The 121896-nt window shown below is 44.1% G+C and overlaps 1 protein-coding gene across 1 annotated transcript; it reads left to right on the plus strand.

Annotated features, from left to right (window-relative positions):
• Positions 1 to 6364: 6364 nt before the first annotated feature.
• On the plus strand, positions 6365 to 121595 carry SNTB1 (syntrophin beta 1). The gene is made up of 7 exons (XM_054193318.1): positions 6365 to 6998; positions 65029 to 65245; positions 80098 to 80305; positions 108766 to 108905; positions 115807 to 116003; positions 117300 to 117490; positions 118816 to 121595. The coding sequence occupies exons 1-7, from the start codon at positions 6476 to 6478 to the stop codon at positions 118906 to 118908; spliced, it is 1569 nt and encodes a 522-aa protein (XP_054049293.1). The 5' UTR covers positions 6365 to 6475; the 3' UTR covers positions 118909 to 121595.
• The last annotated feature ends 301 nt before the right edge of the window (positions 121596 to 121896 follow it).

Raw genomic sequence — 121896 nt, forward strand, 5'->3', positions numbered from 1 at the left:
TTCCCAGGGTTCCAGTGATAGCTTTGTACTCTCCTGTTCCTCAGTGGAGCCAGCTTTCTGCCTGTCCACACATCTTCTGTGAAGCACAAGGCGTTTTTGGGGAAATCCACCACTTCCCCTCCCATGCGGTGGTGCCATGCAATGGGTGGGAGCAAGATCCCAACTTCTGGTTTGCGGCTCATGTCCATCGCTACGGTGCAGCACTCAGAGGGGCTGCCTGACCTCTTTGCCCTCTCTTGCGATAGCAATGAGGGAGCGAGGTGCTTCCGAAGCCCAGAGAATCGTGACATCCCTCCTGCTTGGAGTATGAAGTTGCTGCTCCCATGAGGAGGTAGGCGAGCCTTGCTAAGGTCCTGGAGGACTCCTAGGGAGCCCTTCTCCTCTGACAACCAGCAAGACCATGCTACTTCCTTCTCTCGGGCTGGCGGCTCCTCTTGGGAGACAAACCTGTGCTGAATTCTTAGTGTGAGCCCAGCATCATCTTTGCGGGACCAATCTTGGAGAATTGCCTCTTTCCAAACTACAAACTTCTCTCTGCATTTCCCTTATGTCCTAGCAGACCATCTCTGTTTCCTACCACTCTAACAGGTTGATTTATGGCCCTGGGAGTGGCATGGAAAGGGGGAAGATGACCCTAGTTCACCCGTGCCGGGTACAGCTGGAGCTCAAGGCTACAGAAGGAGCAAACGAGCTTTTCCAGCCGAACTGCTTTGCACAAAGAAAGCAAACACTTCTGGGACCTGCACAGCAGCACAGCTTCTCTCCTGCTGTGGGGAAGGAGGCTGCAGGCACAGATGTCTGAGGACAGATGAGCAGGAGATCCCAGGGCAGGAAAAACCCAAAGCCGTCATGGACAGTGTGCTTCACGGGCGCCACAGCATGAGTGGGGTGAGAGGCAGGGCACCTCCAAGTGAGTCTTGTGGTAACACACAGGGTTTGACAGGTCGAAGACATGAGCATGAAGCCTTTGGGCTGCGGGGTCAGAACCACGTGGTTGTCACACACGACATATCACACCCCTGCAGCATTAAAAAAATAGGTTAAGACCAGGAAAGAACAAGATGGTAAAAATGCTTTGGTTGCTTTGAGACCCAACCAGATTAACCTGTTTCTGATGAAAAGGAAAACCAGGGCTGAAACGTGTTGGGTGAAATCTGGGGTTCCACTGCCTTTTTCCTCATTATTTATTATATGTCCAAGAATTAACTGCAATGCAAACCTCTGATCTTGGCATTTAAAACATCTTGGGCTTAGCTTAGGGAGTGGGGAGAGATCGGTATGCAAGAGATACAAAACTAATTCAAGAAACTGTGAAGTGACAGGAGCAAAGTAACACGAAATGAGAAAGTTAAGAAACTAATGCACTGAAAGAGATCTGCAGAGCAAGTGTAGGACACCAGGACAGGAAAAACTCTGCATTGCTATAGTGTCAACACTGTAGTTATGAGCCTTTATTTTCAGAGGTTGATGGTTTTAGTTCTTTCATAAAATTGCTTGAAGCCAAGGCAAAAGTTTCTAAGGTTCTGAGCTTGATCTTGTGTATTCTAAAGTCATTTTAATGGTAGCAGGAACCAGCCCCAGATCTGCACGCGAAAGAAACCTGAATGCTTCCTGGCACCCGCTTCTGCATTCACTTGCGCCAGAGTTGTATTTGCAGAAGGGAGACGTGTTCATTTGCAGCCTGGCCCACAACTCCCCGGCTGTGGGAACATTTTCTCGGTTTGCCTGGCTACCACGTGACTCGCGTAGGTGCACACACAGATTTCACATACATACCTCTCTCACGTACACACAAGTAGGTTCCTGCTTTGAAAAACTGAATGCATAAAGCATTTGCTGGCAAACAGCTATGCATTAATTTTATTTGCAAATGCCACGATGTGCGTAAAAACCTGGATAGCTTCAAACTAGGAAAAGAAAAACAATGCTTTCATCGTTTCGAAAATAAGCCATAACGCAACCCCCAGATTATGAAGATCTTCAGGCGTTCTTGACATCTTCATAACCCCATCAGCGCCAATGAGTAATGATTGCTGAATGCTGACTTTGAAGCCAACAAGCTCCCTCAACACCGAGGAAGGGGTGGATTGCTCGGGGGGATTAGGCGGGTTGCCAGCCCCCCAGCAGCAATGCCTTTTGCAAGGCGTGACACCGGTCAAGTGTGCGGTCCCACCGCCATGCAACAGGGACATCTGCACCAGGGTTGGAGCCTACCCTGCTGCATCCCAGCATGCATAAGCGTAGGAGGGGCTGCCAAGGGGGAACGAGTAGGGTTAGCTCAGGCACGTTCCTCAGAAAGACTTACTGAAACTTGGCTGCTCCAGTGTTTGGGATCACTGGAGGAACTGGACTCCCTTCCAGCTCTCTCATTACTTGTCGGGTTTCCAGCACTGGGCTTCCGACACTGGACTTCCTTCCTGTCTAGATCCGTCTGTTGAGCTGGTCGGTGTCAGGGTAACAAGACAGGAACGTCATTACCCGGACCTGATTTTGTCTAACCTCCGTCATCTGAAACATGTTCAAGGATCACAACCCTGTTTCCAATTTAAAGGAATTTCGGATAAGCTGGCTTGGAGCTATCGTTGCTACACTGATAAAGCAAAAAGGAAGAAAAAAAAATGCTAGAAGGGTTCAAGCATCTCTCAAAAGTCCTTCAAAAATTACATGTCTGCTATAGAATAGCACAGACAGTCATAAAGAAGCTACAGCTGTAGAAAGGCTGCCTTGTGTCCTTACCTTCTCTGCCTGGAAGTGAGGTGGGAGCTGTGTTCCCTGCACTGCTGTCTGAGTGGCGAGCTTGCATATGTGGCCTTGCAATGGTTTTGCTGTCAGGAGGCCAGTTTATTTACATAGGACGTGAACGCTGACCTCTTTGCCTGAAAACAGGAGGAAAAAAAACAAGAACAGGCAGTGTCCTGACAGTCTCCAGTAGCCCCTCTAGTAAAGCTGAGCCTGAAGAACCTCCTCAGCGCCACCCTCACCACCCTGTCTTCATGGTTTTTCCTGTATTTTCATTCTTGTGTGCACACACAGACCACGAACTCCTTCCCCTTGCTTGGGCACCCGAGCAGCTCCTCAGAGATCTCTACTGCGCTTCCGACCTGGACGTACTTTGGTGCTCCTTGTCTCGGGAGGCAGTTTCTATGTTTTCCAACCCTCCCACACTTCTTCCAGTTCACTGAACTGCTTCTTCCTTTTAGCCCCTTGACTTTAGCTGAGCCCAGGGTCCCCTGCAGATCAAAGGCCTATTCGACAGCCACTATTAGCATTATCTCGCCTAACCATTTGTTTATACAGCACGAGTGAAAGGGGCCCTAATTTAGTTCAGGCTTTTACATCCCACTAAAATACAAATGGTAAAAGATGATTATTTGACCTGTTTGAAGGGGTCTGCTTTTCACAGAGAGAGACTTTTGCTAAGCTTTGTCTGCGCTGGAAGCCTTTCTAGTGAGCAGAGACAGGAGCTTGGAAGTACCGAGTGCTCTGCCCACCCCACCGCGCATCCCGACTTCCTTGCAAATAGTCACACCGAACACTGCACTTGCAGTGTGGGCACTTACAGATTATGTCAGAAACAGCGCTGTCAGGAGAAGCTTGTAGCTGAAATTAGGAGTTTGCACCCTGTCATGCGCTGGAAACCACTAGGGACCAGCAGCTGACTTCGGAGTAACAGTTTCCTCTGAAACTCTGAACCTGAGCGTTCAATAGCTGCACACCCGATTGTTTTAACCACCAGTTTTTTTATTCTATTCCTGCTCCTGCTGCATGAACCTGTATTTCAGAAACTACCCTTGCAGATGCGATCAGCAGACCTGAGGCAGGTAATGTTGGCAGGGTACCAGCGGAGACGTCTCAAGGCACCTTTTCCTTCTCGCCCTTAGTTCAGCAGCCAGAAGTTGCTCTTGGGGTACACAAAGACTCAGGGTACACAAATACAGTTACAAGCCTGCACTCCGGGGACAGGAAAGCGCAGACATCAGGTATCAATCACACTGTCTCCAGGCGGGGAGACCATCCGGGAGACAGTTCGCCTTGGGCCTGTGCCTTAGCATCTCTTACACTGCCTTGTTTTTACTATTATCTTCAAGATTAAAACATCAGCTCTGACTTCTTGCAGCTCCAAGGTGAGGAGGAGAGGGGAAGAGGTTGCAATGAAGACTGCTATAAAGACTTTTTCATACCGGGGACCAATATATCGGGTGCTGGCCCTGGGAAACTTTGTTATTTACCTCTGCTGGAATGGGAAAGGGAAAGAGCTGGAACAAGCACAGCTCTTGGATACACGCGGTGCAATTGGCTATACGAGGCAGTTCCATGGGAACCCCACCGGAGAACCAGACACACTCAGCAAACACGGCCGAGAGCACAATGTGCCGAAGGAAAAGTGTGAGGCATTAAACATTTCCTTTCCTTTCTCTATTACCTTTTCACAACAGGACAGAAACCATCTGAATATTTTTTCCTTGTAAATTTTCTGAAATGACTTTAAAAAAATACTTAAAGACACATTTCCATTAGCAGCAGCACTGATTCTTTACTAATTCATGAAGAAAAAATATGAAATAATTGGTAAGAGCTGATCCCTTGGGAAACACAGATGCCTGATTTTATAACTTGGCCTGGTCACTTGGGCTCAGAGCTACACAGGAATGTGCGCGGTACGACAGCCAGCATTGCAACACCTGATTTTTGTACGCCTGTCCTTTCCTCCCCATCCTTCTCTCACCTACCTGAAGCTGCTGGAACCGAAACAAGAACACTCATTCACTATGCCTGGCACCTGGGAATGGGATTTAAAAAAACCACCAACCCAAACATCCAGGGTGTTGTACATGAGCTGCCTAAATTAGCCAGTGAGAAATGCTGGAGAAAAAGGTGTGTTACAGCCTCGTCCTGTCTAGGGCTTAGGTGCCTTGGTCAGGTTTAGCGGGACATGCTTCTTTTCGCTCTGGATTCACAGCCCTGAAAACTTAATTAGAGCTTTTCACCTTGCATTAATTAACATGAGAAATGACAAGACCTCTCTTCAAGTCTGCTTTTTCTCCGCCCACCCGTTATCCTTGAATAACCCATGGCCCGTGGGTTCCCGCTCTCCCTAGGTGCAGGGCTGCGTTCCAGCCGGGGAGGAGGGACCCACGCACAGCCTGGGTCAGGCAGCAGACGAAGGAGGGTTGGGGCCTCCTTCTGCCCTCTTTTAGAAAGAAGGGGGTGTGATTTGTGTAGCCCAGCGTGAGGGCTGTGGTCTGAGAGACTCTACTAAACCGAGGCAAGCTTGTCCGGGGACAATCCCATATGTAGGTCCCACCCATGCTGACAAGATGAGTCCCAAGTTAACCTGAGGCACCTGTGTATACCTGGGAGTAAAACCCTGCTGTCAGAAATGAATGGCATCGCCTAAAAGAGGAGCAAGATGCTGCATTTAGGGACCCACATGACTCATGTGGCTGAAATGAATGGGACTAACAACATCCCTGGCCACCCCAGCCTCCCCAAAGTGTTGATCTCACATACACCAAATGGTCCAGAACCGCTGGGGTTTTCAGCCCAGCTTAGGAAGGAGCAGAAACAAAGGCATTCCAGGAGGTGCCTGGTGTCTGCCAAGTCACATCACTGTGTGGCAGCATCCCCAGGCCCGCTGGTGGCATCTCCAAACCAGCAATGTGAAAGCTTCATCCTCTCTGGTGCCGGAGTTGGAGCCCCGAGCCCTCACCAGGCACCAAACCGCTCCCGAGGAGGAAGGTGAGCATGGGAAAAACTGCAATGTGGCCTCAGTAGGCCTTAAAGTTTGTAATCAAACGGCAAAGAAAACAGTTTCAAAATGTGCAAAAGGATCCATGAGAATCAATTACCACCTTCATCCTACAAAGCCGTGAAACAACTTGGATTCTACTGTCAGAGCGTTGAAATTTAACCACCTTTGTGCCGCCTATGAGTTTTCATCTACTTTATAAAAAAAAAAAAAAAGAAAAAACCAAAAGAAGTCCCTGGGAACGCCAAAGTTGCCTTTTCGCTAACGCTTCTCTGCCGCTGCTTTCCTCCGCCGCCCTGCGACACCCCGGCAGCGGGACGGGATCTGCCGGCGGCCGTCACCGCCGCTCCCGGCCGGTGCCTTCAGCGCTAAATGCCACCGCACCCCGCGGCTCCGCCACGACGTGTCCCCGCGACGTGTCCGTGGGAGGGGCGGGACACCCCCGGCGACACCCCCCCCAACACACACACACACTCACAGCCCCGACACCACGCACCCACCCCCCCGCGCCCCCGCACACACACACACACACACGCGTGGCGGCAGCGGGCGGCGCCGCCAGGTGCGCCCGCCCCGTCGCGGCCCCCGGGGAGGGGCGGCCGCGGCTCCTCGCCCCACCCCGCCGCGCCGGGAGCTCGCCGCCCCCCGGCTGAAGTCCGGTGCCGCCGTGCCGCGCCGTGCCGTGCCGGGGGTGCCGTCACTCGGCGCTTCCAGCATGCTCCTAAGATGGCGGTAGCGGCGGCGGGCGGCGGCGGGGGCGGCCGGGCGCAGCGCAGCGGCTGGCTGGAAGTTTTGGTGCGGGAGCGGTGGCACAAAGTGCTGGCCAACTTGGGCGGCGAGGCGCTGGTGCTGAGCGGCGAGGAGCGCCCCGACGGGGCGGCCCACAACGGGCTGGGGGGCGATGGGGCGGCGTGCCGCGGGGCCGAGGGCGGCGGGGGGGCGGCGGCGGTGCGCACCGCCTTCACCGACCCCCCCGAGCAGGTGCCCGAGGCCGTCTCCAACAAGAAGCGGTGCGTGAAGGTGCTGAAGCAGGAGCTGGGCGGGCTGGGCATCAGCATCAAGGGGGGCAAGGAGAACAAGATGCCCATCCTCATCAGCAAGATCTTCAAGGGGCTGGCGGCCGACCAGACCCAGGCCCTCTACGTGGGCGATGCCATCCTGGCCGTCAACGGCACCGACCTGCGGGATGCCACCCACGACGAGGCGGTGCAGGCGCTCAAGCGGGCCGGCAAGGAGGTGCTGCTGGAAGGTAGGGGACCGGGGGACGGGGGGCGGCCCGGCCGCCGGCACGTCCCGGGGCGGGAGGCTTTGGGGCAGGTCGGCTCGGCTGCCGAAGAGGCGGCGGAGCCGAGCCCGGGGCGGTGGGATGAAGAGCCGCCCCCCTGCTTCTCGTCCCGCTCCTCCGGGCGGCTTTCCAGCCGAGAATAGTTTTATTCCCCCCAGCCCCGAGCCGCGCCGGGACTCCCGACGGCGTGAGTTAGCGTCGTAGCCCCTCGGGAAGGGACGAGCGGGCTGCCGGGGACCTGGGCCCGAACTGTCCGTCCTCCTGTCAGCCGCCGGAGCCCCCCGCAAGCCCCGTCCGTGGGCGGCCGCCGGAGCCCCCCGCAGCCCCGTCTCGTCCCGGCGGCGGGTCGGTTCTCAGGCTGAGGGGTGACGGTGGGAGCCTGGCCCACCCCCGCTGGGGCGAGGGATCTTTAGGATCTGCCGCCTGGGCGTTTTGACGGCTTTTTAGCCCAAGAAAAGTGGGGGGAGTAGGGTGCCGGGAGAGGAGGGGTTAACGGAGTGCAGGAGCCCCCGCGGGCAGTAAGCGAAGGGCTTGGGGGACTCTTCCCCAGCCAGCTCGAAAAGCCCCGAGTTTTGTGCGGTTCTTCCTTGCCCCCTTCCCCCACCCCGCTCCCGACTAGGGAAAAGGGGGGAAAAGGGGCTTGAATGAAGCTGGCGGTGCCTCGCTGACACGTGAACCATCCCCGCAAAGCAGCGACTTTCGTTTCCTTGTTCAAGGGTGACAGAAACAGTTTTGTAAGAAGTAGCGTTAGGAACCGAGCCCGGCGTAAGGAGCAGACGTTGGTGTGTGTGGAGGAGGCGTGGAGGGAGGGTGTCCCCGGCAGGGTCCCCCCCAGAACGGGTGGGATGTTGGGGAGGGTGTGAGCCAGAAGCAGAGCCGGGTTCCCCAGGACAGCGAGTTCACAAGGTGTTCACAGGCGTTTCGTCCTCCTCTACTCACAAGGACTAATTGACGTGCTCCACCTGAGAGAACGAACAGCTTCAGAAATGCCCTTGGCACGTGTTTGATAAAGGGATTGCGTATTTCCCCAGAAGTTCATTTAACTGGAGGTCAGTGGCATTTGAGGCATGCTGCTGCGCCTTCTTCCCCTGTGCCATCGCCTTCCTCCGAGCTACGGTCCCTGTAGCCCTTCGGTAGCGCACAGGTTTTCACAGGTGTCTTTTTGGTGCTTATTCTGAGGAGCAAAGGAGGTGTACAACCAACTATGGCATAAAGCGACAGAAAAAGTTTGAAGGGGAGGGAAGGTGAGAAAACATCAACTGCAGTAGTGTACGCTGAGAAACTATTTGATGTTGTCGACATGACAGTGAAGGAGTTAGTGTCCCGTGAGGATTGAAGAAGCTGAGGGCAATTGCATCTCCCCTCCCTGCCTGCCCAGCGCAGCTCCCGGGACCAAAGTGCATCTCGTTCCAGGCGAACCGCTTACGAAAGTACCTGTGAAGTCTTAATATAAACTTCTCCTTGAGGTCTGAATTGAGGCTGTTGCATCTAGATTGTGTCACTGGTTTGTTTACGCAGTTTAAGGTCTTGGGGTGCAGGCCAGGCAAAGGCTGACTTTTGGTGGGATCTAATGAGTCATGTATATATGTGCTTGCAACAGTCTCCCTCCCTCTGCGCGGTGCCTGCAGTAACAGCACCTGAACACGCTGCTGCTGTATGAGTCTTAAAAAAACCTTCATTTTTCTTCCCAGCGGTAGCGAAGATGAAGCCGTTTCAGGTGGACTCTTAGCACCCTCCTTCTCTCCGCTCCTTTCACCATCGCGGCTATTTTCTTGCATTCCTCTGCTCGGTGAAGGCTGACGTGCCGCAGTGGTTGTTTCTGCGTCTGAGTTTGTAATTTGTAAATCGAGAGCATACTTCAGTAGTCATCCCTGTGTCAGGTTAAAATATTCTGACGCTGAACTCAGTATTTTGTCCTGCTTTTCTCTTGCTATTTCAGTGGAGTAACCAAAAGGAGAGCTGGCTGCAGCATTGCCCCGGGAGGTGCTACTCCTTCAGTGGGGAACCTCTCTACCTGAATGCCTTCTGTAAACAGGCAGTTTAAAACAATTCCCTGCCATTCAATTTCCCACTTTGAAGCTCCTTCAGCAGCAGCACAATCTAAAACGGTCGTTTTATTACTAAAGGAAGGAAAATCCAAAAATGGTTATTTTTCCCTTTAAAGAGAGAGCGCCTTGATTTTCCTTTCCTTCCAGACTATAGGAATTTGCCGTTTCCTGACTTCTTAGAGAGTTATATATTGCAAAAAGCAGCCTGCGCTGGGGCAGGGCGAGACCCCTGCGCAGCTCCTCTTTAGGATCTTTCTCCAATTAACAGAGCAAGGACAGCGTGTGTTTCCAGGGTCAAAATGTAACCTTTACATTTTCAGGGAGATTCTGAGACTTGCTTGTGACTTCCAGAACCAGGAAAGATGAACTTGCAAAGGCACGGCAAGGTGCGAAGCAGGAGGGGCGCATTTCAGGATGCCGCAGGGTTCTGGGTGTCGCCCAATGCGTTCTGCCTTCCTGGAAAGGGTCTTATGGTTGAGTATTTCCTAGAGGTTATCGGCAGTGACGATGCGGTCAGTATGGCTCAATACACCCAACATCAGAGTGCTGGAGCCGGTCTGTTATACTCCTGAAATTGCTTGCTCAGTGAGATGAGGCATTTACCAGCTCAGCACTAAACTGTAGTCTCTCCAGCATTCCTGTGCATGGAGGAAGGGAGCGAAAAATCCCTCCCCAAGCCCTCTGCACCGTGCGTGGTCAGCAGGGCTGGCACTGGCGGGGGTGGGGTGGCAGGAGGTAGAAGGTCTGCGAAGAGGGGAAGGGATGGGGCAGTGCTTCATTTTAACTTGTCCCTTTTGCTCCATTGATCATCGTCTCTGAGCTGCTGGGAACAGAGATTATTTGCAGGAAGGTTAAGGGTGGCAGAGCTGCAGGAGCTGTGCTGGTGTGGGGTGGCACGGCTGTAAAGCCCCGTGGGATGGGTCCTATTCTGACAAGTTTAATAGTCATCCTGGGCTGTTGTGTCCTCTCATTTTGCACCCTGTCTTACAGGTCTGATCTGTGGGGCTGGCCAGGGTGCCCTGAAATCAGGTAGGATTTGATAAACGGAAGGGAAATAAGTCAACAGGTGACGCTGCCATAGGAGGACCTGTAAGAAGGTTCAAGAGGAGAAGGAAGTGATGGTGAGGAGGGCTTGAGCCCCAAGAAGTCCTCCTCTCTCCTCATCTGCAGGGATGGACCTCTTCTGCTCGCAGGGTTTGATTTCCTATGAGATTTCCATCACGGCTTGGACATGGGTGCAGGGGAGCAAAGCAGCCAGTGAGCAGGGGCAGGGGCAGCATTAGTGTTGGGCTTGTTGGGCCCAGGTGTTCAGTACATCAGGACGGACCTTCTCACCAGCGTTCAAGAGCGCAAAGGATTTCCCTAGGTGAGAGACGAGACAGCCTCCTTGTACAATGCGTATTTGCAGGCAGCTAAAATTATGACAGCTAGTGTTTGTACATATAGTTTCCCTGTGGTTCAGTTACATTGGGTCTTCTTAAATAAGCACTTTGGAACATCAGGCAGCCCCTCTTGTGCGGTGTGAGGCACATTACATTCAAGTGACTCTCAAGACACAAAAGGTGTTTGTTTTAATCAGAGCATCCTAGATGAGAGCAGTCCCTCGGCATGCTCTGCAACCGAGCTGGTTGTGCTTTACTCGTATTCTCTATGTGTTTGGTAAAAAAAATGAAAAATTGAAGTGGCCTGTGCTAATGTCAGGCAGGACCCCTCTGCATGATGCTGTATTTGGATGTGGAAGAAAAAAAACCCATTAGTGTGTTTTTTGCAAGCTAGCTGCAGGATGTTTTTTTAGATTGCATCACTTCCTAACTTGTCAAATGTGCGTGGACAAGCTTCTGATGATGGTGGTGGAAGATATGTAGCGGGAAAAGGAGCATCTTCTCAGTGTTGCCAGAGTTTTTTATTGGGTTTGAGTGATTCCCAGTTAAGTTAACACAATTGCAAGGCAGGGGTTACAGCTCCCTGGAGAAGTGGCTCTCGGAGCCTCTCTGGGTTTGCAGAAATTTCCTGCAGAGAGGCAGCCCCCTGCCTAGTGAATTTTAGCATATGGACAGTATACTATAGTCCTCTTCTGTAGCCCTCTTGGGACTAATCCACAGTTTTAAAGCAATGTAACAATAAGCAGGGTGCAATCTGTACTGTGGTAACGTGTATTATCTTCCAAACAATATTTCTGTAAGAACTGTAAGGATTCTCCCCTTCCTACCCTTTTACAATTTTCTTTGGATGAAGCAAAGTGATTCTGCCTTTGTGAATTACGTGTTGAAATAGTGTAAAATAGGCCCCGGCTACCTGTTGGCTGTATTTTTCTATCTTATCTATGTTTTCGTATTTCTTTCAGTGAAGTAGTGACAACAGGAGATTTCTGTGGGTTAACAAAAATACAATATTTACCCAAGAAAGTGTGTCTCTTGCAAGCATAGGGGAAAAATGAGGCACAGGGCACTTAACAAGTGCCTACGTGACATAACTACGTACTGCAGTCAGGGCTGTAAATCTCAGTGATTGCAAATTGTATGCATAGTTATTCGCGCTTCCAGTAAACGTATGGAGAAAACACTTCACTTTTTTTTTTTTTTTTTTTTTTTTTCTGGTGCCAGCAAATACGCGCTTAGGGAAATGCTTTGTACTTAAAGGCCACACTGCGTTTCACAGCCTGTGTAGCTGCCCTTGGCACATAGCGGTTTGAAAGTGAAATTGAAAGGGAAAGGAGCAGGTAATCTTATTCTCAAGAATACCAGGTCTAAGCAGTCCTCGAGAATGTCACTTTTGATTGTTTCAGCTGCCTGTGGCTGATGGGGAAGCTTGAGTGGGAACACTTGATGTGTCTTTCATTGATTAGATTAGATTACAGGCTAATTTAGCAGTCCAGACAGTCTGTATCACCTTTCACTGATAAGAATCAGTACATCTTCTTTGCAGCAAATCTGGTACAAGTCCTCTTTCTCAGTTACTGTAAAGAAAATAAAGCAGTTGTGGGTAACACATTCCGGGATTTATTTGGACCAAGTGCAGCATACCCCCTCAGCCCGCCCACCTTGGAAATCATATACTAAGTCCTGTAGGAGGGACTTAGTACCAGCGCCTTAAGGGTGCTTAGAAGATTAAATATGTCTAGGGATCTGGGATTCAATTGCACGTACAGAGTCTACATGTTAAGTATCATTAGGAAAAAAAGCATTTTTTAAAATCCCAGCAGTAATTCCTTTGTGGAAAATCAAATTGAAAACTTGGTATAACTCTTTGAAGAGTCTTTAGACCATTAGACAGAGTAAAATTGAAAGCTGAAGGCTTTTGCTGTAGTTAATGAAACTGTGTTTGTATCTTAATTTTGCCATGGCAGGTGCCTTTTCACTTTCCCACCCTCCCAGGAAGGTGTTTTCACACGGGTGGTCGCCAGCAGCGTCGCCTGCCCCCATCCCTGCCGCCCGCTGGGCACTCGCTGCACGTCCATCCCGAGGGAACTGCTGAGGAGTCTCCGTAATGCAAACCAGAGTTTGGATTTGGGACAGCCCAATACAGGTGCTGATCCCAATGCGTTGAGAAGGATTTTTAAATTTTTTTTTTACTTTCCTAATCTCACTGTTTTCATAACACAGGGTGTGGAGCTTCTCCTGGTAGTAATTTATCTGTAAATTTAAGTGTAGCATCCATTTGTGCGCATTGACAGTTCCTAAGTGTTGGAGAGATTACCATATCTATTTGTAATCTGTTCGAGTGGTCATTTACTTCCAGGCTTTAAGAACACATTACTTCCATTCCATTTTTCTAATTTAGATTTCTGATCATAGGATTATTTTGTACTTTATTCTGCAAGATTATGTTGCCATGGCTACTTGTTAGAATTGCTACAGCTACTTCAGTAGAAGGAAAATTGGAGGAAACAGTAGTTCAAGAGAGCAATAGCATACATCAATGAGCAAAAAATGATGGGAACAAAGCTGTCCCAGCAGTGCACTCTGGTTTTCCAAGTCTGAAAAAATTCTTCAAGCGTCTCAGAAAAATAGTCAGTGAGGAAGGGATGGTAGCAGTGTTTCTAGAACACGCAAAAAGTCTTTTAATTATATATCGTATAGGATTAGTGAGTGGCCTCTATAACGTAGTTTTGATGGCCTTGATGTGGTGGGTGGAGGTGAGTGAGGTTCGTCTCTCTTACCCCCTCCCTACCCCCCCGTTGGTCTCACTACAGCGGCTGGTGCAAAGTGAGCTTCGCTTGGCTCAGCTATGTCACCTCTCCAAACCTTCAACTATGTCGAGCAGAGAAAAATACTGCTGTCAGCGTAAGCCGTGCCGGTGCCCAGGGTCTTTGCCAGGACATCTGTACTCGGAGCGATCAGGGAGAGCATCGTACTGTTGTGGCGGATTGGGAAAGAGCTGGGACTCTGAATAGTAGGAATAAATAGCCTGTTTTGGCAGAGGCACAAAGCTCGTTGTGGAGATGGGAAGGAACATCAGGGGAGTGGCAGCATTTGGTACATGCCTCGCGGAGCGTCTCTGCAAGGAGGGGGTGAGAAGATGTTGAAGGTGAGGCATGGCCGATTGGGGCTAGAGAAGTTTGTGACAAACTACAAGGTACGTAGAAAGTGTGCAGTGCCACTTGTCGCTCATGCTACATGTTGGAAGGTGTGTTATGAGCCTCCGTCATGCTCTTAAATAAATGGCTGCCAGCTGCTATTTTGCAGGACCAAGAAAAGTGCTCGGTGAGGCTCGGTCTCCATGCTTTAAAAGATGGCTAATGGCCCTGCCTTCTGTGCCTTGCACTTCTGGAAGAGAGAGGATTCATTGAAATGATGGCACCCAGCCTCTTGCAAAATCTGAGTCCAGCAACACCGAGTAATGAACCAGGACACAAAAGTGTTTTACCTAACTCAGCTTGCAGGACAAGTTGGGAAAAGACAAAATTGGTTTGTCCATCATCCACTTAGCTATCAAAGCATACTTTTCTCTAAAACATAAGTTAACAAACTTGCTTACAACAGGTTTAATCAGCTGTGACTGGTCCTTCAGTTTGCTTCACCACTAGATATTGCCTTGCTGTTGGGTTAAGTTTGTTCCTTCACGTAAATTAAATTAAGGGACATAATTTCTGCATAACTGTTTGGCAGACTTGAATTTCCAACTGCTGCTACTGTACACTTCTGTTACGGTCTGGTTTTAATTTTGTCTGCCTAGAACTTGAACTACTGAACTGGTTACGGCTTTCACTGCGCGTATACTAAGGGCACGACAGAGTAGGTCACTGCCAAAGCAGCACATCTGTATTGTAGCAATTGGGTAAAATCTTCTTAATTGTAAGGAAATAAGCCAGAACAGTAGACGTGGAGAAACTGTCTCTGATTAGAAATGATTAACATACGGCACACTCCTTTTAAAAATGTTGTGCAGCTTTTTGCTGAACTGTTGGAAGTCATGCTTGTTGGCGCAGCTCTAAAAGCCATCAAAACTAAGGCTGTGGCTATGCTTATTCCTCACGGCTCCGCGATGTTTCCGTCTAAAGATGACATTGGAGCAGCGAGTCCGCTTCAGGCAGCGCCTAGGTGAGTGACTTGTGTGTGTGTGCACCTGCGTGAATAGCTTCTGTTCACTGCAATAGCATGCTAAAAATTGGTAAATTGCTGGCATGGTGGAAGTATCTGAGAAACAGGATCCCTTTCTCCCAGTGTCTGAAAGTTAGAGACGTATCATAACATAAAAATAAAATTAAAACCCTTTTTTTTTTTTTTAAAAAAAAGGGCAGTATCAGAATATAGATTCACTTCTAGCAGAGGAGGCACAACTTAGCTGATTTACTCCAACAGATAACATGACCTCATGGGACTATTTATCAGCCTCATGTGCCCTTTCAGAGAAATAGGGCCATTAGTTAAGCTTTATGTTCCATTTGCCATAGGCGTATTCTGCTGGTGCAATACATATGTTGGCTTTTAACATAATCAAGTAGTTATGAGAGAGTATTGAAAGCTATACCATGGAAGTAACGTATTGCCACTCTTGTCTGAGTTATTTCAATAATAGCCATTTCCAGGATGATTTACTGTACTAACACATGTGTTTTAACTGCCATTGGCTCTGATTCTGCCAGGGGAGCAGTGTGAAGGTGAAGATGCTGGAGGGGTTTAGTGTTATCCGGCACGTAGCTTTATGAGGCTGCTTTAAGCTAATGGTTTTAATTCAGGCAGTGAGAGTTTATCTGTTTATCCCGGAGTTTGGGCTCTAGTCACTGGGAAGCAGCCTGGACGGACTGAGGCGGTAGTGGGGCTGGCAGGACAGCAGTGGCAGACGTGATTTCCCTCGTAGGAGGCAGCTTCCTGTTGGTCTTACTCTTGTCGGGCAGGAGCCAGCGGATTCCTTCTCTTGCTGACGTGAAGCCAAACGAGGGATTTAATTATGGGATGTTCAGGAGTATTTTCCAGGAATGAGGTGAGAGGATTTGCCTTCAGTACTTGCTGTTTGAATTCTTTGTGGGGATTTTTTGATTTGTTTTGTTTTGTTGGGGATGCTGTGGACAGGTAAAAAGGCATCCAAATTACCATTGTTTCCCAAAGAACACGTTATCCTTGGTAACTATCTGCCCCTTTTGCTTTATTTGTCCTGTCTCATGCAGTGGCAGACTCTCCTGGTACACAGCCTCCATCAGCGATGTGTGGCTGGGATGGAGGGATGTCTGCAGAGAACCAGCAGGATTCTTGTAGGGTTACCTCCCGTATAAATACGCACCTAGGCACAGAGACACACACCATAAGATGTACTTATATACATACTTCTGTAATGAACAGCCCCAGCAACAGGCATTCCTTGTTCAGGATTTGACCATCAAATGTGCTTGAGGCCAACATGGTCGTGGCAATTTTAGGCTGCTGGGGCTGGAGAGGCTGAGCTGCTGCCCGTGTTACCCATTGGGTCTCTCCCCTGCCAGAATCTGTTGAATAAAGATGTGCTTACTGCAAGAGAAGGGGACCGAGCTTCAAGCTGGAATGACTTGGATGATGACAGCCGGCTCTTGGTGAAGAGCTCCAGGTGTTACTACTGTGCTTTGCCTAAATTAAACCCATCTAGATTTTTGATGCTCAGGTAAATGGCCGGTCAAAGTGTTAACATAGCTCAAATTCTTCAAACAGCTGTGGAAGCCCTAAGCACGCTGGCAGGGAGAGACACAAGCAACACTTAAATCTGCCGACGCACCTGAAGGTGCTACAGATGCTACAGCTAATCTGCTCAAAGCCGCTGTTGCTCTCATGGCTTCTGCTGCCCTCTTCTTTCCAGGGGTAGCAGTTGGGTTGCAGGCTGATGCCAGGGTGTTTATAGACATGGCTCTCATCTAGCCCTGGGGACGAAATCTGTATTTCTGCCTTAAAGAAGGTAAAAGAACCTCATAGTAACTTCAGTCTTCTTCATGTTTGTGGAACGCTGGAGAAGTGTCCTTCCAAAAAGGCAGTAAAAGCAAACAGCCCTTTCATTCAGGAAGAATGCAAGTGAAAGCAACTGGTTTTAAGACGTTCCCAGTCCTTCAGTGAACGGCTGTCTGTATAAATAAGCCAGACCTAAGTGATGTACAAGGGCAGGTCATAAAGAAAACATTGCAGTAACAAACTAGTGGAATTTCCACTTAGCACATTAAAATCAACCCTGAAAGGCTCCATTAAGGAAAGCCGTAAGTTGAAGTTCTAAGAGATGGCGTATAAAATATCCCTGAAACTAAAAATGATCCTCTGTCAGTTTTATGTTTTCCTTTCACTGTGTTATATCTGTTTTAATAAACATGTGGGATAGACTATCAAAAGAGCAGCACTTTGTCTGTGAAGCCTTGAGGAAATAAATAGTGAGTCTGGGCATATTATAAATTTCACCTAATAAAAATAAACTTAAATTGATTCTGGGCTTTGCCTGTGTAAGGACTGCTATGCTAAGACCATTCTGTGTTGATCTTTTTTTATATATATACACACATTGAACTTTTCTCCTAGGCATACCTTGAAATGTTGGTATTTAATGCTTGAGTTTTCATTCAAGTACTGCCAGAGCTTTCTGTCCATGTGCATAAATAGTATTAAGACCCTAGAAAGGTTTCGAGGGTCACTCTCTTTAACAAAATATCGAGGAACAAATATCTTTTTGTTTTTGAGGGAGGAAAGGAAGGGTTGACTTGAAAACACACAAGTTTCTGCGGGAATACTTATGATGTTTTAATTTGAAATGGCATCTTATAATTAAAAAGAAAGCAATTTCCTTTCAAAAAGGCTGACTTGAACTTGCATTTAAGAACTTTTCTAAGTAGAGTTTTCTCTGTGGAACAGCAGAGAAAGTACCTTCCCCTCATGGAGAATGTTTGCAATCACGTCACGTTTATCAACAGGAAATTTTCATGGCCAAAAAGTTTTGACCAACTCAATGCAGTAGTTTTTTCCCATTTTGTTAAAATATGTAGTTAATTTCTGTAAGTGCAGGTATTTATTCTGTTCTTTGGAAACTTTAGACATGCTGTTCTCCTTAATCACTTTGTTCTGTTACTTTTCTATCAATTCACCCATTGTACGAAGTGAATAACGATGTATATTTGGTATGAGCCAAGACAGATACGCTTCCAGTGGAGAAGTCACAACTGATATATTATATGAATTCCTGTAAGACATTTACGTTTGATCTTTTCAGTTAGTCATAGTTCTGGGGGTACAATTCCTTGTTTCTGTGAAACGCACAGCAGAAGCCTTGAATACAGAGGGAAATCAGGAAGAAACTTCTCGAGTCTCTAAAACTTGCCTAAAATAGCTCTTCGAGGTGTAATTTTAATACCTCCTCAATGCAACAGTAAATTAAATTGGCCCACTACTTTTTTAGCTTTTGCTGTATTAAAGACTTCGTGTAGAACTGTATGTATATGAAGGAATCAAGAAGTGTTCATGAAACCACGAAGGGTAGGAAATTATTTTTAGGGGGGGATATGCACTGCATTATTTTGTTCCTTTTTTTTCCCCCCTTTGCTTTCTTTCTGTTCACTCTTGCGTTGGCTAATGTTGGTTTAGGAACGCCTTTAAATGTAGCTGTTTAATTTCAGAGCTGACCTAGCCCTGGCGTGGGCACAGCTATAAATGTCTATCAGCAATATTACATGGGCACAAGGTACAAGTGGGTACACACAGATAGCGTATGCGTGAGCTTGCATGCATGTTCTACATGAATTATCTTGTATCCAAGACAGAATTTGTTTGTTGTCAGCGCTATGTAGATTACTTTAATTGTTCTATGAAAATGGAAATAAATAGAGTCTTGATTATACCTGCACTGAAGGAGTCTCTTGGTTCATTCATTTGCTGGAGTGCTTCACAGGAGGCAATTTTGGGCTTTCTCAGGGTCTGTGTTCTCCGCCTGGACCCCACCATCATGTCCAGCTGGCTGTGGCCAAGCCACCAGCGGCGAGCGGGTGATGGCCGGGCTGGTGGGACAACCTGCCGTTGCTGGAGAGTGCTGAGAAAGGAGAGTGAACAGGGAGCGGAAGACAGGAGAGTGAAAGCCGCCTCCTGTTCAATTTGGCATGAATTTTCCCATTGATTTCAGTGGGATTAGGATATTTTTTAGCTGGCGATATTGACATAAATCACTGGGGGGGGGGGAAAAATGCTGACGCAGCTTTATCCTGTCTCTGACACTTACTGCATTAATTCTCCTTTACAATAATATGGATGGATATTTGGTCCTTCCTGGGTGTTGACTCACTTTGCTGGCTTCCTGCGTGGCTGAAAAGACCTGCTGGCGAGCTTTTCAGTCGAGGCTCTGTGTTATCATGCAGCTTTACTGTGCTCAGCAAACCAAACCTGCCTCCACATCCCTTTCGGCTTGTCCTTCCTCCCTTCCCGCTCCCCCAAAGCCCCACGCACAGAAGCATTGTAAAACAGACGGGGCAGCAGTTCAGTCTCGGAGTTCAGTCATTTTGTGCAATAATAATTGATTAAACAATCGTTATTTCTTAACCTACTGTTCAGTGCTGATCACAAAGGTTGAGTAATTGAGCGCAGTGGGATCTGTGCCTAAGCTGTGGGTCCTTGTCTCAATTTAGAAAAGCATCCGAATGTTACTTCTGCAAACCTGCAAGATTTCTCTTAAATTCCAGAGTGACAGATACTGTATCAACAGCTTTCCAAAGGATGTTTCGGGTTTTCTTTCTGGTTGAGAGCTAAGCTCTGACCTCTGCAACAGCAGAGGCACACTAAAAATAATGTTTAACTGGAGCAGGAAGTAGTCATTGTTTTTGGAGACAACAAAAATGTAGTTTCAGGTGAAGGCTGGTTTGTAGAGTTATGTTTTTCTCCAAAAAGCTGCATCCAGCAGAAATTTGACCTCTTTCCTGTTGAACGGCAGTTTGTAAGTGCCCTCCCGCCCTCTCTATAGGACTGTCAATGCGTAGATGGTTCTCCAGGAGAAATCAGAGTTTGCTGCTACCTTGGTGCCGTTGCAGTGTATAATCATCAGAGGGATTCTGGGCGTGCAGAGCACCCCAAGCCCAAAGCCTCAGCGGCTCTTCCCCCTGACCCGACAACACAACGGTCTTCTCCCCCCTGAATTTTCTGGATATCATTCGCCTCCTTCCTGGCTTCCGACTGCATCATTGAGGATGCGAAGCAACATCAGAAAAAAAGTTTGATGTTTATCAGCCTGATTATGCAGGAAAACCTGCAGTTGTAGCTTAACAAGTAATTGCATAATCAAAATGTTGGCTGGCTGACTTTATCCCGGCTGGCTGCTCTCTGTGTCTGAACGCTGGCAGATCCCTGCTGGGGTTGAACGCCGTGTCCGGGGCAGGCTTCATCAGCAGCTGATGGCCACCTGGCTAACAGCCAAGCCTGGTGGTTTTCGTTATCTCTAAAGAGGTGCAAAGTTGCAACCGCAGTTTGAGGGCGATTGAAAAGCGACAGAATTGGTATCGTCACAAGATGGTGCATAAGCTGCAAGCCTGCTGTAATTCGTGTCCGAGGTCTTGGGAGAATTTGCGTTAGCTCAGGAGCCCGGAGGTCTCCAGGCCTGGAATGCAACCCCATGACCTTGTGGTTTTTTCTCCTTTTAAATATAGGCATCATTAGAAAATACAGTGAGTTGAAACTAACCCCTAATTTTAAGCCTGTAATCATAGCTTTAGAAGAGTGTTGCAAAGAAGGCTGTTACAGTATGACGTGAAGAGTACACAGTTAAAGTAGAATAACTGATTCAGAAAAGTCAAGTGAGACACAGCTCTGCAATAACTCCATGCTTTTTGAATGTTATTTCCTTGATAAATGCTAGGAAAAGAGTAACGTGAGTCTAATTCACCAGGCCCTTCAGCTGCAGTGCCCCTGGCATCAGCTCCTCTGGGGTTCAGTTCTGGTTGAAGGCCCCCATGGTGCAGCCTGAGCCCTCTAAATAGTTCTGCTAAAGATTTGGTGAGCTGCAGTGGCCAAGGAGGCTGAAGAGGGCCTGTCGGCCTCAGCTTGCTCTGGGAGGAGGTTTGCTTGTGTCCCAGAACCATCTCCCTATTCAGTATGGGCACTGGCAGCCCACCTTGGGCCAGCCTTCCTCATGGCTGCCTGGCTGCATCCGCGGCTCCTCTGCATAGGTATTCCCTGAAAAGTGCTTGCAGAGCAAAATTAGGTCACGCCTTCTCTTCAGCCTTTAAATAAATATTGTACAGTCACAATAAATGAAAATAATATTATATGGAGATACCCTGCTTTGCGGGCTGAGGCGGGGTGGGCAGGGAGCAAGGACAGTCAGAGCGCCCCATCCAGTTCTCTGCAGCGCGTGCGTAGGCTGAAGTTTAGTGTGTGTGGGCTCCTCTCTCTATGCCCCAATCCTGTAACTATATAGATCCAGATGTCCTTCTGCATACATCAGATATCGTAATATATTTCACTGAAGGTAAGTTTGGGTAAGGCTATGCAAGATGAAGACCCATGATTTTGTTTTTGCTCTCCTGTGGGCATACGAGTGCTGATTGCACTATGTAAAGCTGCTTGCTGTTAAGCCTGTCACTGTTCAAGGTGAGGAGAAAAAGTGTTTATGTTTTTATTATCATTCCTCCCTCCCAACCTACGCAGCACCAAAACAAACAAGCAAATGGTAGCGATTGCCAAGGAGAGAAGAACCGTTTTGCAGATCATAGCTTTTTCCACTGGAAAAAATGTAGCCGTGTTTAACTTCTTTTTAAAGAGCGCCAATGTTGAGTATACAAATTAAACTCCAATTTACACATTCGAGATTTTCATGAGCACTTAACACAAGTATTCTCAAAGTGCAACATTTTGAGATAATGACATTTGCTAGGAACGGTCTTTGGGGAAATGGGACAGCATTTTGCGTTTTTACCCTTCCCCCTTGGACGCCAGCCTGGGTCGGGGCGGCAATGGGAGCCAGGCGGGAGGACTCCGGCCAGCTCTGAACAGATCGGCCTTTGTGTCCCCAGCACAAACATCCCTCTTCTTTCGGAGGGAATGGGTAAAACGGGTTCTGCCCCAGCACGACCGGCTGTTTGCGGCTTGTCCATCAGCAGGACAGAGACAAGTGGCTCCTCTGTGTCCCCGTTAAAACGCTGCTGCAGAGCGAACCGTTGAGCAGGCAGTTAAACAGTTCCAATCTTTACAAGCCAAAGTTTAACATTGGCCATAAGGTGTATCAGCTGTGTCACAAGACTGCCCAAGTGGCTGCCTCTGCAGAGGTTTTCTCCTTCGGTCAGAGGCTTGGAGCTGCTTCGCTGCCCTGGAGCACCGAGCGGTGCAGAGGTGCAGTGGTGCCCAGCAAAGTCGCTGCTGGCTGTTTATTTTTTTGGCAACTTAAGTCTTTAAGTGTGTAGTAGGAACACCTCTTGTGGGGACAAGTCAGCAATGACTTAGTAGTCAATGACTTAGTAGAATGAGAGGAAACGGCCTCAAGTTGCACCAGGGGAGGATCAGATTGGAAATGAGGAAAAATTTCTTCACTGAAAGGGTTCTCGAGCACTGGAACAGGCTGCCCAGGGAAGTGGTGGAGTCACCATCCCTGGAGGCATGTAAAAGACCTGTAGGTGTGGTGTTTAGGCACATGGTTTACTGGTGGACTTGTCAATGTTAGGTTTACAGTTGGACTCAATGATCTTAAAGGTCTTTTCCAACCTAAATGATTCTATGATTCTGTGACAAAAAATGTTAATAACTTCTGTCATTATTTGTTACTTCAGGTGTGCTCTTGGGAAATTTAGGAGGAGACCTGGATTTGATGTAAGGAATCTAATTCTGCCGTTTTCCTTTGTATGATGCCTTACACTGTTACTATTCAAGTTCTTGGTATTTTCACTAGTCCTAAATAAACTGTTCAACTCAAGTTACTTCCCAGGGCCCAAGAGCTATTCACAGTTTTTCCTGAGTGTGGTGTAGCTTGCAGCGCCTCTTACCTTCAGTAGCAGAGAGGAGGGATGTCTGGGACTGTAGTTTTGGGCTTTGCCAGTGTTGTTGGTATGGTTCCTTCAGCTTTATCTCAATTACCCATCAGAGGAGGAGGAGGAAGACACTTAAAAGCCATTGCTATCCTGTTCAGCTGGGATAGCTGATGCTATCCCATCAGCTGGGATTGCCTGTTCTCACCACTTAGCCTGGCACACTGTAAGCTGCAGAGGTTAATTGGGCTGAAACTACCTGTAGCAAAGTGTGGAGTGTTTCCATCACCAGGGCCAATGCTTCCCACACCCTACCCACCATGTAGGGGCTGATTTCTGTGTTTGCTTGTTGTGCTCCAGATCCTTCTACCTCAGTTAGTGATATGGAGCCAGGCTTGAAACGTGAACAGCCGTGAAGCTGGAGCCTACAGGAGATGCATGTGTCACCTCCAAATGTTCTCTGTCTTTTTATCTGCAGCAATGGTGATGGGCTGTGAGAGGTGGGCCCAGTGGCTGGCTGCCAGGAAAGGCAGTATTGTAAATGTCTAGTAATACTGATTAGAAATCGAGTGCTGAAGAAGCTTTGTGCTGGAGCACAAAGTCCCTTCTTTGTTCCTCTAGCTCACTTGTTAGAGACTGATCCTTCTCCTCTGTCATTCTGGTCAGGGCTGGGCTTCAGCAAATAAAGCCAAGTGAAACATATCTTTTCCGGCCTAGTTAGCTGCCATGTTTGCTTCTGGGACATGGTTTTTGGTGTTCATGCTGTAACCACAGAGGGGAAATGAGCTCATGGCACCTTGGTGTGAGTGGTCCTGGCCATGGTCTTCCCTCCAGGACACAGGAGCACTGAGCCAGCACAGCATGAGACTGATTGTGGCTGGGATGTTATCATCACCCACCGATGTTTATTATATCCTGTGGGGTAGGAGGGAAAATGTCCCGCTGATACCATCCCCGTGCCGCAACTGCCAGAGAAATCTGTCGCCTTTGTAGTTTCAGACCTCGCTGGGCTCCTTGGCAGCATCCTGCAGCCAGACCGCAGCCCAGGCTTCTAGGTAGACTTTAATTTGCTACCAAGAGCTATCATAGCAATGGTTTAATTTATTTTGTTTTAAAGGAGCTATGAAGGGGATGTCATTTTTTTAGCACTCGGAGAGTGAAGAAGAGTCCTTTACCTCCTAAATTTTGGACGTTCTTGCATAATCATGAGATACGCTAACAGGGAAATGGGTTTTAACAAGGACGCAGAGCTAGAGGCCACATGAAACAAAATCTTAATCTAGGCTCTCATCAAGCTGTGAGAAGGCATTTGACTTTGTTTTGAGGGGTAATGGATGGTAATGGATGGGATACAGTCTTTGCTCTTGAAGGAACATTATCTAATTGATTTGGGCTTTTGGTTGAAAGAATAAATCATTCTCTAATTTCCTCTTTTTTAAAAACCTTTTTTTTTATTTATAAAATGAACTTGCTTGTATAAAGCTTTTGCTGGCTTTATACTGTGCTTTTTTACTGATTGTGCAGTGACCTTTGCCATCCCCAAAATCTTAATTTCTAAGTCTAAGCATTAGAAGGTAGTAGGCAGAGAAAGATGCTTGTGATTTTGCTTTGGTTTTCCCCTTTCTTGGGGGTGTTCAGAGCTTTAGAGAGGATTCCTCTTACATTAGGCATTTAGGCTAGGCTGGGCACCCCTGCTCTCACGGTGGGCTGCAGAGACAGGAACAGGCTGAGTGGTTCTTTGGAGATGCCGCTCTCCCTCCTCACTCCCTCCGAGGGATACTAGCTTGGATTCCAGTTACATGTTTTAGGAGATTAAAGTTTTGTGACATAGATCCCTCCCTTACAATGTTTTTCCAGCTTTTGCTTCGCAACCCGAAGAGAGTTCTCAGTTCTCCCTCAGTTACGTGGTTCTTCAGAATTGTGTTTTTGAGGGAAACACAGAATTTGTGCAGAGCAGGATACAATCCCAAGAGCAGAAAGTGTGACGTAGCTTTGTTGCAAGTAATATAAAAAAGCATATATGCTGTTTTAGAATATTAGCATGTAATTGCATTGTACGTTGGCCTTGGCAAGAAATGTGCATAAGAAAAGCCCATCCCTGTGCTGCAGTGCACCTCTTCGTGGTTGCACTGATTTAACTATGCAATGTCGCGCCAGGAGCAGATTATTTTAAAATGACATAGGCTAAAGGTATGCTTCAGAAAAGGTGTCATCTCTAATGCTTGGTTTTTTGCTGATGGAATTTACAGAGCAGACTCGAAAGCGGTTGTGCTGGCAGAAGCGCCCGTTGGACTCCAGCGTGGGGCAGGAGAAGCGCTGAGGCTGGAGGAGGAACCCAGTGAGGTCATTTTGTCGCTGAGGCCAACGTGTTGTGAAACCAAAGCCTGAACTGAGCGGGACTTTCCTGCCCTCCTCCTGGCCTTGGTGGCTCGTTCCTGCCTGTCTACCTGAGCTCTGACAACCGATCCCCTGTGGCCATGCTGCACGTTGGGGTGCTCCAGGTCCCCAAGGCAGCTGCCTGGGTGGCAGCCAGGTCAGGGGAAGCTTGAGTCATTAGAGGTCCCTTTTTGGGGACAGCTCGTGTTTAAGATCCATGTAAAGCCGTTGTGAAACTGCACCCATCGTGCTGAGGCTTGTCTTGTTATTGTCAACATGCAATGGATGAAAGCTGGCCCTGGTGAAACCAACTTCAAACACTCTATGATGGAGCAGGGCCAAGATCTCTCTTAGTGTTGTAAATTGTGCCACAGTTGAAAAAAAACAACCCTTTTTTTGGAAAGCTCTAGACTAATATGTGACAATCTTGAATTTCCAGTGTTAATTGTGTCACCTACAAGTTAAAGTGTGCTTCTCACCTGCTTTGTATGCTGCATATCCCAGCTTTTATATAACCTTGTGTTGCTGCATGAAGGATTGATATAAATCTTTCATACAGGCTGTCTCCTGGATTGTGTGTGGGAGTGGGAAATTCTGCAGTTAAAAGTACCTGTCCTGAACAAAGGCTGGGTTGATTTGATAGCAGGAGGGCTGATCTTACAGTTGAAGTGAGGATCAAAAGCCAGAAAATGAGACACCTCCCACGACCTCTGATGGGAGAGAAGAGGGACAGTCCAGTCTTGTAGTGCCCAGGAGCAAAGCACAGGCTCAGTGGAGACGCCAGAGTTGTGCTTATTTAAATACTGATTTGGATTAAGGCAGGAAGGGAATCTGAAATGCAGCAGCTTTACTGTTATACACCTTGCTTAGGGAATAAATGCATCTTAATCATGAATGAGTTTATGTACAGATGTTTATGCACAGTTTATGTACAATTCATGCTTTCACTAGCCGTGCATAGACATGTCTTAAAAGCTTCGAGTTCCCGGGCATGCTAAATTTGGTCCATACTGTGCAGCTGATGACACATTAAGTGTGGGACTCCTGTGATTTTTTTAGTGCTTGCATGGGTCTCAGATCTAGCTGACGTGTTCCGTGCTAAACCCAGCCACGCTGTATTTGCTCTGCCTTGAGGCCATTTAATTACATTGACTTCCCTTCCCATTTCACAGAGCTGTAGCTGTTTGGGTTGCTTTGTGAGCTCTGCAACCTTTCCAAATGCTCTAGTTTATTTATGTAAGATTTTTTTAATATATTATTCCCTTACATATTCAGTCCCTGTCCTATTAGTAACCAATTTAACTTTTTTAACCTGTTGCTTATCGGTTCTGTCGTTTATGCCTTCTTCCTTCTGAGTTTGGTGACACCAACCTAAATGTGCTGGTTCTTTGCACCTCAACCAGTATTTTGCTCTGTTGCATGCTCTTCTGACATATTAACTAATCTTGGAATGCTACTCAGACTACCAGGTGTTTGAATGCTTGAACACTTGCTTTATTGGAAAAAATATGTTAATTTAAAAAAAAAAAAAATTCAGAATTGTAAGAAGCTTATCTTCATTAGCTAAATCAGAAAATTGTGAAGTGCTGCAAAGATATGAGGATAAAAACCCCAGAAAAATTTGGGATTAGCAGGCTCTGATAGCGCTGAAAGGATCTTGGGAACTTGACTCATGTCTCAGATCAGGCAAAAGGGTAGTCACCCATTGGTTTGGTTGCAAGACTGCCTGCCTCATGCCCACAGGATGGCTTTGTATTTTCTTGTTCAGGACTTACAACGTATTTCTTAACGTGAGGCTGCTTTCCAGGTCCTTGCTTTGGCTCTTCCAGGAGATGCAGTACTGCAGTGTGGAAATGCAATTTTGCATGACCTAGAGAGACTTTAGTGTATTAATCTGCAGTGAGTTAATGAACGTTGGAGAACTTGGAGCATGGTTGCATTAGACTTAAAACTTTTCTAAATAGTTGCTGCTGCAGTGCTGTCCTCCTTACACCCCCACCTATGTGTTCCTGACTCTTCTTTGCGTGGACCAGGCATTTACCTGAGTCTCTAGGGGTCAGCTTCAGGCAATTAAACCAGCAATAAAGTGGGGCTGTTGCACTGGCCATGCAGCCCTGAGCTGTCCCTTACACGAATCTTGGGGGGTTTGCAGTCAGGCAGGGAGTTGGTTCACCCAGCTAACCACGAGGAATGTGTTTTCAGGTTGTTTCATCAACAGGGTGAAAAAGATTCCCTACACGAGCATCTTTTCTGATCCCTTTTCTGGCTCCGGCCCCACTTGCTTTGTGGTCAGAGTTACTGAATGGCACCTGACCGTGTCCCTTGGACTTGGGTTGGTTCATACGATGTCTTTTGTAGTTTCGTCCCCAATATAGCGCCCTCAGCGTGGCTGAGGGGGTGGCAAACAGTGATTCAAGGACAGGACCAAGAAGTTGGCCTAGGACTTCTTAAACCTGCTAGAGAAAGCACGATTACACGCTAACCAGTCTGAGCCCGCAGCTGGAAAGCATGGTTTGTGAGCAGCCACCGAACCCCTTGCTTTCGGTGGCAGCAGCCTTCTTCACATACTAACACATTGTTCTGGTTTGGTGGGTTTTTTTGTATCCCCTTAACTGATATGTTTTATCATAATGTCAGTTTATCTGAAACTTTCTAATTCTGGGAAAGTACAGGAAATAAGAACCATTTTGTCTGAAACCGTGACTAACTCCTTTTTTGCGGGGGGGGGGGTGGGGGGGGTGGGGTGCCCCCCGCAAGACCATTAATTTGAATTAATAGACATGACAAAAAAGCACTAGAATGGGGTGGCTGTGGAGACCCCTCACTGCCAATAGGCCAGATGGCATCTCTCCAAACTCATGGTGTGGGCAGATGAATTGTGACACCTCACATATCTCTTTCGGTGCTATTTTATCATGGTTTTTGAGAAATACGCACCAAAATTTCCCCCTCGGGACAGGACTGAACTGCATCAGCCCTCTTCAGAGATGGTCTTAGCAAGGAACTGGCTGTTTTCTGTGAAGACTCAGCCAACAGTGAAATCAGCAAGCCTGGAAATCACCACGGCTACATGAGCTCCTGGGCTTCAGGTTACCTTTTAAATATCCCTAAACAGTGTTAGGCTGAGTGCCCAGGAGAAAGTACACGGTGGAGGCACTCAGAAAACCTTCAGGGAGCTCTGGGTGTAGAGCAGGTGAACTGTGGCACTGTGTCAGCTTATCTTAACACTCGATACAGTAAAATCACCTTGTTTTCCCCCCCTCTCTCTCATCGCCTTCTCCTCCTCTCCCCGCTCCCCGGTGGCTGGTGTGAGCTGCCAGCGTCCCTTTTGTTCAGAGACGCTGTGGGGTGGTGCAGGTGACACCAGGATGGAGAGCGTGGCGTAGGGCGAAAGCAGAGGACCAGACTGTATAGTTATGCTTGACGCACCCATAAGGATGATTTATTTTTTTTCTTTCTTTTTCTTTTCTTTTGTATGTGAGCATCAGATATTTCACGCTGCATCTCTACACGTGCTCCTGTGTTGTTCTTGCTCTTCCAAACTCTTTTACCTGGCTCTGCAGGCTAATTTCTCTAGACCTCACAACCATTTATCTGTCATCCTTCCTTCTCCCTTAAACTTCACTTTTTTAATTTCTTTTTTTTCCCTTTAAGCTAGCACCAAGACCAAGTGCCTAAGCAGGAGTTTATGATACAAATCTTTGTTTCTTTGCTTTCCTGAAGTTGCACCCTCCCTGAAAAGTGACCTGGGCTGACCGGGATCTGTGCCCTTTGCTGGAGCAGGAGCGGCTCTTTGGCAAAGCCTTTCTTGGCTTGTGGACTTTGTGCACGACTTACAGAAACTCCTCACCCAGTTTTAGTGGTGGGGCACACCCAGGTCTCAGCTTTAGTGGGGGCAAACCCAGGTCTCAGCTTTCGTAGGGGCAAACCCAGGTCTCAGCTGCACCTTTCTCAGCTTCTCAGAGAGGATAAAGCTATTGGAAGTTGAAGACTGAAACCCAGTTTTGCACGGGACAGAGGAGGTGGGAGGATTTGGAGTATTTCTTGCCACAGTGAAGGATTGTGGCCCAATTTCTTGCCACGATTTGCCGGAGGTGCAAAATGTGAGTTTGAGACTCAAAACATTTTTTTAAATTTATCTTGAAATTAAGCAAGCTGAATCTGGAAAGGTATGAAGGCACTGGTCTGCCTTAAGTTATTTCAGCAAAAGTATCGGCAGTCTTTACACCAGTGATGTTCCTGGAGGAACAGCATGGACCTCAGAAAGTAGGATTTTGTGTGCCGTAGCAATTTGAAACTTTCATTTTTAGGGTGAGCAAGCTAAAAAAAGTGTCCGATATTGAAACCATTGTAAATATTGATGTTTAGTCCTGCTGATAAATCTAGAAATGCCCTCCTTAAATGAAGGTGCAGGTGGAGAGGTGGTAAATGTACTCTTTATACAGAGAAGCGTCTCTGAGAAAGTAAAAATACTTCTCCAAACCCAACAGAAATTAGCGATGAGGAGTCATCTGCCGTCTAATCCAGGGGACTTGCCAGAGTGAAGCTAGTGGCCCTCACTTCAGTTCAGGATTTCTGATGACTTACGCTTGAAAAGACAGTTCTTAATTTCCATGACAGAAGAATACCAAGTTTCACAAATGTTTCCGATTCACACATAAAAATAGATAAATGGAAATTTTTACCATCTCCTAAAGCTTCAAAGGAAGTAGTTGTGTTTAGTTAATTAGTTTTGCTGTTTAAATATCTAAAATCCATCCTGTCCTGGCTTATAGATTTAGTAATACGGATACGGATAGCCTGGGGGGAGCATATCTGCCCCGTAAACCCTTTTAGCTGATCGGTATTAGGAATGTATGTGAAATGTCAGCTTTGTTCAAATGCAGCAATAAAGAATGCTTTTCTAATGTGCGTTCTCTTAATCTGGTGCTTGATCGGAGGTTTTGGCTTCACAAACCAAAGCAGTAGAAAGGGTGAACAGGAAACAGTGTAGAAAACAAAAAGGAGCCAAAGCGTGTTCTTTGCAAAATAGATGAGGCTGATGCCTGGAGAGTTTGGCAGTAAGGGCATACAATCAGGCTAGCACACCGTTTTCTTCATGTGCTCTGTCTGAATCTGTGAAATACTCTGCGTGGTGTGCCTTCATCCATATGCAAGAGGAGCCCAACAATTCTCTGTTTGCCTTTTCTCTCTGCCTTCGTGTCTTCTGGGTCACCATTGTTTGTATGTTTTTCTGGTTCCCTCTCCTACGTGTCACCTGGTGCAACATGCTCATCGCAGCAAGCCCCCATCGCCTCTTCGACACCTAGACATGTGTAGTGAACTGAGCAGCCTCTGGAATTTAAGAAGGTTGCTTGCACAAATGCATCGGAGCTGGGGTTTTATTTTAAAAAAAATTGCTCAGAAGTTGAACTGTTTAAAACACCTACTGGTTTGGTTCTGTGCTTTAGGTTATGAATTTTCGTGCTATTTCTGTTCTGTATTTGCTTCACACTAAATATGTAGTTATCTATGCCTTTCCCAAAACTACAAAAAGTGCAATTTAAAGGGATATATGCCCGTGTCTGAGGATTGGGTTTGTTACAAGCTTGCTAAGAAAACAGCCCTCGTATTCAGAGCAATGGTATTTTCTACTCTTTTTTTTTTTCCTCCTAGAATCTCAGTTGCTGAAAAAAATGGGGAGAATGTCTCCATCAAAGCAGCATGTTACTAAGGCAGCAGTAATTGAAGGCCGAAGTTGTGCATAGAGGTGTTTGCGCATTTCTGTGCACAGTTTAACATCTTTGAAGCTGAGCAACAAAAATTTGCCCCTTTGTAAAATTAGAAGTCACTTTCAAAAATGTTTCTTTTAATGGTGGTAAAGCACATTGGAGTTCTCTGGTGGAAAATGGAAGCAAGAAATGAAGTTTGCCTAAGTTGTTTTGGCAAAGCCTTGTGTCTGCTGGATATTTAATAATGGAATTATTCTTTCCTAAATTGCAAGGGAACAAATATTATGGTTCAATTTAATGGGATCTTTAACTATGGCCAGTGCTAACATACTTTATTTGTTATAAGAGCGATTCTTTAGTTGCATCATTAGTAGATGATCAAGTAGAGCCTTTGAATGCACTAAGACCGAAGGAGATTAAAAATAAAGAAAGTATATGTGTTTTCTTGAGTCTCAATCAGGTATTGGAACCTAATCCAAAGCCTTCTTAATTTGATAAAGTAGAAAGGAGTCTTTTCATTGACTTCAGTGTTCTTTGGATGAGTCTTCAGAAGAAAAACTCATTCGAACAATTTTATTCTTGTTACAAACTTGCAAAGATAGAATCATTGAATCATAGAATCTTCATGGTTGGAAAGGACCTTTGAGATCATCGAGTCCAACCAAACACACACAAAAAAACCCCCCTACAATCTCTGTCACTAGAGCATGCCCCAAAAATGTAATTAATGTAAGTAATGTATGGAATTGGATTTAGGCATATACCTTTTTAAACATTTTGGGATTTGTTTGCATGGTTAGGAGACAAATAAGTAAGATTTTGATTGTGTGAAAACACATGCACTCATTAGGTAGGTACCTTTGCTGGTGAATAGGATTTTATGAATTTTTTTCATGTGGCCTCCTAATGGACTGTTGGGAATGTGACACTCCAGTTCCTTCGCAGGTTGAGTGCTCTGAGCTTCTAAGCGAAAGATCTCATAAGACTCTTCCTTATTTATGCAGCTGTTAAATTGAAGCAAGTTGGGCTTTTGCAAATTCCCTTTATTTACTCAAGAAAAGCTTTTGTTTAGCTCATCTTTATGTGGGGGTACTAAGGGTATTGATATTTCAATCATCTTTATGGTGGCTAGGAGAATATTAATTGCAGGACTGGTTTGATTGATTTTGACAGTACTTTTTTATTATTTGAAGTAAGAAAGTTTATTTGGGGTTATAGGTGAACTGAGAGGAAAATGTCCTGCCTTTCAATAGTTTTCAATGCTGCTGGGAGATGCAAAGTGTTGTGTTGACCCAGCCCAGCAGACAGACCAGAGATGTATTTTGTCTTGATCTCACTGTTGTGAAGGTATGAGATTACCTCCGAGAGGAGGACAGCTAGAGGGACAATTAGTCTTGGGGCTTACTCAGCCAGTCTATCTCCAGCTGAGTCATTTATATTTGTCAGTACGGTGTTGCCTTAGGGATTTTTTTGCACTTGTTAAAAATAAAGACAAACCTCTGGGGGAATGCGGGAGCCTGGACAGCATCGCATTGGGGTGTGGGAACAGCGTGGGCATTTGGCCTCCTTGCGACATCCTGTTTCCCCAAGTTATCACAGCAAGTCTGCTCTTTTTCCAGCCTGCGCTTCCTGAGTCCCTCCTCTCACCAGGCCCTCCTGCTTTTAACTCTTACGCTTCCTACTTTGGCTAGAAAGGAGGAGGACTTGACTGGTGTGCTAGGCTGCAGTGCCACGTGGAGCTGGAGGACAGAGGTTGGACACCTCGCTTAGTATGAATCCAGAAAATGGTGGCCAGGTCAGGCCACTACCAAATCACAGGTCCCTCTGGGAAGGGAGACCTCCTCTTACACCTTTGCTGGCTGTTGGTATCATGTCCTTCTGGGGGGACACAGTTGGCAAGCATCCCCGGAGAACATCAGTGAGTCAGGGCTTCATCCCTGGCCTGGGAACGGGGATGGGATGGGGTGGTGAGTGCACCTCCTGGACACTCTCTGAAGGACTTTTATTGGCACCACGTAGGGAGCGTACAGGGCTGCTGCTGGTGAGCAAGCCGCTTTCCAAAGCTGCAGTGAAGGTGTTCTCCTCCTGCAGCTCCCCCTGGGCTGGGATCACCTGAGGAATGGTGGCTTTCAGCTGCTTGTGCGAGCAGCATAGCCAAACCATGTTACAGGTTTGTCCCTGTACAGATATGGCTGGATGTTTGCCACCCCAGGATGCTCTTTCTTACACCAGCCAGTAAGCTGATATTTAGGGGAAAAATACAAAAATCTGCATGAGGGTGAGGTGCTCCTTCCCTTTGTATCCCTTTCTGCCTCTGGACAGTTGGCAGCTCAGGTTTTTGGGAGCCAGGTGTTGTACCCCAGCCACTGCCACCACTGACCTAACCCCCATGGATTTGTTTGAAGTCTTTTTTTAAACCCAGGAATACCCAAAAATATGCCTGCAATATCTTGCAGCAGGCAAATGTATTACATGGTAAAAAATACTTCTCTTTTAAGCCAGCTAGCTGATAATTTCACAGCACGCTCATTAGTTCTCTGGTAGGAAAAATGATGAATACTCATCGTTTTCTCTGTCATTTCTATCATCAAATACATTTTTTCAACATGTCCTGCTATATTTAGTCTCCTGGTATGCCTAGAAGCTGGCACATACAGGCATCCTTTTTATCTTTCTCGATACCTTTTCTTGTTTTTCCAAATCCTTCTTGAGATGGGGTGACCAAGAGTGAATGCAGCGTTGGAGATGTGAGCGTACTATCAATGTATTTCTCTCTCTTGCAGTCCCTGAGCATTGAGCTGATTTTCTCTGAGCCTTTTCCACTATCACGTTTAGCTTTCTTCACCGAGTTATAATAGCTAATGTTAATCTCATAAGTAATCCCTTACGGGACTATCTTGATGACCGTCCAGATTGGTTTAAAATAACCTTGAAAGACTTTTTGTCTGACATAGGACTGGGAGGCAGATAGCATCTCTGTGAAGAGCTGAAACACCAGAGACTCCGGCAGAGGGAAAGCAGGGGGGATTAAGAGTCGATGAGTGAATTTGACTGTCCTGCGAAGAACTGCTGCCAGCTCTGTTTGATAGACACGCTAGAAAGAATACATTTTTTCACTTCAACCCTGGAATAACTTCAGTGGCCACGGTGTAAGGCACATGGGAAGGTTTTAGTAGTCCTCTGTGGTTCCCTGATGTACTTCTGTCAGTGATTCCCCAGCTCAGTCCTTCTTCTATCTCTGACCAGATCCTTAAACCCTGACACAGACCCATTCCCCGGTGCTGCGGCAGCGCATTTGTCCTTCAGCTGTATTACAGCATCTAAATGACACCGAGAAGAAACTGCTCTGGAATTCATTGAGTTGCACAGCATAATTTCACCCTCTGTGTCTGAATTTCAGGGGGTACAAGGATGGAATTCGAGGGCTCAGAGCTGAGGCGAAGTGAAGTCCTTCAACAGACACCTGGCAACTCTGAGTCAGGGGCCAGGTCCTGAGGGCTGCCGTCTGCTTTGACTTCCCAGCTGATTTCCAGTACAACCCCAAGCGCAGTGCCTTTAAGGGTGTTTGCTTCAAGCTTCTTACAACTTAAGTTTTTTAATTAATCTCTTGATCTAACTGGAGGGAGAGGGAAGAGATACAGGGCTGGGAGCTGAAGGGGAGGAGCAGGACAGCCTCTGTGGAGGCCAGGTGTGTGTGGAGGCTGGTTGCGTGAAGTTGCTCTTTGTGTAATTGAAACAGGAGTTTTTTCTTGTTTTAATTGAACTTCTTTTTGAAACAGAGAATTAAAATAGGACTCCCCAAAACTGGCAGTCTTTGCTTTCTGCAGAAGCTTTAAGGAAGCTCAAATTGCTGAAGTGGTGGCGGTTGCTGGCTTAGAAGCCATACATTAATCAGATGCTGAGAGCATGTCACGTTTAGGGTGGCTGCAGTATAGAAAGCCCTGCTTTCTCCATTTGTCATTGGATCCTCATTGCCATCCAAGCAAACAGTGACACAAATAATGAATTTTAATAATTAGAAATTAGGATATTTATCCTAAATCTGTTTGTCTTCTTGCAAGGAGAAATGTACCAAATGTGATGTCATAGTAGGTAGCTGCTGGTCAATGTATTTTGATATTTCCGTTCTCACTGTTAGATAACATTTTAAAGAGATACTTGAAAGAAAAAATGCAAAATTGGATAAAAATGTGATATTTGTTTAAATCAAGGCTTCCCACTGCCTTCATTGCACCAGCGCCTCTGCCAGCCTCTTCCCATCTTCTCAGCCAGTTGAATGTAATACTCTTTAAGCTTGTGAACAAACTGTACTACTTATTTATTTGCAAGCTCTCACTGGCTTGGACTAGTTTGTTTTTCTTGTTTAGTAACATCCCTTGATTAATGAGGGAGCCCTTTGGAGAGGCTCACTGGCTTATCTGCTGCTTAACTTCTGATCCTGTTTGGCAGCATGGCCTGTCCTGGTTGGGTTATGGTATGTGCCTAAAAAAAACCAGGGAAGTTTGGGGTGCTAGCATCCAAATATAGGGAGGAAGAGTCCCTTCTAAAAAGTGCCCATAGTCTAAATAAACAGGATCAGTGAGGGAGAGGGGGAAGGAACATGGTGTATACACGAGTGAAGCGGTATGTGCTAACACCGTGTTAGCTCCACAACTTTTATTTTATTTTTTAATCCTCGTTTTATGGCTTTGCCCTTGAAGTAACAGACTGCAGGAGCCCATGAAGCAGCCGGCGCTCCAGCTGCAGCTTTTATGGGAGCAGGTAAGGCCACAGGTGGTGCGGTGCCTGCAAACCAGGAGCCAGAGTCACCCTTCTCTATCACTTTTGGCTGATGCACCCAGCACATCTCTGCTTGCAGCGACTGGGACTTTGCAGAAGAACCAGATGCTTCCTTTTCTCTTCCAGGCGCGGGGCTCATTACTGGGCAGACCAAATGCCGGTGGTGGAATGATCTCTGGGTTGTTTCTTTCCTCCCCCTTTTTCCCATTTTAGCAATTACAAAGTAATAGTTTGAAATTGCATCTCCTGAAAACAGCCTTTTTCCTTGTAAAAATGCTAATGAGAGAAACTTGGAAATAGGCACTCAAATCTCTGCTTCCAGGACTTTCTGCAGTTGCAGTAGGTAAATATACTCTTCAGGTGCACTCTTGGGTGTAGAATAAGGTAAAACTCACAGCTCGATTCCACTTATATTTCTCTCTCTACTAATGCATCTATTCTTGCTTTTACTCACAACTGGCAATTAGTTTTTTCTTCACGGGAATCCTGCTGTGCTGGTGACTGCGGCTGTTTTAGGAGGGTCTGTCAAAAAAAGAAATTTGGGTGTTAGGAGGATGGTGCGTTGCCCCAGCCTCATTTGCAGAAGAGTTGTGAGGGTGAATGCAAAGCCTGGTTGCGTGGAGGGCTCGAACTGAAGGGTTCTTGGGTATCTATGCTTGCAAACAGTGCTAATTTAGCAGTCCTAGAAGATGAAAACTTTTATCCCAAGAAAGGGTAGGTTATGGTACAGGCTTTAGATTTTCCCTTTAAGGTACTGTAGAACTCATGCCCCTTAACCCGAAACACGTCCTCTGGTCAGTTCTTGGCACGCCAGCAACCTTGAGTGCATTTGGTTGTTTGATCATGAAATTAAGAAAACAAAAATTAAGCCTTCCACTGGTGTTTGAAATTCAGTCCATGTCAGTAGTGACTGAATCCTGTTATCTGATGGTTGTTCAGTGACCTTCGCAAATTAATAGCTCATTTAGTTCCCTTGTAGTTCTCAGTAGATAAATACCTACGTGCAGGAGCTGCTCATTTGTGATACTTTTCTGATTTGTCTCGTGGCGCTGGGGTGTGTGCTTTGGTTTTCTTTCTGCTCCTTGGGGGATTTTACCTGTTTCGTGCTTCTGGAGAGAAATGATCACTGAATCGAGTTTTAGGACTGGCCTCTCTATATGCGCTGAGCCATAGGGAGGGCTTGCTGAAGTGCTGGGTACGTTAGCAGGGAGGAGCAGGTGTTTATTAAAGATGTGCCAGCTAATGCAAAAACGTCATCCTGCCGAGCACAGGAGGGGTGTTGGACAGTACCAAAACCCAAGTCTTAGGCTAAGGAGAGTTTAATTAAACTTATGGTCAATTATGCTGTGTTGGCTTAGAGGCAGCTCAGTGGACTGTGTCAGACAGAGAGGGCTTTTTTTTTTTTTTCTTTTTTTTGGACAGGACCACGCTGGGGATTTGATTCTCATGCCCTTTTTCCTGCCCATTGCAGACGTGCAGCTTTTTCTGTGTCTTTTTGAACCCAGGAGTTGACCAGATGTGGGGTTCCTCTTCCAGTCCTGTTGGCAGCCTGCCGCTGCTGGCACCAGCTCCCTGCGCCTTGCCTGCTTGCTGGAATATTCAGAGCACAGAACAGCCCTGTTGTCGAAGCGTAACAGGTTATGTAAGGGTTTTGAAAGTACACCCTCTAGCACTTAAGATCTTTCAAGTGTTTAAAAAAAAATAATAAAAAATTATAGGCTTACAGCATTTTCCTGCCAGGGCCTTTTGAAAAGGTAGGATCTTTGGTAACATTATGTTCTGCCCTCCCAAAAGGTGAGTGGCCAAGCTCCTTCTGCTGCATTCATCTGTGGTTTCATATAAAAAAACAGAGATCAGACCTATTACATGTGCTGGGTAACTTGACAATGAACCACTTAGATCTGTAATGGGTTGACAGATCATAAGCTTTTTAGCGTTTCTTTTTTGGAGACAGAACTGGAAATCTGAAAATTAACAAGACAGAAGTATTCTTTTCTTTTGCCCATAAAGTTGAGTAGGAAGTCTTTTTACCTGGGTATAGAATTTAAAATGTAGTTTATTTCAGCCTTGCGGCACAAGAACTGTATGTTGTGTATCCAACTGAGAGACGCAAGTTTAGGAGCAGATAGACTACTTTAGTACCACCTGCCCAAAATAATAATAATAATAATACTAATAATAATGATAAAAAACCCCTTCAAAACTGCTTTAGTCATTTGATTACCTGCTGTGTATTTAATGTTTTATTCATTTCTTATGCCCAGTCTTCCTTTCTCAAGTAGCAGGTGATTCTACTCACGCCTTGGCTGCAAATTAAACTGTGTTGGATCTGGGGGTCTTCTATCACTATTTCCTATATAGTCCTAAGGGTTTTCCTATGAGCTGGTAGTAGGAAGAGAGTATCAAGCTATCTGTTGAAATGTCCCAATTCCAGCAGGCTGCATTATGGACATCGTTTTGTCAGCGCTATGAGGCCAGATGGGCATGGTGAACAGTAATCACAACATCAAAGTGTCTGTGGTGGCCATAGATTTTCAAAATCAAAGCTGTGCCCTGCAAATTTGTAGGTCTTAGTGGATGACGAAATGCAGTTGTTAATGAGATTGAGGGACAACAAAATCCAGGAGTTGTGTGTTGCATGAAGGTGGTGTTTTGTCTGTATTATTTGAACATGCGTGTTTCTCCCTCTTTCCTGCTTTTCTGTTTGTGCTAATGAGATGTAGGTTCAGAGGAAAGAACCTTATTGGAATAGATTCACTGCATGTTCTGGCAATTTAATGCTGACTTTTGTCATATTACCACCTAATGGTTGCTCTAGATCTACCATAACTTTTTGTACCTTAGCTACCTCAATAATCTAATGTCCCAAGGTGAATTTTGCCTAAGAATATTGCCTAGAACAGCAAATCCCACATCCATGGTTCCCTCTCTAATAGTGTTGTTTTGTGATCTCAAATTATTCAGTTGGCCTCCTTGTAATCCACATTGTCCCATCTGTCTTAAGGTGAAGATTCATCAAGTTTGTAATGAAGTTTGATATCATGAAGAGCAATCTAAGAGATCTCAAGAATTAGACCACCAAAAGCCAACATTTGGCATGTCCTTTCATCCTAAAGAATGTGTTTTGCTGTTCATATTTGCCTTATATGAAAAACCTGAGGAGTTTTCTGGAAGACTTTCATGTCTTGGCTGCAAAAGTTTTAAGGAGGGTCGTCAGTGTGTCTGTTTATTCTGCACATCCTTTGCTATTTCAGTTTCATCTTAAGGGTGAACTTGTTGACTTGTCAGTATTTAAAATCACATTTGTTCACAGGCACATCTTAATTGGAGTAAGAAATCTAATCTTAGGCAGTGGTACCTTCACAGGCCAAAGACGGCTTGGTGCTGTTATACTGGTACTGTTGGAGTTCCCTTATAAAACAAATGGCAGGATTTGCACAAGCCAGCAAATGACTTTGCTGCGGAAGAGGAAACATCCTTATGCTATTATGGAAAGGAGCCACTACTGAGCTGCCAGAATGACCCGATCAGACTGAATCGAGTAGATACTAGATAGATGGCTTTTGGGTTTTGATTTTTTGTTCCGTAGGTGAACGTAGTTGTCATTTTTGCTTCAGTAAACAAATAGTGTGACTGAGCTGACTGATCTATTTAAAGTTTATTCTAAAAATGACTGTCTGGTCTGACCGATCTCAGAACAACTGAAAGAAAAAAACCAAAATCCTACCACATACAACCTAAATGTATGCTAGAAGACTTGTACTAGATCTTCTTGATGAAAATGAAGAAAAGAACAAACTTTCTACAGTTGATTTATCCAAACTGTAATATACAGTTTATACATGTGATGTTCTTCCTGCTTTGGGAAATAGCTTTTAACATTGTCTTGCTTATTTTTGCCCTTATTGCAATGAAGACAAAAATCTTCTAATTTTTTTAAGAAATAGAATTGTCAAGTGATACTGTCTTGGGATAAAAATATACTGGCATATTTTACTTGGGTCAATATTCCATTTGCTACCTTCTGATATCCAGGAAACACTTGGCTTGCAGCCTGCATAATTCAGCAAAACTTTTGAAACTGTTCAGACCAACTCAAACATTTTTTTCTGTCTGTTGTCCGGTTGACCAGAGTTTGTTTGCTTTCCTTTCAAATTTGGCTTTTTTAAAAAAGAAATAGTTCTGCAGATGAAAAGAGAAACATCGGGGACAAATTTAATGGCGCAAGCAATGCAAAAGCATTTCCTGAGCTATTTCATTGCGTCTGGTAATTCTTTGCATAATCTTCTCTTCAGAAATCTTATCTAACCAATGGTATCCAGGCAACATGTTTTGAGCCTTTAATCTTCAAAATCCACAGTGTGTGAAACTTAAAAATTTCCTAAAGAGTGGATTAGTGGTAGAATTTGATACAAATGCAAACAAAGCAGATGCTCCTCACGGCACTGACCCAGGCTCCAGGCTGCAGCCATGGTCAAAAGCTCCCCAGGCCCTCCGCCGAAATACCTGGATCAGCTGTGGGTAAAGTGGGAATGACCATGTGTGTGTGTGTCTCCTCTACTTACCTTAATAGCCAGTAGATGTAGACTTCATCCAGGTCCTTTTTTTCCCCTGGTTCTGCTTTCCCGTCTCTGTGCTGGGGAGTTGGGATTTGCCAACACTTGCAGTTCTTAAGGCTTCAAATTGCCCGTAGTTGATATTTTTTAATTTTGCAAGTTGAAACAAGGGAAATTCCAATTCAATATAAGGCAGAAAATCTTCAGAATGTGAGGTCAAACACTGGGACAAGTTGCCCGGAGAGTCTGTGTAATCGCCGTTCCTGGAGGAATTCAAAACTTGCCTGGGCAAGGCCCTGAGCAGCCAGCTCCTGACTTTGAAGTTGCCCCTATTCTGAGTGGGGGCTGGACCAGGGGACCTCCAGAGGTCCCTTCCAACCTACAGCATTTTAAGTTTTTGCTCAGTGATTAATTAAAACCTTCTGAAGGCTAGAGAAATGAGTCTAGGATAAGGAAGGTAAATGTAAATTCTTTGGATTCATTTATCATTACTTTTATAAATAACTGAGCATCTTACTACCACAGAGAAGATGCTTTCCAAGAAGCATGCATGAAACATGAAGAAGGCAGAAATTAGTAGAAGGCAAAGTTTTTCTTTTGGAAATTTGCTGGTAACCATAGAATATTACTGCAGATAGTGCAAAGCCAGGGAAGAAAATTAATTATCTTCCCAGAGGAGCTTGTATTTGCTGGTTTTATTCATTCTTTTCTTGGGATTGGAAGTGTTTCTGTAATTAGATTCTGTATGTCCAGACTGTTCTTTATGTCTCTGATTTTGGTAAACAAACCCATGCCTGGCAGGAGCCTGCCTATTGTATGTGCTAGCAAAGCCTGTATCAAGAGGATATTCAAAGTTTTTAATCTTGTAAAGAAGTAGCTTACAAATGCATGCCCAAGTATTCCTGCATGAAACGGCAGCATTCCCCTGGAGACTCATTTCTTCACGGCAGCTCAGCCGAGTTCTCCTTTCAGCTCTGGCTATGACAAGGTTCTTCGTATTAGAAACACATAGGGCTATTTTGTGACCTTCTCTGGGATTAGTGGTTTGGTTGGTTTTTTTTTTCCGTCTGTGTACAGAAGTTTCATGTTATTGTCTTTGTATAGGTTCAGGATGACTTTCTTAGTATGAAATATTTAAGGAAGAAGCCAAAAGTAGAGCGTATCGAAGTTATAGAGTTACCTATAGCATTTAATAGTACCTACTTTCTTCCACTTGGACAAAGTGATAAAATCTCTGTTAACTCTGGGACTGAATTTGGCCTTTCCTTCTCTCTTAAATCCCTTAAACTGAGGAGTGGGCCAAATTCAGTCATCTGCTGACTGATCGGTCGTCAAATGACAAATTGATAATCTATGACAGCTAAAATGACCATGCCAATTAGCTGTGTGACTCTGGGTGGCTGTAGGAGTTGGAACAAGGTGGAAGGGAACCTGGAAGCAGAGCACAAGATGGCCATCACCAGCTCCTAAAAGCTCCAAAAATAAATGCATCCCTATAAAATGATGCCGCATCTGCAAGCAAAAAGGCTAACCAAAACGGAGAGGATGAATTAATTTTGGTTCAACCTCAGCTGGCCTACTGCATCCTCGTAACTAACGCTTGGTCAGCTCTGCTGTTGTCAGCAGGGCTTTTGGAGAGAGCACTGGGAAGGGGGGTAGGTTCTGATTTAGCCAAGGCATGTAGCTCTCTGTTGGAGATTAACTGTGATCTTATTTCTATTGTAACCAAGAGACTGTCTCAACAGAGGGGCTGTCTGGGCGCAGAGCGGATTTGCTTCATTGTTAGAAAAACTTTCATCTCCTGAGTTTCTCCTCTGCAGCTACTAAATAAATTCCTTGGAGGTCTACGTTTCTGACCATTATTTTTACTACCCATCCTTGACTGAGATTATGGCAGAGAGGTCAGTGCCCTGTTTTTATTGCCAGGAAATAAAAAAGGTTTTCTATGCAAACTAAAATATCTTCCTTCATGCTCTGGTCAGCTCAGACCTCTGTATGGTTTTAAGTATAGAGTTAGAAAATTTGGGATTTTCTTTTGGTTTTATTTATGCCTTGCCTACTTTAGGGTAGATTTTCTGTGTATTTTGCCCATAACTTCAGATTTTTCACTTTTTAAACACTCATATAACTCTGACATTTGAAAAGTCAAGTTCTGTGCTCTCCCCTTCTGCATACACTTTTTAGCATTTGGAAATGAAGATCCCTGAAACAACTATTGGTTGACAATCCATATAAATGTGTCTTGTCTGCAGAAAACTAGCGCTGAAAGACCTGCTGAACACATAGCTTTAACTTTTAACTCGTACCTTGAAATTGTGCATATCGGACTGGAAAACATGCAGTAATGTGAGCCTGGGGAATGATTGTGATGAAGACCTTGGGCATAGGTGCCAGTTGTCTAATGTGGCTGCTCCGAACAAGGTTCCCATTGAACACTTGAGTTTTTCAGTGGGTGAGTGAGGTGACTCTGCTTTGAGGGAACAAGCTGTTATGCCTGAATAACAATTCAGATGAAATTCTGAAATAATTGTGTTCCAGACTAGTGCTTGCAGTAGAGAAAGTTAATTTATGATAGTTGAAATATTTTTGAATAGGAAATAAGGTATACCAGTTTCTCCTGTCCAGTTAAGACTAATTATTGTCATTTGACTATAAATGGAATTAAGCTGATGCAGTGATGGTGGAGGGTTTGGAGTACAGTTCAGGTTTTAGTTGTGTAAGTAAAAATCTCTTTATTCTTTTAAACAGAAAAAAGATCAATTAAAACACAGACAACACATTATCTAATCCTGTAAACATTTTTCTTTTCTTTTTTAGTAGTATTAGATTCTGAGTTTAATTCTTCCCTGAAGAGAATCCTCACTGTTCAGTACAAATGCACAAGTTCATCAGTTTCAACAGTAAAGCTCTTTGCAATAAATATTGGTGGAAATAATAAAAGAAGTTAACTTAGTTGAATTTGCAGAACTGTGTTTGACTATGCTGTATTTTGACAGCTCGGCCTTTAGTTTTAATTCTTGGTAATTGCGTTGGGAAGTGTCACTGAGCAGTGCGGTGGAGTGAAGGCTGGAAACCTGACATCCACCCATGGAGCGGTGAGACTGCCTGGCAGTTGTGTTGTGCCTGTTCAGCTCTCGGGTTATCAGGTGTAACTGGTACGTTGCTGGTGCCTCACTTACCATCTTTGATTTGTGAAGACAAAAAGCAGGACATTTGAAAACCCTCAGGCTTCCATGAGAGACGTCCAAGGAGAAGGCGGCATTGCTGTAGGGGATGTATGTGATGGGGTGGTTGCCAGACCATCTAGTTGCCTGTAGTATATTGCGTGGTAACAGGGATATAGCATTGTGTAACTCTGTATGAAAAAGGAAAATACATAGGGGTTTTTGATGGTTGTGATCTTTTAAATTTATCTTTCTATTCAGTTTTGCCTCACATAGTTGCTTTAAAAGATTATTCAATTTCATGCCTTCTGAGAAAAGCAAGAGTCTTTTTTTTTTTTGTCATCCATCCCTCATTGTCTGTGCAAGATGCCATCAAAATAAACCTGCCCAGAAGAATTCCTGAATGTCTCTGTCCTATCTCTGCCTATCCAAGCTCCATGTTGGAATCAGGGTAATCCATACCTTCAATTTGGAATAATTTTGGGGAGTGATGCGAAAAGGAGGTTCAAGCTACCTTTTTTTTAAGATCCATTAGTTGGGACTTGTGAAACATAATGAACTGCCTTGCCATCTCTCATTATGGTTTGCAGTTAAAAGAATAATGTATATGCATGTGATTTGGGTATGGTAATGTAATCAAAAAAACCTTATGGAAACTCCGGAGCATTTAATTTACTCTTATTTTCCTGTCTCCCAAGTCTTTGCAGCACCACTTCAGCATTTACAAATTATAATTGGGTGATATGACCTTGGATTTAAAATACTGGATTTGATGCAAAATCAAGTACAGGTTGCTTAAGTGGAGTCTCTTGGTCTTCAGGGTGCAGTTCATCCCTCTGAACTTTAGCTAAGTGCTTGACAGCTAGCTGAGACGAGATACTGAATCTTCCCTGTTGTTAGCAGAGACAAAGAGAAAACCTGGCAGCTCTGAAAGCTGATTTCTTCCCACTTTACAATAACTGCTGCATGAATTGCCCTCTCGAGAGGTCTATTTATCTCTGTGAACTATAGAGATTGCCAGTTTCTAAGGTAGTAATTTAAACTCGGTGGATGCCTCCCTTTATGCCACATTGTTGGCTGTTCTCTGTGGTTTAGATTTTAACTTGTGTTAGATCACATTAAAGGCCTCCTTCCCCTCCCTAGGCTTCTCATTTTTAGCCATTTGATTTTACCAACTTGATTACCAAGGGAACAGCAGCAGCATGTGTCTACCAAAAGCTAGCTGTGCCAAAGCAGCAGAGACAATTAAATCATCTCCTGAAGTCTTGGGAGCTCAGCCAGTGCCTGGTTTCTGCTCTACAAGAAGACTTCCTTGTATTTTTCGTCTTTAAAGACCAATGTCACCATGCTCGCTTAAGCGTGGGGATTGATGACGTTGGTGACTTGAATCCTGTAGCACGTTTGGGCCAGCTGCTGCCCTGGGTACATGCGATGCCCAGCTATTGCCGTGCCTCTGAACTGAAAGGCACTTCTAGACAGAAGGGGTTTTATGGCTCTTCAGGTCTCAGTAATCTACTCAGCTTCCCTCAAGGGCTCCATCTGGCCCAGCGTGGAGCACTGCTTAAGTGGGGATGACTCTCTATTTATGGGTACTTCTGGCTGGGACTTGACACAGGCTGAAAGCAGCCACAAGTCTTGCACAAGGCAGGCTCTTTCTATTGTGAGGGAGAAGGTTCCTACTCAGACAAAATGTTATTTGGGGCTTGGGCTCTCTCTGTTAATTCTTTGAGGCATCCAATGTTCTGGTTTTCTGCTGTTCTTGTAATTGGACTTCCTGGTTATTTGCAAGAAAAACGAACTCTGACAGCCCCAGAATTAATGGAGCCTGGTTTCCAGTGAATCCTGTTTTGTGGTTGATTGACTTCTTAATCTAATTAATCAACCAGAAATATTATAAGGCTGTGACGGGAACTCATGCCTTGTAAACATCAGAGTCCAGGGGCGAAAGTGACATTCGTAATATCACTCACAGGAAAAGTTTTGCTGAACTTTTACATCTCTTTACCAAGGAATCTACACAGGGGAGAAAATATTTCATACCATTTCCCTTCTGTAGGTCTTCTGGTGTCTAAGGAGGGTTTGCCTCCAGTTATTTCCTTTAGCAGGCCACTGATAAAGTCTCTCTACCCTGCGGTGTTTGAGAATGTATCTGCTGGTCTCTGTCATCTTTGATCAAAATTGATCAATGAAAGTCATTATTAGGTGGGGCTGATACAGTGTGGCTGTACAAACTCTCCTTCCATGTGATACCAGTTAAAATAAGAACAAATTGCTTGCCATAGACTTTTCTGGCCATGCAACAACAGTTTTTGCTTGCCGTGGGGGCTGCAGTGCTTCCTGTCTTCAATGAGGAGTGGGCCATCACAGTGCCCCATCGCTGCTCTCTGCCGCGGGAACGGACCTGCTGGTTATGGACAGTGTAGTCCAGAAATGAAATGACAGAGAAGAGGACCTTGGCAAGTTCAGTGTCACGCAGCGTGGCCTGTTGTGCTCTGTCAGGATGTGAGGGTTTCCAGCCCCTCTGTCATTGCTGCTCTAGCATCTCACCTACTTTCTGCTTGTGAGATGAAACTCGTGATTTCTTGTGAGAGCAGGTGGTTTTAGGGGCTTTATTCAGTCTCCCCACTGGCAAGCCTTCTCCCAAGAGAGTATGTCATAAAAAATACTACAGCATCTTCTTGCTGTCTTTCCCCAGGCTTGGAGATCTTTGCCAGCAGCACCTTGCATCTCTGTTGGACTTTTTAAAGTTTGACTTTTACATTGATGGCAGTCTCGTTTTTGCAGTAAGTTTCTGGATTTTGGGTTGTACACCTGACACTTTCCAGTGTGCTGAGTACCCGAGATGTCACTCAGTTTCAGGGACAATTTTAGAGCAAGGCCTGAGTTGCCTCAGATAATGGAGTGTTTCAGTAGCATCAGTGTTTCTAAGATTTGTCTCATATCCCTTTTGCTGCCGCTGTCACAAATGACACATCAAACTGTCGGATTATTAACTCTTAATAATCAGGTGGCAGCCGTATAACTGAGCAGAAACGAGTGCTTCTTTGCGCACGGAATGCAGGTTTGTTCGCTAGCTGAAGTGGACTGGATTTGATTCCCAAGCTGTGATTCCCACCATCCCACAGGATTTACGCTGATGTCATGGGTGAAGTAGGAATTCTGTCTGAGGGGGCAAGGGATGAAAGACATCGAAGCTGAGCTTAAAACAAGCATTTCCTTATGCTGTGAGTCGGCTTCGCATTGTGTGCCGTGACTTCTCCTTTACCCTTATTCATACTTTAAGTAACTATATTGGTTTGTGCATCTTATTTTTAGTATAAATAAGTTACAAGACTGTGTTCTGTTTTAATGCTCTGTGTGTGTGTGTGCGTGCGTATTATTTTAAAATTATTTTTAAATTGTTTCAAAATATTTCAAAATATTTTTTAAAATAACCTAACAGTTTTGTTTCATCTGAGTGTTTGCATGGCCAATGCAAATGCAATTTACGAATGAATCCCAAACCATTCCTAAAAATCTACACCTCTCTCTGCATCGTAAGAAGAGAGTCGATGCTGGTTTGAGTGTCAGATTAAAGTTCCTTGACAAAGTAGTTTCAATAATATGTACTCCTTTGAGTCGTGTGTAGTAGTTTACATACATGGAGAGTGAGAGGAATTAAAATACTTAGCATGGCAGCAGTTTTCTGCTTCACTTTGTGCAGATAACAGAGATGCCTGACAGGCAGGGGGAACAAAACACGTAGCATGGGGAATTGGGTGGGAAGGGAAGGTCTCCAGGCATTTCCTAAACATGGGAATTCCTAACTTTCCGCAGCAATTAAATGTTGCATATATCGGTATTCCCAGTACAGAATATGCTTCATTTCTAACCTCACAAATGGACAGTAACTTTTTCAGATAGAGATAAAGGTCTCACCTTTCAAGATAGGAGTCCAAGTCTTGTCCGCACCGTCGCATGGTGTACCACAGTTCTGCAGCTTTCTTCATTTAATGTTCGCTTTGCAGCCATGTGTGTTGGAGGCACACGCTGGACTGTAGAGGCTGCGATTCTGTACTTTCTCACCTTTAAGAAGAAGGTACCATTTGAAATTGCTTATTCCTAAAATGGAGTTCATTTACAAGAACGTATTATTTTTATATAGACTTTTCCATTTTTTGATCTGGTTATTCTCAGGGTAAAAGCTGAAGGACACGTTTTCTACGGCTGAGATTCCAGGTTTATAAATGATGTCTAAGGTGTTCAAATATTATGTGTATATTGATTTATTTATTTTGATGATAAGTAGAAATAACACATGTAGGAATATGCTGGCAGTGCAATCTTTCTCTAACGCACTGAGAAGAAACGATCTAAACTTTTTCTGCTGCAGAATACCTGGAACCTCTGTGGGCCTATTGGGCTTTTCTAAGAGAAACGCGTTTTGTCATTAATATTGTGAAGAATTCCAATTCAGACATTTGGTTTTTCCTCACTGGGTCAAACCTGGGAACATAAAAAACTCACAAAATCTCCTTCTCCCATCCCTCACCTACCTTGCTCCTCCCTCCAAATTTTCTTTCGTAAGATTTAGGCTGGCTTTTGTTCTGTTTTAGCAGGTTTCATTCACTGTGGTGGGAATTGGACCCCTTCACCAGGAGCAAACTTCATTCTCTGATATTTATCACAGGATGACTGGGTAGCCTAAAATTAATAGTCTGAATTTTGTGATGGACCATGGGGCAGCTGACTTAATGAGGCAGAAGCGGAAATTTAATGTCATGCTATTCAAGCTTCTGCTTGTTCTCATTTATTTTTATTTTACTCAGCTATCATCTGGGAGGCACATGGTATCCCCTGGAAATGCTCAAGGAAGAGCATGAAGGAAACTGGCCAGGAATAACAGTGACGGTCTCGATGTCACATGCGTTAGAGGCCAGATCATGCTGTATCGGCGCTGGGGGGGCTGCACTTAGGCTGGAGGAAAAGCAAAGTTTGAGGAGCATGTTTGGAGGCTCTGCTAAGTTTGCTGTGCAGTGCGTTGCTGTTGAATCGTGACTCCCGATGGCTGTTTCCAAGGAGGTACAATATATTGTCCAAGGCTTGAGGTGTGTTTTCCTTCCTCCTGCCCCTCCAGCTTTCGGCGGGGTTGCTTGGACGGCTGCAGTGCTTGCAAACAAAAAGCAAGAGAGACCTTTTATTCATCCTCGCAAACATCAGAGTGGTTTCCCTGCAGTGCTGGGCAATGCAGAAGGAAGCCAAAGGAGACAGTGCCTTGCTTGAAGAGATCAGCATTTGAAGACGCCGCGTGCCAAGGGTGTGTAACTGTTGATGGGAATGAAATAGGGATGAAAGGTGAGAATAATAGTGGAAGATGACGAACAAGCGATTACATAGACTTAGTTTTGTGGAATTACTCAGCTCTGACCTACCTAATTGCTTGATCACAGGAAACAAATCATCCAGTAAAACAGAGCTAATCTCTGCTCTTCCCTGCCTTAGCGGTTACCAGCTGGGAAAGCCCTGTCGGTTTTGTGGTAGAAGCAGAGCAAAGGCACAAAGGGGTGTCCTCAAAGGGAATATAGTCAGGGCATCATAAGCAGCGGACGACAGGAAAAGATCATTTAAATCAAATGCTTGTTTGAGGCTGCTGAAGGACTGTAGAGCGCATTGTGTAGAATAAATAGGAAAAAAAAAAAAAAATCAATGTTTGTGTCTCTGTTTCCGATCTGGTATTTCTGTACGCGGTAGATGACTGGAACCTGCAGCGTTCGTCAAGATGTTGCATTTGTGTGAGCAGCGGGGGCTTTCCTCAGCGCCGGGAGGGAGCCGGGGAGCGGGCCCTGCGTGGGCGCGGGCACCGCTTCCTCCCGCCTGAGGAGAAACTGCCGAGCCTAAAGAAAAACAATGGCGCTTCTAAATGTGGCAGCCCATGCCAAAGGAGCCTGCTTTTCCTCACGGTGCGGATTCGGGTGCTTGCCTTCGGACAGCTGTGATTGCAGCACAGGGGTGACGGGGACGGCAGAGCAGGGCCACCCAGTCCCTGCGTGCTTGGGCCTTCCTTCCTCAGCTCTCTCCCCAGGGAAGAAGAGGCCCAGGTGCTACAAGAGCATTTTAGGAGATTTGGGAGCTTTTAGTCAGAAGCGTAGGGCTGAGGTGGTAGCACAGCCCATTTTCCCCCCAGCCCTCTCCTTCAGGAGGATCTTATCTACCAAGAAGACCTTGGTCACAAATTTCAGGGTAAATATACCTGCTTGTTCTTGAGCTTAACGGGCAGGTGCCCGCCACACACTCCTGGTGTATATTTAAAAAACTGATTATTTCTGATCATAAGAAGGAAAATAGCAAGATCATTAGGGGTGCCATAGGGGTGTGGGGATGCATGGCTGGGAGAGGAGCTGTTGGTGGCCCATTGGGTTACTCTTGCTGGAAAGTGAAACGTGGCTTAATTGCATGAGATTTTCTGTTGTTGTTTTTTTCTTCTCCTGAAGAACCTCTCAAGCTTTCCATCGTCTGAGCACAGCAGGCATCTGCGCGATTACTGCGGCGTGATGCAAAGGGACGGGGGGAGAAAGTGTCGGCTGGGGGATCCTGGCAAACATTACTTAAACCGTTGGAGAAGTGCGGCAGATTGACTCCCCGACCGTCACTGCCGATAATGCCGCTCGTAGAGCTTGTCAGCATTCCAGCTGCACATTTTTATAACCATTTAATTACTGCCTGTATTGAATATAGCTGGAATTCACCATGGCAGCTAGCGCTCTGGAAGTGCACTGTAGACTGTAAGAAAGTGGAAGAATGTCACGCAGGCAGCCAGGCTGTAATGAGTTTGCTCATCCTGTTAGGTAACATCTCAGTAACAGCCCCAATAACCATTCTGTTTGTTCTGTGTGGGGGCTTTTTTGTTAGTTTTTTTTTTTTTTTTTAGGACACTGTGTCCTTCATCAAAAGTTTCCTTTTCCATGAAATCCACAATCCCTGTCTCAAAATTTAATTCTAATTACATGTATTTTGTCTTTTACTTTATTCTAGCTCCCCATGCATGACAGAGGGGTGGTGGTGGGCCGTGGGCATGGGCACCTCATGGCCGTTTTATCAGCGGCTTCCCTTGCGTGGAGCGGGGCAGACACTTGATCTGTCTGTGGTGGGGTGCTGAGCCGCTGTGAAGCAATCCGAAAATACTGATGCGTAGCAAATGCCCTGAATGCTGTAAAGAGCTTTTGTCAGGGAGGCAATATTTCTATGTAATGGTAGATAGTTAGAATTTCTGGCATGAACGTGTTGGCGTCATTCACCATGGCTCAACACGTAGCTCAGAGGATGCTTCGCCTCTTGCTGCTGTGCTTTTCCATGGGGACACGGAGCTGCAGCACACAGCCTTGGAGCCCAGGGCTCTGCTGGGGTGGGAGAGGTGCTGGGGCCCAGCAGCAGCTGCTGCTCCGTGTGTGGACGTGTGTGCGTGGAGCAAAGGGCGAACGGAACTGCGAGGAACTGCCTGGCCCAGAAGCAGTGGTTATCTCCATGTCTCTTCCCTCCTTCCCCTCTGCAACAGAGTTTAGTGGCTGCTGCTGTGGAGGGAAGGGTGAAAAGGAAGGTGAGGTGTTTTGGGCAGGGAATGGAGTAGATTGGCACTCGTTGGGGCGGGTGAGAGAGGGATATTCAGGGTGTGCCCGTAGGAGGAAGGCAGGGAAGGGACTGGGACAGGTGCTGGTGTAAAGGTGAGACTGCTGCCGAGAAGTTTGTGGCAGAGAGAAAATCCAGATTTGATCGAAGTGGTTGATGGGGTAGAACCACTGTGATCAGGTAACAGCTTCTGGAGGATTGGGGAGCCAGAAATCTCCAGGCTCCCCATTCCAGCATCCTAGGACATGGCGTATGTTAGGTCTATATATTACTATTTTAGCTTGTGTAGATATAGTTGGTCTGTTGCTACTAAATTATCTCCTCGACACTTTCATTGAAGAGGGCTTTCTGACCATCGATCATTAATGTCACTGCTTGCTAAGCACAAATCTGTAAGGTGCAGAGTGTGAGCCAGATCTTAGAGGTCGTAAGCTAAACTGAGGTTTAGCGGGGATTGTACTATCAACCTGGAAGAATCCCATGAGTCTTCCAGCCCTGTCTCTGAAGAATATGATGATTTGGTCCTTTGGTGAGCTGAAACAAGGCAGTGCAATATAAATGGTGTGAAAAAGAGTCTTGAGGAAGCCGAAGTGACCTAGAAGGACTTTATTTACAGACACATACTTCTGAACTGGTCTTCCCTCTTTCCAGTTAATAGGCTTGTACACTCTGCAATCTATCATGCGTTTAATAAAAGAGTTACAGAATAACCCTTGGTTAAACAAAGAGTGTATACAGCACTCAAATATTCTCAGCTCCTAACTTCTGGTAGCTAGTAGGCCATTATGTACCCACCCAGGGAATAGGTTTCTGACACTTCTTATGGTAGAAGAGGTGTAAATGTCACAGTATACCTCCACCATCAGCTAGCTTAAAATCCTCTCCCAGCTCCCCATCTTCTTTTCTTCAGTGCAGTAACCAACCAGGCAGGTTGGTTTTAGGGTTCCTCAAAAGTTTTGCTTTAGGGTCCCAATCTGCCACCAGCTTTACTTCAGCCTCCCAGGCTCTGCAAGGGGAGCAACTGCAGAAGTGGTCTTTAAAGGGTTGCACGTGAGCATGGTATAAATATTGAATTGTTTATCAGTTTCTGACATTTGCTGAAATCTAGAGTTTCAAAGTTGTCCTTTAAAAACTGGAGCACAAACCTACTATGGCAATAAGCCCAAAGGTCAGCTTACTTATGTGAGTGATCTCTTCAGAGATATCTCGATAATATTCTGATGGCCTTTGGTGTGCGAGATGAGAGAAGAGTCACCCGGACTTTGGGGACACAGACCGGCTGGTGTTTATGATCTGTGCTGAGGTATGGTCCTGCACAGCTGAGGTCAAAACTTTTTTCCAGTGATTCCATTTGGGATATCTCTTGGTGAACTGGAGTTCAACAGCTACTCATGCAGCTACCTGCCGGGGTTAGTTTTCCTTCCACTTCTCATTCTTTCCCTCTTTGTAGCCTGTTCACATCTTCAGCTTTGACCGTTGGACCCGATCTAATTCCCATTGAAGATGAACCCAGTGACTTTGGCAGAAGTTGTAAGTGATCCTGAGATCAGAAGCTCTTTGAGGCAGAAATTGTTCTTGATTTTTATTTTTTTTTTTTTTGCTGTGCCCATCTGTGCTGCTGTTAAAAAAAAAAAAAAAAGAAAAAGAACTGATATCATCTGATTGTGCTCTCTGCAAGTAGCGAGAGAGACCTGCCCTTGAACTAAATAAAGCAAACAAGCCGCCAGCAGATAGTTATCCCTGGTGTGTATCCCCAAGCCTATGTAAAAGGATAGATGATCTGGATTGAAAAGCTGTGCTTTCAGCTCCTCTTTTCAAAGGTACTCCCACACTGGAGCATAAAGAAAACCAGTTATGCTAATGGCAGGTGTGCACATACACCATCCTTTGCTTTCAGCCTGCCTTCGCCTCGCCAGCTTGTTTACTTTTGGAACAAAATTATTTTCAGGACTTACAGGATAGACATACGGGGAGGATTTTTTTTCCCTTTGGTGGGAATTGGCCTGAACATGTGAGGCCAAGTCAGCGAGTGTGAGCTTCAGCAGAGCCGCGGTTAATCTGCACACACATGGAGGACTCCTCTTTGCATTACCTCTGCCCAAGTCCAGTCCCACATCTATACAGTCTGTGGTGGGCATCCTTGGCTAGCTAGGTGCTCCCAGTTGCTTGAGTTTTCCTTGCTTCAGACAAACATTTTTTTTCTATACCTATCTATATCTGTATCATCTATATCTATATCTGTATCTATATCTGTATCTGTATAGCAGGATTCAAGCAACAACCCCAATACAAAATCCTTCTATGCCTGAGATGGTGCTGAAAGTTTAAGTCTTGATGGAGTCCCTGCATGGGAAGCAGCGGTGATAACAACACAGGGAAAGTTCTTGCCACTATTAATTGCAAATGCATCCTAGCAACTGTATCACCCTACTCGTATTTCCTTTTCTCCCTCATGTTTTTCCGGTGTTTTTACAAACAGCACCTGCTACAGCTGTCTCTGTTACAGGGGAATACAATACAACTGTAACAACACTGGGAGACACATGCATGATTTTTAACGTAGGCACTTCTGCCTGCTTATTTCCTTGTCATGTCCCTATTGTCTCTTGACTTGTACTTGATTTCTAAGCTCCTCAGGGGGGGGGACCAGCTTTTTGTTCTGTGTTTGCGCAGCATCTGGGGCTGTCATGCCCTGGCTCTTCACTAATCCCGGTAAGTGCTCCCGTAGTACAAATGGCAAATAAATTTGAGATGCAAACAAATTAGCATTCTTCTCACTGATTAAACAAACGGTTTTGTCTGTGATGATTTGAACTGGGGTTGCATTTCATTACAGCCCTTTGAAGCTCAGCTGGGAATTGCCAGGTTCTTTTCCAACCTCTGTTATCAGCCTCCCCGTACTAGTTGACCAAAAAGTACTTGGCAGGCGGTTTGCAGACTTTGAAAAACAATAGGTTGTACTATTTTAACCTGGCTTTGACCTAACCTGGAACAGTCAAAACTGGCATGTGGCATAGTGAGGAAATGCGTTTTGATGTGCCGAGTCAACTGCACTTGCTGTTCAGCAGCTGCTGACAGCAACCTGTGTCTGTCTTGTCCTACGGAGAGGTGGGGGGACCACACTGGCCCCAGTGTCGGCGTGATACCAGGCGAGTCCCAGTAATTCTCTGTAATAGGGCCTGAATGGAGCAGAGAATTACTTTGCCCTTAAATTGAAGATTAATGTGATTTTTTCTGGGACAGAAAACATTGCTTGTTTTCTGGATGGATAAAGTGTCCACTGAAACAGGATTATATTTACATTATTATTGCAGGGCCATCTGTGAAATAGGCTTTCTGTACTACAGTAAAGAGCCGTGACCCCTCACAGCGTTATCTTTTAAGCTGCATGCTAAACCCACGGGGGCTTATGGCTCAAAGCTAATGGGGATTTAACTTCTCACTGAAAGGAATTTGAAGCCTAACCCTATTTAGATGCTCTTTGCTCTCATTGATTAAATGCCCAGTCCACTGCAAGAAACCTAATGGAATCATAACTATATGAATTTTCCATCTGACAAAATGGATGCTGGGGGACACTCCATGCAATATTTATTAGAAAAGGAGTTTGATCTTAAAAAGACATTTTAAATCAAAATGTCAACTCAAAGTACTATTTCGTTTGTAGAGAAATGGATTTGAATGAGAATGTATTTCCCGATCACTCCACAAAACCATTTCATGGAAAAAAAATCTGTTTCTGAATTCGGGATTTTTCTGAAGGATTTTCACTGCTTCCCTTGTGCCCTGTGTTCACTAATTCATTTCTGAGATCCTGTCTGCAGAATAGTTTTAAATTATGCTATTTAAAAATAATAAACCTGCCAGAAAAAAAAAGTCTTCTTTTTCACCCCCAAATTGCATTATGCACTGGAGTGCCAGGAGGACCGTATTCCATCAGGGATCATTGGTAGTTTTTAAGATACAGTACCTACAACTCCTCGGGGATGAGAACGGAAGAGCTATCATCTCAGGAAGAGACTTTGAGCCGCAAAGGGCAGCACATGATGCCATGGTCCTATGGCAGCGCAGTTGGGTTTCAGTCGTGGTCTCTTTGGGTGCTGCAATTCTGAGAATTTCCTGTGCTGAAAGTGCTGCTGCATTCTGAATACCGTGTAGCCGGTGCTAATGACTAGTGTGCTTATTCTTTAATTGTTGTAGTTTGTTGTTAGGGTTTTGGTGGCTTATTCCTAGAGAAAACCATAATCCCTGAGAGAAAAGGGCTCCATTCAAATGGAAGCCAAATCACTCAGGCAGAAGGATGTGGCTTAATGTTTCATTGTCCTTCTCTTTTCATTGGCCTTGCTGGACATACAGGTGTGCTTCCTCCCCCTGAATGTCTTCAGGTGGAGAAGAGGCAATTGGAGACTGTACTTGGACTTCATAATCAGGCAAAAGTGGTCTTGAGCTATCATTATGACACATTGAAATAAAGAAAAATGCAGTTGCTACATTATACCCACCTCTGATCAGAAAAACTTATCCCAGTTCCCCCCATGATTGATTTAGGGACCTCCTTGGATTTGTGTTTCTTTTTTTTTTTTTGTCTTTGTTATATAGAAATCTTAAGACTACTATACAGATTTTCTTGTATCTTGTCAGAGAAGCTGTTCTGCTTCTCCTGTTGAACTGTGATGGCATGGCAGCCTGGAGATGGTAGTCTTTGATGGAGTGAAGTGATTCCTGTGGGCTCACAGTGTAGAACCGACTGGATGCTTCTCCAAATTTACCAAACTTTGTTATTCCCGGTTTAAATGAGAAAAGGAGAGAGAGGTAGGCAGGCAAATGGGCATTCACAGGAATTTTCAGTCCAAGTCACTGAACTTCAGTAGTGTTCATATTATATTTATCTATCTACCTGTCTGTATTTCTGTACCTGTATGCATATATCTAGAAGTATTTATAATCACTGGCACTTGAGTGTTCTGGATATGGCCATTGTAAGGTTGGAAACTAATGGATTCTCAAAAATAAGGACTTATATGGTGATTGGATGCCTTTCAATGGATAGCCCAGCCACAGGAGTTATGGCAAGTTCTTAGCTGAATGAGGGCCCTGAGTTTGTTCATTTTCAAAGCTCTTAGTGTTGTCCAGTGAAGAATGAAAACGATGAACTTTGAAATGTTGCAGGTGATTGCAGCCCTGCTTTTCAAAATAAATCCTGGGGATCTTGAAAGGTCTTCAAGGTCTTCCCATAGGGAGAAGACTGTAGGCATTGTGAATCCAGTTTTCACTGGCACTGGGATCCCTTTGGGCTGTTTAAAAATGAAAAGTCATAAATGGGTAGAAATTAAGTTTAGTGCTGAAAACTCTGTCACTGACTTACTGCATGACTTTGAGGAAGGCATTTTAACTAGCCTGTGTCAGTTTAGCCATCTGTAAAGCAGGTACAATCATACACAGCATAATAATTTCCTTCAGTGAGTGCCATTTTCAGTCTATCCTGTACTACTTAATGATTTGTGTGACTGCCGAAATAACAGCATGCTCTAAAACCGTAATGCCCTGATGTATTTTTCACATAATCACCAGTGGTTGAAATATTTGTTCTGACAATTGAGATTACTCATGTAAATAGAAAAATTATAGCATGCTGGCGATGCCAGACACCTTGAATTCCATCTGAGCGTGTGGGTGATTGGAGAGGGATCTATAAATACTAACAGAGAGGGGGAACAACTAACATGAGCGGCACATGAGAAATTGTGAATCAACTTATTCCTGAGATAATATGACAATATGTCAATATTGGGTAGGAGATGGTCCTTGGGAATCTGAGTACTGCAAGTTTACTGAAGAAATATATTTTGCTCCATTTCCCTACTTTATGTGAAGCCACATTTGTCTATTCTGAGTACAACTCCTTGTAACTCTACAAGCAGTATGATGACCTAGTCCTAATATCATGTGACTAAACCCTCTTTTTTATTTATTTTTTAACTTATGAAGCATTCTGCCTTGGAGACAACCAGAAGCTCCCATTTGGTTATCAATGAGTGACTCATAGGTCCCACAATGCTTTTTCTCAAAATGTGACTGCTGATTTCCATGTTCAGCTCCCAAATTGCCTGTTTCAGATGTTTTCCACTTTCATTATGAAAGATTTGCATAGTTCTAATTGTAGAGTTCATAATGTCACATAACAATGTAGCAAATGAGCTGTGTCACGTTTTACATAAAAATGTAGTAAGTTATATAGCTACTGCTTGCAGGTTTTGACAGTAGTCTTTTTTAATTTTTAGTTTATTAGCTAAGGGACACTTGTGCAACGTAGTTGCTCCCTGCTCTCCACTGAATAGTGTTTCTTTTGAGTACAAGCTCTTCAAGATACTGCCAGTGTCTCCTTCTAGATCAAGCCAGAGCATCTCCTCTTTAACCAAACATTGTACTTCTGGGGATTACAGAATATTTACAAGCTAAAATTTGGTTTTCAGATTATGAAAAGAGAGATGTCTGCATTTATTTTGAGGAAGTATGTTATATTTTTGGAAGACAGATGAATAGCTTATGGGACCTTGCTGCTAGAGTTCATACATTTCTCATTAGTGACATATCAAAAACCAGAACTGAATACATCCAATTTATTGAAACGGTAACTCTGAAATTTAAAATAAACTAAATCGCTTGAAGGAAACTGTAACGCGTTCAGTGTAGTAGGTATGAGTAATGGAAATTATAATGGAAAGTATTGAGGAACGTCAACTGTAAAGAGTCTCTCTTTAGTTTATTATTAATTTGCCAGTTTGAAAATTTTGTATACCACATTACCGACAACCTGTGACTGCTTTTGGTCACTTCATCAGCTCAAGTGCTAGTAAGTGTCACGTATTTAGAGCTGTGAACCAAGCCAGTGACCCAGCCTCAGGTTTCACTGTGATTCTGTGCGACCAAAGTTCGAGTTTGTTCAGTTTCCGTTAAGCTATTTTGAACAGAAACACAAAGATCTCACCCCAGCATTGAAACTTGTCCTTGCTGCTTCCTGGAGCATGCGTGCCGTTAACCTTAAAGATGGACTTTGTGGTGTAACTCAGAAAGGAGCCGAAAGGGGACGGTTAGCAGTGGCCAGCTCCAAGGGACGGCAAGGAGAAGTGGGTGGGCAATGCTGACTGCAAGCGAAGTCTAATACAGAGTGGAGGGGAGGAGGTTGTGTGTTGTGCTCACGCTTGCTCGATGTGGAGTACAAAACCGTGGCTTTGTGGAGGAATGAAAATTAATTAGTGTTTACCAGGTTTTGCAGTTGACAAAATTGATATGCTATATAAGATAAGGAGACATTTAAAGCCTTCACTCCCTAGAAACGTTTGCACTGAGGAAGCTCAGGAAGGGTTGAAGAAGTGTTTACTGGAGGGGAGCATCAGGCCTGGGGAATCAGTGGCTGAATCAGCTCACAGCATAGGCAAAGTCTCAGGAAAAGAAACTGAGGAAAAGTAACTCTGAAGATCTTTTGGTGTTACACAGAAGCATAGGATGGTCTGGGAATGTAATCTCCAGCTTCACAAGTGCTGAAATCTGAGAGGAAAAGGGATGTCCCTGGTGCAGGTGGAAAGGAGAAGGCATCCACAGGGGCTGCCTGTGGCTCCTGCCAAGACTCACCACTGAGTTTTCTCCTACAGTTTCTTGACTTCTAAGACATCTTTGGTGGCGAGTTTCATTTTTTGAGACCTGCTATGGATAACAGTGCGGCTGGTCGCTGTGCTCTATTCGGGTTATCAAACCCATGAGGTTTCACCAACTGCACCCATGCGTGGCTTCCTGAGCACAGCCCGTTTTCTCCCATTTGATGGGGACCTGGGCATGCCGATCCCTTGGTCTGCTGTCTGGACTGTCAGTTTTCGTACCTCATTGGCAATGAAATTTTCCTAGCCATGAAAAATTGCTGATTGCAAGGTGCTGTGAAGAGGAAGTGCCTTTATTTTTGGGGTGCAAGCGTGTGATGGTGCTTACAGCACTGCTTAACATCGCTCCACCTTTTTCATAAAAGCAACTGCTAATGGAAAGGAACACTGTGAAGTATTCTTTATCTTTGTAAAATGCAGTTGTTGATCTTTTTCACCCAGCCTGTCTGTAGCCCACTGAAAGCTTGAACTTGAAGCCTGGTTGCTCTACCAGCAGCCTCTTGTCACCAATTGCTAATGCCCTCCTTTCAGGTAAATTTAATCTCAAAGGCATGTTTGTCTTCTGGATCTTTCTGAAGTTACTCTTTCAATAAGTGCATACACAGAAAGTATTTTAAAAAGGATTTTAAAAACACCCCCTTACAATTTAGATCCAAGCCTGTCTCTTTAAGAGATGAAGCAACATACATTGAATTCATCTGAATTAATTTAAAAACAGCAGAAAATGTAAATTCAACTTAGTCTCACTACAGTATGAGAAATGGCCACAGTATAAAGAGGATTTGTATTCTCACAAGGTGTTTATTTTAACTAATTTATATCATCTCCCAGAGGTGGAGATCTGATGCTCTTGGCAGATCAAGAGGTTTACTATTTCAAATCCCTTTCAGCACACGGGAAAGTAGATGATGTGAATGGATGTTACTTGTCTGAACGTAGTAACAGATCTTGCTGTAGGAAATGGAGTAGAAACACTCACAAGCAGAACTGTTGGCTGGTTTTTGGTTTATGCCCACATTAAAGCTGTTGAAAGGGTCATGCGACATCTTCATAGATGATCTGATTCATAAACTCTTTCCTTCAAGTATTTGGGTCTTAGTTTTGGTAGTAGCACTGGCAGCTGGGCAGATTCTCATCCCATTTTTATACACAAGTCTTCTAGGTTTGCTTGAGTTTAGTGGAAATTTGATCTCTACTGTAAAACGTAGCAGGCAAGTTCTGGTATCATGATACCGAATTAATTTTAATACAGTAGACCTTTCTCCAGCTCTGTTAACCTCAGTTCCATTGGCAATAGTGTGAAATGCTCTGCATTTATGTTGGCATTGCTTGTGCACAGTTTACAAATTTTATGGCAAGACTTCTCCTTTCAGTTACTACTAGCTTTGAAGCCATTTGGGGCATTTTGGTTTGTGTCTTACCAAAACTGCTGGACTGCAAATTCTGTGTTTTAATGTTCCATCAAGCATAACAACAGAACCGTGCTGAGTGATTGGCTTGCTTGGCTGATCTGCCCTTCTGAAGGCCACATACCTGCAGTGATTACTTCTAGGTTTTGCTACCGTCCACTTTTTTTTTTGTATTGGGACAGTATCACTTCAGCAGCTGTTAGATGGCTCCGAGTTGTTAATTTGGACTTGTAGTGATGCTCTCTACAACCTCAGAAGTGTTTTGTCTTCGTTTGTTTCCTCCTTTCCAGATGGGAACTGCATACCTGCAGGATGGGCCTCCTGTAGTTCTGCATTAGCAGCTCTTCTCAGACTAACCGAGAATCATATTTGCAAGAAGAGTTTTTGTATGCCGTGCTGCCCGCACAGATGAGTCAAACAGCCCGTTCATACTCAATAAGCTGATAAAAGCAATTGATCTCATCATGTTCAATTTGTGGGCTTGAGTGACTCCAAAGGTTGATCCCAACACGCAGTCTTAAAACATCTTAAGTGTGGTGGAGGACTTGCCTAGCTCCTCTTCTCTGGGCCATCTTTCACACTCGCAGAAAGCAGAGCAGATGAAGATGGATTTCAAAAACCTTTTCAAAAATCTTTTTTGGGTATAGGTATCAATAACATTAGTGCATCCTTTGAAAATAGCCCTCAGGAGGTTTCTGGGTGATATTTTCTACTTAGGTTTGGTAGTTGTCTCTGAGTACTTGCTTGGGAGAGAACGAATGCATAAAGAGGAGATTGTGCTTTTCCCCTGCAAAGGGGAATTCCTTCATCATATTTTTCGAGCAGATTTGGGCATGTTGTTCCTTTTGCTTTCATATTGTAAACCTACACATCCTGTCCTCATTCCTATAGTAACGAAAGAGCTTTGCTCGGGAGTGCTGGCTTCTCTTCAGTGGTCTTTGTCTTCACTCCTAGGAAACAGTCTGAATGTGTCAGAGGAGTCCCAGTTCCTCAGAACTGCGTCTGGCCAAGGACCTGACCAAATTGGTCTGTAGTATTTCTCTCATTAAAAGCCTGCTTCTTTCCCCCCACAAAAAACAAAGTCATCTGTGAACAGTAACAAAGGATTAATTGTGGAGACTTGGGACTTGGCAGCAGTGCCTATAAATGAAGTGCTTTTTTGGAAGCTACATTGCCTGTCTTACAGATCAAAAAATAAATGCAAAGTATTTCAGTGTGTATCAGTGGATTAATTCATTTGATTGCCACTTCCCTTCCTCTCCTCTTTGTGGGGAGGGGTGCTCCGGAGATTGCAATTTTAATTGCTTGACCGCGGTTTCTAATTAGTCGTGCACCAAAAGGGCATGGATCAGTAATTAGTACTGAATATAAGGATCTCTGAGGTTGAGCTATAGCATCAAATGGATGGGTTTAGACAACTCTCGACTGAAATTACAGTTTATCAGTAAATTGAGTTATAATAACGAAACCATTAGAATTTTTTCTCAGTCCCTGCATGTTGGTTTTTGTGTTTGCAAAGTACATCCTGGTGGGCTTAAAGAATGTAGCATTATTATATAAATATATATTTAGTATTTGTGTATATACTACAGATACGTATGTATTCTGAAGGCATATATATACATGCCTATAGAATAGTTATACATAATTCAAAGTTATATAATGGCGTGCCTTATTTAATGTTATTAAATTTGGGGCGAGGGGGTTAATCCATTAGGTGGTTTCTTTGGCAATATATAAAAACAGTGATCTCTGTAGTCTCTTTCAATAGCTGGATTTGCGCTGTATCCAAAGGGAAATCTAGTGCTTGAGTGTAATGGTCTGAAAACAGAATATTATCCACGTTATTACTTTAATGTCCAATAGTCTGTATCATATTGTTTCTTGTTTTAAAACTTGATGATGGAGGTAAATTGTATAACTTCAGTTATACATTAACGTTGCTGCATTCAAGATTCTCAGATAGTGCAGTGTGGAATAGGAGTATGCCTGTTACACATACTGGTATCAACTTGTTTTTTACTAGGTGGATTAAGAACTGGTTAATGGACAGACTGCAAAATGTAGACATGTGGGGGGGTCACCATAAATTGCCGCGTGTGTAGTAGGGTTACTGGTGCATCGATATAAAACAGAGTGTTCTGCAGTATTTGCATCCTGAGTTTAGAGCTAAATAGGAAATAATTGCTGATAAAACTTATGAATCATCTGAGCAGCATGTGCCTTATTTCAGCTAAATTCATAAACTAGACTTTGGTTGTAGACACGTAATTATGGATGTTGATGGGGCAAATGGAAAACATTGGCTCTGAAATTTAAATAATACAAAAAAATATATAAATGGATCAAGTTCTGCCACCTGTTCCACTCCAATATTCCATTTGTGCATTTATATGTATACATTTGGGGGCTTTTAAAATATGAAGCACATTTGAATATGCAGGAGCCGTAAAGTCTGATTTGTAAAACCCAGCAGATTTCAGCGTGAATCTAGAAAGCTGTGCTTGTATTTAGTGGGAAGTAGGAATTAACTTTTAGAAAACTACTAAAGTCCTTTTTTTTTTTTTTTTTTTTTACCAGAAAAGCTATTCACTTTATATTTTAATCATCCTGTAGAGTTTTGTAGGAAGATGGTGTCGAGCAATTTACCAGTATATTGATGGGCATTTATTCATGTAAGTCTCTGGGGCTGAGCGTCTGTCTCATTTTGAGAGTTAGTAGGAACTAGATGCCTGTGAGTTCAGGAGTTGGCAGGAGTTTTCACAGGACATTTTTCCTCAAGGTAGTTTTCTTGGCTTTTGCTGTGTTTGAGACTCAATTTGTGGAAAGAGCGTTGTGTTTCTGCTCTCTCCTCCTGCTCCTGCTTCCTCTTTCACAGGAGTTTCTGAAACAGTGCAGCTGCCAGCCACAAACTCACCAGCGCGTCGCATGGAAACTTGGCTTCTTGGCACATGGAAGGGACAGCTCTTTTCTTCTGCACCCATCTCTGGGGAATTAAATTCACATTCTGTGTTCTTGCTTAGGTTTAGAGCCAAATTTTTCACTTTAGCTTCCTTCCTCTCCCTGCCCCTCTCTCCTTTCCTTAATGAAAAGATGCTCAGGTCTAATCCATATAGCTGCAGCTGAAAGAGGATGAAAATAGACCAGAGGAAATAGCTACGTTATTGAGACCTGGGCCTTTATTTAGCATCACATTTGCTGGCATGCCGCTGTAACAGAGCTCAAAAGCTGGCTGGATTACTTTTTTCAACAGATTAATTGATAATATCTAATTTTAAAGGGAACAAAATTTTGTTTGCAGTCAAACATGATTTTTACAGCTTCATCTGTTCCTCCCATCTAAGCTAATGACAAAGTCATATTCGTTCAGTGTAAAGAGGAATAGATTCACCACGTCTGTAGGTGTTTAGTCTCTCTGTTCCCAAAGACTATGAGTACATCCAAACTGAGACACCTACTGCTAAAACCAGTATCTCTATGACACTGACTGGAACTGCTTATTTTCAGCATCTTTGAAACTCAGGTAATTTATGGAGTAACCAAGGATGAGCACTGGTGTTGAGAGTTAGGTTTTTAGATAATGGACTCTAGGTAGTTGTCTACAAAAAGATCAAAAAAATCAATCTCAACACCTTTTGCCTTAAATAGTTTCTGTAAGCCTGGTAGAATCCTGTGCCAGCGCTTCCCTGAGCAGGGAAGAAATTAATTTCAAAAACTACTCAGAATAGTACGGGGCAAAGAAAGTATGGGTGTTGGGTAGGACAGCATTTCTGATAAATCACAAATTATCCTTCTGACAGATGGATATCCTGTAAAATACCTGAACACAGAAGTCCTTATAATTGAAGTTAAAAAATTTTTTAAAAAGGAGAGAGAGAGAGCAACAGCAAGCTGTGCACTAAGGTGTTTTAGAGAAAAGATGGCAATAGATGCTCACAGAGCCTGGACTCTAGTTCTGTACAGGCATCTCTCGGTAAAGCTGTGAAGTGCCTTGAAAAAGTGCTGCTGAAATTACTCACCTTATCTGTAGTTTTGTCAGAAACACCGTTTTCTTCTCCATGCCGCTGAATACTTCCCTTGCTTTCACTTTGAACTTAAAAACTGCTTTCCCTAATTTAACCTCCTTCACCACAATGCCCTTTTGCAGTTTACCCATCTTTTTGTTCCTCGGTCATTCCCAGCTTCTTCAGCTGAGCTAACATGATCTGCACCACTTCCTTGAAATCATCTCTCACAGCATTTTAATAACTTCCCTAAATAAGTTCACAGTGCTCCTGCCCTTTCGGTTCGTGTGGTCGCTGTTTGAGTCATGGGTACAATCAAGTGGCACTGGCCAGTCAGGCAGCCACAGCTGTGTACACTGGATATATACATTTAACCAGGGTGCTTAAATGTGAGGTCTTTACTAAGTTGGGCTTCATCGGGTTTGTGAAGGAGAAGGAGACAGTGGCTGGCAGGTTTGCCAAGCACATCAAAAGCAAAAGCAAAAGTGATCTTGATCTGTTTTTCCCAGGGAAAATGTTGCAATATTTGCCTGCATAAAGAGGGGAATATAAAGTATGAGTGTAAAAGAGGTATTGATTTTTGCATTCAAGTAAGATCATTTGGGAATCCTACATTCACTTTTCCTATCGATACTGGAAAAAAGTGTTGGAAGAGGATGAGAAGAGATCTAATCTGACACCTCCACTCTCACAAAACCCTTGAACTCAATTTTATTTCCCCAAGAGAAGGCTAAGAGGTGAACTGCGTTTTGTTTACTCCATATGTGTATGTACAAGTAGATCAGATAAAACTGCTTCCCAGCAAGCAGAAATAGCTGTCAAGATCAGTGACAGGACACTGACAAGCGTGAACCAGAAGCAAGATGTGAGGCTGTAGCACTTGGAGTATCGCTGGAACATTTTAGATAGGGGAATAATAGATTCACTGTCACTTGGTTGAATGTCTTTCCTAAAGACTTCCGTGTACCTCAGCCAGCTTGCGGCTTCTGTACAAAGGAATTGCTGCATGAGGACTTACAGCCTGTCAAATAGAAGTTCTGTGGCTCTCCTGGCCTTACACTAGCTATATGTTCTTATTTCACCTATTCTGTTCTTTTCCCTTGTTTTACTCATTGCACCCTACTGAGATGGGCAGCAGTCAGATCTCCATCTTCGGTATTTGCACAGCTTCCAGTGCTGTGATGCTGGATGAGTAGAAATAATAAACAGCGCTGAGGGCTGGTAGCAGTTCAAAGAAATCACATGGGATGCAACTACCAAATATCCATTTATTTATTACGTTCCTTTTTCTTTTTCTTTTTTTTTTTTTCTATAGTGAAATACATGAGAGAAGCAACCCCCTATGTGAAGAAAGGCTCTCCTGTTTCAGAAATTGGGTGGGAGACGCCTCCCCCCGAGTCTCCCCGCTTGGGTTGTGCCTCTGCTGACCCCCTGTCGCAGCTTTCGCTCTCCATCCACAGAGACAAGAAGACAATACCACTCAAGATGTGCTACGTGACACGCAACATGACAGTGTCGGACCCCGAAAACAGGTGAGCAAAGGATTTGACCAGGACTGGAATTTTGCCATCGCCTTGGACTGTTGTTGATCTTTTCAGCATTGGGGTAGGTGAGGAGGAGCTGGTGATGGGCTCTGACCACACACAGCAACCCAGCGAGGGGCAAGCAAGGACCGGTTTGGGAAAGGCGGGTGGTGGTGTCTGAGCCGTATGGTGCTGGGTTCAGCTTTTGGGTTGTAGTAGAGAAACTCTTCAGTGTGGTAATCCAACATTTTTATTAGAATTAGAATTGCAAGAGTTTGTTTTCATCCTGATTTAGTGTCAGTTTTTGAAGGAAAAGATGCTGTAGACACTAATTGGTTACGTCTTCCAGGCTGGCTTAATCTAATTCCACTAAATTGCATTTTCTCTTCTTTTCTTTTTAAATTAATATTATTTTAAGTATGGCCTGTTTTGTCCATTCAGTTCTGGACACTAAAGTCGAGACTAGGAGACGAGTTCCACTTACAAGGCATTAATGGGGAATTTCTGTGACTTCTTGAATTTTTTCATAACGTTAAAAATAGAATGAGCTTTTAATAGCCCTTATTTATAACATATGTGGAACAGCTGCACCACACCAGCACACTCTCTGATCCCTGCTCTAACAGCTGCTAATAAAAAACGGACCAGTCAAGTCAGACTGATTCTTCCATCCAAATAATGGCCGTATTGTTTTTCTGCAGTGTGCTGCCTTGCCCAGAAGCTGGGTGTAATCCCTTTGATTCTCAGCACTTACGTATAGGCTTAAATAAAAGTTACATTTTAATTTGCAGAGAAGGATAAGGAGAAGAGGGGAGAGCAGAAGGGGGTTTAGGTAGGATGGGTTCCCCTGTAATCTCTTGCTCTGCAATTCAGAAACTTTATCAGTATCTGTGTAATTTTCCTTATTTGTTTTTTTTTTATATTTGTCTGACCTTCTTTTAAGGGTTCTCTGCCCCTCCCCTGCCCCCGCTTTATTATTTAGTATTGCTTGACCTTGCTTCTGCTCTTCGTCTCACCAAGTGGTTACCACCATAGTCAGTGATAACTGACTACTGCAGAAGTGTGATTGTAAAACAGCAATTACTTTAGCAGTCCCTTCTCAAGTTTAAATCAAGATGTTTCTTGATATCAGCCGCTTTTCTTTTTCCACGTCTATCTGTATGGTTTAGGATGTTGAGGTTTGACAGCTCTGGCACCAGCTTGAGAGTTTGTCGTTCTCTCTGCCATGGAGAGTATTTTGAAAATATCCATGCAGGTCAAACATTGTTTGAATCAGAACAATGTAACGATGCTTTACACATGTTGGCTTCATTCTTTCACCATTTTTCCCATTGTGGTTTGTTTTTTTTTTTGACTGTAGTGTAGTTCTCAGCTACTGTCCCTCTCCCGGTCTTCCGTTTTGTTTGAAGGCCAGGAGGACCGACTCAGAGGGACACACACTCATTGCTCGTGATACTTCTCTGATGGAGCTGACTTTTTCGAAGCGTGCTACAAATGTGTGTGTTCTTAGGTGTTACTAGGAATTAATGCGTGGGAGAGTCGTGTTGCTTATTATCATGGTTTTCATTTTGTGTTGCTGTCATTTCCTGTGGAAAGAGTGACTTCTGATTTTTACTGTAGTCCAACACAGTGCAGTGTACAGTCTAAGTGGGATTTTTCCATCCAAGCACACAGTACCTCACCCTCATGCTATTTGCAGTGTGACAGTAGCATCCCATCGATTCACATCTTTACCTATTTCAGGGGTTTTTAACAATTCTGAATACTGGAACTGATTTCCCAGTATTGCTATTACAACGCAGTGACCCTTTCCCACTGGAATATATCCCAAGACAGTAATCAGCTTCCACGAAATAATTTGATCTTCGTTCACGGAAGAGCCCAAACCAAGTCCTTACATGCTTATGACACTTCTGTTTTACAACCCAGTGACCTGACACACATAGATCGTATAACTGATGGTGTCACTTTGCTGGATGGCTTTAGAAGAGTGCTGCTGGCAGGATGCCAAAGCATATCCTGGCCATAAAAGGGCTCCTTTGGGCTATAGCTGAGCTAATTTTTGTCTAAGACCAAGCATGAAGTTTCCAGTGCGGATGTTTCTCCAGTGCAGACTGGAGATCATGTCACAGCAGCGTTGTGGGACCAGGCTGAAGTGGTTCAATGTTCAGCGTGAGCAGACACCTGTGTTAAAAGACCCAGGAGGAAATACCTGCTTATTGGCACTGAAACATCTCCAATTCTTAGAAAGCTGGGGTGACATGTAGGTTTAACAGGCACAGCGGAAGTTACATATCTGGTTTTCCCACTAGAGCTGGTAGCCACAGGATTTCTGCTTCTCCTTGAAGACTGGCCCCAGTTAAGAGATTGCTACATCTGTGTCTACTCTCAGTTTGGTGAGCCTCTTATTTCAGAGCAGGGGTGAAGTCTGGTGCTTTTAAATCCAGTGATTTCTCAGATGTCTCTTTCACCTGACCTGCCCGTGGGTTCACTCTGAAGGAGGTATGGAGTTGTCTTCCCTGATACCTAATTAAAAAAGCTGTAAGATACCAAGGTTAATACAAACCAATGCCAAACTTAGTGTGTAGGACTTTTTTTTTAATAGTACAAGCATGGCAACAGGAGAAAAGATGGAGAGCATCTTAGTGGCATCTATGTCATTCTCCTCTAGACACAGGGGCCATTGTTATATTTTAGGCTGGAAGAAACTGGGTTAAAATAATTACTACTTAAATCTGTTGTTTGCCTGCATTTTCACGGATAAGTGTCCTTCTTGGTGGCAGCACTAAAGGTCGATGTCAGACCTCACAGAGGAGCATCCCCTCCCAGTGCAGGTACATGTGGGAATGGTCACAGCTAGTAATACCAATAAACAATAAATCTTACTGCACTATAAAAAGCTTTTAATCGATTTCTGGTGATAATATTAAGGAATAGGAGAAAGAAAAAAGGGAAATAGGTCTCTGAGGTAAAATTTGTTCTGTTGTTACTTTTAAAGTCTTGGGACATGATACAAAGGTACTTCTGTACACAGCACAGGACACATGACATTCCTGGTAGGAATGAGGCCATGCTGTGCTGCCTGAAAATGTTTTCTTATCCGTTTTTGAAATCACCCTAAAATCCTGCTTGAACTTCATTCAGACAAACCCGGGAATTGTGGGCCTGATCCTGCCATGCGTCTGCAGCTACAGACTTAATCAGCTTCATTACTTTCATGATTTTTTTTTTTTTTTGCATTGGGAAGTACTGATTCACTGAAAGAAGAATTTGCAATATTTATTGCAAAGCTGTTGCTCCCCAAATTGATTCCTTTTGCACACATTCCTTTTTAAATGTTTTTCTTGCATTCTATAATAACACATCAGTAATGCACAGTAGCGGGGTCAGTGAGACTTAGCATTTTGTGCTGTAATTCATGTAACATTGATGGAGAAGTTATGTAAGCATGAAATGTCCCTGTGTGATTCTAAAATGAAATTTCAAAATCTTAAATGTCTAACAAAATCTGATGAATCCATATGTCTTCAATTGGTTACAGTAAGTCATAAAAAGAAAAGTTGAAACTTCTTGAAAATAAAAACTGAGTTTCAACCGGATTTAATACAACACAGTAAAAACCAATCCTCGTGCCAAAAAACTTGAGCCATGAATGCTGATAACAAACATAAGAAGTTAGCAGAAGAGTGTGAAGATGAAATAAAAAGACAAGTGTCTTTAGAAGTCAGGGTGCTGTGACACTAATACAGGACAGCACTGTCCAAAAATGGACTTCTTGAATGTTTTTCTGATGCATTTTCAGCTGTGAGGCCGATTGATTTTTTATATATGTGATGTCTGGAGTGCTAGTAGAAACTCCGTGCCTTTTCATTAAAACTCTATGAAAGATGACCGTGTGTAGTTTGGAACCTGTCAGCACTCCCCGTTTCACTGTTGATCCAAAGCACAACTGTTTTTCTTTAGAAGGACTACAAGACTTGACGCGTTCAGACTTGATGTTAGGAAGCATATCTTTACCCAGAGGGTGGTCAGACACTGGAACAGGCTTCCTAGAGAGGTGGTTAATGCCCCAAGCCTGTCAGTGTTTAAGAGGCATTTGGACAATGCTCTTCACAACGTGCTTTAACTTTTGTCAGCCCTGAAGTGGTCAGGCGGTTGGACTAGGTGATCATTGTAGTCCCTTCCAGCTGAAATAATCCTGTCCTGCCTTATCCTATCCTATCCTATCCTATCCTATCCTATCCTATCCTATCCTATCCTATCCTATCCTATCCTATCCTGTCGTATCCTATCCTAATTCTGTCCTATTCATAGACATTTAGCTCCTGCACCTCTTCAAGCTCATGGTGGTGTAATTTAACGGCGACTGACAGGGCAGGGAGGCAAGTATTAGGCAGCGCAGAAGAGTCTGGACGTCTTGTTCATGAAAGCGTGGGCTGGCTCATGCCTCCACCCTGCCCGTTTCCTGCTTGGTAAACAGGACCATGCTTTGATGTTGCCAGGCACAAGCAGCCACTGGTATGCAAAGCAAAGGCTGGATTCTCCTTGAAGAGCAGCATGGTTTAGTTGTGCAGCTTTGCAGCCTGGGGTTTTTCCCCACTGACAAGGGAGCAGATCCCCTGAGTCACGTACCTGGTGTGGGGCTCACAGAGGGCAGGGCACTGCTGTGGAGGGTGACCATGGTACCGAGAATGAATTACGGCTGCTCTCGTGGAGTGTACGTGCCATTTGTCTTGCTTTTTGCCTCTTAAGAGGTAGTTTGATAACACTGGGTTTAGCCTACAACACTGGTATGGATGGGGTAAGGTACTGGGCGAAGGCTGAGCCCTAGACCCAGGACTAAGAAGGTGATGGACCATTTCCATCACTGTGCTGGCACCACTGCAGCACGCTGGAGCTGTGTCAGCCCTGGGTGGACATCAGCAGTTCTGCGGGCCTTCCTGGGGAGGCGGAAATCTTCCCTTCCGAATGGACAGTACAGATTTATCAGGACTGGCCTCTGGTTTGGGAAGCTTAGGTCTGTTACCATATGTTGTATATGGGCAAAAGACAGAGAAAGAACGTAGGCATGCATGGGGCATAGAACAAAGGCAAAGATACTATAATGGGCGCATTACCAGTACTAAAAATCCCTCTCCACACCCCCCCAAGGAATTTCTGCCTTGCTCCTCGTGCTGTTATTGAGCTGCTCTCTGGCTGTAGACAAAATCTCTGTGAAATGGAGAGATCGTACTTAATTCGCAGTGTTGTTGTGAGATACAGCTTGAGATCCTTGGATGAAAGGCACATAGCACTTAATTATCATTATTGGTACAGACATGTTTTGCTATTTGAACATCAATAAGTCCTTTGAAGAAGTCATTGAACCTGTAAAAGTCAAAGTTCTGATTTGTATCAAGAATTTTTGTTACTGGTTTGTTTTTTTTCCTGGTGGGCTGTGTTTATTATCTGTTTAGATTACTGTTAAACGAGGGAAGAAATCAACAATCCCAACATTAAAGTAAAGCAACTTGAAAGGATGTAATTCAAATCCTGAAAAGAACAAAAACTATGATAATCAGGGTGAAAATCTGGTTGACTCTCCCCTCACCCTTAAACCACCCTGTTGTGCTAGGCTATCGCAGTGTGCACGGTCTGTTATAGAAGGATGTTCTACCACTCTGAAGGCTTTACATCCTTGCCCACACAGTGCAGTGAATTTAAGATCAAGGCAAATGTGGGTTTTAACTGTAGCTCTCAACTATTTTACTGTTATGGATCCAAATCCTCCTTTTGTGTAAAGTTGGATGTTTCTTGTCGTGTTCTTGTTTGTTTATGGTACTGTAACTGCTAATCTGCCCCCAAAATCTGCTCTTTACTGGAAGGGATGAATAAGTAGGCGGCACTTGAGATTTATCTACTGTTCTCTCTTTTCAAGATGAGAGAAGTTAGGTGATTTAGCTAAAAAGGCATTTACGTCGTTCCCTTCAATATCCTGAGGGTAGGAGAAGGAAGAAGTTGGAGTGTGGGCAGAAGAGGGAGAGGAGTGGAGTGATGGGATGGATAAATGGCCAAGCAATGGGGAAGACCTCCTCCTTGACACATTAACATGTCCTCTCTAAGAGCTGCATGGCTGTGGGACCCTCCTTGGTAGCTAGGGTCAATGCATTCTGGGCTTGTCAGAGAAGAGACTTGTAAGATTGCATTTCTTCTCTTTTGGGGCAAATGGTTAACTGCTAGAATTAATAATTGGTTCAGGCTGAGCTGTCTGGTAGTCCTCTATTATCTACATCATCTGCTTTTCAGTCAGCTCTGCAATCGCTGATGCATTTTGGAAGCTGCTATCATCTGTCTTGCTAAGGGGAAGTTTTCGAACCCTGTAGGAACTGGAGCTCTGAAGCCTCTAGGCAGAAATGGTGGCTTTTTTATTTTGTTTTTTTTCATTATTAGGAATACTTCTTTTCAATCATTTGTGAAAATCTCCACCAGACAAACAGGTCATCAGTCTGGGTCATGTGAACTTATGTCCTAGCTTCAGATTCTTCTCAGCCTTCTTGGAAGACACCTCTGTAGGACTGTTCCTTCTGTAAAGAGGAGTGTTTTGGTCTCTCTTGAGTCAAATCACCAGCTAAGCTTTTTGGAAGAAAAAGCCCTCACCAAACAACCCACAGGCCATTTTCTGCAGAGCAACCTCAAGGGTATTCATTTACACAAACACATCAACAAACTAGGTTGAACTTTGGATGTTTACTTATTTTATTTACTTCAGGCTTAATTTTTTTTCTGTTAAATCATGTTAAAATAACTTTCTAATGTCCTAAGGACCTGCTGTAGTCTCTGGGTGACAGTTTGAGAAGTGAATTGCTGGGGAAATGTGCCAGGATTTGGCGACACAGTGGAAACTGCTGACTTTTGCTGAAGGGTATTTGAGATACCAGTGAAGAACTGGATAGTTACGGCATATTGTGACTGACCTTCAATCTGGTGAATCTGGGATTAGTCATGTCTCACTTTCTTGAAAAACAAGTTGCATCCTTTCCCCTGACGTAATGACATAGGGCTTTCTCCCCTCCCCATCCTTCTGGGGTGGACAGGTGAGCTCCTGGCGTTCTTCCCATCTCCAGCACAAATCGAATGGGAATGGGCAAAGCTCCTGCATGCGTTGCTCAAAAAAAGTGTCTGTGCATGCATGCAGATATGTGAGTGCAAATAAAACTTTATGTATGTGTGTGTGTCTATGTGTGAACGGGACCAAATGTGACCTGACAGGAATAAAATGTGTCACAGTGAGTGGGTGGCAAGGAAGGATGTGTGTGGTGTGGAGGTGGCAGTAACCAAGGCTGGCAGAATGCTTTCAGATGGATTTTTGATTAAAAAACCTTTAACCAAAGTCTTTCTTTTCTGTGAAAATATTTAAATAATGAGTTAATGGAGAAAAAGAAGATATGCTGGTGTGTTTTTGTGTTGTATTTTAGTGTTTTTTTCAGCCACTGCTTCATTTAGGGGAGTTTTGAAAAAGTCAAAGAATTTTCATTTTTCCAACCAGCTTCAGCTGTAGAAGATTGAGATGAGGAATAGAAATAAGAGCAGTGTAACTGGAAATGAATCAGGGGAGGGGGAACAAGAAGAAGAAACTGCCTTAAGAAATGCATGGGGAGAAGGGAGGAGAACAAATGAAGAAAAGGTGATGGACAAAGAAGCCAACCAACAAAGTGAAGCCATGAATCAGGAGAGTGAAAAATGAAGCAGTCTTTACTTAATGAACATTTTTGCAAAAAAGAGAAAAATAAAAGCACTGCAGAGATGGAGGAAGACAAATGCGCCAAGAAATGTGTCACAGACTAAAGGGAGAGTGATGTGAGTGCTGCAGGGCAGGACAGAGAGGGGCAAACAGTTAATCATGTTTTATGTGTATCTGTATGTAAAGGTATGTAAGTGTTGACATCCAGACTACCTCTAAATAATGTTGGAGAGCAATTTTAACACCCCGAGATCTGCCAAACAAAGAAAGTTGATATGCAAGGGTTTCAGTTTCCTGTTGTGCTCCTTGTCCCCACAGTCTTTGTGTTACGGCCTGGAGCCAGTGACAACCTCGAGACCCTCTTTCCTGCCTGGCTGTTGTCCTGTGCTCAGTGCTGAGCTTTCCCTCCCTTATCAGTGGGTTTGCAAATTGGATTTCAGTCTTATAGCTCCGATCTGGCCTGACCTGCCGTTAATCAACAAGCGTGATTTTCAGCTGATGTATTCGAAGCTGCTTTCTCCTGCACTTTCTGTAGTCGCTTATATCGCAGCAAATTGCAAATTACAGCCACCGCGGGAGCCTTGCGTGATGGGCTGCCATTGTAGGTGACACAGCTCACTGTTGGTAGGTGCTGTGCTTGGGCTTCAGTGCTTAAGTTTTATGCACAGCCTTTGCTGTTTTAATACCCTGTGGTCACTTCCAGATTTCACATGCATCTCTGCTGATGGAAATTCCTGTTTTCCTGTAGTAGGAATCAGGGAGAGTAAGGAGAGTAATGCTGAAGCTGTTATTTGTTCTCATTGCTTGCATACAGCTTTTCCATTGATCTCTAAATGGGAAGATGAGTTTACTACCAGTAGTGAACGTGCCGGGAGGTGACCCGTGCTGGCTGTCCCTGAAGAGGCCAGCAGCATCTCCAGGAGGCTGGCTCCCAGATGGTGCCCTCTCCCCAGTGCTCAGAGGCCAATAATGAATCCAGAGAGAATTTGTGGGTTTGTTGTCGTGGCTGGTGAACTGTCTGGCTTCTGTTTTGCTTCACTTGGCAACTAATTGGTGATCCCCGGCAATTTTTTGATCATGTAAGAGACATTCAGACAGATACTACTAGATGAGGTGGCCCTGCTGTTTGTCTCTTCCAGTGAGACTTTCTCCCGTGACAGTTCATCAGCAAGACCGAGCTGATCTATCAGCAACCCTGCTCATTTGTCCCCTTTTCATATTAGTCCATGCTCGCGGATCATGTCCCCTTCTTTCCTGTAGGTCCTACTACATACAGTGCTGCCTACCAGCAATGACGACAGCGGTGTTCTTTCTCAGAAGACATCTAATTCTTCTCCAATGATCTCTTATTTATGCAGCAGCATGAGACTCCCCACCCTCGTCTCAATTTGAAGGGGTCATTTACCACCATTAGCAGCTACAGTCAGGTGCTCTTCGCTTAGCCCAGACGCAGCTCCAGCTGCAGAAGGTTTGCTTTGCTGCAGAAGGCGCTTTGGGGTTGGCTGTGGCTTTGCTAGAGATGCAGCTTTTCTGACTGAAACAATTTTTTTTTCCTAGCATTGATACACTTTCCCTCTTGCTGTGAAAGATTTGCATTGGAGAGCTGTGGTCAATGTATTGACCGCACCAATCACAACATCTTCTGCTTTTAAAGTTTCAGGCAGCATCTTTTAAAGGTTAAAGCAAATTCTTACCATGCCTCTGAAATCATTCCTTTTTTTCCTCCCCAAGTAACTGACCCCACTGCTCCTTGAAACAGCACTTTTACCATTGTTTGATGCTGAATCCCCTGTGAAGAAAGCTGGTCTGTGTATTCCTGCGTTCCAAATATTCAGCACTATTACAACCGGAATGTAAAAGAAAAATTCAAGAAGGAAAAAGATAAGAGATCTTTTGGGCAATGCGGGGAAATAATTTTACTTCTTTGTTAAGAAGTGTCCATAGACATTTAAAAACTATTACATGACTCTCAGAGTTGTTCTGGGTAGAGAGGGCAGTGTGTGATGTGCTCTGCAGATCGGTCGGCATCAGCACACAGCGGTGTGAGCAAGTCCGTTGCAGAACCAAATCCTTTCCTTACTTGCACGTGGCACATCTGATATCCCTTTTATTAAAGCCCAGCTGGTGGTAAATAGAAATGAAATCAACTGTGACAGCTCGTTAGTGATATATACACCCTCTGTCTGGACATCAGTCTAGTCCAGCTCCCAAGAAACAAGTAACTACATTGTCTTTTCCACTGTAAGTTGAAAGTCAGCAGGGGATTGTTAATACAGCGGGTACCCTTGTGACAGTGAGGGGTCCAAGAGACTTTCACATAGAAAAATTCCACTTGATTACCAAACAGCACTGGCTTGGTAAAATGCTTTCACCTCCATTTAGGTGCATCAAATGAAGATGCTTCTTCAGTGTGTGCTGGGGAATTCATTGCAAGCCTAACAGTCTCTCTGCAGAATATTTTCCTTGCAGACTAAAACCCAAAGTTTCCATTGCTTAATTTTAATGTATTTTGTTCCTGGTTCATCTCCTGATGCTGCATGTAGAATTGAAAAAGAACCTTAACAGGGTTTTTAACTTATTTTATAACAAAACCTACAACTATTTAAATGTAATCTCTGGTTGTGTTCCTCAAAATCCCTTATGCTGGAAAGGCTCCTGTGTTTGTACACTCAGAAATCAACAAAATTACTTACCACAGTTTCATGTGCAGACAATGATGGAGGAGATGGAATGAGCAGTTTGGCCCTTGCCCCCTTTTAAGTTTGCAGTCAGTGGCAGAGTGTTTTGTTCCTGGCTATGCCTGTGCAAAATCAAAGTAGCATGATGGACTCAAGTAACTCTCACTCCAGCTTATCATTAACTTCAAGGGATTTACTCCACACTTTAATCAGTCACTGAATGCGTAATCTGACCCGAGAAAAGGCACAAAGTGTAAATCAGTGCCTGATTTGGTCCTGAGCCAATGCCGGTGGGAGAAGTGCTTTCAAGAGATTTGATAAAAGGTATTTCTTAGATAATGAACACTCCTACAGAAAGAGGCCTTATCAAATGTGGAATGAGCATGGTCTATCAAACATTTGGTTTCAACTTCTTCTAATCCTTGGCAAAGTAAAAGCTCTGGATGATGCAGCGAGGGAGGGAGTTTTGGCCTCTTGTGTGCAAGGTTACGGCATTTGGAGACCTTGGGTTTTGTGTCACCCCCGTGTTCTGCAGGTGGAGAAGGGGAGGCTGGAAGCACTTCTCGGCTCAGTGGGACTCTTTGAGAAGGAGAGAGAAAATTACTCTTTTATTATAACGTCTGCCAAATGATCTCTGAGAAAATGTGATATCATTCATATGCATTGCCAAGCTGGAGAGATGCCGCGCATCTTGGCAGCCATCTAGAGCTAACATATAATTCCTTTGGGTTGGTATGGGCTTTATCAGAAGCAGCTCCATATGCAGTATTTACATAACTGTGGTGGAGTGTGAGAATAAACACAGCTGTGGCATTGCCCTAAATATTTCAATTCAGTGGGGAATTAAGGGAACTTTATCGCTGAACTGCAGATAAACAGAAGTCACTAAGCGGTGGTCAGTTTAGCCAAGGAACAAATCAAAGCTACAATGGCTGGACTGTTGGAAACATTTAAGTGCTTTAGTGTTGGAGTTTACTAAGGTCACTGGTATTTTTTTGCTTTTTTAAAAATATGGAAATGCCATCAGTCAGCTCTTATACAAAAAGCATCATCCAAATGGACTGGTGAATCAAAGCAGTGTAGGCTGAAAGGCAGAAACGGGAAGACTTTATAGGGACACAAGGTGCTCCGATTGCAGTCGAAGCCCATGGGTTTCCAGGAAGATTATACGTTTCTGTTAGTATCTTCATCCCAACTGACTGCGGAGATGGGAGTCCTGGATCCTGAGCAGAAATCTGTAAGCCCGGTTTCTTAAAGGCCCAGATCTTATAGCAAATAGCCAGTAGCAGAGTTCAGTAAGTTCGTGATTTAGACTTTTGTCCTTGTGGTATGAATAAAAAAGGTGCCCTGCCTAGCAGCTTGCACAGGAACGATGCTTGCAGATGTATTCCTCGGGCTGGACCAGCGGAGCGGATAAAAGGATTCAGCTTCAGACCTGTCAATGCAGCATTTATTCCTGTTTTGAACTCACTTTTGAGAAGTGTGGCAGTATTGTCCAATCTTCCTGTCACTCACCAAAGGGAACGAAATAGACTCTGCAGTTGTTAGTGCATCACCGTCAAACGTTGATGACTGACAAGCAGTCCCCAAAATAGCCCCATTAGAAGTCACTGAGGGATGATATTTTAAGAGTATTTTTGCAAGCATGGCTCAGTATGTGTGTGCGTGTGCGTATGTATGCTAGAATGTATACATTGATATCACAGTAGGATGTGTATATATTAGAATATGCATAGTTTAGAACCACTTAAACAGAATGGTTAAGAGCTAACTAATTGTTCATTGTTTTAGAGGACAGAACTCTTGTAGAAATACTTCAATAGCCACGATCAAGACAAACAAACTTTGATGAAGTCTCAAGGAGCGAAATACTTGTTTGTATGTTAATCCACTTGCTTTAAGTAAGAACTTAAGTGTATTCTAAATTGGAGGGAAGCGACCTGCCGTTTGGAAGTTCGTTCAGTTCTAGATAATTTATTTTTAAAACAAAGCCTGCTACAACTCAAAAAGAAATGACACAAGTTTGCTGCTGTTTCTTTGCAAATGAAAAAGCAGCACATTCTTCTGTGTCTTTGTAGTCCTTGTTCAGGACTTTGTTTACCGCACAGTACGCAGTGACTCTGGAGGTGGGAGTTCCCTTATAAAAACCACAAGCTTTGTGAAGAGCATTGTTTCACGTAATCTATACGGTGTATTAACATTTTTCAAAAACAGCACAATGCTGCTGTGCCGTACAAATATTTTTTTTCTCTTTAAAAGATGTATTAAAATGGGAGTTAGAGTGCAGAAAATACTGAGTGCTGCTCCTGGCTTGTTCCCTGCCTCATCTGGGTTATGCACCTTTCCACTCTCTGGGTGGTGAAACAAGGATGCTGTCACTGACCTCATTTGTAAAATGCTGTGAGATCTCCTGCCAAAAAGCGCTCTGTAAGTAATAAGCAATGTTTCACCAATTACCACAATGTACTTTGAAAATCCAGGCCTGTATAGTTTGTTTCCATTGATAGCTGCCTACAAGAACAAGTCCAAACTCAAGTTCATACGGCAGTGGGGGAGCAGTGTTGCTCATGGGAAGACAGACCAGGGTGTGGTAGCTGTGCATGGTCGTAACCATCATCGGACAGAAATGGCTAAATCATAACCGTCAGGGAGACGGCTTTTTCTCGCAGCTCAGAAAAAAATTGATGTGATTGGGAATGTACCTATCTACAAACATAGTTTTCTTATTCACCAGACCTGCATCATCTGACACGGAATTTTCTTTTCAGTACCTGAAGTTGAATCCTCGGTGCATCCTGGAGCGGCTAAATAAGAGCCTTTATTTTCAGACAGTGCTGAGCTCCAGCAGCTTTACTGAGGAAACATGCGTTATTTTGTTGGCTCAGGGCTTTCTCAAAAATCAACCCACTTTTTAAGCTATCCAAACAGTGATTTAGGACCCTGAACAGTTCGGCTGCTGAGTTTGGAAAATCATGACCTTTTCTATCTTTAGAGCAGTGTCTACGTGGAGACCTCCCCTTCCCAAAATGGACAAACACGAGGTCAGCGGTCCTCGCTCTCCCAGCCCCAAAGAGCAGCGCTGATCGAGTCACCTTCTGTTCTGGATTCTGTTCTGGTTTAACCAATTAATTAAAATCCCTTAATTGTTAGTTAAGCTCCAAATTGCAGGATTTTGTAATTGCATAACAAATATTTGTACTACAATACTTGAACCTCAAACTGAATAAATTCCACTGAACTAATTACTTTTCTGCTACAGAAAGGGGTCGTTGTGTGTCCCAGAGATCAGGCAACAATACACAGGACAGAAGTACGTGCTAAGGCTCAGATCCCAGGTTGAATTCATGTGGGTGACATTCAGGGGCAGTCACTGTATGTGTATAATGAGAAAGCACAACTTTGATACAGAACAGATACAGAATAGAGGGATGGGCAATGACCAGGGCTTGGTTTTATAATGACTACATAAAGATAAACAGACTATTACTTAGTGGGTTATTTAGCAAATGTTTAAGTAAAAGTGGCCCACAAAGCTATAAAGAGCACACAAAGCCATACTAATAACTAATAACTTCGCTGAGAACAGAGCTGAAATAGCTGCAACTGCCTCTCAAAGCATTTTTGTTGTTGTTAGCAAAGGTGTTGGCACACGTCCCATAACCACGACGGACAGGATTCAAGATTCATTTTCTTGAAAGCTGTGTTCGTCTGTGCTTTTCAAACCACAGTGGTGGGATAGAAGCCCACAGGATGGTCTAGTAAGCATGTGTTTTGGAAAAAAAAAATAATCTTTATCCACAGAAGTTTGGAAAACGGTAAAAGATGCCTGCCAGCAGCAATCACGCGGTTGTGGTTAGCACTTCCTTGCTGCTGCTGTTAGCAGGATCTAAATGGAGCATTGAGGACATTGGTAACTCCTGCAGAAGGCCAATTGCGGTGGGCTTCTGGTTGGTGCTTCGTGGTGTCTCTGAAACCACAGGGCAATCCTAAGAAAACTCCTCCATTTGGGATGAGGGTGGTTTTCATTTAGCTCTGTATGTGTAAAATAAGCACATTGAGAAACTCTGGGCATGCTGTGATATCCAGCTAAAGAAGGCAGCAGCTTATCCCCAGCTTCTCCGCAGTCGTCTCCCATGCAGTTCTGAGTGGTTGCCATGTCGGTGGAATGTTAATGCGTGAATGCTTCTCTTCTTGAAACTCCTATTGACATGCTGGATGTGGGGTTGCATCAGCATTGGCAAATCCCTTTCTCAAGGATTTTACCGTAATGTCAGTACAGACCTGGCTTCAGTTATAACTATCCTACTGTATTTGGGTGTTGTAAAGGTAAGTTTTTAGTGCTAGGTCTTGATATTAGTATCCTTCTTTTTAATTCATTGCTAACACTAACCGAGGTAATAAATTTAGCTGCCTAACAGTATCTGAGTGAACATAATGTTTTTCCCCCCCCCCCGTTTTTCTAGACTTATTGAAGTTCATTCACCTGATGCCAAGCACACCGTGGTGCTCAGGAGTAAGGATTCGGCTACAGCCCAGGCCTGGTTCAATGCCATCCACTCCAGCGTCAATGAGCTCATCCCCAGGGTGATTGCAGAGGTCAGAGACCAGCTGGGTAAAACAGGGATTGCTGGAAGTCGAGAGATTAGGCACCTAGGTTGGCTTGCAGAAAAGGTAATGAAAACATTTTCATTTCTAAGTGCTCTCTTTCTCGCTTGCTCTTTCTTCCTGAATTCAGCCTCCTCTGGAAGTGGAGAGGCTAAATGAGGTTCTGGGGTTTGATTTAGCTTTCCGTGAAGACCTTTCTTTCCTAAATGTACCAATTTTTGTGCTTTAAAAAAAAACCAAAACAAAACAAAGAACAGCCCCAAAACCTAGAAGGTTCCCTGAGTCTTTGCTTCTGTATGACAATTAGCAAGGACTTTCCTGGGAAATGAAGAGTTTCATGATCTCTCAAGTTCAGGCATCGAACATGAGTCACAAAACCTGACAACAGCCTCCAGCTCCCCTGCTATTATGTCTCCTGTTCACATACATGAGATGTCACCTTCCCAATCCCAGCCTGGGAAGTAACCAGTTACTTGGTTTTTGATCCACCCCTCTGCTGTGCCTGGGAGCTTGTTCTCTAATTGTAATCCTGTGTTTGAGCTGATCTTTGTAGAAGGCTAAGCTTTCAATTGTAACTCTTACCCTGTGTCTTGCACAGTTTGAGTCTCAACGTATTTTACGCCACAGGGGAAAGCTGGTGTTCAGTTTGAAAGTAGTTTGGGATCTATTGACCTGTGGAAAGTCAACCCAGGAATGCACAGGGATGGTATCAGTATGAGATGATTTGATTTCAAATCAGTAGTCTCAGAATTTGGTTTAGGCACTGTACCAATTGATAAGTGTGGATTTGCTAAGGTAACAGCATTGGAATTGTGCCTAGAAATAACCTCCCGTCCCGATGTTGCCTGGGTGGCCATTCAGAGCATGGTTGCCTCTGCAGCTGGGGTGTGTAGGGTATGTACATGCTGCCCTTTCAACCTCTGCATCCAAACAGGTATGGAAAGCTGACTGCGATTGTCCTGAAAAAAATACTGTACGTTTTTGCTCCATCTGGGATTTTGTAGATGAAAATACGGGAGCCGCAGCTGCAGGTGCCGTATTTCTATCTAGCGTGCTTTAAGAAGGCACAGCATTAATTTTTAGCAAAACGTGGGTCGGTCCACGCCACTTTTAGCGAGAAAAAGACTGCAAAACCTTTCGGGCAGAATTTGTATGTTTTCCTGTCCCTCCCCCTGCAGAGTGGGGAGGACAGCACAACTCTGTGGCTTAGTGCTGTAGAAAATGTAAAAACTGGGGCAAATAATTTGGGGTTAAAACACCAAAGCATTGGTAAGTAAATTTTAACAGTATTAAATGGTACAGCTGTGGGGTCTTTAATCTTTTTTTTTCCCTTTTGTATCTGTTTCTATAAATTTATGAAAAGCTGAATATTAGAAGCTTTTTCTATTGCAAAATACTGTCCTCTAAAAGGGTAACTGCTCTGTAGCAGATCATATAGATCAGGTCATTGTAAGTGGACACATGGCATGCTTCTGGTTTATGAACTTCCTCTCCTTACAGTTAACACACAATATCCCATTCACACACTTCTTTCTCCTCTTTTTTTTGCCTTATGGACTGAGATCTTATTTCATGCTGCTCATTATGGACCAGTTCAAGCTCCTGCTGAATTTAGTGGTGAAACTTGTGTTGCCTTTAATAGGGCCAGGCTGCGGCTCTGTGCACGTTCCAGTGTATTTACAGTGTCTGTCATCAAGAATCAGCCTTGAGAGATTTGCAGTGACATTGTTACCCAAAAGTCAACATGTTTTTTTCACTAAACTAACCATCCAGAGCTGCGCAACAGTTACGGGGTGAGGTCAAAAATTCCCAGCTTCTTATGTTGGAGACGTGTTGAAAAGTAGAGAAAATTGCTACGTATGGTAAAAAGCAATGTGAAATTGCTTTTATTTTGTTACTGAACTGTGGGCTGTAAAGCCTGGGTGAAAGAAAGATAACCTGCAGGGTGGAAGAGGAAGGTATATATGCAAACTGTATATGTACTGTTTCAGAGGAGGTGTTCAAGGCAGCTAGGTGAGGTGCTGACCACTGGGTATTTCCTAGATGCCCCTTGTGCAAAACCTGGGTTTGCCAGTGGGAAGAGATTAAATTCTGCAGTGATTTTTGGAAGCACACCGGGAATACCAGCTTTCTTCTCCTGGGGTGAACTTCCCTACCACATCCACTGCTGGTTGGTTTCTAAATGTTGGAGTTTAGAAAGGGACCGCCTTAGAAAGGGACCTCATACGAAATAAAACATGTGCCTTGCATTCCTCCTAATATTACCATTAATTTTTTTCTCTGTGATATTTTCTGCATATCTTGCTATTTTTCCATGGACTGCAGTGGGAAGAAATCTGAACTCCGTTTTGAAAAGCATCTCAGACTAACTTTTAAGACAGCTTTTATGTCATTGCACTGTTACTTATATAGCATATCGTTACAGTGAATTCTCAGCAAAATGGAATGATGCTAAGTGAGATGAATTCCTCTGCTTGTTTGGGGAATGCAAAATGTAATCCCATAGAAGTTTCACTGTAATTTGCTGTGATTACTCTCTGCTTTCATTAAGCTATTTCCTGGTTTGACATTTTTTATATGTCTCTGCTCTAAACTTAGCTCTAAACGTCAACCTTTATGGTACTACAAAAATAGATTCATTATCGGAGCCTCCCTCAGGTGGGTACCATTAAAATAAATGGTAGGTTATCTAAGGTACCATGCAATTGCATGCTAACAGGATTCTTCCACCTTCGCTGAACTTCCCTGTGAAGACAGCCCTAAATTTCTGGTCTTCAGCATGAAACATCCATCTTGGAGGTCCACCATCAGGTCTCTGGCTGTGCCCCGGGGTGGGCAGTGAGGGTCCGTCGGCAGGTAAAGCAAAGAGCTCTGCATCACTTTAAGAAAGCAAACAATCACTGTGGCATTATTATAGGTAAGGAGAAAAACAGCCAGAAGCAATCATTAGAGATGCCATATTCCCTCTTTTATTAAAGCACTACCCTTGTCCTGACCTTGACTGTATGGCAAGGGTTTCTGAAGCCAGCCAAGGATTACAGAGTTACATTAGTCACCAGTGCACTAAAACTTTTGTGTAACTAAGAGACACGTCAAGTACCAGTTTGTAATGAAATGTGTGTGCTCCCCATTACCTTTTCTTTCTTGTATTTGTCTTTTCACTTCAGCAATCCCTGTGCGATTAACAAGCGTGCTGAGTGGGAGGGAACATAGGGGTTTTAATCTTTCCAGGTCTTTCCTTTTATTAATGCTCCCTGTAAAGATAATTTTAGTGACCAAAGACAAAAAAAAAGTTAGTCATGACATCTTAACTGAGGAGCTTTTCCATGGGTGTGTTAATTGCCCCTCTTCTTTCCAGGAATCCTTTCAGTCCTTGTAGAAATGTCATTTCCACCTCTCTTTTCCCCTGCTTTTTTGTAGTTCTGCACATCCTGTGTGGCTTGTAGAGGAGCTGAAACAGGCATCACTGCTTTTCTTCTCACGTTTATCCACCGACCACTGAGTTCCTTTGTGAGGAGCAAACTCGGCTCTAGTGCTGGAGAGCTAAAACACTGAGGAAATGGTAGCTTACTTTATCACTTCATAATGTCTATTCCAATAGACCGGAATATCATTGGCAAAAGCTTTATCTACATTTTTTGCCTCTTTAATGCAAACACAAAAAGGTGTTCTGGCAAAAGTGGTTTTGCAAAGGTAGCTTTTGCCAATTCAGCAGTCGCCACACAAGCAAAAGCCTGACCGGTTTCAGGGGGAGCTGAAGCTGTAGCAAGGAGCCAGGCTTGTAGCTGGGTCGGTTAAAAAAGAAAAACTAAATGAAACCCTGAGCTCTGCGTCTCTCCCTGTCCTCACTCTGCCAGTGACAGTGGAGTTCGAATGTAGGCTTGGAGGAAAGAAAAAGCACTTCTGCAGCCAGAGACTGTTCTCCTTTCTGGATGTCAAATGTCTTACAGGCAGTGGGCTTCTTAAAATTATCACAAAGCTCCTTTGAGAAACTTAAAAATAGGAGTTGCTGCAAGTTGTCTTTTATAATGTTAATATTTGAAGCTGCAGGAAAAGTGTCCTTATGGGCTTTTCTCATTAGACCTTAACCCCAACGCTTGGTTCCTGTTCACGTCGCTCTGCTGCGCCGGGCAGGGGCGTCGCTGCTCCCACAGATCTGATGTGGGGATCAGAGGGGAGAAAACACCTGATATTGGAAGGAAATAACCAAAGCGGCACAGTGAATTGGAGTTGTTTTTCAGCTCCTGACACTATCTCCGAAATGAGAAGTGTGTTAATATATTACAAGCTGTTCAGTCTCCTCAAACCCTAGATAACCATATCATTGTGTTAGAGCCGAAGTGCGAGGCATGGCACAGCAGAGTGATCTTCTTCAGTATCAAACTGTATATTGCAGTATTATATTTATCTTCCTGCTCTCGCTCTAATTCAGAGGAGGCAGTGATAACAGCAAGGTTGTGAGCCGTGCAAGCTGTCCAAACAAGATTTAGGCAAATGACATGAGAGTGTATGTGAGGGTTTTTTTTCCCCAGTATGAAATTAAAACATTTCTGTTTTACCATTTCCTTCGGAAGTATGTTCACTGGTTAACAGAACAAGTAGACAGCAACAGAGACACATTGTTATTCTCATCACAGATAAATGAGTTTTCAAAGAATGGGAGAGTAGCTTCAGTCTTAAAATTTTATATAGTTTCCAAATTGTAAAAGCAAGCTTAAAATGGCTTTGCATGAGAAAACCACCACCCCATCACATTTGTTAAAACATTTTGCCTTTATTTAACATTGTGAATATCTGATTTTAACCACCTTCCCATGAAGCACAGCAGCTGCCAGGCAACGTTTTCAAACCTCCAGCACGGCCGTGTCCACGGTTGGGGCTGCCGCCGTCCCCCTCAGCTCTCCCAGCTCTTCCATGGTGGTGGTGGTGGTGGCAGTGCTTCTCTGACCCTGAGCCAGATCAGATAGTCATGCTGGTAGAAAACTCGATACTTTTGGGTGGGGTAGCATTAGCTTTCTGCAGGTTTTATGACAAATGGAAATCCCAGCGCAAGAGAAGCAGGGAGAGCCTGTGGCAGAGGGGCAGGGACTTGGAAACAGGGCTGCCTCGTTAGGCAATGTATAACTCTTCCTCTGGGCTAGCTGCCTCATCAGGCTGCATGGACTGAACCCGTGGCACGTTCAGGAATAAAATTCAGGTTGTAGTGATCCCTAGGTCTGTGTTCTGGCCCTGGAAAGTACCTGTGTGTGCTTAGGCTGAAACTGCAGTGAGTTTTGCGTTGTACTGTGTCTTAACCCCCAGTGCAAATCAGCCTATGGTTGTTAGAAACATGGGTGTTTGCTAAGAAAGCTATTACTCAGATTTCTGATTTCTTTGCAATGAAATTACTTTCCTGTAGGGTGGTCTCCTTTGCAATTTCTAGTATCTAGAGGGTGGGGTGTGTTTTGTTCTTTTGTTTCAGTCTCTGTTTTCTCTAGTAATTACCTATGCACATTTGGAAATGCTACCCATCTATAATGCCCAGGAAGAAGAGCAAGGCGATTTGGTCTTGGCCTCCTGTTTTGAGTGGTTAGAGAAGGACCTGATTTCTCCTAATGATAATATACAGCTGGTCATAATCTTAAAATTGATCTGACCTTTTGGAGATTACACATACCTCAAATCAGAAAATCTTCTGCATATATTAAATTAGAAATTGTACTTTCAAATCCCAGCTTATTACTTGCTGTGGAGCACTTACATCCAAATGAAGAGTCCTGCTTTTGCCCTGTGTCACTTAACCTTGCGGCTTATTAATTCTGGAACTTACTTGTTTGCTTTGTAAAACACCACAACAGAGTGCTTAATTACATTAACAGTCTTCATTATCTGGGATAACGATCAGCCTGTTCTTAGGAAAGACGTAAACCTGAAATAGCATGAAGAGTAATTTCCTCTCTCAGCTTCAGCAAGGTTCCTCCACAGGCTGCTTTTATTCAGCAGTAACATTGTTCTCTTCTTGCTTTAGGTGCCTTCAGTAAATGGATATATTAAGGGAAACGGGCTGAAAACAGCCGTTTCATTCACTCTACTGTTCTAAAGGCTTTGCTAGTCTTTATTCTTATATTTAACACATGTGCTATTTCTTCCCATGCCAATGAAGGCCGAGCAAATGATAAATCTAAGTCAAGCAGAAGTGCTCAGTGCGAGGGGATTGGAAAAAAGAGTAAGTGTAAATAAATAATGAAAAATTACAGGAATATGATGGCAAATGCATGAAGGACCTGAGCTCGAAAGTCTGTATTTCTGGGGTACAGTTTGGTTGTTGTAGTGAAGGAAACCCCCTCTATCAGATAATTACGGAGCACAGATTAATAGTGAGTGAGCGCCATTGTGCCTGTGGAAGTCTTCAGGTGTTAAATTATTCTTGCAGACATTGAGCTGAAGTGTGAAGTTGTGTAAACGGGTATGAATGTGTAAAAGTGTAAATGGGCCCTGCACGTCCCCTTGCCCTTCCCACAAGGATTGTGTTAGTTCTGGCCAGATCCCAGCGGAGGTAGTCACACCCTGCCTGCTCTCCCTCAGTTTTGATCTAACCATCCTAACTGTCTTAATTTTTTTAATAAAAATACAGCATGTTGTTATTGCTGTTCCTGTGAGCACTAGGAATGACAAGAAAGTCCTTTTTTAATGTCATCCTGCCATGGAGTTTTATTCAAGTTCTCTCTTCCTGCATCAGGAGGAATTATGAGCCGGGAGACGTGACTCCTGCTCTGGCAGCTCTGCCTGTGCGGGCTGGGGGGGACACGGAGCACAGGTGGGATCCATGTGGTGGCCCGTGGCTCTCTGGCGAGAGGGACCTCTGCAGATGTCCTGCCAACAAACCCGGGGCAGGGTTGGAGAGGGGAAATGATGGGCTTGGAAGAAGGAGAGGATGCTGAAAGGAAACAGGGGGGTTTGCTGGCCCCCCCCCCCGGGGCGTAGGAGCTGTTTCTCTGAGTTCCTCTGCAGGGGCTGTGGGAGCACGTCCCAGCACGGTCCTGAGCACCAGCTGCTTTGCTCAGCGCAGCTGCCGTGGCATGGATGCCTAACTCTTTTTTATACATAACCCGAACCTGAACTGCTGCTCGCCTGGGCTGGGATGGATTTTGCTGGACAAGGAACTTTCTAGATTTTGGTAGATGAGGGATTTTCCTCCTAAATTTTCAGGATGTTGGGCCTCTCTCCATCTTTCGCCTCGGCAGCTGCAGTTGGTTCTGTCCAAAAGGGTCCACCTCCCCTTCCTCACGTGCTGGGTCAGCTCACCTTTTGGGGCTTTGCAGGTTTGAAAGCCCATGTTTGAACGTATTTGCAGTCAAGTTCAGTTGGAAAAAAAAAGGCAGGAAAGATACAGGTATGATGTGAAGGAAGGCTTTGATCCCCTTCCTTCAGAAGCAGGTGAAAGGCCTCCTTTTTTCTCTCAGCCTTTGACAGTAAATATTGCAAGAAAGACAGTGGAGAAATTTGAGACAGTGATGCTCCTTGTTTTTCAAATGTGATTTAAATGCAACATGAGCCTCTCCCGAATAAAACACATGTTGCATAAGGAAGCAGAGACCTCTACTAAATCCATATCCAGCCCTGCCATCAGTGGGGAACGGAGGGTTCCCTTCCCAATTATTTTAAGCACTTAAGCACCAAAAAATGGTCTCCTCCTGCCCTGATGTGTTTCTGCCTCCTTCCGCTGGTGCAGCCAAGGTGTCAGCAGTGGCGGGGTAGGAAAGCTGTGGGATGCAGGGTGGGAGAAAGCAGACCAGCACGTTGGTTGGGGAAGGTGTGGCGCTCATCCCTGGCATTTGGAGATGCTGTGGAGTGGTTAATCCAGGGCGCGGAGGCCTCTGTTAAGGCAATGCTTTGGGTCAAACTCAGCTGAAACATAGAGCGAGGCAAATGCAGACTGAGCAGTAGGAAAGCTCTGAGCATCCCCCCCATCAACCGCACTGACCTGAGCAATGCTGTGGGCACCCAGCTCGCCCTCCGGCCCCTGGATCCCACTCCAGTTGTAAGGGACAAACAGATTTATTCTTACATGGCTCGGGCTGATCTAACCTGATTACACACCACTGTGATGCGATGGGCGCTGAGAAAGATGGTGTTTTGCAAGAGCTTTGGCCTTGCACTGTCTGCTCATTTGTCTGCATTTTTCTGCTTACTGGCTGCATGTAAGAAGTTTGAAAGGAAAGGAATTGTCTACCTTAGAAAATCCCAGCTTTTCCAAACATTAAGTTCTCGTCCAGCTGCTTTTTCTCTGTTTGAAGTTACCTTGTTCTCACTTGCTGGTTTTGCCTCCTGAAGTTAAAAATCACCTTCAGGGGAATGGAGGGGCCCATTGGGGGCGCATTGACCTTCAGGCTCTGCCCAGTATGAATTCCTCTCACCCCAGGCATCAAGGGTTTTTTTCTAGCATATCAATACTCTCATTTCAGCTTTTTGATTAATGGCATGAATAAATAGATTAGAAAGCAGTAGAATAGGCCATAAAACCCCCCTCTTCTCTCTGCCCTGCGGCCCTGCTCCCTCAGGACCCCCAGCTGATCCCCACGGAGAAAACTCCTGACAAAAGCGGAGCCATTCCTAGTAAAAATGCCCAAATTTAGAGGAGAACATTTGTTTTTTCCCCCTGTCTTTCTGCATAGTGTTGCGCCATCCTGCTTGCCCACTCAGCTTGCAAGCAGAGGTGCGTTGTCTCTGCCCACAAGTGCTTTTAGGACAGGTGAGCTGGTTAATGTTTGAGGGGTGTAGAGGAGAGTATGGCTCTTACAAGCGATATTGTACAAGCAGAAGCAATATATGTCTTGTATCCTATTTTGCCAAACAACTGTTAGGTGAGAAAAATAAACAGACTTTCTAAAAATACCTTGAGAAGAAGCTGTGTTCTCTGTTGGAAAGAGGGATTGACCTTTAGAAGAATAGAAGAGTTTAAAAAAAAAATACTGGAGAGGGAAAATTTATATGCGTTATAATTTTCAGTGTGGCAAGACATTTACTCAATGCAGACTCCACAAATCCAGTCCAATTTTAATCCTCAACCTCTGTTTATGTAATAGGTTCCTAAGGCTATTAACGCCAGCCTTTTACCTTATTATCGTATCCTGTAAAAATAAAATTATACCCATAATACCATGACAGCCTTTACAAAAATGTGCCATTAGACAATTATATTGCAACACAGCAACTCTGGAGACTGCAGGGAAGTATTTCTCGTACAGCCTAATTGTTGTATCAATAGCATTTTCAACACCCTTGGTTACTGAGGAAGAAAGAACACGATGATACCATATGTAAAATAGCATACTTTGAAGTACCGATTTCAGGGCCTGAATGTGGCAAGAGTGCTTGAGTTATGAGTGAAATCCTCGTCAGAACTGTGCTTGAAACAAATCCACAGTTGAAACGGTTTCTTGTATCGTTCCTCTCCTCTCTCCCTCTCTAAAACTAGTGTCTGTTTTATTTTAGTTATTTTAAGACAAGAAATGTTTTGACACTGGAGTTTTAACTAGGAGAAATAATACTGCTGATAAAAAAAAATGTTTTTATTCCCTTCCCCCAGAACCTTCAGTTCTGAAGATTTATTTCTGCGTGCAGAGTTATCCTCTCTGCTTAACTGGACAATAACTGATAGCATGCATCAAGATAATTAGTCTAACGAGTCTCCTAAACGCCAAGCCCCACAGCTACCTTTAAGCTCCCCATTGTCTTTACTGTAACGTAAATAAAAGCTTTAGGAAAGGACTGGGAAAAAAAAATAGATAGTGAGGGAGCTTCCTTACCCTCTCCAAGGGGTTTCCTCTTCTCGTTTTTAATGAGGCCCATATTAGTTGTCATTTGTACCTTCCCTGATGAATAGTTTGGAAGAAAAGCTTTCTCTGTGCACAGCAAAATTTGTGCCAAGTTGCTGACCTTTGCTTTTGGTGAGACCTCATTTGAGTCTCGGTCCCAAGCCCAAACATATTGTTGGATCAATCATGTTGATTTTTGGCTCTGATAGTAATGCGCAGCTAATGAGTTGTACGGTGTACACATTAACCTCAGACCCAACAGCACTAATGCCAGGCACGTAGCAAAATCGCGCTGGGGCTGCAGGAAAGACATACAGCGCTGGCATCTTAATAGAAGGAGACAATTAAAGACAGCAGAGCAGTATCACAGGTTCACTGCTTGTGGGATGTAGGACTTAATCAAGGCAGGAAAAACAAACTGTCTTCTGTCTGTTCGGGAAAAAAAAAAGTCAACACTATAAAGGTGCTTTATGAACTGTGAAATAGAGAGGAAAGCCTGAATGTTTAAACAGTAAGATAATGATTTTACTACCAAAAGGGAATCTACTTTGGGGAACAGCCATTGAATAACATTAGATTTAACCTTATCGGAGATTACCACCTAATGGTTATCATGGCATTCCAAGGAATTTGAGAGCATTGCTATATTTTTTTGATTAATAGATGCCTTATTTAGCAATACTTAAGCAAAGTTCTCCTATCCTCACAAGTAAAAGTTCCTAAGTTCAAATACCAGAAACAGCCAGCATCACTGGTTTTGAAAGCAGCTGTTTCTGATCACTTCCAAAAGTAACACTTCCCTTGAAGGGCCAGATTTTGATCTCATTTTACAATTGTAAATCTAGGGAGAGACATTATTTTTCTGATCATCCCCGTGGAGAGATGAACAAAAATCCCAACATGCACAGTATCCTTCTCCTGGCTGTTTTCCTCACTTGAAGGATTAGGAAAGGAAAGAAGAGTTGCACAATGACTAAATAAGAAAGTAACATTTTCAGTTTTAATGTAAGCCCTGAACAACCAGCTGCAGGGGACAGAGAGACAGAATAAATGTGATTTCTGCAGGTCACACACAGTTTTATGTCCTACTCTTTGTGCAGTGCGAACCGATCAATACGGCTGGAGGACCGTTACTGCTTCAAACAAAAAAATGAAGTGACATAAAATGGAAAAACCCAAAGTACATAGAGATGCAATCTTTGGTGTTCACGTTAGACTTTGTATACAAGATAGAAAAAACAGCCTGACATGTAACAGGACAGGGTGAGAAGTGGGGTCAGTGGATAGGGGAGTCCAAAGCAGGATCTTCTGGAAGACCAAAGTTCCCTAAATGTATGAGAAACTGCCCCATCTTTGCATCGTTCCTGCTAGAGTTCCCTACCAGGAGTCAGCACATGCAGCGTCACCAAGTCCTGGAGAACGTGGGCATAAGAGAAGTGAAGTGGTCTCACACTCAACCGATGCACTGGGGACTTACCCTGTCAGACAACCGTAGGTGTGGAGAAATTAGGTACTGTTACAACACACCTGACCTCATGGCAGAACCTGTTGGGATGATATTGGATTTTTTCCGGCACTAGCCCGACACACAGGAATGATGCAATTTAAATAGAGATGTGCGACACGACCCTTAGTAATAGTAATACAATAGCATCCATGGAAAACTCTGCAGTCCATTTTAGAGCTGCTTTTGCTGAAATGTCCCACGGAGTCATGGCTTTTTCTGTGACATTAATAGTGACATTAAGTATCTTGCTCTTCTAACCCAGTGATGCTATCAGTTTTACTGAGGTACAGCTTAGTCTTTTTTTCAGGAAAGTCGGCAGCAGTAGAGTCACAGGTATTACAAATGATAGAAATTAAACTTCTTGGAGATGGGGGATCGGAAAAGGCAGAAGAAATTGGTAAAAAAAAAGCAGTGCTTAGATGACACGCTGTTATGAAGAGTGAGACATCTTGTCAGCAAGTACAAATAGGGTGGTTTGACTCCAGCGTCAGCAAAAGCACACCCTTTCTCACCAGCCCCTATTGCAAGACTGTTGAGGACCATCTCGGAGATATGGGTAGATACCCTGGAACGTTTTTTTTTAAGTGCAGGGATTTTTCTCTCCTCCTTTGGAAGGGCATAGTGGCTTATGCAGCACGCCTGTTTTGGCTCACTCTGGAGCCAAAGTGACTGTTTCTTTGGGTGTACATCACAAGGAGGGCGCACATGTGTGTGTTCCTGTGTTTGAACCTGCTGTTCCCAATACAGTGGTGTTGCTGTTGAACATAAATGGACTTACCAAAGGTTTTCTAAGGTGTTATTTGGAGTCCCTGAGTTTCAGGTGCTCATATGGTAACTGTAGCCCTGCTGGAAGGAAACACCTGGGTTTTTTAATCACTAGATACTAACGACTTAGCCGCTGTGAAGATTCCTGAAACTGTGTGAACACATTGCGTTATTGTTGGGTCTTTTTTTATTTATACATTTCTGCTGAGTAGATGCTGCTGTGCAAACATTCATTTGTTGATCTTCTGCTGAAAATAGTTGCAGACATCGTCCAGAGTAGGCTGCTGATGTGGAGTGTGGATAGAGCTGCTTTTGTGTGCTTCATACTGGAAATGTCAATGATGTTTATGGAAACGCGTCTAAAAAATTCACTTTGAGAAGAAGTCTGCTAGGGAAATAGAAGCTTACCTATTTCCTTATGGAATTAAAGTGCTTTATGGTGTTGTCTCTGGCCTCATCTCATCCCGTGAGGCTTTCTGCAGGGGGAGAATACATTAAAACTTTAGGTTTAAACACACACACGTGCTCATTCCCCTTAAAAAAATGCTTATTATTGCTATTTCCCTTGGATTCCTGAATCATAGGGTTAAAGAATACATTAACGTTCTCTCAAAATTTCAAAAAAGGAGGTTAAAATTTGCATACTCAAAACTGCAGGCAGATGTTAACAAGGCAAAGGAAACTGGAAGAGATGGAAGAAGTTGTTGGCAGCGGAGGTGTTGCAAAGAGGAGCAGCGTGGAGAGGGGCTGCACAGCTGCATGGGTAGGGTGGGAACCTTTTATGTGACATTCCGCTTTGAGGACCCCTGGGTTTGTGTTTATTAGGGGAGCAGGTTATTGAGGAGGAGCTGACTTACCGTTGGGTTCTTGCTTGTTGTTGCAACAGTTTGAAAGGAGGAAGAGAGCAGCACTGTTTCTGGTGGTGACTGTTGTGGTTAATAACATAATATTAAGGATTACGTTAGTATGAGAGAGCCTAAGGACTAGCCAAACGTGGAATGCCCTGGTGCAAGACTGCAGTATAAACACTACCTAGAGGAGCAGACCCTGCTCTATACTCTAACCAACTGAGTAGGCGAGGTAGAGAATGGAACCGCACATCAGACATTGTCCTTCTGCTGTGGTTTTTGTTCCTGTGGGACATAAGCCAAATGGATTATTGAAAAAGACAAATAAAGCCTGGGAGAAGGGCTCTAGGACAGCACTGGAAGAGACTGGGAAATGAAGCTGAGCTACAGGAGCCTGTGTGAAGGTGACAATGGAAGGAGCAGCCCACCGATGAGCTGCAGAGACCGTTGGGCGCAGACAGGTGTAAAAATTGTTGAGTGGGCTGGAAGGTGTTGAAAAATCCCCTATTAGCAAGAATAGGACCAGCCTTCTCTGAACCTTTCATAACCCTATAAGATTAATTCTTCACAGCTGCAAGGAGACCTCAAGGAGAGGAATTTTAGCTTCTCTGTCTTTTTTCACTTCAGATTGGACAGAGGGGCTGTTTGCACTCGTCAAAGGTCATGTACATCATCGGTTTCCATTAGCCTGAACATGTCAAGTAAAATTTCAGTCTTTAGTTCCTTCAAATAACTTGAAACAGCTGCTTGGATATTTGCAAGCACAAGCAGAAGGAGTGGGTTGTGGTTATAGGATCCCATCCAAGCGAGTGAACAATTCTGTAAAACAGTTAGGAGGAGCCAACCACTAACTGATACTGGTTATGCACCTGTAGCCCTGCGCGGACCTGCAAAGGGGTTCAAAGTTTTGGAAACAACAGCGCTGCAGGCTGCTGTGCTGAAAAATGAGATATAGGAATATCGGTCTCAGAGGTAACAGAGATCACGCACTGCTTTTCTGCTAGGCAAGCAGATAGCCACCATGTTGTCTTGTGTCAGTCCCAGAGTTTATCCGTTTAGTGCCCAGGCTTCAGCAGCAGGTTATGAAGGTTATGTGGACGTGCAGATAACAGCAAAGGAAGTTCCCTCCGGATCTCCTCTTCCCCTTCTATCACTCTGCAGTTCTCCCCTGGCATCCCCCATCACCGATTGCCTCTTCCTCTGAGTTTAGCTGGGTCATCTGAGGATGCATGCTGCCTGAGGAGGTGCTTTTGAATAAACGGTGCTTTTAAAGGGGTGCTGGTTATATGCATGAAAATGTGGTAATAGCTAGCCTGATTTCCATCTGGCATAATTTAGGAGTAAATCCATTGACGTCAGCAGAATTGTACAGATATAAATATAATTGAAGTCAGGTCCTATATTTTTAAGGTTAAGCCTAGAAAACGCTGTAACTTACTCTCCCACACACACTTTCTTTTCTCTTTCAAGCCCTGCCACAAATATGAATGTCTTAATTGGGATTTAATCTATTTCTGCCCAGTTTAATCAAAGATCTGTCAGTAAAGAATTTTATGAGATGCAGAGGTGAAGCCCAGCTGACCCTCTACCTATCTTTAGAAAAATCTCGCTGGCTGCTGGTTCTGAAAAACCTCAGCCGCAGTTGTTCTTTTTTCCCTTGGTCAGTTATGTCAAGCAGCGTATCTGTAGCTATGTTTAGTTCTGAGCACAAACATGAGGCAGAAATGGAAGCTTTTTGGCAAGCAAAGAACATGATTTTCAGCTCATTCGCACAGAATGGTGGTAATTAATAGATTGTTTTCTGACAAATGGTTAATTGTGCCTGACTGTTTTCCATATGGCTAAGGAAATAAAAAAGCCAATGAGGGCATGGTATTTAAAAATCCAGAAATTTTGGTATGAAACCATTGGTATGATATCCAATCCCATTTGCCGTACTTCTAAAATGGGTTATATGAATATTTGCATATGACAACGTTACTGAAGTACACGGTTTCCACTTTTTTTTTTTGTGGTTTTATACTGGTGTTACTCAACTGAGTTACTTCAGATTTTTTTATACCAGTGTATGTAAGATGTTTAGGCCAGTACAAACTACAAAAGAGATCTCAATGAAAAGCCACATCTTTGTCTTCATAGTAGGAATAAAGCCAGAGGAAATAACCCAGAGGGGTCTGGAGGACAAACCTTATGAAGAACGACTGAGGGAGCTGGGGTTGTTCAGCCTGGAGAAGAGGAGGCTGAGGGGAGACATCATCACCCTCTACAACTACCTGAAAGGAGGTTGTAGAGAGATGGGGGCTGACCTCTTCTCCCTGGTGACAAGTGATAGGACGAGAGGGAACGGGTTCAAGTTACGTCAGGGGAGGTTTAGATTGGATATTAGGAAACATTTTTTCACTGAAAGGGTTATTAAATATTGGAATAGGCTGCCCAGGGAGGTGGTGGATTCACCATCCCTGGAGGTGTTTAAAAAAAGGGTAGATGGGGCACTTAGGGACATGGTTTAGAAGTGGCTTTTGTCAGGGTAGGTTAAAGGTTGGACTTGATGATCTTAAAGGTCCCTTCCAACCTCAACAATTCTATGATTCTATGATTCTAACCTGTAAAATTTTTCCATGACTTCAGTGCACATACATTTCTAACGCTGTGGGTAGAATTAGACGTAGTGACTTTGATAACATTCATAAGTATTTGTCCTCTTGGGTTTTTCACTTTCTTGTTGCTGCAGAAGTAATACCAGCTCCACGCTCTTCGTGTTACCACACCTCTTACAGTAAGTGGCTGGCACCTGCTGGCTGGGGTGATTTATTCGCCCACAGCAGGAAGGAGTTCTTCCATTGACGAAATCAGTTGGTTCATGAGATCGTATATCTCTCGTGCCAAAAATCATTGCCCATATCCAAAGGGATATGTGGTGTGTTTGTTAAGAGATGTAAAAGTCTAATGCCGTTACCAGGAAGTTCTTTATTTTATTAAATTATGTATTTCAGGGATAATTCTTAAAGCCCCAGAGAGATAACCTGTAGCATGCAATCTGTTTACTGGCTTTGGAAATTAACTTTATTCCTCCGAAGTGTTTCTTCTAGAGGAATGTTCAGTTCTCAGTAGAATTGTCCTACGAGTAGTTAAATGCTGTGGTTATTGCAAAAATATGAAACACTGAGAATCAGAGCCAGATAAAGAGCATTAGCTTTCAAAATTGCATAGCTTATAGCATGTAATTTGCTGATATTTGTGGGATTTGGGTCTGTAGATTGATGGCCCTAATTGTGTATCTTTTAGTAATCTAGATGAAATAACATGGCACAGCACTAAATCCATTTGTCCTGTGTGGCTAATTTAAAGCTCAGCGTAGATAACTGCCAAGTAGAAGGTTTTTTATGTTTGTCTTCCTCGTATGTCTCTGTTGAATATTCATAGTTTCTATTAACACATGCCCTTCAATATTTGCTACATTTTTGTCATAGAGAGTAGATTAATTAAAAGAGTCGTTGCCATGAACCCCTGGGCTGTGATCTTGTCAGATCTTGTAATATAAGTAGTACCAGGTCAGGGAAAGTGATGCCTCTTGAGAAGTGGCAGCTCATGTCCTGGCCATAGGTCCAAACTTAATAGCTTGGATACTTTTACTTTAGGGACATTTCTTCTATTCCCGTCTTCTGAAATAAAGGGGTTTTATGAAAGCTGAGCTCTCATTTTTATTGTAGGTTCCTGGCCACAGAGAAAAGCTTGAAACTATGGAATGTCAGCAAAGCAAAAAGGCTTGATGGATCAGCAAGAATTAAAAATGTATTTTAAATACCAAGCAAACCTCCAACTGATTTTCAAGCTCCGCTTGACATCCCCAAGGAGCTTTGGCTGGCTAGAGATGGTTATACTGGTTTCCTATTAAAGCTGCCTTGTCAATTATTTTTGCAGCATTAGGGATGTGTATGCATTTCTTCATGTACCAGATAGGCAGTGGTGACAGCTGTCCTGCAAATCGCAGGACCAGTGACAAACTGCACTTATCCTCTAGCTCCGAACTTTCTCTCCTGCATTCTTCCCACTTACCCATTTCCTCTGTGACCATCGCTCTCCTGAAATGACTTTGGCAGGGTTAGAATAGTGAGCATCTTAGAAAAACATTTAACTAAAAACCCAAATTTGAGTTTTCTATTAGTCACTCAAGCATGTAACGATACCTGCCCTCGCAGTACCCTCGTGAGCACAGTGGCATGTGCTCCAGCATGGGCAACAACTTCCTGATGGTGAAACTGGCCAAGGACTATGATAGAGTAGCTGGGGATTTCTGTCAGGGAAGGGTTTACAGAACAAGCTGGACAAATCTTTCTGTGAATCTAAGCATTCGCATTTCTGAACCAGTGACTGGTTTAAGCTTTGTTGGAAGGCAGAAAAATGATATTCTCAGCTTTTCAGTGGGGGCAGGTGGCACTTTTTCATTAGATCTTATTTGTCTTCTTTGCCCATTCCTAAGAAAGCTAACAAATCCCAAATTAAAAAAAAAAAAGGGGGGGGGGCAAAGATTTTTAAGTTCAACTTTGTCCTGGTCAAGGAGTGAAAGTGATTGGATATTAAATGGAATAACTGTTCATTTCCTACCTTCGCTGGCACTCTGGGATCCACCAATACTGAGATCTACCATGGAGACGTACTGGATGGTCTCCCAGCTCTCCATACTGGTTGCCAAGGTATAGCAAACTGGAAAGCTGTTTGGTGGGCAGAGGTCTCTTGGAGCTCAGCTGGGTTTCTGCCCATCAGAAAGTTTTAATAAAAAAATTCTAATGAAAATTACACGTTTAAGTTCCTTTTTTTTTCCCCCAGCAAGAAAGCAGATATATTCCTTTAATATCTTAGGTAGCTTGTGGAGGTCTGTCTTTGCGCTGACAGAGATGGAGACTTTCTGTTCCTATCCATCTATAACAAGGATATGGTCTCAGATAATTGCATGCCATTGAAAATGACAAGCAGCTAATAACTAAATGCATAAATAAATAAAATACAAATATAGGAAGTTTGTGTTTATAAATCTTTACTTAGGCATCTAAATAAGAAGGTTTGGATTCCAAATTGTGCCTGATTTTCACCAAACTTTTCAGAAACCTGTGGCTGCTCCGCATTTTTTCAAAACTAAGCCAAGTTACTATGGATTCTATTTGTATTTTTGCTTTTTCAGTAAGGCTTCCAAATATTTCTCAGCATGTTCAAAATTCCAGTTGATGAAGCATAACATAGAGGATTTGTCAGTGTTTTTTGAAAATAGTACATTTTTGTGCCAGGCGTGTAGTGAATTCACTCATTTGCTTGAGGTCATTAGTTGCATCACAGTATTGCTGAATATTGATCAATGACACAATACACTGAAATGACACAGTATTCTGGACTGTCCTTGAGACAACATAATAACAATGACAAAGAAGCATCTTGTTCTCTCTGTATTGCTCCCCTACTATTTTTTCTTCCAGCACTTGTGATTTATGATGACCCTTGAGTAAAGCAGTCAAATCTGTCAGTCTTCAAAAGGTACCAGTCATCATGGACCATTATTTCTGAGACTGAATATTAGGAAAGACAATGTGATAGAGAAAAGCACAGAACGTCTTCTGGGACAGATTTCAGTCACTATAGTTTTAATGTAGACATTGATGATTACCTGTACTTCACCAAACAGACGCCGTAATAATTTCAAATGGCGTTTTACATGTTTAAGCCATCATTAAAAACTGCGAGCTGCTTTCAAATCAAAACTCCTCCTCCAGCATTCATGTTTGATTGGGCGCTGTTGACAAGTGTTCTTGAGCTGATGATTAGAAATCTGTGCACTTTTACTGAATTGAAAGATGAGATGTGTGTATCTTTTGAGGTAATGGGTATTATTACTCATTTATCCTAATCTGGTACCCACTTGATCAGCTGAAGTCAGATTCAATTGGAAATTATAGACTCTTTAGAGACAGTGAGTTGAAGCTCTGGTGTCTTTACATTGATTCTGCTCCTGTACAATTACCATTATACCCCACTGATGACGATGAACTGCCTCATAAAATGCTTCACCTTGGCATGAACAGAAAACTCTGCTCACAGCAAAACTCCTGCATATAGCGGCCTGCAGGGCATAGCAGAGAATACTGGTTGCTCTTAGTACGCTTGAGCATACCTAGGGGAAACTGGTTTTCCCCACCCCTAAGTAACAGTTACCTGTTCTTGAGCAGTTGCACAGGAGATGTGGTGGAGCTTCCAAAGCTCCCCATCTCTTCTTGCCTCTAACTCAAAGCCATTCACAGGTATGATCCCTTTTCTTCTGGGGCTGACCCCCGTGTGCGAAATAGCTCCATGAAGAGGAAGATACAAGACCATGCCATGGTCCTTCTTAGTGTTTCCTAGGGCAAGCTTGGCTTCCTGGAGGAAGGGGACTGCTGCATTTTAAAGGGAAGTTCAGTGATTTTCCCTCATCACTTTGAGGTCCAGTGTTTATTTTGAAGACAGCACAGCCACTCATCTCTCCCAGAAATGAGTTATGTCTTAGAAGTACAGTTCATCCCATATTTTAATTCTGTGATTTTTATTTAAATTTGTATTAAACTTCAGGCAGTTGCTATCACCAACCTTTCCGTTCATGAGACGTGTTTCCGAAAGCAAGTTTACAGCCACCCTCACTTGCATTCTGAAGAGCCCAGACATCCCATAGATAAGCCATGCATACTCAAAATGCATGAACACACAAGGGATGCAGAGATGTCTGCTAATAGCATCTTCACTTTTATCCTGAATGTGTGGTGTGAATGTGCTGGGAAAGAGAGCTTGCTGGGTGAAACACAGGTGCTGGTAGGTCATGGAGGGGGTAGTTGTGATTGCCTCCACTTTTGCACAGGTTTTTGCTTCTATATAGCAGCTTTGTGCTCACCTCCACTCTTCAGGCTTTCCATTCATTTGTGCAATCAGTGCAACTGATTAGAAAAAGCCTGAGGTTAATGGTCTTTCCTTTTTTCCTCCTTCCCCTGTGCCTCTTTATAAGCAATACTTAAAATGTGACCTCTTCCACCACAGGTTTGTTCCGAGTCAAACTGGCTTTGAAGGTCAGTTCAACTGTAGCTGGCCTGTCCGCTATCTCTTGATCAGCCTCAGTTGCCAGTGCCAGCTCGGCTGTTCTGACCTTCCCACGTGTCTGACTTGCCTTTTGTCTCTGTCCTTGTGACTTACAGCTTGGGCAGGTCTTCCCTTGCCACAGCCCTTGAATGATGAAATATCCTCTTCCCTTCCCTGCTCTCCCCTGGCAATTTCTGAGAAGCAGTAAAAAGAAAAAAAAAAAGAAAAAGAAAATAGCAAAGTGCAGGTTTTTCTACAGAAATCATTTAGTTCAACACTATATCTTTTCAGGAGCAGACCTTTGCTGTTTGCAAAGCCTTGCGATCATAAATTACCACTACTTAATTTCAGACAGTGCTCTCACGGTCTGAAGAAGGTGCTATGGAAGAAAATGTGTTTTAATCAGAAAGCATCAGAACGCTTCTTAAAACACAATGGAGTTGCTTTCACCTTCTCTAAGATGAAAAGCAATCAGTGTCTTTAGCAAATGGCGTGGGGCAATTACCATCTCTGATGTATGCTGCCTGTTTGCTCTTCCCTGGAAAGATTCCTGACTTTGTCAGAAAGTTAAGAGTCTCCTGTCTCACTGCAAAAGACCTCTTACTTACGGACCTTCAAATCTCAACTTCAGGCATAGCTAAGTCATCCTGGGCCATGGTAGAGGTTTCTAAAATAGATGAATTGCCATTTTTTTTTCCTTTTTGATTCCCCTGGAGTTGGATTTCTGTGTATTTAGTTAGTCAGTTTCTGTGGACCCGTGGATCAGGAGAAGAAAGAGAACACAACAGGGTTTTAAACTTTTCTCATGCAGTTGTGAAATATATTTTCACTTAAGATATGTTGTACAGTGAATGAAGTTTATGTGATGCTGGGTTTTCCAATGCCTTACATTTCTTACCTTTTGCAAGGAATCTACTGCAAAGGAAATCCAGACTGGTAAACTACCAAGTCAGAAGGATTGAGGATACACATTTTATACAGCTTTAAATGATGTAAGGTACGAGGTAACTACAAATCATCCCGCAATCCCTTCAGCTGCAATAACCGTTTTATATGACTACTGCATTCTTATTGCTGCAACATTCATGCAACACGTATGCCTGAAAAACTGCACATGTACGGAATAATTATACAACCAACTTTAACTCAGGGGCAACCTAAATGATGTGATCCAAATCTGGACTACTTTCATTTTTTCCAATGTTTCATAGACTCACAGAATAATACAGGTTGGAAGGGAGTTCTCGTGGTTCAACCCCCCCCAGCTCTACGCAGAGCCAACTAGACCAGCTTGCTTAGGGCCTTGCCCAGTCGCGTTGCGAGTATCTCGCTGCGTGGACGTTTCACAGTCTGTTCAGTGTTTGACCACCATGGCGGAGTGAAAAAGTTTCTCTGAGTATCAAATCAGAATTTCCCTTGTTTCAACTTGTGGGTATTGAATCCCATCCTCTCACTGTGCACCTGCAAGAAGAATTTGGCTTCATCTTCTCTGTAGTGTAGGAGACATGCTGCCCTCCAGGCTTGTTTCCCAAGGGCCTAGTCCAAAACCTAAACGGTCATTAGAAAAACTCTGATTGAATTCACCAAGCGCTGGAGCAAATCTCCACTACTAAACTGGGATCGGGCATTCTTGTTTGGCTGTAGGAAAGGTCTCGGATCACCTGCCATTCTTGTGTGGGTGAGTACAGAGGACTGAGGTGCTTCTCTTGACATTTAGAGGTATTTGGATACGAGCCAGAGCTGTTTGAAAACTTTATTAGTCTAGAGAGTCAGGACATTGGCTTGAACATATTGCCATGCTGACGTGGTTGACTGTGTTACTTTTGACAAAAGTTGGCTTGTGTCTTGTCATTTTAAAGGTTATTTAGAAGTTCAGACTTGAACAGATCTCTCTTGAGAATGGGTGTCCTGTCCATACTCAGAAGTGCCCATAACTGTAGCTACGAGTGTACCCTGAGCTCTGCTCAGGAGAGCAGAAGAGGTGGATCAGCGTGGTCTCTGCTGTGGTTCCCACTTGACCTGTGTGGCCCTGGCTGCTGGCACAGCAGTGGCACCACGGCCGAGCGTGTGCATCGCTCGCTCGCTGCTCACAGCAGGCAATATTGTACCCTTTGGGGGATTTTTGTGTGTGCAGTGACTGTAATCCAGATCTGATACTGGCACAAGCCGCCTTTGAGCCGTCACTGAGGTCAAAGAGAGAGAAGAACAAAACCAGACACATTTTCATTAGCTTTTTTTTTTTTTTCCTAAATAACGTGCACATTATTTCCTGTTTAACACTACAAAGTTTAGCAGCAGAACACATCTCATCCGCGTGTGGCGTGGGCGGTGTTGATATCCCCTGCCTACGGCTGTCACTTACACCCACTCCTGCATTGCAAATTGCCTCCAATCAAATGAACTCACAGAAACACCAACGTTGTTGCGTATGCTGGGGTTTGCATGATGTATTTCCGCATTTCTGCTGTTCGTCTTGCAAAAATCCTTTTCAGTCCCAGCTGTTATTTTCAGGAACTGACAAGTAGGTTTCTGTAAATGAATCAAATTAATTCTGAACATGGTCATAGCCCTTCATCAAATGACAATGAAAAGGCAAGCAATACATAGCAGAACATATCCCAGCCTCTGTCAAAGCTGGCTCTTGTCAGCACAGAGAGATTTGAAGTGAGGGAGGAGGGGAAATAGCAAGAAAAAAGTTTCAGAAAGTTCCTTCTTGGTTGCTCCTCCAGTGCTATGTGTGAGGAGGTAGTGTGGCTCCAAGATTTGGGAGAGGGTGATGGAAAAGGGGGTTAAACCCCCTGGAGACCTGGACAGGCTGGAGAGTTGGGTGGAGAGAAACCTTATGAAATTCAGCAAGGGCAAGTGTAGGGTGCTGCACCTGGGGAGGAACAACCCCATGCACCAGTACAGGTTGGGGGCTGACCTGCTGGAGAGCAGCTCAGCTGAAAGAGACCTGGGAGTCCTGGTGGACAACAGGATGACCATGAGCCAGCAATGTGCCCTTGTGGCCAAGAAGGCCAATGGCATCCTGGGGTGCATCAAGAAGAGTGTGGCCAGCAGGTGGAGGGAGGTCATCCTCCCCCTCTACTCTGCCCTGGTGAGGCCGCACCTGGAGTACTGTGTCCAGGTCTGGGCTCCCCGGTTCAAGAAGGACAGGGAACTGCTGGAGAGGGTGCAGCAGAGAGCTACCAAGATGATTAGGGGACTGGAACATCTCTCTTATGAAGAAAGACTGAGGGATTTGGGTCTCTTCAGTCTGGAAAAAAGATGGCTGAGGGGGGACCTTATCAACACTTATAAATACTTAAAGGGTGGGTGTCAGGAGGATGGGGCCAGGCTCTTTTCAGTGGTGCCCGGTGACAGGACAAGAGGTAATGGGCACAAACTTGAGCATAGGAAGTTCCACCTAAACATGAGGAAGAACTTCTTTCCTTTGAGGGTGGCAGAGCACTGGAACAGGCTGCCCAGAGAGGTGGTGGAGTCTCCAACTCTGGAGACGTTCCAAACCCTCCTGGACACGTTCTTGTGCAACCTGCTCTAGGTGACCCTGCTCTGGCAGGGGGGTTGGACTAGATGACCTCCAGAGGTCCCTTCCAACCCTGTGATTCTATGATTCTATGAAACCACTTATTGTAAGCGTAAACTTGCTACCTTCACGGTGATTCTCCAGAAGGCCACATTTTTGGATACTTGCTGCAGTGGAGTCTGTTGGCAATATATAATTTGTTTACTAAACAGGGAATGTAATTGAAATGTCCCTTTTGAGTTAATGAAAATACAAAACAGCTTTTCAGAGAAGACTGAGGCCTCTAATTTAATTATCTGTGAACCTCATAGATTAAAAGTATCCTTTCATCCATTCCTGGCAGCCTGAAGTAGATGAATAACTGAAATTCAAAGAAAAACCTTACGAAAAGGAGACCTGGCAGATGAAAGAGCAAAGGGCCAAGCGGTTTGTAAAAGGATTTATCTCCACTGAGATACCCGTTGTCTTTACGGCAACTAATTATATGTGAAAACTATTAAAAGATTTGGAAGCTGTGATACCCATTAAAGGGGCCAGGGGTCCCCATCGCCTGCAGGAAAAACAAGCTGGCTCCTCTTTGAAATATTGTGTGCTATGTATCAGAGGAGTTACTCTTTAAGGGCACATGGCAAGCAGTGGCCTTAAGCATGGGAGCAGTTGCCAGAAAACCAGCAGGAGCAGCTGTACAGATAACGTTGAGCTTGCTACGGTGTTATTTGCAGAGCCAGTCCTTCAGACAGCAGATCCAGCCCTGAAGCAAAGCCTGGAGCGATGCTGCCCCACCGCTGCAAAGGCATCCAGGAGCAGCCAGAGCTCAGGCGCATCCTTGGTGCGGTGGGGTCTGGTCGGTCCTAACGCTGCGTGAGCCGTCTGCTTTCCGCATCGAAGCACGTCTGCTCTTGTGTCAGCTGAAGGCTGATGGCCAAGTCTCCACGAAGGTGCTAAAATACAGCGGCCGTCCTTGACACTTCTTGCCCACCTTCACATTTATGGCTATACTCTGTACTGCCTGTTAACAGCAGCACTTGTCGTCCCGGCAGAGGCCATGGCGTCTGCATGGAAACGCAGAGCGTTTAGACTGACTTTGCAGAGGAAGCCTGTGGCTGAGCAAGGAGCTTACAGGTCTCCTCTGGTGTGACCCCAGGCCCAGTCGTCACGTTGTTGTACACAAGTTTCATATCTGCTATACATGAAATACTTGCTGACATTGGAAAGACGAAGCAGAGAGGTGCATATGGGAAAAAGAGGGGTTTGCACTTCACGGGGTGAGTATATGAGGAGCTAAGAGGTTTGCAAGTAGCAAAAAGGATGCTTCTTGGGTTGTTTTTTTTTTTGTTAGAATATGTTCTCCCTTTTCAGGTTTGTGCTTGAAGACTTTGATCTAGAGGCACAGTGTGTTTAGGAAAGGGAAAAAAAAGCAAGCTTACTTCTGGTATATACCTTTACAGCTTCACTGTCTTGAAGTGGGATTTCACCAGCTGAGCAGTGACCTCAGCTGAGACGAGCTGGGCATGGAGAGGGGGCGCTGGTACCTGTTGCTTGGAGTTACCTGAACAGTGCCCAGAAGGCCAGCAGAAAATGTGCTGATTGATTTTATTGCGGTGGGAGGTTTGAGGAGTACTGATTTTTCTTTTCTCTAGTTCATCTAGCTTGGATCTAACATCTTGGACTTTGAAAAAGGGTTGACTTTGAAGAGTTTTTTGGAGTGGGTGGCAATTTTATTTGTCTGCAACAGAGATCAATGCACTTTGAATTGTATGTATGCAAGTGGGAACTGGTGCAAAGACACTATAGCACAAGTGCCAGATTTCTGTGAAATTCTGGCTAAGAAGCTGGCCCTAACCATTGTCTAAAAGGGTGCCTCTAAAATGTATTTCAAATGATACTTAAATATACTCTTAGAGAAGTATTTCACGTTATCTTTGTGATAGGTCAGATTTTAAAACCTTTACAATTTGAACAACTCCGTCAGCTGCCTGTAAGCAACGTGCTCTTTGCTTTTATTTTGTAATTCGCTATTATGCTTGGTATGACACTTGCTCGATCTGGCTTAGTTTCCCATGCTGATTTGTTCTGAATGTGCCCTGCAGGCTAATGGTATATTTGCAGTCTCTCTTCTTCCATTGTAAAATTTGTTATTACCATTTACAGGACAGCGTGTTCTCCCTGACACCTTCCAGAAGTGCCAACTGCCTGTTGAACAGCACGGCATCTGCTATTAAAGCCTGATCCAAACCCCAACGAAATCAGGGAACAGTAACGCAATTGAAGGTTTTTAAGGAAAGGCAGCATCTTTTATTAGATCAGCTGTTACAGTTGGAAAAAAAACAGACAAGCTTTCAGGCACACAAATCCTTCAGGTCTGAAATAGCAGCAGTATTGCTTACACCAGCATTCCTTACCAGTGAGACAGCTATGGTCCTAGCAAGGTTTAAAAAGTGTGCTTAAAAGTGTGTGTCTTGCACGGCCCTTCTTACTGGGGATGGCTCCTTAGCAGGACGCAGGCAAACATTGTTCTCCTCTCTCCGGTGCCCAGTATACCCCCAGTATACAGATACATCCTACAAGGAGAGGTAGCATAAGGTCCCTTATACTTGAGAAAAAGTCTTCAATGCCTTATGACCGTGCCGCATCTTCTCTGTAGTCACCCTGCTACTGGGAAGGACTGGGGCAAAGCTGTGGGCTTCACCGTGCAGGTGGTAACCGCAGGATCCGTGCTGGAAATTCTGGCTCCTGATGTTTACACCCGTCCAGCAAATAGTTGTGGGACCAGCTGGCAAAATGAGTTTTATTCCCTTTCTTGTGGTTGCTCTACAGGGAGCAGTGTTTCCCAGATTTTCTGGAGTCACTGTTGACTGACCAGCCACCTAATAGCAAAGCTTGTGATTGAAAACGCTGCACTGGCAGGGTGGTTCTGCAGAAAAGCTGTGAGCAGCTTCCCATAGTCTTTGGATTGCTTGTGGTCACAGAATTGAAAAATAAGAAGTAACAGCCCTGTACGCTGCCGGCTTACTCTTCCAGGTTTGGGATCCGAACATCCTGCTTTTTCATCCTATAAGAAATTTCATATTTATCTTTCTTTTTCTTTTCTGGAAATCTTCAAAAGTATATACTGAAATCTTTCTAGTTAAAGAACACAGGCAGGTGCTCAAAAATTAAATGTTAACATTAACCGTAACATTTATTAATCTTATTAACATTTCTGTATTCCCACGCTAGGAACTAGGATGTTAACTGTAGTTAATAACTGTGGTAGTAAGAAGCTGAGAATGCTTTTTGCTCATGTGAATATTTCCACGGTACTTGGGCTGTGAGAACTCCGGATTTTGCATACTTTCTGGAGTGTATGAATAGGTGTGTTAATTATGCAGCTTCTCTATTCATCCCTATTTGAAAATGAAAGGTTGCATTTCAAGAAACTGTCACCACAAGAAAATTGTAAAAAGTATTGACGCTTCTGAAGAAATTAAAAGGCCTTCAAGTTGATTAACACACAGGCCTGAACACAACCGATGCTGTCCTGCTGTAAACAGGAATATGATTATTGGAAAAGCTTAATTCAGAAAGTAAAATATCTCTTAAAAATTATGCAAGCCAAAAATCTTAGTTTAAGATCTGCTTTGGGCATTGGTGTTGCAATGCGAAGCTATCTTACAACTGTCTTGAAAGTCCTTAAAGGTTTAGAAATTTGTGGGAGCCTGTCTTCCTATAAAATACAAGTGTTTCAAATGTGGTTCTCCATCTGAATCCGTCACTGAAGGCACATCGTACTCAAGGATCTGAATCACCAGTCCTGGCTGTGTCTTGCCCAACCTGGCCAGCCTTTGATTGATCCTTTTTATGTGTTTCTCCACTCGGTGATGTGCCCAGTGGCATCAACCATAGAACAGCATAGACAATTGCTTCTCTTTCCCAGAGAAGGTTTTAGCGGAGGGGTCATGTAGACAACCATGTTCTCTGGTGAATCTCAAAATTTGTTTCATTCCCTTTAGTACCCAGATGAGATGTTCGGGTTTGAAAGCATGGCTGTGAATGTTACTGTGTAAGGGGCTTTCTTTTTCCTTATGTGCACCAAAAGGAAAATGACGACTTTGTCTGTGAAAGACAAGAGCTTCATTCTTACTTGAAACTAAGACCTTTTCATGTTCCCATCTATTTTAAATCACTTCTATGCTGCCAGAGTGGAGTAAGTAAAAACCAGGATCTATACTTAGTCCCTATAGCAGTAATTGTGTAGCCATGTGGACAACCACATGTCTAACCTGCAAAATATAATTCCACCTCTGGATTCTGCAGCCAGTAAAGGGCTCTGATGCCCCAGACTTCAGACATCTTCTACAGATGGGTTTGAGATGTAGCTGCAGCTCCATCACTGAGTCGATGCTTCAGATCAACCCCATGTTTAGGTTGGGTGCTTTTATAAATCGGCACTTATAAAACTGGAAGAACAGTACGAAGGAGGAGAAGCAATGAAAACGTGAACTGCTGAGGAAAAAAGCATCTGCTCCCAAACCATTATTTTTTACTACCTGACACTCGTGTTTAATAGTGATGATGTTGCAGCTCTTTTCGGTCATGAAAATAGGAACAGCGGCAGCAGTGCCCAACACACAGGTTAATGTGACAGCTACACACGAATGGTGCACATTATAAATATATATTTAAGGTCCTTTCATGCATATCACAACTAAATAACAGCCAGCTCTGTCTCGGTGTTCTTCCACTGCTGCACTTATGGAGTAGCCTGTAGTAAGGGGAGGCTGCAAGGAGGGCTGGAAATGGCAGTGCTAATGAGAGCAGCAGATGTCACTGCACTTTATTCCCTTTCTGCTGCAGCTGGTTATAAATTCAGGTAGGAGATGTCAAAAAGCCAAAGAAGTAAAACTCTCCTTTGTTCGTTGTTTCACCCAGGACTCGACACGTTCATATCATCAGGCTTTGCACAATGGTAGCTTTGTCTCCTGTTGTTTCACTGAGACTTTGCTCTTTTTCAGGTGCCGGGAGACAACGAGAAGCACTGGAAGCCAGTGTTAGTGGTCTTGACGGAGAAAGACCTCTTAATATATGAGAGCATGCCGCGGATGAAGGAAGCTTGGTTCAGCCCTCTGCATACCTACCCTCTGCTGGCCACCAGGTACCTGTGCTTTTTTATTACAACCGCTTCAAGAGCGGTGGGAACAGCTGAGTCAGCCAGGAACAGGTATAGCTGCTGTACAGCTATATATCACACTTGAAATGTTGTGGTCCGAGAAGCAGATTCTTCTTCAATGGGCCGATGTGCTCAGCATAACTCCTCACTTCTCCTCCATTTCAAGTTCTGGCCAAGGCTGATGGCCAGAAGCGCACCAGAAGGATTATGGATGTGGCCATTTGGCCCAGATACAGAGGCAGGAGCGCTGAAAAAGCTGAGAGCAAAATCTCCTGAGATTTCTATTTCAGTGTGCAAACCTGAGGGCTTGGCAGAAGCACTCAGATGTCCAGCCTCTCCTCCAGGCTGAAAATCATTAAATTGTTGCCCTGAGTTGGACATGCTGGTGGGGCAGTTGTGCCCCACCGGTTTGGGGCTTTTGGGGACTTGCACATGCGATGGAGACACTTCATTTCAGCACAGCTTGTGTTCCTGCTTCAGAAAAAGAATTCCTGGCTTTTTTAGCTTAAAATGGTAAGCTTGGAAGACACATTTTTGAATCTAGGTTGGAAATAACTATCTATCTGCATTATTTTGAAGGTATCCATCAACACTAATTCAGAGAGAGCTTTCCCATGGCTGTCTTTATGCAGTGGAAAATATCTGTGCTTCTTGATGTGAATCTTAATCACATTTCTCTGCCAGTATGGTCAAAGGGCTTGAGAAAGAGCTGCTATTCCATTGTTTTGGCCTTGCTACAGGCCTGTATTGTACCATTTTCAATGAGTTCTCATTCAGAAGGGCTGGTAGCACATGGCCAAAAGCAGTGGGTCTCTTACTGCACTCTCATTAGTTAATTTCTGTTCTTGGTCTCTTAGTTCTCTCCCTGAATGAACTGGGGCTTTGCTGCTAAATCATTATATTAAAAAAAAAATTAAGCTCAGTGAATTATGCTGATGGTTGCTTTGTCCCAGTCTACCTACCCGTGATGGAGCTTTCAGGCTTCCTGGGAAGCGGGCCTCTGACTCACCCTGCGTTGCTGTAATGTGAGGTGAGAGCCCCAAACTCCGCAGCCGGCTGCACGTCATGGTGGTGAAGGTTGACAATTGCAAGTGACAAGTCCCAGTGAAAACTGGGTAAGGTGTTGGAGCTGGAGACTGTGTCCAGGTGTGTCAACTAAGAGTTTGTGGATAGAGAACGCCCCAGCAGAACGTGATGCAGCTCTTCCCTGCTGCTTCGGGGTGTCATTTCTACATGGACCCAAGTCCTCCTCCTTAAAGTGACCAGAGGTCCTACAACGCTCCCTGCCCCTTCCTGCCTATACATCTTCATGTGTCAAGGTAGCCCTTTGATGGGCATCACCAGCCCCCACCACCAGTGGCCACTGATTTACTGGATCAAACAATCTAAGTCTTCTTCTTGGAGGGCCTGTTACTTAATTACTTTTTCTCAGGAGATTTGATAGCAGACTGGCTTGCCTTGAGTGGGAATAGTCACCTCCCCGTGTAAGTGGAAGAGCATCAGCCTTCAGGCTGGAGGGGACTGAGAAGTTGCTTGACATTGGTGTCAGGCTGCTGGAGGGTCTTTATGGACTAGGAAAATGGTCTGTAAGAAAGATGGGATGCGGTTCAGAAAGGACAAGCGCAAAGTTCAGTGCTGGGGAATAATTGGCTGTGATGGTTTGGAGTGGAGGACAACTGACAAAATAGTTACTCTGCCAGGAAGCGTCTGGGCAGTGTGGTGATACTCCTTAAATCTATGGTATTTTGTTGTTGAGAAAACAAAGACAGTCATCTTGGGTTACAGCAGAAGTGTTGCATGTTGGGCAGATGTAGTAATCTAACCTAACTAGAGAGCATGAGTAAAGCCTCAGGTGATACACCACCTTCATGTGAGGCGTTGCACTTCCAAAAAGATGCCAGTTGACTGTGGGAGGTCTAGAAGGAAGCAACACAAATGTTAAGACCTAGAAAACACTATCAGTATGGGAATACTTAAGAAACCTTGGGTGTTTACTAGAGAAGTCCATGGAAAACATGTCACTAGTTTTCCAGTATGAAGATGAGAAACCATGAGGAGTACAGGGGAGCATGTTCTCCAGGTCCCTGCTGGATACAACAGGACATAGTTGGCTGCATTTGTGGCAGGGGAGGTTTGGGGTAGGTCCTGGGAAAAACTTGGTGTGCGAGTGAGGTAGTGGATTAGATTCTCTAGGAAAGATGCAGAATCCTCATCACTGGGGACTTTGATGGACGGGTAACGTGTAACGCTCAGGAGCATGTCGGCAGAGCTGGCCCTGCTCTGGGGAGGGAGATGTGCTGGGTGACCTCCTGAGAACCGTTCCAGGCCCGTCTCCGTGATTTCTTACTAGTATCGCTGTGAACTTAACACTCAGGTAAAAAGACAGCAGATACACAGAACCTGATGTTCAGAACAGAGTCACAATCTGATGAACACATATAAATACCTGAATCCCCAAGGTGCGCAGATTACATAAATTGACAGATCCCCTAAATCATTACACCTACTGGTTTGGATGATTTTGATTAAAACCCTGCAGGATTCTGCTTTTATTATCTGTCACACTGAGTACAGTCCTACCACAAAAATACCCAGGGTTTGCTGTTGGTATTGACTGCTGTGTTCATGCTCGGCCAGTGATTACCCTCCTCGTGATGGGTTTTTTAATCCCCTCTGTGCATTGATGAGTGCAATTTAGAACTTTTCACCTGGAAAGTTTGCAGACCACATGTTGTAATCTTGGCTGCTCCCATCTTTCAGATTTTTTATGAGTCCTCGGGAAAACATTTTTGCTTAGCTAATGCATATTTGAAAAGCTGCTGAAACTGGAAAAGTTCAGTGCCAGATACTGTACAGAGTCATGCTTAATCTACCCAAGACATAATGAGCAGAGAAAATTGGAAAGTGGTAGAAGGATTACAATCTTCTTACAGTATTTCAACAGCAGAATTTCAACATGTCCTTTCTGTTTGTTGATAAGTTTGCCTTCAACCTATGGATGCTGTTAAGACTTAAAAATATTTTCCAGTCAGTCTTTCCCAGTTTTGTGTGGAATATAAGTAATAGCTCAAATAAAACTGAGATCAGGAGATTTAAGTTGGTCCTTTAAATCTCTGTAGCAGGAGGCACGGCAGCTGGCTCGTAGCCCTGACTCCAAGGACCTTTTTGTCATAATCTCTGTCTCAGTGTTTCCTTATGCCTGAATAACAGTGCCTCCCTCCAGCATGGGAATGGGGCTTAAGTAATTACATCTTAAATGTTTGCAATCATATTGCATTATCTTTTGTAGCCAGATATGAAAAAAAATAATAATAATAAAGCAGCCCATGTTGGACTCTGATTAAAGATCAGGTAAATAGCTTTTGTGCGAAGCTGAGGTCTGCAACCAGAAAGTATTACAGCGGTTTGATAGTTAATGCCGTGGAAAGTTGGAGAAGGAATCTGGACACTGATTATTTGTCTGTGCAAGTGGAGAGAGGGGCAGGTGGGGAGAACTGGGGTCCCCCAGCACCCAGGGAAGGTGTAGGAGGTGCCATTCAAGCTGTGCAAGTTCTCCACTCATCTTCCCCGGGGCAGTGAGGGTGGCTGTGGCTCCCTCCGGGGCGGAGCTTGGATGAGCTGAGAGCATGTGCATCGGTTTCCAAAGAGTACAGCCATTCCAGAGCAGGTTTCAAATGCTAAATCGGGGGTAAAGGAGTGGTTTCAACATAAGAAAGATCAGATGATAGTGGCTTTCTACTGGGCAGAGCTGCATGACTGTTGATGCACTTGTATCACAGTCTCTTCTGAGGTAAGTCTCAAATGAGCAGCTGAACCCTTGCTTTGAATATCAGTGCTGGTTTCGTTGTGCTTTTTGAAGAGGCCATTAGATTTTCCTGGTTGAAACTCTTTTCCTAGAGTTAGGATGAGAAGCAGGTCCCAGTGCATCTCACCCAGCACCAGCACTTCATGGTTGACCATACCCATCTTGCTATCACATGTTTGCAAAGAATAATGCTAAAAAGGTCCCCAAAACATAGAGAGACAAGGAAGACATGAGAGAAGATTAGAAGTGTCTTCCTGGCTCTCTGGAGTTGCATTTCACTGACGCTGCCTGCTGTCTACGCCCTGTGCAAACACAGTTGATGGTGACCAACCTTCTCCTGCCCTCTTGCGGCTCTGGCTGCTCTGGGGAAGCGTGACCGGGCTCCTGCGTGCTCACAGACATCTCAGAAACCTCCACAGAGCCCAGTGATCTTCAGGGGCTGTGGGTGAATGTCACCAGAGCTGGCCCTGGGGTGCCTTTTCAGCTCTGGGGTGCAGGGTGCATCACACACATACCACCGTCTGCGTTCAGAGTGACAGGGGTGAGGGGAAGCCGCCTGTGAAGTTTCTTTTGCCTTTTAAGGTATTTTTGTGGTCTTTAGGACAAAACATCTTTTATGTAAATGAAATAGCTTGTGTGAATGCCACTTTATTAAAGCTTGGGAATCCTTTCATTTGCACCCAAATCCATCAGTGCTGACAGCTGGTACATAAATACTGTCAAAGGTCCCCCTGCATATTTGTCTAGTTAATGTTTAACCGCATGATTTTCCAAAGCATGGTCTTGAGTTGTATTTTTAAATACTATTCTTAAATAGTGAGACAGAATTTTTAATAATGAGGGGATAATGTGAATGAGAAGACAGGTAAGAAACGTTCATGTTGGATGCGTACAAATACTTTAATTTGTAAAGTACATCTTCATTCTGTCCCTATGCTGAAACACCTAAAATGCCAGTGCTATGGATGAAGCATGAAGATGCAGAAGGGGGTGGATTTGAAAGGAAATAAAACCTTGGAACCATCTGTCTCTCACATATTCAGTATCTCAAGTATTAGAAAATAATTTTTAGCACAGCTGGTGAGCACTGTATAAAGGAGAAGGGATGACCCAGGGGGAAGATGGAATAGTTTTATTTTTAATGACAAACTTGATGTGATTTCTCGCAGTTTCCCCCCGGTAGCAGAAGGCAGCATGAGAGCGGTGGCCCTGCTTGTGCCTGGGAGACTGGCCAGGGACAGGCAGCAGCAAAAGTCACCGGGGAGTTCCAGTCTTGGTCTCCTGCCTTAATTATCAAGATGCAGCTTCCCCTCACAGTTCGCACCTCCTCACGCCAAATGAAAGTGAATAAAAGGTTTTGGGCTGTTCGTTTGCTGCTGACTCCCCGGCTACAAAATTGCCCAGGGTGCAGTTAGGAGGCCCCAAGTATCAAAGCTGACCAGGGTGTTAATGCATCCCTTGATGGAGGCAAAAAAAAGCATTTGGAGAGGGTTGTGCCACCTCTCTGGAAGAGGCTTTTCTGCCCAGACACAGCGATAGGGCAGCTCTGCCCGGGATACTCTGTCCCTTGCCTCCCGGGAACTCCTGCAACCACGAAATCCAGGCGGATGCTCAAAATCCAAAGGAAGTTACCACAAACCTGAGTATGAACAAACCTTGCAAACCTTCTAGCGGGGTATGAAAGAGGGGTGCATCTGCTCAGCACAGTGCACATCCCGAATACCAGCATGGACTGCCAGGGAATTGGGGAAAACTTCAGATGCCCAATGGTTAGTGTTTCAATAACTCAAAACCTAAAGCTGTGCTTTATTAAAGCTTGGGAATCCTTTCATTTGCACCAAATCCATCAGTGCTGACAGCTGGTACATAAATACTATCAAAGGTCCCCCTGCATATGTGTCTTTCCTATCTGCTTTTTTTTTTTTTTTTTTTTTTACCCATAATAAAAAAGATCTCTGTTTGATGGCATACTTCTACCCTGTCAGCTATCAGACAACTGTTCTGCCAGCTGCAAAACAATAATTTGAGGGTGAATTAGCATTCAGTAGATGATTAGTATAATCGAATGTTTTGTGCTTCAGCACAAGTGTTCTACTGCCATGCTACATACTTACTGTAGAGTTTCATATGGCGTCTATTCTTTGCCTATAGAAAGGGAAACAGGAGACACAAGACAGAAATAAGCTTTTCAGAAGAATTTCCCTGGTTTCATTTTGTGACTCCCTCAGAGGGTTAGTGCCTGGGTCTCAAAGTGACAAACTCCTCTGGATTATTCTCTTCCGATGAATCAGTGTTACGTCACTGAGTGAATTCTGTATTCACTGTCCACACTTCTGCAGGAAAAAAAAAAAAGGGCAGGCTTAAAGAAGAATTAAATATTATGAGGTGTTGCTTTTCTCGCTCAAAAATATTCCCTGCAATGAGGGTTTGCCCAGATGAACAAACCTTTCCTGGTCATGGGAGATCAGCTGTCGACGCCAGGCAAAAAAAAATGTTAATTGCAGCAAAATATGAGAGAATTTCAGATTATAAATAGCTGCAGCATTTTGCATTTTGCAGGTTCTTTATGGGAAAAGTATGCACAAGACAGTACTTCGGCATCTGCGTATTTTACAGAACTTCTCACTTTATCTGACAGCATTTATCATTGAGTTTCTCTGCAGATATTGGAGCTTTATGGCAACTGCAGCCTGACAGTGAAAGTTGGATTCAGCTGCCTCATCCGAGCGAGGAGTTGTATCCATGCACCGAACCCCATAAGAGACCAGTCGGGGATTTCTCTCAGTTCCTCCTCCAAAGGGACGTTTGCTACAATTTGTTAGGAACTTAGGGCCCTCTGAGACATCCCCGTCATTACATGCACGTCCAGCTGGTTCATTACTCACTGCTTTGGACCTTCGCTCTTCTTCATGCCACTGGGAGTCACTTTAGTCTCAAATACAGAGAAGATGCAAGTTCTTGTGCTCCCAGCCGTGTGCCTTTAGGAACATACAGAGCGGAGCTGTGCTCGGGTGGGGATTTTGGCACAGTGCGCTCTGTCGGCGTTCGAATTCCTTGATGCGTTTTCATATCCAATTGCAGGTTGGTCCATTCTGGCCCAGGAAAAGGCTCACCACAGTCCGGGGTGGATTTGTCTTTTGCAACCCGAACTGGTACAAGGCAGGGGATCGAAACCCATCTGTTCAGGACAGAGACGAGCCGAGACCTGTCACTGTGGACGAGGAGCGTAGTGCAGGGCTGCCACAATTCTGCGGAGCTCATCACGGAAATCACCACATGTGAGTAACCCCTGTGGCGCCATGGCCCCACACCTCCTTGTCACCCTCATGGGTAGTTCAAGCTCCTTCTGCTAGAGGTGATTCATTTCAAAAAATGTAGATATTTAGGGTTCTATGTGTTTAAAATACTGTCCCCTTGATTTCTGAGCCAGTCCCAGCTGGTGTGGTAGCTGTGGCCAGTGACACAATCACTTTCAATTTGACTTTTGGTCTTGTTTTCAGCACATTGTTTCAGACACAAGTCTGTAGTCAGCCGCGTAGGGCTGTGTGTCATGGAGGAGTGATCGTCAGAGAAACCCACAGAAAAGAGCATTTTACTGAGACTCGGGAGACCCCTGAGAGCTTAGTGGGGGTTTCTTCTGCAGAGGACGAAGAGGAGGACTGACACTGACACCGAGGACCTGGAAACCATCCAGGGTGTTCAGTGAGAAGCACCTCGAAGGCATGTCCCTCTCCTCAGGCCAGTTATCCATCTCCTCAGTTATCAAGTGACGTTGATAACCTTCTTTCCGAAAACAGGAGGGCATCAGCCCTTTCTTTTATCGCGGTGCTTTTATCCCAGTACCAAGGTTCCTTCTTGGCAGAACTGTTCACAGGAAAGTGGTGGAAAAGAGAATTTGGGATGTGAACACCTAAACTCTTAATTTTTTTAATTGGGATCACGGCTTATGTTTCTGAGCTGAGGGGAAGATGCAGACTTTCCACTGCAGTAGCTATTATATACAATCATCTGGGCCCTTTTTCAATTACCACAACACTAACGAGGACTCGGGAGTGTCTTCATCTTTGTCAAAATACTTTAGGGAAACCCTTTACAGCTTCTAATTTTCTTATGCGTTGTGTGCTGCATTTGTTGATCTCGGTTAACATATGTCAGATGTAAGAAGAAGAGGAGCTGTGACTTTGTGAAGGTTTGGAAGGAGGAGATGCCAGCCTGAGCCTTCTTAAACTTCAGTAGATAGTTTTTGTGTCAGCACGTAGATGTACGCTGCAACATGAAGAATGCAGTGAGTAACTGAAAGGACTGAGATCGGTTTTGTTACCGCCGAGCATGACTTCAGGCTGTGTGTTTACACCATAACTAACAAACCTTGCTTGGACTTAGCACAACAGAATGGCTTCTGGTGTTTTTCCAAATCTGCAGGTTTACAGTTAGAGCATGATTAGTCCGGTTTCAGGAAAGGTTGGTTTCCACAAGATAGCGTTGACAACAAATGTGAGATGCAGGTACCTGCAGCCAAATGGAAGTTGTTGCTTTTAAGAGCATTAAAGTCTAAATTTTGTTTCCTTCTTCAGCTTGCACATATAAAAACCAGGAGTGCCGCTTGACCATCCATTACGAACATGGATTCTCTCTTACAACTGAACCACAAGATGGTGCCTTCTCTAAGATAATTGCACAATATCCCTACGAAAAACTGAAAATGTCCTCAGATGATGGGATAAGGATGCTTTATTTAGACTTTGGAGGAAAGGATGGAGAAATTGTAAGTACTGCATTTAGCAGAGATGCACACTACCACCTCTTTGGTAATGCATCCTTAGGGCTGTGGGGGTGGCGAAGCACTAATGGCAGTTGGACTAGATGATCATTGTAGGTCCCTTCCAAGTGAAATGCTCTATTCTGTTCTAATAACAGCTGGGCAGTACCAGGTTCCAGAACCAGTATTTAGAGGCTGTGCTTTCTAGTACGAGATAAACTAAAAAGAGAGATAAAATGGTAAAACCATGCAAAGAGGGATTGAAAGTTTTCTTAAATATAAGAACAAATTGTTTTTTATGTAGCCAAATTTTAGAATTTTTATATGCATACATTTCACTTTTTAAATGATTGTGGGTGGAAGAACTTCAGAATGAGATATTATTAATTCCAGTGAACACATACGGACTTTATGTTATGACAACAAGCCATGTTTTAGACATTTTTGAATATGTAGTTGCTGAAAAAAAATGAAGACTACAGATGTAGTGCATCTGATTAGGCCTCTAAGTTAGCTGTCACAATGCCTAAAAATAAGGTGCTTATTCCTACAAGCAGTTTAGTTACCATAAATTATGCATGTAAACATGGTCTTTCCTGCCAGATTTTTTTCAGAAGTTCCTGAGCACATTGGGTGCTTAATTCTTCACATCGCCTTTGATAACATATACTCTGCAAACTGCTTATTGGCAGGCTTTCAGAAGGGAGTCTGCTACTAGCTCTGAATAAAGTTGATGTATGATTGGTGGAAGGGCAAATCTGGTTGGTTTTGATGTGAACCTAGTGTTGAACCTGCTGTCCACCCTGACAAGTCTGCCATGCTCAGCAAGCGCGTGGTGACATCATCTGAACTGTGACTACGGATAAACGAGTCTCAGTTCCATCTCACTGCCACCTGTGTGAACAGAGGAGCACCCGTGCAGCATCAGCGGAAGGAGCGGTATGCCGGCTTCAGCAGTGACCACCAGCAGATGCACTGGGTATTGGACGCAGCAGAACCACCACCATCCCTGGTCAGAAACAGAGCCCAAAGAGATGGAGAGTCAAACCTCTTGCGGCATCTGGCTCAGTTTTCTGCTGCTTACCTGGGGGATGCAAGCCCAGAGGCACCAGGATCTCATCTGCTCTCAAGATGCTTATTACTTACTTTTAGTAACCTAAATATTTGCAGCTGTATGCAAAGAAAAGACAATATGTTGTAATAAAGGGTTGTTATTAATAGAAGTCTGTTGAAAAGGCCAGGCAGCAAATCAAGTACTCCATAAATGATTGCTTATTTGAGCTGTAATCTAATCTAATCATTCTCAACTTGATTTCTTTCTGTACTTTCAGCAACTGGACCTTCATTCCTGTCCAAAACCAATTGTGTTCATCATTCATTCCTTCCTGTCGGCAAAGATTACAAGACTCGGCTTGGTGGCATAAGCAGAATACATCTGTTTCTGCAAAGAAAGACGGCGTGACCATGCTAATCTGAAGTACAGTCAACAGCAGCAACCCGTACCAGCTAGCAGCATACGCTGGCTTGGGGCTCAATACTGGGCCCTGGTCATTTCTGCAGTCTTCCAAGGCCCAGGTTTCATTTTGATCAGCTATGGAGGTGGCATGACAAGGAAAACAATGGATTTCATTGTAAATAATGGGATTTAAAAATCCCATGAGACAGTAAAAGCGTGTAGTACCATACTTGTAAATGTTTCAGAATCATAAATTGTGCCTATTTCAATGTACTTGTTTGTATAGAATAAGTAAAGGGCTAAGCAGACAAGAGTGGGTGTTGGTTGTGGTGCAACCTCAAGGTTGGTTGAGTAGAAGTTCTCCAAACAAGATTGTCCCACCACCCAAAAGTAAAATATTTTTTCTGTGCTAACCCGTGCACTGCTTACAGAAGATTTTTCTTTTGGGGTGCCATCAGAACCCGTCGCTTGAACACCCAGCAAGGCCGGCAAATACGCACCTGTGAGTCTGATGCTCTAAAGCAGTACAGGTGTGGGCAGGGAACAGCTGGAGGGTCCCTGCTGAGGGGCAGTTTCAGATTAAGTGATAAATACATCTTACCTACATTCCCAGCGATGGATCCAAAGCACGACTAGCTGTAGCACGGTACTGAGAGCCGGCTGCCAGGGGGGTGCAGGTAGGAGCGTCCTTTGTTAATGAACACACAGGATGTATTATTTACAGTGACTTCCCAGAACAGCTTAATGAGTTGCAGCTACCCGGGATCCCCAGCTCCGGTAAAAGGTACTTGAATCCATGTTGAAGCACGACCTAAGCTTCTGCCAGCACATTTCCGTGGCAGTTTTCCAACAGAAAGCCATGCTGAGCTTCCTGTCCCCCTACCCTTGCTGTGTCACCCCCTCAGCTCTGACAAGGCTGGTTGTGTGTGGTCTTCCTCGAAGAATAAACGTGGGGAAGAAGGAAGACTTGATTTTTTGAGAGTTTTCTGGATTAGATGCGAAAAGTTATTCCACAACAGTGAGGAAACACACCGGGGCAGGAACACGAGCTGCACTGCCAGAAAAGCCTTAATGTGGAAGGAACTGCTCCTGCGAGCATGACTTGGCAAGTCCAGATTTATTCCTTGCTGGTGAAATGCAAGATGTTCTTCTCTGTACCCACAACTTACTCTTTTAAGTCAAAACATGCGAATCACCGAGTTGCAGCCTTGCTCACAGTTAGGTTGGGCACGAAGCGGGCAGGAACGCTGACCTTCCTCATCGGAGCTGGCACACGCAGCCTGCACCTGGAACTACTCCATTGGCTTAGTGTGGTTGGGTGGGAACAGAAAGAAGCAGAACAGGGATGGCATTTATGTTGCTCTTACTTCATAAACAAACTCCGTCATACAGGGGTGGGGGTTTGTTTGCTTTTAGAGTTTTGCCCTAAATACACATTTTCAGGACAACAACTGTGCAGGAAGCAATAAAACCGAAGTTTGTGGAAGTTCACTTGTCATATTACAACACTTGTTTTATTCTTGAGAAAGCACATCATAAGTTTCAACTTAGCATCACTTGGCTGGCAAAGAGGAAAATTAAAGCCACAGTTTGGTTCCATGTTGTTTTTAAGCTAAGTCTTGAGAGTTAAGTGTAAGTCATGCTGTTTATTCACAGCATAGGAATTAGTTCATGGTGGTTTCCATAAGTATCTTAATCATCAAAAGTAATTAAAAAATTAGGATGGTGGGCTGAATTCACAAATACAGAAAATAATAATTGAAGAACAACAGCTGCATTGCCGTTTGGAAGAGCAGCCCCACTCCCAGCGCCTCTCACCGGCCAAAAGCAACCCCGGGAGGGGATTCACCTTGCTGTGAACTTTGTTTTTACTGTCACGGTACTTGCACTTAAAAATTAATTCCTCTTGTAAATTCAGAAGGTAGGAGATAACAGCTTACATAACTTACCAATAATTTCCAAACATTTCTCATTTAGCGACCACTGCCGTTCGCGTAACTCTCTGTGGCAGTTACTTGGGTCTCCTTTGGCTTGGAAGCTTCTAGGAGAGCACCTTCTGAGAAGCCGAGAGCAGTCGGTACACGCGGGTACTGGGTCTTCGAGTCTGAACTCACATCACAGTGTCAAGTAAAGCATTGCGTGAAGTTTCTAAAAAGCGATTCAGGACACTTTTATTTGCTGTTCCAAAGTCTAACTTCAAAATCTGGATGCAGGCTCCTATCAAAGTTCCAGAGGTTATAACTTGCATACTGTGGGGTAGGTTAAATACATGTGTAAACTATACTGCACTATTTCCTTATTCCTTTAACACTTACAAATCACTGGAATGTTACACCTAACATGTATGTGCATTGTAAATACTACAAATTCCTATATTAGTACCAACAATTAAATGAGACAATATGTAATCTAAGGTGCTCAGTACTATATGAAGTATAAGTGAATAACTAAACAGTTTGCAAAGAAAATTCATATTATATATATTTATAGAAAAAAGTAATTACAGATGCTATTTCTTCATTTTCAGATTTTGGACTGATTCATATTTGGATGGGATAGACAAATGAAATATGGACCTACTCCACATTTATAAGAGTATAGTGAATATTTATATTTTAGAGGAAAAGAATATATTTAATAAAGTCATTTATTGGATTTTTGTGAGGTGAGCTTACTTTGTACCCACACAAGGCTGTCCTTTGGTTTGGGGCTGGGGAAACTCCCATTTTAAGCCTCAGTCATTCTGTAAGCATTCAGTTACTTGAGAGGACTATTCGTCGTATTGATGGGATGACTTCTAAAAATCTGTAAACAAAGAAACAAACAAAAGTATTCAAGATCTGTCAAGAGGGCATTGGTGCTTTCCTTGAGGTAAGCTTGGTGCCCACACAGCAGCGGTGCTGTTGATGCCAGGCCAAGAGCAGCATTTTTTTTTTTTTTGCTGCTGGCATTTACT

This window comes from Rissa tridactyla, chromosome 2, assembly GCF_028500815.1.
Source record: "Rissa tridactyla isolate bRisTri1 chromosome 2, bRisTri1.patW.cur.20221130, whole genome shotgun sequence".
Classification (NCBI taxonomy): domain Eukaryota; kingdom Metazoa; phylum Chordata; class Aves; order Charadriiformes; family Laridae; genus Rissa; species Rissa tridactyla.

Coding starts and splice junctions, on each gene's coding strand:
- SNTB1 (XM_054193318.1), top strand. CDS start 6,476: ATGGCGGTAGCGGCGGCGGGCGGCGGCGGGGGCGGCCGGGCGCAGCGC. Junction 116,004..117,299: donor CATCACGGAAATCACCACAT/GTGAGTAACCCC, acceptor TTCCTTCTTCAG/CTTGCACATATAAAAACCAG. Junction 117,491..118,815: donor GAGGAAAGGATGGAGAAATT/GTAAGTACTGCA, acceptor CTGTACTTTCAG/CAACTGGACCTTCATTCCTG.